Source organism: Chiloscyllium punctatum, chromosome 30, assembly GCF_047496795.1.
Source record: "Chiloscyllium punctatum isolate Juve2018m chromosome 30, sChiPun1.3, whole genome shotgun sequence".
NCBI classification, from domain to species: Eukaryota; Metazoa; Chordata; class Chondrichthyes; order Orectolobiformes; family Hemiscylliidae; genus Chiloscyllium; species Chiloscyllium punctatum.
The window spans coordinates 49,187,979-49,332,157 of NC_092768.1; the positions used below are offsets into that span (position 1 = coordinate 49,187,979).

The following is a 144,179-nucleotide window of genomic DNA, read 5'->3' on the forward strand; positions in this document are numbered from 1 at the left end:
TGTGAAGTGGTCAAAAAAAAGCTTTTGCACAAATTCTGTTTGTAATGGTGTGTAATGTCTGCATGTGATTGATTCTCTCACCATCTAAACTTTTGGGAAAGCCAAGTGACCAAAAGCATGCAAAGTCTTTATGCAAATAGGAATAATTTCTGAAAACACATCTTCAACTCATGAAAACTTCATTTATCAATGTAAATTCATCTCCCACTTTAACATTTTTTGGGCTTTCAGGTTCAAAGCTGCATCTAGTTCGATTCCTTCCTTAAAGATCCTGATTCAGGTACCTGCTATCACAGCAGGACAGCTCTTACCTGTTACCTGCAGTTTACCACAGCCCGAACATATTATAGGACTCTTCCAGAACCAGAGACCGGGAGGCTGCCGGGAAGGTACATTTCCCATTCAAGTGAATGGTTTCGCACCTATCCGCAGTTTTGGACTTCCGCAGAATCCTCTGCAATTACGGGGGTCTATTGTACTATGAAGTGTAAGATTCTGCATTTCCCGCCTCAGGCGACTGACTGTGTGGAGTTTGCACGTTCTCCCTGTGTCTGCGTGGGTTTCCTCCGGGTGCTCCGGTTTCCTCCCACAGTCCAAAGATGTGCAGGTCAGGTGAATTGGCCATGCTAAATTGCCCGTAGTGTTAGGTAAGGGGTACATGTAGGGGTATGGGTGGGTTGCGCTTCGGCGGGGTGGTGTGGACTTGTTGGGCCGAGAGGCCTGTTCCCACACTGTAAGTAATCTAATCTAATCTAATCTTTAGCTCCCGACACTAGCAACATGACTGCTATCATGTTCTTTATCATCATTTGCTATGAAATGGATCATCATAGCCGGCTCATCCCTTTTTCTTTCTGGATGTTTGGCAACTACCCTTTTTTGTGCCAAGTTGTCAACACACTTAATAACTGCAAAGAATTCTCTATCACCTTTATTACTTTTGAATTTTTCATAACTACAACCCTTTTTCCTTTGAACCCCCATTAGATTGGGCGTTCTAGGAATTTGGCTTCATGACAACAAATAAAAATGTGACACATGTCCAAGTCAATGTGGAACATGACTGTATTTCAAGTATATGCTGCCCTTGCCGTCTTAAATGGTAGAGTTTAAGGGCTTGCAAGGGGGGCACGGTGATTTTGGCAAGATTTTTCAAAAAACAAATCAAAGGATGTCGTGTCCATCTCTAACTGCCTGTAAGAAAGTGGTGGTAAACTTATTTCATGAGCTGTTGCAGTCATTGATATAGGGATACCTACAGTGCTGTTAATACTGCAGTATATCTTCCAGGTAAAACACACTTCAGATATGAGACAAGTTTTAATGTTAGTGAACGTGGTACCAATGAACAGCATGGCATGTCTTAGGTCGTGGTATTACTGGTGACGCTGTCATCTGAGAATTGGAGATTATTCTGCCGTACTCCAGGTACATGTCCTGCACATGGTGGACAAACTTAGTGAAATTAACAGATGAATCTTCCGCTGGAAAATATCAAGGTTGTGATTTAGTCTCAGATTGATATCAAATACCTGTTTAGTACAAGAGAGTTTCTAAACAATGGTGACAAGGACACCACCAGCCTGCAAGTTCCCCTCAAAGTGACTCACCACTATGACTTGGAGCGATATTGCCATTCCTTTATTGTTGTTGGGTTGCAGTGATGAGCACTGCTGCCTCACAACAGCAGGGATTCCAGCCTGGGGTGACTCTGTGTGTGTGTGTGTGTGTGCGTAGAGTTTGCATAGTGTCTGCATGGGCCTCCGTCAGATGCTATGGTTTCCTCCCACAGTATAAAGATACGCAGATTAAGTGGATTGGCCATGCTAAATTACCCGCAGTGCCCTGGGATGTGCAGGCTCAGTGGATTAGCCGTGGTGGATGTGGGTTAAGTGGATACGGTGGGGGCTTATGCCCAAAACGTTGATTCTCCTGATCCTTTGATGCTGCCTGACCTGCTGCGCTTTTCCAGCAACACATTTTTCAGCGGTGGGGGCATGGGGCTGGGTGGGATGCTCTTTGGAGGGTCATGTAGAAGCAATGGGCCAAATGGCCTCTTTCAGTACTGTTGGTATTCTACAATTCTAGGGCGTTGCAGTGTTGGAGAATAGGAATATCTTGGAAGGTTCAATGAATGACTCGAGAGTGAAAGAATAAAAATGGTGCGATTACATTTGTCAGTGCAGTCTACAGACCACCAACTATTGGAAAGCTTGTAGAAGAATAAAATTGCAGCCCAAACATAGATGTGGATACTGACAGAATATGGTTAAGAATCACACAACACCAAAGGATGCTCCGAAAGCTAGTGTGCTTCCAATTAAACCTGTTGGACTATAACCTGGTGTTGTGTGATTTTTAACTTTGTTCACCCCAGTCCAACACCGGCATCTCCAAATCATGGCAGAATATGGGGCAGCAATAACCAAATGCTCCTGGATTATGCTCGGGAGAGTACCCTTCTGCATATTTGTCCAGTCCAACAAGCAAGGCTGCATTGTTCAACCGAGTCCTTGGAAATAAGTTGAGTCAAATGGATTATGTATCAGTGGGACCATTTTGGGAGACAGTAACCATTGCACCATAAGGTTCAGTATTGTGGTGGCAATTGACATACAACAATTCAGAGTAAGAAAAATCAATTGGCGGATAGGTGACTTAAATGGTGAGAACAGAACTGAACAGGATTGACTAGAATAAGAGGCTTGTGGGAAGAACAAAAACAGTAATTGAACAGTGGACCTCCTTCAAAGAGAAGATGGCAGGATACAGTTATTCCTCAAATGCAAAAAGTACGACAACAAATCCAGAATTATCTGGATGACAACAGAGATAGAAATTAACATTAGAAAGAAAGAATATGTTTACGATAGAAAATACAATTGAGGCTTAACAGGAATATCAAAGATCAACAAGGAAAGAGTGACTATGAGAAAAGACTAGCAGCCAGCATAATGGGAAATCCCAAAGTCTTCTATCAGCATATAAACAATAACAGAGTGATTAAAATAGGAGTTGTAATCAGAGACCAAAAAGGGGATTTATGCTTGGGGTCAGGGCCATGGCTGTGATGTTAAATAAATACTTTGCATCTGTCTTTACAAAACAGAAGCATGCTACCCAGACCATGGTGACAGAGAAGGAGCCTCACTAGAACGGTTCAAAATTAGTCAGCAAAAGGTCTCGGTTAAATTCATTAAAGTTAACAAGGCGATAGGACTATAAAAGTGGATAAATCCCCAGGACCTGATCAGGTGCACCCTAGAACTCTGTGGAAAGCCACGAAAGTTATGGCTGGGCCCTTTGTTGAGATATTTGTATCATTGATTGTCACAGGTGAGGTGCTGGAAGACTAGAGGATGGTTAATGAGGTACCACTATTTAAGAAAGGTGGAAAGGATAAACCAAGGAACTATAAACCAGTGAGCTTGATGTCACTGGTGGGCAAGTTGTTGGAGGGAATCTTGAGAGACAGGATTTACATGGACTTGAAAAGGCAAGAACTGATTAGGGATAGTAAGCATGATTTTGTGCACAGGATATCATGTCTCACAAACTTAATCAGTTTTTTGAGAAAGTAATCTTGGTGGACATGATCTATGTGGACTTCAGTAAGGCATTCGACAAAGTTTGCCATGGGAGACTGCTTAGCAAAGTTAGATCTTATGGAATACAGGGAGAACCTAAAGGTGATGGTAGAGGGTTGCTTTTCAGGCTGGAGGCCTGTGACCAGTGGAATGCCACAAGGATTGGTGCTGGGTCCACCAGTTTTCTGCATTTATATAAATGATTTGGATGTGAGCATAAAAGATATCGTTAGTAATTTTGTAGATCACACCAAAATTGAAGGTGTAGTGGACAGCGAAGAAGGTAACCTCAGATTACAATGCGATCATGATCAGATGGGCAAATGGGCTGAGAAGTGGCAGATGAAGTTTAATTCAGATAAATGTGAGGTGCTGAATTTTGGAAAAGCAAATCTGAGTAGGATTTATATACTTAATGGTAAGGTCCTAGAGTGTTGCTGAACAAAGAGACCTTGGAGTGCAAGTTCATAGCTCCTTGACAGAAGAATCACCGGTACATAGGATAGTGAAAAAGGCGTTTGGTATGCTTTCCTTTATTGGTCAGACTACGGAGTATGGGAGTTAGGAGGTAATATTGCAGGTGTACAGGTCATTGGTTAGGCCACTTTTGGAATATTGCATGCAATTCTGGTCTCCATCCTGTCAGAAGGTTGTTGTGAAGCTTGTAAGGGTTCAGAAAAGATTTACAAGGATGTTGCCAGGGTTGGAGGATTTCAGCTACAGGAAGAGGTTGGACAGGCTGAAGCTGTTTTCCCTGGAGCGTTGGAGGCTGAATGGTGCCTAATGGAGGTTTATAAAATCATGAAGGGCATGGATAGAATAAATAGACAAAGTCTTTTCTCTGGGTGTGGGAGTCCAGAACTAGAAGGCATGGGTTTCAGGTGAGAGGGGCAAGATATAAAAGGGACATAAGGGGCAGCATTTTCATGCAGAGGGTACTGCATGTATGGAATGCCACAGGAAGTGGTAGAGACTGATACAATACAGCATCTAAAAGGCCTTTGGATGGACATATGAATAGGAAGGGTTTAGAGGGATACAGAGCAAGTGCTGGCAAATGGGACTATATTAGGTTAGGGATCTGGTCAGCAGGGACGGCTTGGACCAAAGGGTCTGTTTCCGTGCTGTACATCTCTATGACTCTATGACCAGATGAAATGCATTGAAGGGTTTTGAAGGAAGGAAAGGTAGAAATTCCAGAGGCACTGGTCATAATCTTTCCTGCTTTCCCAAGACTGTGGGGCCAGCTGACGGGAGTCTGGAGAATTGCGACCATTATGGCATTGTTCAAAAAATGGCTTTAAGGCTAATCCTGGAAATAACAGACCAATTGGTTAAATTTTGTTTGTGGGGAAAAACATTGGAAAGAATTCTTTTAGATAGATTCTTAGGTAAAGAATGGGTTATTTAGGAAGTGTCTAATTGGTTGGAGGTTTTTGAAGAGCAAATGGAAATGGTTAATGAGGGTCATGCTCATGACACAATACATATTGATTTCCAGAAGGCATTTGATATAATGCCTCGCCACAGGTTTGCTGTTGATCACAGTATAAAGGGTACATTGGCAATGTGGATACAAAGTGGACAGAGTGATAGGAAACAGAGAGTAATGGTCAGTGGACATTTTTGTAGGTTGGAGGATGGTTTGCAGTAGTGCTTTTGGGGGTCTTCCTGCTGTACATCTATTAATGATCTGTATCTTGGTGTGCAGGGGACAATTTTAAGGTTTGTGACTGACAGTAAACTTCAAAGAATTGTATGCTGGAATGAAGATAGTGGAGAGCACTGAAAAGGTATTCACAAGTTAGTGGAGTTGATAGATAGGTGGTAGATGACATTCAATACAGAGAGGTGTGAGTTGATGCACTTTGGTCAGAAGAATATTGAAAGTCAAGATAAAATAACAGAAACAATTCTCAGGGGTGTGCAGGAGCAGAGGGACCTCAGTATAAATGTGCACTAAGTTTTGTAGATGGCAAGAGCAGTAAATAATGCATACTGTGTCCTTGGCTTTTTTGACAGGGGAATGGAGTACAAGGAGATGATGTTGAACATGTACAAGATACTTGTTAAACCTCAGCTGAAGTATTGTGTTACAGTTGTGCATGCCACAATAAAGGAAAGATGTAACTGGAGTACCAAGAGTACAGAAGTGATCTGCTGGTATTGTTCCAGGAATTAGAAACTTCTGAGTTATGAGGGTAGATTGAAGAAGTTTGGATTGTTCTCCTTGGAGTGAAGGTGCTGAGAGGAGATCTGAATGAGATTTTCAAAAGCAGGGGTGGACTGGGCAAGATAGATAAAGTGAAGCTGTTTCCACTTGTCAAAGAAACAAGAATGAGAGGCCATACATTTAAAGTGATATGCAAAGAAAGTAAGGCTGTTGTAAGGAAACCCTTTTCCACAAAGCAAGCAGTTAGGGTATGAAATGGACTGCCTGGAAATGTCAGGGAGGCAGGTTCACTTGAGGCATTCAAAAGGCAATTGGATTTTGTTTGGGATACTGATGGTGTACAGGGAAATGGGAAAAGGCAGAAAATTTGCACCAGATAATAGAACTAGTATAGTTATTGGCCTTCGTTTACAAAGTAAGATTTCTGAGATTCTGTAAGGTGGAGAGTGTCTAAAGATTCTTAATGATTTCTTATTATTGAGTTTGTGTGTGTGTGTGTGTGTTAGGAGATGGTTATTATCTCATGAACAGTCAGTTCAATTGTTGGGATCGAGATGTTGTCTGTCTTCTCAATTCCCTCCAAGACCTCCTAGCATCCTATCTTTATCACATCCCTAAAAAGGAAAATAGAAACTTGCATTTACTGTATATACTCTCATGGCTTTTGATGTTCCAAAATGCTCTGCTTCCAATTAAATTATTTTCCAAGTGTTATAGGAAATACAGCAGCCAGTGTGGGCACAGTAAGTTCCCACAAGCAGCATTGTATAGATAGAAGATTAATGTTCACCTGGACCCGAGGGATAACTCCAGGGGTACTGCCAGGGCATCTTTTACTCCCACCTGAGTGACTGTAGAAGGGGTCTTGGTTTACAATCTAATATGAAAGACAGCATTCCCTGACTACACCACTGTAGTATTACCCTATATGCTCAAGACCAGAGTGGGATTTTATCCCACCACCCTCTAATTCAGAGGTGGGAGTGTGACCTCTGAGTAAAGATTGCTAATACAGCACTTCTCAAATTTTAATCCCTTGAAGATTTATGATTTTAATTATTCCACCATTAGTAATGGTGTGTTCAGCTGCCTGTGTCCTCCACTCTGATATTCACTATCTCTCTGTCTCTGTACCTCTCTCTCCTTCTATGAGGCACACCTTAAAATCTCCCATGTTAACTAAGTTTTTCTAGTCATCTATACGTAAATTTCCTCGTGTGGCTCAGGAGAAATCATTGTTAATACTCTAAAAAGTCACCGTTGGACATTGAACTTTGTTAAGGGTGCTACGTAAACGCAGGTTGTTGTAAAATTCAGCAAGTGACATGACAAAAATAAACCGAACGATGAGTGTTGTCATTGACAGAGTCTGCAGAGGGATTATTGACAGATTAAGTAAGTGGGCAAAACTATTTCCAGATTGAAAATAATGTGAGGAAATGTGAGGTGTGCACTCTGGCAGGAAGAATGGGGAAACTGAATGTCATTTAAATGGAAAAAGATTGCAGAAAGCTCCAGAACACTGGGATTTGGAAATCCTGATCCATGAATCACAAAACCCTGACGTCCACATTCAGCAGGTGTCATTGGAATTTAGAAGAATGAGAGGCAACCTTATTGAAACTTGCACAATTCTTCGGGAATTGCCCAGGTATGTGTGGAGAGAGTGTTTACCCTTTTGGGAGAGTTTTGGACCAAAGAGCATCATCTCAGAATCAGGGGTGACAGAAATGGGGAGGAATTTCAACTCTGAGAGAAGTGAATCTATAAAATTCCTTACTGCATAGGGCTGATGAGGTTGGGTAATTTATATATTTTTAAGCAGTAAGAGAATCAAGTGTTATGGGGGAAAAAACAGAAATATGGAATTGAAGATTATTAGATCAGACATGATCTCATTGAATGGCAGACCAAAGACGATGGGCTGAATTGCCATCTGCTGTTCCTACTTTTTACAGTCTCACATACATTCTGTTGGAGCAGGGAAACCTTCTGACGCTCGGTTGATTTTGTTATGATCGTCCAGGATTCAGTTATCAACCAAACACTTGACACCAACTCATAGAGTCATAGAGATGTACAGCATGGAAACAGACCCTTCAGTCCAACCTGTCCATGCCAACCAGATATCCCAACCCAATCTAGTCATACCTGCGAGCACCCGGCCCATATCCCTCCAAACCCTTCCTCTTCATACACCCATCCAAATGCCTCTTAAATGTTGCAATTGTACCAGCCTCCACCACTTCCTCTGGCAACTCATTCCATACACGTACCACACTCTGCGTGAAAAAGCTGCCCCTTAGGTCTCTTTTGTATCTTTCCCCTCTCACCCTAACCTATGCTCTCTAGTTCTGGACTCCCTGACCCAAGGGAAAAGACTTTGCCTATTTACCCTATCCATTCCCCTCATAATTTAGGACGGATAATCCAAGGCCTGTTAAGGTGTGTTTTAAGGTGTGTCTTAAAGGAGGAAAGAGAGCTGTCAAGGAAGAAAGGCTTAAGAAGGGCATTTGCAGAGGATGGGGCCTCACCAGCTAAAAGGCACTGCCACCAATGGTGCAATCATTAAAATGGGGAATATTCATGAGGCAGAATTGGACAAGCACAGAGATCTTGGAAGGCTGGAGACTGAGAAGTAGAATTTTGTAAAAGGGAAATGCTGTCATTCTCTGTTGGGAGAGGACAGTACTAAGGGAGAGATGTTTCCTTAGAGTGGGGTAATGAGGGAGAGCTACCGCTTGGAGGGACAGTAGTGAGGAAGAGCTGCCTGTTTGGAAGGGCAGAACTGAGGGAGAGTTGCCTCTTTGGAGGAGCAGTACTGGCAGAGATTACTCACTGCAGTATTTGTTCATCATTGTTTGCTCAGCCACCTCAAAGGGCAGTTCCATGTTAGCAATGTTGCATGGGACTGGAGCCACGTGCAGACCAGACCAGGTAGTTGTAGCAAGATTCTTTTCTCCAAGACTCCCCCAAATGAAAATTAGATAAGCTCATAAAGAAACAAAGAGAAGGATATGCTGATTTGAAAGATAAAGAGGGATAAGACGCTTGTGTGACGCTTGGATCAATTGGGTTGAATGGCCTGTTTTTCACTGTAATTCCACACCTGTAAATTTTCATGATTGGATTTGAAGTCTCAATCTCTGGATTGTTAATCCAGCTCCAGGCTATTCAGTTGCAAAACATGGCGGTGCATTTATTGAAATGTTGCTTTATGCCTTCTTTAAAATTTTAATCTGAAGGCCATAGTCATTCCCAAAAGTCTGTGTTTGTCACTCAAAACCCCAGGTTGTGCCTGATAGCTGAATCTAGGATGTGTAGATTGAGCAAGTGCAGTGTCTCTAATTTCCCAGGATAATGCAGAACTCTTCTATCAGCTACATTGAAGTAATACTTACCTTAGCTTTCAGCACTTCCTGCTCAGTGGTTTCCTTCAAATCATTTTGGAAAATAAGCACAGAAATTTCAAGATTTCCTCTGAATTAATACTTCTCATGATTTTGTTTATATTTAACAAATACTTCAAAATTATTTTTTTTTGCCAGCAGGACAAGGGCTCACAGTGACATAGCCTCAGTTTTACACTCAGCCGAAGTGCCTTTTTCATTGTCCTTACATTGCTTGGGAACTTCGGAGCCTCGGTAAAGGAAAGAAAATCACATTATCTGCTTCTGGTCTAATCCAGTGGATCTGCCAAAAAAACAAAGAATGTGCACAGTCATAGAATCATACAGCATGGAAACAGACCCTTTGGCCCAACCAGTCCACACCAACCATCTTTCCAAACTATAATAGTCCCACCTGCCTGCGCTTGGCCCATATCCCTCCAAAGCTTTCCTGTTCATGAATTTATCCAAATGTTGTTCAAACGTTGTAACTGTACCTGTATCCACCACTTTCTCTGGCAGTGCAATGCACACGTGAACCAATCCCTGTGTAAAAAAAGTTGCATCTCATGTCTTTTTAAATCTTCCACCTCTCATCTTAAAAACATGTCCCCTCGTTTTGAACCCTTCACCCCACCCCTGCGGAAAATGCCCTTGTCATTCCCATTCTCTATATCCCTTATGATTTTACAAACCTCGGTAAGGTAAACTCGCAACCTCCTGCGCCCCAGCCTTTCCAGTCTATTTCTATATTCCATTCCCAGCAATATCCTGATTAATCTTTTCTGAACCTGCTCCAGTTTAATATTCTTTCGATAACAGGGCAACCAGAACTGCACAAAGGCTTCTGTTGCAATCTCAACATGATGACCCAACTCTGATGTTCGAAGGTGAATGGAGAATGAGAAAAGAGGACTTGCATCTGATCTCCCTTACACCAATAAATAACAGGCCAGCACTCATTGTAGGACAGTTTCTAACTGAGCATCCCTCCCTTCAGCAAATGAGGAGTGGGAGTTAGAACATCTTGACACCCCAGAACAGCTACGTACGAATCCTACTCATTGATTAAAGTTCAGCCTTCAACACTATTATCCCCTCAAGACTGATTACCGAACTTAGTGATCTCTGACTAAGCCCCACTCTCTGCAACTGAATCCTCAGCTTCCTGACCCACAGGCCACAATCAATGAAGATTAGGGAAAATATTTTATTGTCACGAACACTCAACGCTGGAGTCCCCCAGGGGTGCGGATTCAGCCCCCTACTGTACTCACTGTATACCCATAACTGCGTTGCCAAATGCCAGACTAATACCATTTACAAGTTCACTGATGACACCACCATGGTCGGTCGAATCTCAGATGGCGACGAAACAGACTACAGATGGGAGGTGGAAGACCTGGAAAAATGCTGCACTGAGAACAACCTAGCTCTCAATGCTGGCAAAACCAAGGAACTCATTATTGACATTCAGTGGGATGCTATTCATGTCCCCCTACACATTAACAGCACGGAGGTGGAATGAGTGGAGAGTGTCAAGCTCCCAGGAGTGGTCATCCACAACAAGTTTTCTTGGACTTTTCATGTGGACGCACTGGTTACAAAGGCCCAACAATATCTCCTCTTCCTCAGGCAGCTGAGGAAATTTGGCATGACACTGAATACCCTTGCCAACATTTATAGGTGCGCTATCGAGAGCATTCTGTCTAGATGTATCATGATCTACAACCTCTATCATTGAGGAGAAGGTACAGAAGCCTGAACACACGCACCAGCCGGTTTCACAACAGTTTGTACCTTACTGTTGTTACAATACTGAATGGACTCAAAAATTCTTAACATTCGCCTGTACCTATGTTTTTGTTGCTGTATACCTATTATTTACTATCTATGCTACGTAACTGTGTGATCTGCCTGTATTGCTCACAAGAAAGAACTTTTCACTGTGCCTCGATACACTTCTCAATAAATTCATTTGAAGTCAATTCAATTCAATTGACCATATAGGCAGTCACACAGGAGAGAAACTGTACGCATCTGGATTGTGTAACAAATTATTTTCATGGTAAACATACCTCCTCGAACACTAATACATGCACATAGGGCATGACAAGCTACACACATCTCTCTCAGTAAGCTATCTTCTGGGAACCTGAGGTAGTTCCAAAAATCAGGATTTTAAATGTTGATGTTGATAGAAATCTCTCTCTCTGCACCTTCTTTGCTTCTGTGACGCAGTATTCTGCACTCTGTTCTGCTACCTGATGCATTTTGTATGGTACAATATGCCTGTATAGCATGCAAAACAACACTTTTCACTGTATCTCGGTACATGTGACAAGAAATCAATCAAATCTAATCTAAACAGGGCTACAATCCTGAGCATGGTGAGTAAATGAAATTATTATTTGCAGACTTAAGATTCCCTTAGCCCATCATACATCAATGTGTTATCAGCGTTATGTGCTTACCTTACACTCTTCCAAGATTCATTTCCTGTTCTGGGAAAGATCTTAAGCCATTTTTGAATATTTTGTTGCTTTGGTTAATTCAAAGTTTAGCATATAAGTTTTGTTGTATTAGACCCAGTTTCTTTGGATTTAAATCCCAAGCCTATGTTCAGAATGCTTTTCTCCCCTAAATTGAAAACCTGAAAGTTTGATTTGATTTAAAGAGGAAAATAACATATTTTTGACTGTTGTCCAATAACTAATTATTTGCAAGTGCTACTGAAAGATAGGATTTCCATATATTTAGAGGGGCAAGGAATCATTAGGATAATCAGCATGGTTTTGTGCAAGGGAAATCATGTCTCACAAACTTGATTGAGTTTTTTTTTGAGGAAGTAACCAAGAAGATTGACGAGGCAGTCATTGTTGACTTGAACTTTAGTAAAGCATTTAACAAGGTTCCACATAGTAGCCTAATTAGTAAAGTTGGATCACACGAGATTCAAAGTGAGTTTGCTTGGTGACAGGATGCAGAAAGTGATGATGGAGGGTTGTTTTTCAGACTGGTGACTTGTGACCAGTAGTGTTCCACAGAGTTCAGTGCTGGTCCACTGTTGTTTACCATTTGTATGAATAATATAGAAAAGCAAATAGAAAGTCACTAGATTGGTGGTATTGTAGACAGTGAAGAATGTTACTTAAGATTATAAAGAGATTTTGATCCATTGAGTCAATGGGCTGAAGAGTAGCATATTGGAGTTTAGTTTGGATAAATGTGAGATATTGAATTTTGGTAAAATAAGCAATGGTAGGACTTGTACAGTTCAAAGTAGGGCCTTGGGCGATGTTGTAGAACACAGACCTCGAGGTTCAGGAACATAATTCTTTAAAGTTTCCATCACATAAATAGGCGTTTGCATGCTTGCCTTCATTGCTCCGAGCTTTGAGTATAGGAATTGGAATGTTATGTTGAGATTGTACAAGATATTGCTGAGGCCTGTTCCAGGGTACTGTGTCCAGTTCTGGTCACCCTGTTCTAAGAAGAATAGCAGTAAGTTGGAGAGAGTTCAGAAGAGATTCACCAGGACATTCTTGAGATTGGAACGTTTAAGTTATAAGGAGAGACTGGATGGACTAAGACTTTTTTCACTGGAGCATAGGAGTTTGAGGAGTGACCTTACAGAGGTTTATAAAATCATGAGATGATAGATAGAGGTGAATGGAGGATGTGTTTTCCCTCGTGTAGGGGATTTCAAAATTAGGGAGCATATTCTCAAGTTGAGAAGAGGAAGAGTTTAAAAGCTCGGGACTTTTCTTTTAACATGGAGAGTGGTTTGTGTGAGTAATGCACTTCCAGAGGAAAAGATGGTTATGGGTACTGTTTGAAGGAATATGAGCCAAGTGCTGGCAGAATGGGACTAGTTTAGTTTGCGATTATGGCAAGTTGGACTGGTTGAACCAAAGGGTTTGCTTCCACGCTGTATGACTCTATAACTTGCCTATATTAGGCAACAGTAACTCTCAAAATCAAACCTTGGCTCCAGATAGAATAGAATAATGCAAGTGGTGAGATTCTGCTGGTTGCGGCAGTTTGAGGCAACTCTTCAAATTACACTCGGGTTTTTGGGTGTTCAGGTCACAACAGTCAGTCATATTCGTGTTTCCATTCAGCAGGTGATGGCCAGCACTGATTTCAGGATATTCCAAGCCCATATTTAATAGTTTATTTCAGTTGTGCCACATAAACAGGTGCAACAGTTAAAACAGTCTCACTTTGTCTTCATGACTTTGTTACTTCAATAATGTCAAATACAGTTTCTGCTTTATTTAATGATAGAATTTAAAATGGTGCAATCTCTGTCTATTGCTCGTTTTTATACTATTAGAGGAAGCAAAAGAGAGTGGGTTGTGGAAGAAGGAGAGGTCGAAAGCAAGACAATGCAGAAGGGAGCAGAGATTGAAGGAGGAGAAGAACAGAAGAAATTGCTCCTACTCCCTCTGTACTTAGTAAATCTCTTGTATCTCCACTCTTCCCTTGTTCCTCACTCCTACATTGCTCTTCTGTGCTCCCACTACTCCACATCATCACTGCCTTGGATGCTGCAGGTTTTCCTCTTCTGCTGTCAAACACATCTAAGACTACACATCCCACACTGATGCTGTCCGTTTGAAAGCCTCCATGGATGAAGAATGCTATTCCTACCCTAGAAATCTCTGTCAAACATTTACCAGGGGAACTGAGACAACAGCTGCAATTCGTGAGGTTTTATTCAGATGGGACAATGACTGGTTTAAATTCCCATCAGATCTACCGAACAAAGTAATTCCTGTTTCATAGGTCAATTTCCCAAGCTTCAGGAAATTCATTGCTTCAGAAATATTTCAAGGAAGTTGCATTTTAATCAGTGTTCCACGTGGTATAGAAAACGCTACTGCGCTCAAAGCTATATTTATGTATGATATCCGATATCAACTTCATATGGCAAGATGGTGTCTTTGAAGGTATTTCTCAAAACATCTCATTAATTCATAGAAAAATATTTAGTTTTGTTTGCAAGTTACTCTACAAGAAAAATATTTGTATAAATACTGTTTGTTCTTTCTCGTCTGTTCCAATTTTATCTGGTTCTCTATGCATTTTCCACATGTGACCTTTGAACTATTCAAGTCTTAGAGTACACATATTAGTTGTTCATCCAGTGTCTGCTGTTGTTTCTCAGATGAATGGCATTGCTGAGGTGAGGTGTTGTTGTTGCTGATCTGCAGTATTTTTTGGGAAATAATTGACCTCTGCGATTCATGGTGGTTCAGTTCTGCACTAGTTCTGTGCTGTCAAAAGCAGCATCTCCAATTGCACATAGATGTCTGTGGTTGCTAAAACAGGTCTGGTCATTCACTTTCAGTGTGTATGATCAAGGTGACAATGTTTCTACATAGTTGCCCAGTGAGCTCACTCTTATTGAATATTTGCACCCTGGCCAGCTCAACTAGTTACGACAGCCTGCAGTCAGAAAAATGTTTTGAATTGGCTTGTGGTCAGATTCCACCAGAACCTTTGTTCTCCCAAATGGTATTGGCTGAAAATTTCACAAACCAAGACAAGTAGTTAAGTTTCTTTCTCAATCTGCATAGTTTTGTTCAGTTTGTTAATGCTCTGGATACAAACACAATGAGTTGTCCTCACTGCATGAGGGTTACTCCAAGTCCTGTTTCACTGACATCACACTGCAGGGTGACTCCATTGTTGACATCATAATCCCTCAGCACTGGTGATGTCATCACTGGTTGTTTGATGGGAGTGAAAGCTGCTTCTTGTTCTCTGTCCCAGTCCCACTGAACATCCTGCAGTGAGATTGTGTACAGGTTCACACACTCAGGACAGACTGGTAAGAATTTGGTTGTATCGTTCTCTGTGTAGGTACATTGATGTTCCAGGAAGTCCAACAACTGTGTGAAGGATTTATTACAGATCTCATATTGCTAGGCTTCCTCCCCTGTGTCAGTGCATTGATGGATCAGGGCATAATTTGACTGTGGGAAAACCTCCTCACAAACATTGCACCTCTTGAGCTTCAGCGCGATGCGAATTCTGTTTTTCTAGGTGATCAGAAGCATTGCAAAACCTTCATTATAAACATCACACTTAAATGTTTACTCCCCAGTGTGGACTTTCTGGTGGAGGAGAAGGCTCCATGACCTTGAGAATGATTTGTCGCACATCTCACATATGAATGGTTTCTCCCCTGTGTGAACACGTCGGTGAACAAGGAGAATTGATGACTGAGTGAAGGATTTGTCACACACCTCACACTTAAATGGTTTTTCCCCTGTGTGGATACGTTGATGTGTACGGAGATTCCCTGACCGTGAAAATGATTTGTGACACACCATACAGCTGAATGGTTTCTCCCCTGTGTGAATACGTTGGTGTTCACAGAGAGTTGATGACTGCGAGAATGACTTGTCACATACGTCACATGTGAATGACTTTTTGCCCGTGTGACTAGGCCGATGATGCACCAGACCCGATAACTGTGTAAAGCTCTGGTTACATACTTCGCACGTGAATGGTTTCTCCCCTGTGTGAAGGCGTTGATGATTACGAAGATTCTCTGTCCTTAAGAATGATTTGTCACACACCTTGCATCTAAATGGTCTCTCCCCTGTGTGAATGCGTCGGTGTGTGTGGAGATTCTCTGACTGTGAAAATGATTTGTCACACACCTCACATGTGAATGGTCTTTCCCCTGTGTGAATACGTCGGTGTTTACGAAGTTCCCCGAATGTCGAGAATGCTTTATCACACACCTCACATCTGAATGGCTTTTCTCCGGTGTGAATGCGTTGGTGCACTAGGAGGCTGGATGACTGTGAAAAGGATTTCTCACAAACCTCACATCTGAATGGTTTCTCCTCTCTGTGAATGGGCTGGTGATTCAGCAGGCCCGATAACTGTGTGAAGCTTTTGTTACACACCTCACATTTGAAAGGTTTCTCCCCAGTGTGAACACGTTGGTGATTTGTGAGTGTCAATGACCTTGCAAAAGCTCGGTTGCACACCACACACTTGAATGGTTTCTCTTTCATGTAACCACCCTTGCGTTAACAGTTTTACAGCAAATGTACCTTGTCTGTGTGGAGACCTCAGAAGCCCTTCTCACAGACCTTTGACTTGAACAGCTTCACACCTGTAGCAGTGAGTCAGTGACTCACGATGTGCCAAAGCCCTCCTGATCCAACCAATTTCCAGATGATGGTTTCACAACCAACCTTCTCTGTGTTGAGTAATGCTGTGAAGGGACTAGATGCCTTCTCACAGTTGTACAAATGTTCTTTGGGTGATGGTCAGATCTATCTGTGGTCTCTATCCTTTCTGTATTGCGCGCTGCAGTACGGTGCAATCCTTCTGTAAAACAAGAAAATATGAATTCCCCTGACTCTCTCTCTCTTCTTTTGCTGAAGGGGCTGACTGCTCAGTTCCTTCTGCTCAAAAACTTCCACTTTTAGAGAATGTTGGGGTCACTAGCTTGGTCAGCATTTGTTCCCATCCCTAACCGCCCTTGGTGATGATCTACATTCTTGAACCACAACAGTTCACTGGGTCACAGGTATAGGTACATCCACTGGCTGTTAGGAAGGAAGTTCCAGCATTTTGCCACAGTGGCCATGAAGGAATGTCCATGTCATCACAAAGACTTGGTTGAGAGAGGGACAGGACTGACTGCTCAATATTCCAAGGTTTCATTGTTTTAGACAACAGCAGTGGCCCCAACACAGAGCCTTGTGGTACACCATTAGTAACTGAACTCCAGGATGAACATTTCCCATCAACCACCACCCTCTGTCTTCGTACAGCTAATCAATTTCTGATCCATACTGCTAAATCACCCTCAAATACATGCCTCTGTATTTTCTGCAATAGCCTTATCAAATGGTTTAGTGAAATCCATATCCACCACACCAACTACTTTACCCTCATCCACCTGTCTGGACATCTTCTCAAAGAACTCAATAAGGTTTGTGAGACGTGACCTACCCTTCACAAAACCATGTTGACTCTCCCTAATCAAATTATTCCTTTCTAGATGATTATAAATCATATCTCTTACATCGGGTTAGTACGTTTGCAGACAATATAAAGATCAGTGGAGTTGTGGATACTGTAGGCGAAAGTGAGTGCTGCAGATGCTGGAGATTAGAGTCAAGACTGTGGTGCTGGAAAAGCACAGCAAGCCAGGCAGCATCCGAGGAGCAGGAAAACAGACATTTTGGGCAAAAGCCCTTCATCAGGAATGTGGGTACTATCGCAGATTGTCAAAGGATACAGTGGGATAGAGATCAGTAGCAGATGTGGGACGAGAAATGGCAGATGGAGTTTAGTACGTGTAAGTATGAGGTGCTGTGCTTTGGAAGATCAAATGTTAAGGAAAAGTGTACAGTTTAATGGCAGTACCCTGAATAGCACTGGTGTACAGAAGGATCTTGGGGTTCAAGTCCATAGCTACCTGAAAATAGCCTGGGGGCAAACATTTAAGGTGAAAGGGAAGGCTCGAAGGAGATGTTGAAGGGCAAGTTTGTTTTTTACACAGACAGTGGTCAGAGTGTGGAACGCACTGCCAGGAGTTGTAGTGGAGGCAGATACTATCGGGGTATTTAAGAGTCTTTTAGATATGCCAGGAATGGAGGGATACAGACTAAGGCAGGCAGAAGGGATTAGTTCAATTTGACATCTTATTCGGCACAATATCTTGAAATTCTGTACTGTACAGTACTATGTTCTATATTCTGTCAGAATGTAAGTTCCCTCACGAAAAACGTATTAGGGGTGATATTCCCACTTAGCTGCTGCCCTTGGTTGGAACAGAGATTTACAGCATTCGAAAAGGCTCTTCAGCCCACTCAGTCCCTGTGAGTCAGCAAGTGCCCATTCAAAATGCTGTGATCCCTTTTTGCAGCACTTTGCCGATGGCCTTCATGCTATGACTTTTGAAGTGTTGATCTAAATACTTTTTCAATATTGTGAGATTCCCATTTCCACCATCCTTTCATTCATGAGTTCCAGGTATCCTCCACTTTCCGAGTTAAATTTTCTCTCCTCCTCAAGTATCCCTAAACATGGTGATCCAAACTTTGAATGTATGCCTGTGGTTATGGAGCCCTCTAGAATGGTGAAAACTTTCTACCTATCAACTGGATCTATGGTCCTCAAAATAATACACTGCTCAGTCAGGTTCACCCTTAGCCTTCTTGACTCTGAAAAAACATAGTCATAGGGTCATAGAGATGTACAGTACGGAAACTGACCCTTCGGTCCAGCTCGTCCATGCCAACCAGATACCCCAACCCAATCAAGGCCCACCTGCCAGCACCCAGCCCATATCCCTCCAAACTCTTCCTATTCATATACCCATCAAGATGCCTTTTAAAATGTTACAATTGTACCAGCCTCCACCACTTCCTCTGGCAGCTTATTCCATACATGTACCATCCTCTCCGTGAAAAGTTGCCCCTTAGCTCTATTTTATATCTTTCCCCTCTCACCTGAAACCTATGCCCTCTAGTTCTGGACACCCCCCCCACCCCAGGGAAAAGACTTTGTCTACTGATCCTATCCATGCCCCTCATGGTTTTAAAAATCTCTATAAGGTCACCCCTCAGCCTCTGACCCTCCAGGGAAAGCAGCCCTAGCCTATTCAACCTCTCCTAGCCTATTCAAGCTCAAATCTCCCAACCCTGGCAACATTCTTGTAAATTTTTTCTAAACCTTTTCAAGTTTCACAACATCCTTCCGATTGGAAGGAGACTAGAATTGCATGCAATATTCCAAAAGTGGTCTAACCAATGTCCTGTACCGACGCAACATGACCTCCCAACTCCTGTAGTCAATACTCTGACCAATAAAGGAAAGTATACCAAACGCCTTCTTCACTATCCTATCTACCTGCAACTCCACTTTCAAGGAGCTACGAACCTACACTCCAAGTCTCTTTGTTTAGCAACACTCTCTGGGATCTTACCATTAAGTGTATAAGTCCAGCAAAGATTTGCTTTCCCAAAATGCAGCACCTCGCATTTATCTAAATTAAACTCCATCTGCCACTTCTCAGCCCATTGGCCCATCTGACCAAGATCCCGTTGTAATCTGAGGTAACCTTCTTCTCCGTCCACTACACCTCCAATTTTGGTGTCATCTGAAAACTTACTAACTGTTCCTCTTATGCTCATATCCAAATCCAAATTGTAGCGGAAACACTCCAAACCAAGCCCACATCCTGGTGAACCTTCTCTGCACCCTCTCTACAGCAATCTCACACTTCCTCTTGTGGGGCAACCAGAACTGAACACAGTAATCCAGCTGTGGCCTTCTAAATGAGTTATACAGTTCCAGCAAACCTCCCTGTTCTTGTATTCAACACTTTAACTAATGAAGGTAATATCCCACAAAATAAGACAAAGAACTATGGATGCTGGACATCTAAAACAAAAACATGAAGCGTGGAGTAACCCAGCTAATCTGGCAGCATCAGTGGAGGGAAAAACAGTTCTCATTTTGAATCCAGTGAGTGTCGGTTTCTCCAGCACTTTCTATTTTTGTTTCAAGTATTTGATGTGCATTCTTGACCATCTTACCTAACTGCTGCTGCCTTCAGATGTACACTGCTGATTCTCTGTACTTATCAAGGTCATAACATTCATCATGTACGCCTTTCCCACACAAAATAAAGAAAAACAATCTGCAACCATCACTCTTTGCTTCCAACAAGTGATCTGATTTTGGATCCAATTTCCCAAACTGCCCTGGATCCCAAAGGGTATTATCTTCCTGACAGGTCACCCATGCTGAATCCTGCAAAAGACTTGACTGAAATCCACATAGAGTACATCAACTGCACTACCCTCACCTACAGACCTTTAGCCACCTCCTTGAAACAAATTAATCACATAATCTCTCCTTGACAAATCTTTGCCCCGCCAACAGAAACTAATTCTGTCCCTCAGAATTTTTTCTCATAATATGCAAGGCTAGACTCACAAATGTGACAGTCACTGGCCTGTAGAGTCATACAGTCATTGAGATGTACTGCACGGAAACAGACCCTTTGTTCCAACTTCTCCATGCCAACCAGATATCCTAAATTAATCCAGTCACATTTGTTCGAACTGGACCCATGTCCCACTAAACCCTTCCTATTCATATACCCATCCAGATGCCTTTTAAATGTTGTCATCTACAAGCCTCCACCACACAGGGGTGGCATGGTGGCGCAGTGGTTAGCACTGCTACCTCATAGAACCAGGGTGGCAGGTTCAATGCCTGTCTTCGGGCAACTATCTGTGTGGAGTTTGCGCATTCTCCCTGTGTCTGTGTGGGTTTACTCTGGCTGCTCTGCTTTCCTCCCACAGTCCAAAGATGTGCAGGTCAGATGAATTGGCCATGCTAAATCACCCATAGTGATAGGTACATTAGTTGGTGGTAAAGTATAGGCTAGGGGAATGGTCTGGGTAAGTTACTCTTCAGAGGGTCAGTGTGGACATGTTGGGCCGAAGGGCCTGTTTTCATATTGTAGGGAATCTAAAACTTCTTCTGGCAGCTCGTTCCATACACACACCACCCTTTAGGTGAAAATGTTGCCCCTTAGGTCCCTTTTAAATCTTTCCCCTCTCACTATAAACCGATGCCCTCTAGTTGTGGACTCCCACACCCCAGGAAAAAGACCTATTCATGCCCCTCATGATTTCATAAACCTCTATAAGGTCACCCCTCTGCCTCCAACGCTCCAGGGAAACAGCCCCAACCTATTCAGCCTTTCTCTATAGCTCAAGCCCTCCCACCCTGGCAACATGCTTGTAAATCAAAGTTTGTGAGAAGATTTGTAGCTCGGGTGCTCATTGTTGTGGTTCTGTTCGCCGAGCTGGGAATTTGTGTTGCAGACATTTTGTCCCCTGTCTAGGTGATGTCCTCAGTGCTTGGGAGCCTCCTGTGAAGCGCTTCTGCGATGCTTCCTCTGGAATTTATACAGGAAAGCCACACACACAGACCAAGTCCTGAACTATAAAGCAACCACACCAACACACACAAAAGAAGTTGCATCAAGACACTATTCAAAAGGGTCACAACACACTGCAGCACACCAGAACTGCAAAAAAGAGGAAGGAAAACACCTCTACAATGTATTAGCCAAAAACGGATACTCCCGCAATTTCATCAACAGATGCCTAAGGGAAAGGCAACGGAATGAGGACATGCCACAACCCAAAGGACTAGCCACGTTACCATACATCAAGAACATTTCTGAACTGACAGCCAGACTACTGTGACCACTAGGACTCATAACAGCACACAAACCAACAGCCACTCTCAGACAACAACTCACCAGGACAAAGGACCCGATAGCCAGCATGAACAAAACCAATGCAGTGTACAAAATCCCATGCAAGGACTGCACAAAACACGACATAGGACAAACAGGAAGACAGCTAACAATCCGTATCCATGAACAGCAACTAGCCACGAAACGACACGACCAGCTATCCTTAGTAGCCACACACGCAGATGACAAGCAACATGAGTTCGACTGGGACAACACTACTATTATAGGACAAGCCAAACAGAGAACAGCCAGGGAATTCCTCGAGGCATGGCACTCATCCACAGATTCAATTAATAAGCACATCGACCTGGACCCAATATCCCGACCACTGCAATGGACAGCTGGAACTGACAACCGGAAGTGGCAGAGACAAACCACTATAAATGCCGGAGGAAACAACACAGAAGCACTTCACAGGAGGCTCCTAAGCACTGAGGATGTCACCTAGACAGGGGACGAAGCGTCTGCAACACAAATTCCCAGCTCGGCGAACAGAACCACAACATCCTTGTAAATCTTTTCTGAACCCTTTCAAGTTTCACAACATCCTTCCTTCATAGGGAGATTAGAATTGCACAAGATATTCCAAAGGTGGCCTAACCAACCTCCTGTACAGCCACAACATGACCTCCCAACTCCTAACTCAACACTCTGACCAATAAAGGAAAGCACATAAAACACCTTCTTCACTATACTATCTACCTGAGACTCCACTTTCAAGAAACTATGAACTTGCACTCCAAGGTCTCTTTGTTCAGCAACAATTCCAGAACATTGCTATTAAACCAACAGGTCCTACTCTGATTTGCCTTTCCGAAACGTAGCACCTCACATTTATCTCAGTTAAACTCTATCTGCCGGTCCTTGGCCTGTTGGCTTATCTGATCAAGATTCTGTTGAACTCTGAGGTAACCTTCTTCGCTGTCCACTACACCTCCAATTTTTGGTGTCATCTGCAAACTTAGTAACTATAGTTCCTATGTTCACATCCAAATCATTTATATAAATGACAAAAAGCAATGGACCCAGCACTGAGCCTTCTGGCACACCACTAGGCGTAGGCCTCCAGTCTGAAAAGCAACCCTCCGCCAGCACCACCCTCTGTATTCTACCTTCAAGCCAGTTCTGTATCCAAATGGCTAGTTTTCCCTATATTCCATAAAATTTAACCTGGCTAACCAGTGTCCCATGGGGAACCTTTTAAAATGTCTTACTGAAGTCCATATAGATCACGCCCACTGCTCTGCCCTCATCAATCCTCTTTGTTACTTCTTTGAAAAACTCAATCATATTCGAGAGACATGATTTCCAATGCACAAAGCCATGTTGACTATCCCTAATGAGTTCTTCCCTATTCAAATACATGTAAATCCTGTCCCTCAGGATTCCCTCCAACAACTGCCCACCACTGATGTCAGGCCCACCGGTCTACAGTTCCCTGGCTTTTCCTTACCATCTTTCTTAAATAGCGGCCCCATGTCAACCAACTTCCAGTCTTCTGGCACCTCATCTATGACTATCAATGATCCAAATATCTCAGCAAGGGGTCCAGCAATCACTTCCCTCGCTGCCCACCGAGTTCCAGGCTGCATCTGATCAGGTCCTGTGGCTTTATCCACCTTTAAATGTTTGAAGACATTCAGCACCTCCAGCCATTTGCCCATTGAGTCTGCACCGCCATTCAATCACGGCTGAAATGCTCCTCATCCCTGTTTTCCTGCCTTCTCCCCATAACCCCTAACTTCTCCTCAAATTTAACTCCTCCCAGATATTACCACACTTTGGGGTAATGAAGCCCACAGACTCACAACCCTTTGGGTGTAATAGCTTCTTCTCAACTCTATTTTAAATTTTCTACCCCTTACCCTAAGACTATGACCTCTTATCCTGGAATGCCCCACAACAGGAAGCATCCCGCTCCATGTCTGTTTTATCTATACCTTTTCTCATCTTGAATACCTCAATTTGATCTTCCATCATTTATTTAAATTCCACAGAATATCAGCTGAACCTTTTCAATCTCTCTTCAAACTCCTCATCTCTGGGATCAATCTGGTGAACTTCCTCTGACCTGCCTCCAATGCCACTACATCTTTCCTCAAATAATGGTACCAAAATTGTGCACAATACTCCAGGTTCGATCTCACCAATGCCTTGTATAGTTGAAACAATACTTCCTTACCTTTATATTCTATTTCTTAGCTATAAAAGCCAACATTCCACTTTCTTTCTTATCTGCTGTGGCTGCATGCTAGTTTTCTGTGACAGTAATAGTTAACAGCAAAGGTTCAAAAAGATGTGGCCTCCCAGATATCATTAAACTATCATGTACCAGTCCAAAAAATAATCTAAAAGACTCGTTCCGTTGCTCCAGATATATCTGGATTGGCTTTGACAGACAATTATCAGAGAGCCACCCACTCTGCCCTTCCCCTTCCACAATGTGTTCACTAAGTCACAGTGCACAGGATAATAACCAGTTTCCATTACGTACACACACAACTCAAAAATAGAAAATCAGTTAGAATCCTCAGACACCCTGCACTTCCCAGATAGTGACACCTCACCTTCTTATATTCAGGAATGAGCCATCAACAAAACTCAGCTTGGAAATCAGAGGGAAATGCTTCCAATAAACACACTCAATATCCAACACACAGCTCCAGTCAAACAGTTCAGCACAAAGCACCGAGTAAACAGCTCTCTCAGCTGGATCTTCTCACACAGCATAAGGGACATTTCCACCCCCTGATTACCCACAGGATAGTCAGACTGCCTGAAGATTGGTGTGGATATTATGGGATACAATTTGTATAAAAGCTGCTCCTTCACTCACCATCTCCTCACTTGGTTTTCAGTCCCTATAGGAAGTGAACCAGCTCTGGAAGAGGAAGAGGAGACAATGTGCAGAGTGGGTGGACTCTCTGATTGATGTCTCTCACAGTCAATCCAAATATTTCTGGAACAACATGAGTTTCCTGAAACTTGGGAAACTGACCGGGGAAATGGAGGTGACTTTGAGCAGCAGATCAGGTGGGGATTTAAACTTGTCACTGTCTCATCTGAATAAAACCTCACTTATTGCAGCTGCCGTCTCAGTTCCCCTGGTAAATGTTTGACAGAGACTTCTTGTGCAGAAATAACGCTATTCACCTTCAGAGGCTTTCAAACTGACGACATCATTGATTTCCAGTTTCCCTGTTCGCCAGAATAAAACGCAAGAATTGCGGATGCTGTAAATCAGAAATAAAAACAGAAGTTGCTGGAAAAGCTCAGCAAATTTGGCAGCACCTCTGCAGAGAAATCAGAGTTAACGTTTCGGGTCCGGTGACCCTTATGCCCCTGTTAGGCATGTTCAGGGCACCTTTCCCATTATCGTTTTGTGCCAGACGGGATGAACTTAATGTGCTCTTTAAACGTTTGCCACTCTTATCCACAGTCATCCTTTTGTGTACCTCCCCTTTGAGTTTAGAAACAAAAGGGGTGAATCTCGTTGAAACCTATAAAACTCGAACAGAACTAGAATGCAGAAATGTTCCTGATGACCAGAGGTCACTATTTAAGAATATGGGTGCGCTATTTGGGATTGATTAGATTAAATTCCCTACAGTGTAGAAACAGGCCCTTCAGCCCAAACTGCCCCTCCAAAGAGTAACCCACCCAGACCCATTTCCCTCTAACTAATGCATCTAATACTACGGGCAATTTAGCATGGCCAATTCACCTAAACTGGTAAAAACAATGACTGCAGATGCTGGAAACCAGATTATGGATTAGTGGTGCTGGAAGGGCACAGCAGTTCAGGCAGCATCCAAGTAGCTTCAAAATCGACTTTTCGAGCAAAAGCCCTTCATCAGGAATAAAGGCAGTGAGCCTGAAGCGTGGAGAGATAAGCAAGAGGAGGATGGGGGTGGGGAGAGAGTAGCATAGAGTACAATGGGTGAGTGGGGGAGATGGTGAGAAACTTAATAAAGCCAAAGCACAAAGGGATCTGGGAGTGCTAGTCGAGGATTCTCGAAAGGTAAACATGCAGGTTGAGTCTGTGATTAAGAAAGCGAATGCAATGTTGTCTCTTATCTCAAGAGGGTTGGAATATAAAAGCAGAGATGTACTACTAAGACTTTATAAAGCTCTGGTTAGGCCCCATTTGGAGTACTGTGTCCAGTTTTGGTCCCCACACCTCAGGAAGGACATACTGGCACTGGAACGTGTCCAGCGGAGATTCACACGGATGATCCCTGGAATGACAGGTCTAGCATATGAGGAACGGCTGAGGATACTGGGGTTGTATTCGTTGGATTTTAGAAGATTAAGGGGAGATCTAATAGAGACGTACAAAATAATACATGGCTTTGAAAAGGTGGATGCTAGAAAATTGTTTCTGTTAGGCGAGGAGACTAGGACCCGTGGACACAGCCTTAGAATTAGAGGGGGTCATTTCAGAACGGAAATGCGGAGACATTTCTTCAGCCAGAGAGTGGTGGGCCTGTGGAATTCATTGCCACGGAGTGCAGTGGAAGCCGGGACGCTAAATGTCTTCAAGGCCGAGATTGATAGGTTCTTGTTGTCTAGAGGAATTAAGGGCTACGGGGAGAACGCTGGCAAGTGGAGCTGAAATGCGCATCAGCCATGATTGAATGGCGGAGTGGACTCGATGGGCCGAATGGCCTTACTTCCACTCCTATGTCTTATGGTCTTATGGTCTTATGGGATGAAGGTGATAGGTCAAGGAGGAGAGGGTGGAGTGGACAGGTGGAAAAGAAGATAGGCAGGTAGGACAAGTCCGGACAAGTCATGGAGACAGTTACTGAGCTGGAAGTTTAGAACTAGGGTGAGGTGGGGGAAGGGGAAATGAGGAAACTGTTGAAGTCCACATTGATGCCCTGGGGTTGAAGTATTCTGAGGCGGAAGATGAGGCATTCTTCCTCCAGGCGTCTGGTGTTGCGGGAGCGGCGGTGAAGGAGGCCCAGGACCTCCATGTCCTCGGCAGAGTGGGAGGGGGAGTTGAAATGTTGGGCCACAGGGCGGTGTGGTTGATTGGTGCGGGTGTCCCGGAGATGTTCCCTATAGCGCTCTGCTAGGAGGCGCCCAGTCTCCCCAATGTAGAGGAGACTGCATCGGGAGCAACGGATACAATAAATGATATTGGTGGATGTACAATTAAAACTTTGATGGATGTGGAAGGCTCCTTTAGGGCCTTGGATAGAGGTGAGGGAGGAGGTGTGGGCGCAGGTTTTACAGTTCCTCCGGTGGCAGGGGAAAGTGCCAGGATGGGAGGGTGGGTCGTAGGGGGGTGTGGACCTGACCAGGTAGTCACGGAGGGAACGGTCTTTGCGGAAGGCGGAAAGGGGTGGGGAGGGAAATATATCCCTGGTAGTGGAGTCTGTTTGGAGGTGGCGGAAATGTCGGTGGATGATTTGGTTTATGCAAAGGTTGGTAGGGTGGAAGGTGAGAATCAGGGGCGTTCTGTCCTTGTTACGGTTGGAGGGGTGGGGTCTGAGGGCGGAGGTGTGGGATGTAGGCGAGATGCGTTGGAGGGCATCTTTAACCACGTGGGAAGGAAAATTGCGGTCTCTAAAGAAGGAGGCCATCTGGTGTGTTCTGTGGTGGAACTGGTCCTCCTGGGAGGAGATCCGGTGGAGGCGGGACACCGGCACCACTCCCCACCTCTTCCTCCGCAACACTGATGACTGCATTGGCGCCACCTCATGCTCCCGCAAGGAGGTTGAGCAATTCATAAACCTCACCAACACATTCCACCCTGACCTTAAATTTACCTGGACCATCTCTGACACCTCCCTCCCCTTCCTGGACCTCTCCATCTCCATTAATGATGACCAACTTGACACTGACATTTTTTACAAACCCGCCGACTCCCACAGCTACCTGGATTACACCTCTTCCCACCCTACCTCTTGCAAAAATGCCTTCCCGTATTCCCAATTCCTCCACCTCCGCCGAATCTGCTCCCAGGAGGACCAGTTCCGCCACAGAACACACCAGATGGCCTCCTTCTTTAGAGACCGCAATTTCCCTTCCCACGTGGTTAAAGATGCCCTCCAACGCATCTCGTCCACATCCAGCACCTGCGCCCTCAGACCCCACCCCTCCAACCGTAACAAGGACAGAACGCCCCTGGTGCTCACCTTCCACCCTACCAACCTTCGCATAAACCAAATCATCCGCCGACATTTCCGCCACCTCCAAACAGACCCCACTACCAGGGATATATTTCCCTCCCCACCCCTTTCCGCCTTCTGCAAAGACCGTTCCCTCCATGACTACCTGGTCAGGTCCACGTCCCCAAACAACCCACCCTCCAATCCTGGCACTTTCCCCTGCCACCACAGGAACTGTAAAACCTGTGCCCACACCTCCTCCCTCACCTCTATCCAAGGCCCTAAAGGAGCCTTCCACATCCATCAAAGTTTTACTTGCACATCCACTAATATCATTTATTGTATCCGTTGCTCCCGATGCGGTCTACTCTACATTATAGAAACTTGGTCGCCTCCTAGCAGAGCGCTTTAGGGAACATCTCCGGGACACCCGCACCAATCAACCACACCGCCCCGTGGCCCAACATTTCAACTCCCCCTCCCACTCTGCCGAGGACATGGAGGTCCTGGGCCTCCTTCACCGCCGCTCCCTCACCACCAGGTGACTGGAGGAAGAATGCCTCATCTTCCTCCTCGGAACACTTCAACCCCAGGGCATCAATGTGGACTTCAACAGTTTCCTCATTTCCCCTTCCCCCACCTCACCCTAGTTCTAAACTTCCAGCTCAGTAACTGTCCCCTTGTCTTGTCCGGACTTGTCCTACCTGCCTATCTTCTTTTCCACCTATCAACTCCACCCTCTCCTCCTTGACCTATCACCTTCATCCCCTCCCCCACTCACTCATTGTGTAAGTCCTGCCCTAGTGTATTTTATCAAAATTCAACACCTCACATGTATCAGAATCAAAGGCCATCTACCATTGCTTGTCCTCCTGTCCCAGCTGATCAAATTCCTGTTGTACTCTTAGATAACCTTCTTCACCATCCGTTACAGTACCAATTTTGGTGTTATCTGCAAATGGACTAACCATGTTACTAACTAGCTGTATTCATATCCAAATTATTTAGAAATGACAAATAAGTGGACCCAGCACTGATCCTTGAGCCACAGACACCAATCTGAAAAAAAAACAACCATCTACCACCACTCTGTCTCCTACCATTAAACCATTTTTGAAAGTACCTGTCTAATACCATCAAATTTGGCCTTGCCCCAATTTAAAAATTTAAGTTGTGGACCAGACCTATCCTTTTATCTATTTTAAAACTAATAGAATTAACATCCCTGCCAACACTTATTAGTCTTGCCCTGCCTTATTTTCCAGTACAGGAGTCAAGTCTTGCCTCTTAACATACTTAACAAACTCCTTCCTATCTCCTCCCTTTAACACTATAGCAGTCCAGTCTATGCTTGGAAACTTGAAATCTCCTACTATCACAACTTTATTATTCTAAATCTCCGCACATATTTATAGAGTCATAGAGATGTACAGCATGGAAACAGACCCTTTGGCCCTACCCGTCCATGCCATACTGGACAGCGAAGAGGGATACCTCAAATTACAACAGGATCTTGACCAGATGGGCTAATGGGTTGAGAAATGGCAGATGGAGTTTAATTCAGATAAATGTGAGGTGCTGCATTCTGGGAAAACAAATCTTAGCAGGGCTTATACACTTAATGGTAAGGTCCTAGGGAGTGTTGCTGAACAAAGAGACCTTGGAGTGCAGGTTCATAGCTCCTTGAAAGTGGAGTTGCAGGTGGATAGGATAGTGAAGGTGTTTGGGATGCCTTCCTTTATTGGTCAGAGTATTGAGTACAGGAGTTGGGAGGTCATGTTGCAATTTGCTCCTCGATGTCTTGCTATCAATTGGGAGGGCTACAATCCCGTCACAGACGTCATCTCTTATTTCTCAGTTACACTCCTTTAACCTTCATTGGACAACCTTTCAGGAATATCAGTATTGCCATGGTATTTTCCTTAATCATAAACACTGCTTCCCCTTCTCTCCTGCCTCCCCTTCAGTACCCTGGAACATTGACCTGCCAGTCCAGGGCGGCACAGAGGCTAGCACTGCTGTCTCACAGCACCAGAGACCTGGGTTCGATTCCCACCTTGGGCAACTCTCTGTGTGGAGTTCGCACATTCTCCCCGTGTCTGCCTGGGATTCCTCCCACAATCCAAAGATGTGTAGGCCAGGTGAATTGGCCATGCTAAATTGCCCATAGTATTAGGTGCATTTGTCAGAGGGAAATGGGTCTGGGTGGGTTACTCTTCGGAGGGTCAGTGTGGACTTGTTGGGCTGAAGTCTGTTTTCACACTGTAGGGAATCTGATCTAATCTAATCCTGTCCTTCCCTCAGCTATGTTCCTGTAATAGCTTGATATCCCACTTCCACATACCCATCCATACCCTTAGGTCACTTCTCTTACCTCCAAGAACACTTGTATTGAAATAAATGCAGTTTGATTCATCAGTCCGCTGTTGTGCTCTTGCCCATTTAACTTGCTCTCTGTAACTTCTGTGTTAGCCTCAGCGTTCTCTTCTGTCTCACTACGGTTTACCTCTCTGCTGTAAACAAAATCTATATTCAGTAGTTTTGTCTGAGTTGTTTACTGATGTTGAGTTTGTACTTCTGTGTAAACAAGTTAAACTGCAATATTTGTTTCCATCTGAAAAAATGTAATGCCCCCAGTTTATATAAAAGGAACTGATACTTTAGTTGCATCTCCAATTCTAAGACATGTTCAGATGGGTAATTATTCTGTCGTTCAGTATTTTTTCTTTGGCTACTTCACTGGAATTCAGTATCCTGCAATAGGTTGAGTCTTTTCTAATGAAGGTGTTTTACTTTATGACCAAAGTGATATCATGTGTTCAAATCCTATAGGGAGTGCACTTTTACACTCAGATTGAGGTGACCAATACAGTACTTGTAATGAACATCAAGCTAAACAATGTAAAGAGCTGCTCAAAACTCTTGACATCTCAGACAGCCCACGGATGAAGCTTGGAGTAGACTTCTTCACTCTCACTGGAACTGATGATCTCATCACAGTCGACCACTATTCAGACAGCGGGGAGTTTGAGCAGCTGAGGTCAGTGACTCCCAGTGAGATTGTAGAATGTCTGAAAGTGCACTTCAGTCATCGTGACATTCCTGATACTGTGATCAGTGAAAGAGACCTCAATTTATGAGTAAAGAATTCAGATACTTCATGAATGACTGGGGAATGCGATACCACAAGTCATCTCTATACAAGGTTTTTGCAGAATGTGCAAATTGATAATATAAATGGAAATCTTTCTTTCTTGGGGAACATTACGCTTTGAGTGAACTGGAAATTATAAATAAACCAATGGAGAAAATATCCCAACTACTGAGACAATCTCTACTGTCTCAATTTTGTTTTGGAACTGTAAATTGAAGTTAAGAGTTGATCTTTGAACAGCAAAATGAAAGAGTACAACAAATACAAGTATCTACTGCTGGAAACTGGCCTGGTAAATCAATGCAACTTAATTACTGCTCTACAGATGATTTTAGACCAACATGTTGCTCTCCTCAGGACAGACAACTGGATGGATGTTGAATTGGTCCATTAAAGGAGGTCCAGTGTGGGCCAACAAAGTCACTGTCTCCATGGTTTCACCGCAGTTGTCAACTCGTTGGTTGTTCTGATATGAGAATACCATTCTGTGTGAATAGTTGCATGAATTTGTGACTTCAGAATTCAAGCAAGGCATAGTTTACTTGCCTGTGAACAACCCCATTCTGCACGTATTTCTGAAGGCCTGGTACCCATTGTGAAGAAGGTTATTTTTCAATTATAATTCTTTATTTTTCTTTTAATTCATGCTTTAACTGTGTCTGCCTGTCTGATTGCCTGTGTGAGAGTGGGGGCTTTTTTCTTTAAGTTCGTAAGTTTGATGTGAAAACTCTGTTATTTGCAAAGTCTGGTTAGGAACAAATGAGTAATTTGGAGGGTTGTTGAATATTTTAATTTCATTATGTTGCAATAGTGAGGCTAATTTGTTTTGTCCCTGTGTTATAACATAACCCATAGCGACATTGACCAATTTATTATTTACTGATCTGTTATCGTATGATTTTGAGTCAGTCAGTGAATAGGTACACACCATGCTGACAAATCTGGTAGTTTGGGTGATGACAAAGTGTGATTTATTACAGATTATAAAGCTATAGAAAATATTGAAAAAATAGCAGACAAACACTATATACAACTTACATCAAAATAAGAAAGTATCTCAAAATGATTCAAGATCTCTTCCAGAACTTGAAATTAAACTTGGGAGAAGGTATGGTGAACATAACATTATTACATTGTGTCCATCTGTGAGGAGACTCCAGAACAAGGGGCAGAACATTAAAATTAGAGTGAGGCTGTTCAGAGATGAATTCAGCAAATACCTCTTCACAAAAGGGGGACTAGAAATCTGGAACTCCCATCTGTAAAAAACTGGTTGTGGCTGAAGGTCACTTGAACTGTCAAACCTGAGATTAATTGGAGTATTGATGGACAAGATCTTGGCAAGTGGGTCTGCTGATGTCCTACAAGGTCCAACAACTATGTGGAACCTATATTGCTGAACCCAGATTGTCAGATTTTCTCCCCTGTGTGAGTGTGTTGATAGTCCAAGAGATACTCTGTGCGAAAGTCTTTTTTATAAACATTGTAACTGAGGAGCACTTCATGCAAATCCTGTGTGTTCCAGGAAGATTGAAGATATTATAAAAGCTTTGTCACAAACCTTACACTTGAAGGGTTACTGTCCTGTGTGAATTCTCCAATGGTACAGGAGATTTGATGACTTTGAGAATGATTTGTCACACACCTCGCATGTGAATGGTTTCTCCCCTGTGTGAATTCGTTGGTGGAGGCAGAGGGTCGATGACTGTGAGAATGATTTGTCACACACGTTACACCTGAAAGGTTTCTCCCCCGTGTGAACACGTTGGTGTACACGGAGGTTTGATGACTCTGAGAATGATTTATCACAAACTTCGCATGTGAATGGTTTCTCCCCTGTGTGAATGCGGCGGTGTACAAGGAGGAGTGAAGAAGTTGAGAATGATTTGTTACACACCTCGCACTTGAATGGTTTCTCCCCTGTGTGGGTGTATTGGTGTACTCGGAGGTTTGATGACGTCAAGAATAATTTATCACACACCTCACACTTGAATGGTTTCTTCCCTGTGTGCAGCCTCTGATGGACCAAGAGGTTAGATGACCTTGAAAAATTTCTGTCACACACTTTGCACTTGAATGGTTTCTCCCCAGTGTGAACACGTTGGTGGACACGAAGTTGCGACAATGTCAAGAAAAATTTGTCACACAGTTCACACGCAAATGGTTTCTCACCCGTGTGAATGCGTTGATGTCTGCGGAGCGTTGATGAGTCTGAGAATGATTTGTCACACACCTCGCATACAAATGGTCTCTCTCCTGTGTGAATCCGTTGGTGTACCCGTAGGTTTGATAAGATCGAGAATGATTTATCACACACCTTGCATGTGAATGGTTTTTGCCCTGTGTGCATTCTCTGATGCCTCAGCAGTTGGGAAGAAGAGGTGAAAGCCTTCTCACAAACCTCACACCTGAAGGGTTTCTCCCCTGTGTGAATCATCTGGTGTGCCAGAAGCCTTGTAGAAGTCACAAAACATTTATCACAAATTGCACACTTGAATGGTTTCTCTTCCATGGAACTGTCTTTAGCAATGGTTCTAACAGATGCACACTTGCTTGTAGTGAGATCTTACAGGCCTGTGGAGCCCACTTCACACAAGAACAGTCTCTTGCCTGTAGGAATGAGTCAGTGGTCCAGGAGGTTTGATGAATTATTGGAGTTTTTCTCACAACACTTGGAGCCCATGCACACTTGCTCACAACCTCAGCCTAACCGATCATCGTCAGCCAAACCTTCAGAAAGGTTGCTTCTGCTGGAAGGCTCCACACTACTGACCAGTTTCAAATCTGATGGTATGTCAAAGCTCCCCTGAGCTGACCAATCTCCAGGTGATGGTTTTACTGCCCAACCTTCTCAGTGCTGAGCAATGCTGCAAAGGGATTGAATGTCTTTCCACAGTCGTGCAGTTGTTTCTTGGGGGATGGTCAGCATCTAACTATGGTGTCTATCCTCTCTGTATTCTCTGGTGTAGTACAGTGAAATCCTTCTGTAAAACAGAAAAAGGAAACATAATTCCCCCAACTCCCTCTCCTCCTTTGCTGAAGGTGCCCATTCCTCAGTCAGTGATAGTCTTCCATCCATTAAATCCTGTCTTTAATCCTATATTCAGCATTCGAGTTCGACCTTCCAAAATGCATCACTTCACATTTATCCAGGTTAAACTCCATCTGCCGTTTCTCAGCCCAGCTCTGTATCCTGTCTATGTCATGCTGCAGCCTGCAGTAGCCCTCTCTCCTATCGATAACACCTCCAACCTTTGTGTCATCTGCAAATTTACTGACCCACCCCTCAACCTCCTCATCCAAGTCATTTATAAAAACTACAAAGAGCAGAGGCCCAATAACAGAGCCCTGTGGGACCCCACTCAACACTGACGTCCAGGCAGAATACTTTCCATCTACAACCACTCTCTGCCTTCTGTTAGCCAGCCAATTCTGAATCCAGATAGCCAAATCTCCCTGTAACCCATATTCCCTGACTTTATGAATGAGCCTACCATGGGCAACCCTATCAAATGCCTTGCTGAAGTCCATATACGTCACAGTTACTGCTCAACCGTTGTCGACCTGTCTTGACACCTCCTCAAAGAACTCAATAAGATTTGTGAGGCATGACCTGCCCCTCACAAAGCCATACTGACTGCCTTTAATCACACTATGCTTTGCCAAACAGTCATAAATCCTATCCCTCCGAATTCTTTCCACAACTTTGCTGACCACAGATGTAAGACTGACTGGTCTGTAAATGCCAACGACTTCCTTATTACCCTTCTTGAAAAGAGGAACAACATTTGCCTCGTTCCAATCCTCTGGTATGACTCCTGTGGAGAGTGAGGAGGCAAATATCCTCTCCAGCGGCTGAGCAACCTCCTTTCTTGCTTCACGGAGCAGCCTAGGATAAATCTGGTCTGGCTCTGGAGACTTATCAAGCTTAATGTTTTCCAAAATTTCTCGCACATCAACTTCATGAATCTTGATCTGGTCAAGACTGTAACCCAGCTCCTCTAAGATTTCATTTATAAAAAGTTCCCTTTTCTTGGTGAAAACTGATGCAAAACACTAATTTAGAGCTTCCCCTATCTACTCAGACTCCACGCACAAGTTCCCTACGCTACCCCTGATCGGCCCTACCTTTTCCCTGGTCATTTTCTTATTCCTCACATATGAGTAAAACGCCTTTGGGTTCTCCCTAATCCTACCTGCCAAGCCTTTTTCGTATCCCCTCCTGGCTCTCCTCAGGCCATTTCTAAGCTCCTTTCTAGCAAGTCTGTAATCCTCTAAAGCTGTGCTAGATCCTTGCTTCCTCCACCTTACGTAAGCTGCCTTCTTCTGTTTGACAGGAATTTCCTCTGTTCTCATCATCCAAGGTTCGTTAATCTTACCTGCCTCAGAAGAACAAATTTGTGCATCACTCACAACAACTGCTCCTTAAATAGTCTCCACATGTCTGCTGTGCCCTTTCTGTGGAACAGTTGCTCCCAGTCTATACTTCCCAAATCCTGTCTGATAGCGTCATAATTTCCTTTTCCCCAATTAAATATCTTCCCTCGGTAACTGTTCCTTTTCCTTTCTAAGGCTATGATAAATGTTAGGCAGCTGTGATCACTATCACCAACGTGTTCTCCCACCGTGAGATCTGACATCTGTTGTGGAGCTGGCCCGTTGTAGAGCACCAAATCCAAAATGGCCTCTCCCCTCGTCGGTCGTCTACATACTGAGTAAAGAAACCCTCCTGAACACACCTGACAAAATTGGCTCCCTTCCAAACCATCTACACTTAGAAGGTTCCAGTCGAAATTGGGAAACTTGAAATCACCCATAACTACAGCCCTGCTACTTTTGCATTTTTCCAGAATCTGCACGCCTATGCATTCTTCAATCTCTCTATAGCTATTAGTTGGTCTGTAGACAACCCCCAATGCAGTGGCTGTTCCCTTGCTGTTGCTAATATCCACCCATCCTGACTCAGTAGACAAACCTTCCTCAATAACCTTTGTTTCTGTAGCTGTGATGCACTCTCTGATTAGCAATGCTACACCCCCTCCTCTTTTTCCACCTTCCCTGTTCTTTTTAAACATTCTAAACCCTGAAACATTAAACAACCATTCCTGCCCCAGTGAAACCCACATCTCCATTATGGCCACAACATCGTATCCCCAAGTACTGATCCATGCTCTAAGTTCGTCACACTTATTTCTGACACTCCTTGCATTAAAGCAGACACACTTTAACCGATCCCTTTGTTTCATAGCGTGAGAAACCTTCCTTTTATATTCAATATATCTTTGCAAATGTCCTCAACAATGGATTAGATTAGATTAGATTAGATTAGATTACTTACAGTGTGGAAACAGGCCCTTCGGCCCAACAAGTCCACACCCGCCAAAGTGCAACCCACCCATACCCCTACATCTACCCCTTACCTAACACTACGGGCAATTTAGCATGGCCAATTCACCTGACCAGCACATCTTTGGAGTGTGGGAGGAAACCGGAACACCCAGAGGAAACCCACGAAGACACGGGGAGAACGTGCAAACTCCACACAGAGAGTCGCCTGAGGCGGGAATTGAACCCGGATCTCTGGCGCTGTGAGGCAGCAGTGCTAACCACTGTGCCACCGTGCCACCCACTGTCACTGTCACGTCTGCAACTGACCCCCTATTAGACATGTGGCTCTGATTCCACCCCTCTGCCAAATTAGGTTAAACCCTCCCGAATTACACGAGCAAATCTCCCACCCAGGACATTTGTGCCCCTCCAGTTCAGGTGCAACCCGTCCTTCATGTGCAGGTCCCACCTTCCCCAGAAGGTATCCCAATGGTCTAGGTATCTGAAGCCCTTGCTCCTGCACCAGCCTCGCAGCCACGTGTTAAGCTGCATTCGCTGACTGTTCCTCATCTCACTGTCTCGTGGCATCGGTAGCAAATCTGAAATCACTACTCTATTGGACCTGCTCTTCAGCTTCCAACCTAACTCTCTGTAGTCACTTTTCAGATCCTGAATCCCTTTCCTGGCTATATCATTGGTGCCAATACGTACCACGATTTCTGGCTGCTCACCCTCCCCCTTCAGAATCTTGTAAACCTGATTGGCAACATCCCGGACCTTGGCAGGGAGGCAACAAACCTTCTGGGAGTCCCATTCCTGACCACAAAATCTCCTGTCAATCCATCTAACTATTGAGTCCCCTACCGCTAGCGCTTTTCTATTTCCCCCCCCTTCCGTTCTGAGCCACAGTGTCAGGCTCAGTGCCAGACACCTGACAACTGTGGCTTACCCCTGATAGGCTGTCCCCACCAGCAGTATCCAAAATGGTATACTTATTGCTGAGAGATACGGCCCCAGGGGATCCCTGCTGTGACCGTCAGTTCCCTTTCTTCCCCCTGACAGTAACCCAGCTGTCCTTATCCTGTGTCTGGGGAGTGACCACCTCAGTTGATGGTAAGACCCTGGGGAGTGTTGCCAAACAAACAGACCTGTGAGAGCAGGTGCATAGTTACTTGAAAGTGGAGTCACAATTAAAGATGGTGGTGAAGAAGACACTTGGTACACCTGCCCTCATTGGTCAGAACATCGAGTATAGGAGTTGGGATTTCATTTTATGGCTGTACATGATATTGGTGAGGCCAATTTGGAACACTGCATACAATTTTGGTCATCCTTCTATAGGAAGGATGATGTGAAACTTGAAAGGGTTCAGAAACAATTTACAAGGATGTTGCCAGGGTTGGAAGGTTTAAGTTACAGGGAGAGGCTGAATAGGCTGGGGCTATTTTTCCAGAAACATCAGAGGCTGATGGCGACCTTACAAAGCTTTATAAGGGCATTGTTGGGTGAATAGCCAAGATTCTTTTCCAAGGGTGTGGGAGTCCAAACCTAGAGGAGAAAATTTTAAGGTGAGAGGGGAAAGACATAAAAAGGACCTGAGGGGTAACTTCACCAAAGGGTCTGTTTCTCTGCTATGATGACTCGATGACAAGTCACCACACTGGGGTGTCATAGAGTCAGAGAGAGGTACAGCAGTGAAAAAGGCCCTTCGTTCTACTGACCAGATATCCTAAATTAATCTAGTCCCATTTGCCGCACTTGGCCCATATCTCTCTCAACCCCTTCTGTTCATATACCCATCTCAATGCCTTTTAAATGCTGTAATTGTACAAGCCTCCACCACTTCCTCTGGCAGCTTATTCCATACATGCACCACCCTCTGTGTGAAAACATTGCCCCTTAGGTCCCTTTTAAATCTTGCCCCCTAGTTTTGGACTCCCTCACACTACAGAAAAGACCTCGTCTATTTACCCTGTCCATGCCCCTCATTATTTTATAAACCTCTATAAGGTAATCCCTCAGCCTCCGATGCTTCAGGGAAAATTGTTCCAGTCTCTTCAGCCTCTCCCTATAGCTCAAACCCACCAACTCTGGCAACATCCTTGTAAATCTTTTCTGAATCCTCTCCAGTTTCACGACATCCTTTCTATGGCAGGGTGACCAGAAACGCATGTAGTATTCAAATAGTGTCCTAACCGCTGTCCTGTGCAGCTGCAACATGATCTCCCACGTCTTATACTCAATGCGCTATCCAATAAAGGAGAGCATACCAAATGCCTTTTTAACTAACCTGTCTACGTGTGACTCTACATTCAAGGAATTATGAACCCCCACTCCAAAATCTCATTGTTGAACAAAACTCCTCAGGACCTTAACCATTAAGTATATAAATCCTGCTCTGATTTGCATTTCTAAAATGCAGCACCTAACATTTATCTAAATTAAATTCCATCTACTACTCCTTGGCCCATTGGCCCATCTGATCAAGATCCTGTTGTATTCTGAGGTAACCTTCTTCACTGTCCACTACACCTCCAATTTTGGTGTCATCTGCAAACTTACCAGCTGTGCCTCCTCTGTTCACATTCAAATCATTTGTATAAATGACAAAAAGCAGTGGACTTAGCAGCCATCCTTGTGGCACATTATTGGCCACAGGCCCCCAGTCTGAAAAGCAACCCTCAACATCACTTTCAAGCCAGTTCCGCATCCAAATGGCTAGTCTTCCTGACATTCCATGTGATCTAACCTTGCTAACCATGAGGAGCTTTGTTGATACACTGCAGAATGATCAGCAGGAAAATAACAAGCTCCCAACATTCCGAGTGAGCAGGAGAATCGACATTTCGGGCATCAGCCCTTCACCAAGAATGAAAGGCTTATGCCCGAAATGTCAATTCTCCTGCTCCTCAGATACTGCCTGACCTGCTGCGCTTTTCCAGCACCACACTCTCGACTCTGATCTCCAGCAGGGTAAAAACAATGACTGCAGATGCTGGAAACCAGATTCTGGATTAGTGGTGCTGGAAGAGCACAGCAGTTCAGGCAGCATCCAAGTAGCTTCGAAATCGACGTTTCGGGCAAAAGCCCTTCATCAGGAATAAAGGCAGTGAGCCTGAAGCGTGGAGAGATAAGCTAGAGGAGGGTGGGGGTGGGGAGCAAGTAGCATAGAGTACAATGGGTGAGTGGGGGAGGGGATGAAGGTGATAGGTCAAGGAGGAAAGGGTGGAGTGGATAGGTGGAAAGAAATAGGCAGGTAGGACAAGTCCGGACAAGTCAAGGGGACAGTTACTGAGCTGGAAGTTCAGAACTAGGGTGAGGTGGGGGAAGGGGAAATGAGGAAACTGTTGAAGTCCACATTGATGCCCTGGGGTTGAAGTGTTCCGAGGCGGAAGATGAGGCGTTCTTCCTCCAGGCGTCTGGTGGTGAGGGAGCGGCGGTGAAGGAGGCCCAGGACCTCCATGTCCTCGGCAGAGTGGGAGGGGGAGTTGAAATGTTGGGCCACGGGGCAGTGTGGTTGATTGGTGCGAGTGTCCCGGAGATGTTCCCTAAAGCGCTCTGCTAGGAGGCACCCAGTCTCCCCAATGTAGAGGAGACCGCATCGGGAGCAACGGATACAATAAATGATATTAGTGGATGTGCAAGTAAAACTCTGATGGATGTGGAAGGCTCCTTTCGGGCCTTGGATAGAGGTGAGGGAGGAGGTGTGGGCGCAGGTTTTACAGTTCCTGCGGTGGCAGGGGAAAGTGCCAGGATTGGAGGGTGGGTTGTTTGGGGGCGTGGACCTGACCAGGTAGTCGCGGAGGGAACGGTCTTTGCGGAAGGCGGAAAGGGGTGGGGAGGGAAATATATCCCTGGGAGTGGGGTCTGTTTGGAGGTGGCGGAAATGTCGGCGGATGATTTGGTTTATGCTAAGGTTGGTAGGGTGGAAGGTGAGCACCAGGGGCGTTCTGTCCTTGTTACGGTTGGAGGGGTGGGGTCTGAGGGCGGAGGTGCGGGATGTGGACGAGATGCGTTGGAGGGCATCTTTAACCACGTGGGAAGGGAAATTGCGGTCTCTAAAGAAGGAGGTCATCTGGTGTGTTCTGTGGTGGAACTGGTCCTCCTGGGAGCAGATCCGGCGGAGGCGGAGGAATTGGGAATACGGGATGGCATTTTTGCAAGAGGGAGGGTGGGAAGAGGTGTAATCCAGGTAGCTGTGGGAGTCGGTGGGTTTGTAAAAAATGTCAGTGTCAAGTCGGTCGTCAATAATGGAGATGGATAGGTCCAGGAAGGGAAGGGAGGTGTCAGAGATGGTCCAGGTAAATTTACGGTCAGGTTGGAATGTGTTGGAAATTTACTGCAATTTCCCTTCCCACGTGGTTAAAGATGCCCTCCAACGCATCTCGCAACCTTCGCATAAACCAAATCATCCGCTAACATTTCCGCCACCTCCAAACAGACCCCACTACCAGGGATATATTTCCCTCCCCACCCCTTTCCGCCTTCCACAAAGACCGTTTCCTCTGCGACTACCTGGTCAGGTCCACGCCCCCAAACAACCCACCCTCCAATCCTGGCACTTTCCCCTGCCACCACAGGAACTGTAAAACCTGTGCCCACACCTCCTCCCTCACCTCTATCCAAGGCCCGAAAGGAGCCTTCCACATCCATCAAATTTTTACTTGCACATCCACTAATATCATTTATTGTATCCGTTGCTCCCGATGCGGTCTCCTCTACATTGGGGAGACTGGGCGCCTCCTAGCAGAGCGCTTTAGGGAACATCTCCGGGACACCCGCACCAATCAACCACACCGCCCCGTGACCCAGGATTTCAACTCCCCCTCTCACTCTGCCGAGGACATGGAGGTCCTGGGCCTCCTGCACCGCCGCTCCCTCACCACCAGACGCCTGGAGGAAGAACGCCTCATCTTCCATCTCGGAACACTTCAACCCCAGGGCATCAATGTGGACTTCAACAGTTTCCTCATTTCCCCTTCCCCCACCTCACCCTAGTTCTGAACTTCCAGCTCAGTAACTATCCCTTTGACTTGTCCGGACTTGTCCTACCTGCCTATCTTCTTTTCCACCTATCCACTCCACCCTCTCCTCCCTGACCTATCACCTTCATCCCCTCCCCCACTCACCTATTGTACTCTATGCTACTCTCTCCCCACCCTCACCCTCCTCTAGCTTATCTCTCCACGCTTCAGGCTCACTGCCTTTATTCCTGATGAAGGGCCTTTGCCCGAAACGTCGATTTCGAAGCTACTTGGATGCTGCCTGAACTGCTGTGCTCTTCCAGCACCACTAATCCAGAATCTGGTTTCCAGCATCTGCAGTCCTCACTTTCTCCTCGTTGATCCCGACACTGACACACAAAAGGAAATCAGTCAGGATCGTTCGACACTCTGCACCTTCCAGATAATGACACCTCACCTTCTCATATTCAGGAATGATCCATCAACAAAACTCACCCTGGAAATCAGAGGGAAATGCTTCCAATAAACACACTCAATATCCAACACACAGCTCCAGTCAAACAGTTCAACACAAAGCACCGAGTAAACAGCTCTCTCAGCTGGATCTTCTCACACAGCATAAGGGACATTTCCACCCCCTGACTGCCCACAGGATAGTCAGACTGCCTGAAGATTGGTGTGGATATTATGGGATACAATTTGTATAAAAGCTGCTCCTTCACTCACCATCTCCTCACTTGGTTTTCAGTCCCTATAGGAAGTGAACCAGCTCTGGAAGAGGAAGAGGAGACAATGTGCAGAGTGGGTGGGCTCTCTGATTGACGTCTCTCACAGTCAATCCAAATATTTCTGGAGCAACATGAGTTTCCTGAAACTTGGGAAACTGACCCGGGAAATGGAGGTGACTTTGAGCAGCAGATCAGGTGGGGATTTAAACTTGTCATTGTCCCATCTGAATAAAACCTCACTTATTGCAGCTGCTGTCACAGTTCCCCTGGTAAATGGTTGACAGAGATTTCTAGTGTGGGAATAGCATTCTTTCTTTTCTGATTTGGAGATGCCGGTGTTGGACTGGGGTGTACAAAGTTAAAAATCACACAACACCAGGTTATCGTCCAACAGGTTTAATGGAAGCACACTTGCTTTCGGAGCAACGCTCCTTCATCAGGCGATAGTGGAGGACTCAGTCTTAACACAGAATTTATAGCAAAAATTTGCAGTGTGATGTAACTGAAATTATACATTGAAAAATTGATTGTCTGTTAAGTCTTTCATCTGTTAGAATACAGTGATAGTTTCAATTCTTTCATCTGTAAATCACAAAACCTTTTTTTAAAGTTGCATTCTCCGGTTAGCTTTAACAATGGTGGCAGCTAGACAATATGTTGAAGGTGTTGGCCCCCTGTGTTCTCTGTCTATGACCTGATGTTTAGATTGATTCGAATCTAAAAAGTGAGTTCACGGAGTTTTACATGAATTCATGCAGTTTTTGAGCAAAGTACAAATTCACCCCAAAAAATATATGCCTGCATGTGGGTCTTTGTCTGTGTGTGTCTGTCTGTCTGGGTTGGGGGTTGAGGGTTGGGGGTTGTGAGTGTGAGAAAGTGTATGTGTGTGTGTAGTGAGTGCAGAGTGTCTTAAGTCTGTGAGGGAGTGCATGTGTGAGTGTGGGGGTGTGTGTGGGTGTCTGTGTGCGTCCGTGTATATGTGTGTCCATGTATATGTGTGTATAGGAGTGCCTGTGTGTGTGTGTGTGTAGGAGTATCTGTGTGTGTGTATAGTGCAATGGTGGTCACCTGTAATGTGACATGAACCCAAGGTCCTGGTTGAGGCCCTCCCTTTGGGTACTGAACTTAGCTATCAGCCTCTGCTCAGCCACTTTTCTCTGCTGCCTGTCCCAAAGTCCACCTTCGAGGATGGTCACCCGAAGGTCCGAGGCTGAATGTCCTGGATCACTGAAGTGTTCCCCAACTGGGAGGGAACATTCCTGTCTTTTGATTGTTGTGCGGTGCCCATTCATCTGTTGTCGTAGCCTTTGCTCGGTTTCCCCTATGAACCATGCCAGGGCATCCTTGCCTGCAACATATAAGATAGACAACATTGGCTGAGTCACATGAGTACCTGCCGTGTACAAGGTGGGAGGTGTCCCCACGCGTAATGGTGGTATCTACGTCTTGCAGCGCCTACCATTACAGGGTTGTATGGAGTTGTCCTGCGAGCCGGGCAGCTTGCTACGAACAACGATCTGTTTGAGGTTTGGCAGTTGTTTAGAGGCAAGTAGTGGAGGTGTGGGGAAGGTCTTGGTGAGGTGCTCATCCTCATTGATAATGTGTTGCAGGTAATGAAGAACATGGCATAATTTTTCAGCTCCTGGGAAATACTGAACAACGAAGTGTACCCTGTCAGTTGCAGCACGTGTCTGTCTCCTGAGGAGGTCATTACGGTTCCTTGCTGTGGCACGTTGGAACTGGCGGTCGATGATTTGGGCATTGTACCCAGTTCTTGTGACGGCATCCCTGAATACTTCCAAGTGTCCGTCATATTCCTCCTCATCTGAACTGATCCGGTGTATGCGTAGGGCTTGTCCATAGGGGATGGCTGTTTTAATATGTTTTGGGTGGAAGCTGGAGAAGTGTAGCATTGTGAGGTTGACTGTGGGTTTGCGGTAGAGTGTGGTGCTGAGGTGTCCATCCTTGATGGAGATGCATGTGTCCAAGAATGAGACAGATAGTCGAGAGTAGTCCATGGTGAGTTTGATGGTGGGATGAAACTTGTTGATGTCGTTGTGGTTCTGTTCGCTGAGCTGGGAATTTGTCTTGCAAATTTGTCTAGGTGACATCCTCAGTGCTTGGGAGCCTCCTGTGAAGCGCTTCTGTGCTGTATCCTCCGGCATTTATAGTGGCCTGTCTCTGCCGCTTCCGGTTGTCAGTTCCATCTGTCCACTGTAGTGGCCAATATATTGGGTCCAGGTCGATGTGTTTGTTGATAGAGTCTGTGGATGAGTGCCATGCCTCGAGGAATTCCCTGCTGTTCTCTGTTTGGCTTGCCCTATAATGGTAGCATTGTTCCAGTCAAATTCATGTTGCTTGTCGTCTCTGTGTGTTGCTACTAAGGATAGCTGGTCGTGTCGTTTCGTGGCTAGTTGGTATTCGTGTATACGGATCGTTAACTGTCTTCCTATTTGTCCGATGTAGTGTTTTGTGCAGTCCTTGCATGGGATTTTGTACACTACATTGGTTTTGCTCATGTTGGGTATCAGGTCCTTTGTTCTGGTGAGTTGTTGTCTGAGCGTGGCTGTTGGTTTGTGTGCTGTTATGAGTCCTAGTGGTCGCAGTAGTCTGGCTGTCAGTTCAGAAATGCTCCTGATGTACGGTAGTGTGGCTAGTCCTTTGGGTTGCGGCACATCCTCGTTCCGTTGTCTCTCCCTTAGGCATCTGTTGATGAAATTGCGAGGGTATCCGTTTTTGGCGAATACTTTGTATAGGTGTTCCTCTTCCTCTTTTTGTAGTTCTGGTGTGCTGCAGTGTGTTGTGGCCCTTTTTGAATACTGTCCTGATGCAACTTCGTTTGTGTGTGTTGGGGTGGTTGCTTTCATAGTTTAGCACTTGGTCTGTGTGTTTGGTTTCCTGTAAACCTTTGTGGTGAATTCTCCGTTCGGTGTTCTCTGTACCATCACGTCTAGGAATGGGAGTTGGTTGTCCTTTTATTCCTCTCTAGTGAATCGGATTCCTGTGAGTGTGGCGTTGATGATCTGGTGTGTGTTCTCTATTTCTGTGTTTTTAATTATTACAAAGGTGTCATCCACGTATCTGACCCAGAGTTTGGGTTGAAATTGTGGTAAGACTGTTTGTTCTAACCTTTGCATTACTGCTTCTGCTATGAGTCCAGAGATCGGTGAGCCCATGGGTATTCCGTTGATTTGTTCGTATATTTGGTTATTGAATGTGAAGTGTGTTGTGAGGCACAAGTCCAGTAGTTTAAGTATGCCGTCTTTGTTGATAGGTTCAACGTCCTGTTGTCTGTTATGTCTGTCCAGCAAGTTGGCTATTGTTTCTTTGGCTAGTGTTTTGTCAATGGAGGTGAATAGTGCCGTTACATCGAATGAGACCATGAGGAGAAGCTATTTAGGCAGGAGCTGTGTGAGAAAGCCTTTGCCAACTTGTCAAGCCCTTGGTCCATCAAAGAAAACAATTCAAGTGTGACCTTTATGATGAAGTTTTCCTGAAATCTCAGCAACGTATATAACACCAACAGATTCACAGAGTGGAGAATCCTTTCACATGTGAGGAATGTGACAAGGCTTTCACAAGTTAATGTATCGCTTTGTCCAATACCTCCTCATCCATCAAATGCAGGGGAGAAACTCTATTAAGGTGAGTTAAGTGATAAAGCCTTGGCAGTGTTACATCTTAAGTATTAACTTACAGGGCATCAATAAATGTACATGGGAGATAAACCTTTCTAGTGTGATGCGTGTCAGGACCATTTCACCTCCTTTTCCACCTCCCATCATGCACCAATGTCTCCACATTGACCTGGAGCTGGATCACCTGCTTCCTTTGCACTGGAAGTTGTTTGTGGAGTTTACCCTCCAGTGCTCACACAGGTCACTAGAGCAGTTTGATTGTGCACACAGACTTTACATACGTAGCACAAACAAATTCAACTAATTTCTTCAAGATTATCTTTGCATGCATTGGAGGCATCGGGAGGGTTTGATACCTGAATGGATCGCGATTTAACTTCAGCAGGAAGACCTCAGACTGTGGTCTTTCCCCACTGCGCCCTGTGTGTCAGCTACTACAAGCTTTAGTATATCCCTCAGCGTGTAGTCCTGGACCTTGGAATGTATCAGTGTGCAACACTTGGTCAAGGTCAACTCCTTGCTCTGGAGACCAACATTAAGCATTTCTTTCCTTTAATTTCAAAAATATGCTTTATTCATTGAAAAAATCTTTATATACATCATCACTAAAACAATTTGATTCTGCACAGTTATTGCACATGGAGCACAAATAAATCCAATGCAGTTTTTACTTATACATGACTATATTTACATACATTTGAGGCACCGGAATGTTCTGCCAACTGAATGGACCCCTATTTGACTTTGGAGAGAGACATTAGATGGTGATCTTTCCCCAATGTGCCTTGCCAACAACTGCCCCAAGCTTTTGTCTGCCCCTGGACCTTCGAATGTATCAGCCTGCAACACTCAGTTGAGGTCAACTCCTTGCCCATTAAGACCAACAAATTTCAGACAGACCAAAGAGCACCTTTCTCTGAGTTGATGGTCCTCCAGGCACAGCTGATATTTGTTTCGGTGTGTATCTGAGTCCTGTGTCACAGAGCTGCTCAGGACGAATCACAACAAAAAGACACTGAGGAGCATTTACTAGTCAGAGAGTGTGGTAGAGACTAGTTAGAGGGAGGTGGTCACACTAGAGCTTCAGTCAAGTAGAGGCAAACAGGTTGTGCAGGAGTCTCTTGTAGCTATTCCCCTCCCTAACAGGTATACCATTTTGGCTATTGTTGGGGGGAATTGTGTCTCAGGGAAGTATAACAGCAGCAGCCAGGCGTGTGGCACCATAAGCGGTTCTGCTATAGAGTAAAGTCATGCAAGATCCAAGTGAGCAAAAATGTTTGGAGACTCGCTAGTTGGGAACACAGACAGGCATTTCTGTGGCCGCGTCTGAGACTCCAGGATGGTGTGTTACCTCCCTGGTGCCAGGGTCCAGGATGTCTCTGAGTAGTTACACAAATTCGTAAGGGAGAGGGTGAGCAACCAGAGGTCATTGTGTACATTGGCACCAATGACATAGAGAAAGAGGAATGAGATCCTGCAGAATGAATACAGGGAGTTAGGAAAGAAGCCAAAGAGCAGGACCTTGGGGGTAGTAATCTCTGGGCCATGCACCAGTGAGGCAAGGAGTAGAAAAGAGGACATATGAATGCGTGGCTAAGGAGCTGGTTCAGGGGACAGGGTTTCTGGTTCTTGGATGATTGGGACCTCATCTGGGGAAGGGGTGACCTGTAAAGAAGAGATAGGATGCACTTGAACTGGAGGGGAACTAATATCCTCGCAGGGAAATGCGCTAGTGCTACTTGGGAGTGTTTAAACTAGACTGCAGTGGACAGGGACCCAGAGCAGCAGGTCAGCAAGTGGAATAGAGGGGAAGGTAGATGCTAAGTAAATCAGAAAGAAAAGACAGGCAGAATCAGGTAGTTGAACACCATGGCACGAATGGGCTGAGGTGTGTTTATTCCAATGCACAAAGTGTTATGGGTTAGGCAGATGAGTTTCGAGCCTGGATCAGTACATGGGACTATGATGTTGTGGTCAGTAAAGAGACTTGGTTGAGAGAGGGACAGGACTGGCTGCTCAATGCTCCCAGGTTTCATTGTTTTAGATGAGATAGAGAGGAGGGTCAAAGGAGTTGTATTACTTAGCGGCGAGTATGTTCCATCTGTACTCAGAGAGGACATGCTGGAGGGCTCATCTACTGAGGCAATATGGGTAGAGCTCAAAAATAAGATAGGTGCAATCAATCTGATTGGATTATAATCCAAGCCCCCCCAACAGCCACCGAGACATTGAGGAGCAAATATAGAGGCAGATTATGAAAAGTTGCAATAAAAACAGAGTTGTCACAGGCAGTGACTTTAACTTCCCAATACCGATTGGGACTCGCTTGAAGCAAGGGGCTCAGATGGGACGGAATTTGTTAGGTGCATCCAAGAGGGTTTCTTGCAACAAAATGTGGACAGTCCAACTGGAGGAGGGACCAAAGTGGATCTTGTATTGGCTAATGAGCCTGGCCAGGTGACTGACCTTTCATTGGAATAGCATTTTGGAAACAGTGATCACAATTCCTTAAGTTGTAAGTTGGCTATGAAAAAGGATAAATCAGGACCCCATAGCAAGGAACTAAATAGGGGGAGGGCAAATTACATCAGTACATTATTAGGCAGGAGCTAGGGAGTCTTAATTGGGAGGAACTGTTATCAGGCAAGTCCACATTTGACATGTGAGATTGTTAAAAGACCTGCTGGGGAGAGTTCAAGACCAGCATGTTCCAGTAAGGAGAAAGGACGAGGATGGCAAGGTAAGGAATCCTTGGCTAATGAGGGAGGTTGTGAATTTAGCCAAAAGGAGAAAATACGTATATGTAATGTTCAGGAAGGTAAAACCGCACAGGGCCCATGAAGAATATAAGGAAGGTAGGAAGGAACTCAAGCAGTGAATTAGGAGAGCAAAAAGGGGCAATGAAATGACCTTGGCAAGTAGGGTTGAAGAGAATCCCTAGGCATTCTATAGATACATTAAAAACAACAGGATATCTACGGAGAAAGTCGGTCCACTCAAGGATAGAGGAGGGAACTTGTGCTTGGAAGCAGAGGATGTGGATGTGATCCAAAATGAGTCATTTGCGTCAGTATTCACTCAGGAAGGATATGGGGGATAGTGAGATTTGTGTAGAGCATGCCAATAAACTAGATTATTTTGAGGTCAGGCAAGACATGGTGTTGGATCTCCTGAAGAGCATGAAGATGATAAGTCCCTGGATCCCATTAGTGTCTACCCCAGCTTATTGAGACAGGCAAGAAAGGAGATTGCTGGGGCCTTGACCAAGATATTTGTATCCTTGCTAGCCACTGGAGATGTCCCGGAGGACTGGTGAGTAGCGAATATTGTTCCTCTAATCAAGAAGGAAAATGGGGATAATCCAGGAAATTGCAGACCGGTGAGTCTCAGATCGGTGATTAGGAAGCTATTGGAGCGATTTCTTAGGGATAGGATTAATACACAATTGGAAAAGCATGGCCTAATTAGGGACAGTCAAGCATGGTTTTCTGCAGGACTGGTCATGTCTCACTAACTTGATTGAATTTTTCGAGGAGGTAACAAAGGTGATTGATGAGGATAGAGATGTTGTAAAAATAGACTCTAGTAAGGCTTTCAACAAGACCCCTCATGATAAGCTCTTCCGGAAGATTAAGGTGCATGATGACTTGGTCACAAAATTGGCTTGCCCCTAGAAACAGAGGGAAGTGTTGGAAGGGTGTTTTTTAGGCTGGAGGTCTATGACTAGTGGCGTTCCACAAGGATTCATACTGGGACCTCTACTGTTTGTAGTATATATTTTTTATATATATATATATATATATATGACTGGGTTAGTAAATTTGCAGATGCTACAAAGATCAGTGGAGTTGTGGATAGTGTTGAATCTTGTCAAAGGACACAGTGGGCTGTACATAAGTTGTGAATATGGGCGGGGAAATGGCAGATGGAGTTTAATCCATATAAGTGTGAGGTGCTGCACTTTGGGAGATCAAATGTTAAAGAAAAGTATACAGTTAATGGTAGGACTCTGAACAGCATTGACATTCAGAAGGCTCTTAGAGTTCAAGTCCATAGCTCCCTGAACTTGGCCACACAAATAGATATGTCATGCACCTTATTAGCCATCCTATTTGCCCTTACTGGTTGTGGAATTGAATACAAGACTCAGGATGTCATGTTGCAAATTTATAAGACTTTGGAGTATTGTGTTCAATTCTGGGGACCACATTGCAGGAAGGATGTGGAGGCTCTGAAGACGGTGCAGAAGAGATTTACCAGAATGCTGCCTGGATTAGAGGGTATGAATTAGAAGACAAGGTTACAAAAACTCAGATTGTTTTGTCTGGAGCAGTGAGGCTGAGGGGAGACTTGATAGAATTCTGTAAAATTTTTCAATGATTGAGTTAGAATAGTTTTTTCTAGAGTTTAAATGTCTCATACTAGGGGACATGCATTTAAAGTAAGAGAGTGAAAATTCATAGGAGACCTGAGGGGCAAGTTTTTACACAGAGATTAGTGGGGGTGGTGGTAGAGGCAGATGCCATAAGGCCATTTAAGAGACTTTTAGATAAGCACATGAATATGCAAGGAATGAAGGGATTTGTACCAAGGGCAGGCAGAAGGAATTAGTTTCATTTGGCTTATGCTCGGCACGATAATCTGGGCCTGTGCTATACAGTTCTATGTTCTTTGTTCTATCACTTTCCAGGCTTCCTTTGCATAGGCACATTCCAGCATTTTTTAAATTTCAAAAATATACTTTATCTGTCAAATATATCTTTGTTTTTACATAGGCACAAATGCAATTAGGTTCTGAACAGTAGCACATCAAGAAAACAAACAAAGTTTGAAGTCTGACTGTAGCCAATAAACAAATCAAAGGCATCTCTTACTTGCACAAGACCAGACTATATTTACATGTATTTGAGGCCCTGGGATAGTCTGATAACTGAATGGAGACCCACCCCCAACGCATTTGACTTTGGCACGTTGTCCTGGACCTTGGAATGTGTGAGTTTGCAAAGGCATATTCCAGCTTTTTTTTAATTTCAAAAATATACTTTAGTCAGAAAAAAACTCTTTGTATATGAACATTCTCACAAAATCCGTTCAGTTCTGTACAGTTGCACATAAAGTAAATAAACAAAATGCTAGACTTTGACTCTATCCAAAAAAAACAAAGACCTCTCTTACACACATATACATTTACATATATTTGAGGTACTAAGAAGGTCTGATAACTGATCAGACCCCCATTTATCTTCAGCATGAGAACCTCAGACAGTGGTCTTTCCCCACAGTGCCTTGGTGAAGTTTCCCCAAGCTTTAGTGCATCCCTCAGCACATTGTCCTGGACCTTGGAATGTGTCAGTCTGCAACACTCAGTCAGAGTCAAATCCTTGTACTGGGAGACTAACAAGTTTTGGGCAGACCAGAGAGTGTCTTTCACTGAGCTGATGGTCATCCAGGTGTAGTTGATGTTTGTCTTGATGTGTGCACACTGTAGAGCACAGAGTCCTTGGTCACAGAACTGCTTGGGATGAACCTTGACACAAACCGCTTCATCTTCCTCCAGATTTCCTTTGCAAAGGCACATTCCAGAAGGAGATGTGTGAGAGTCCCAATCCTCACATAGCCACTTTGCGGGCAGCATGTGGTGGCGCAGATCAATCACGGGTACATGAAGGATCTCACAGGTACTGTCCTTCTCACCACCAGCCAAGCAATGTCTTGGTGCTTGTTAGAAGGGTCTGGTGATGAAGCATTCTGCCAAATGACTTTCACAATCTGCTCAGGGAACCAAATAACAGGATCCACCCTCTCCTTTCTCTCAGGGTCTCAAGAACACTGCGTACTCACCATTTTCTGATGAATTTGGTCAAAGTTTTTCTTTGCAAATTTCTCGATTAAGGACAGGTGTTACGGAACATTCCAACTACTTGGAACAATCCGCGGCGGTAAGGCCAGTCCCGTCCTTCCCAATGGCAAGGACAGATCAAACCTCATTTTGAATTAGAATTAAAATTCCTACAGTGTGGAAACAGGCCCTTCAGCCCAACAAGTCTACACAAACCCTCCAAAGAGTAACCCACCCAGACCAATTCCACTACCCTATATTTACGCTTGACTAATAACCTACACTAAGGGCAATTTGGCAAAATCAATTCTCCTAACCTGCACATCTTTGGATTATGTGAGGAAACCAGAGCACCTGGAAGAAACCCACGCAGACACTGGGAGAATGTGCAAACTCCACACAAATAGTCGCCTGAGGCAGGAGTCAAGTCTGGGTCCCTGACTCTGTGAGGCAGCAGTGCTAACCGGTGAGCCACCATGCCGCTCCAGTATGTAGTGACACTTGGTGTTTGCATGCTGAGGTTCTACACACAGCTTGATGCAACCACACATAAAGGTGGCCATCAGGATGAGGGCAACATTGGGTATGTTCTTACCCTCATTATCCAGAGTTTTGTACATGATTTCCCTACACACTCAGTCTATCTTAGGTTTCCAGATGAAATGGAAGATAGCTTGGGTGACTCAAACAGTGCTGCTTCTGAGAGTGGGCCAGACCTGTGCTACGTACAACAACAGAGAGAGGTTTTACCAACAATGGAGAGACTTTGGCAATGCGATCCTCCCAAGATTTTATGAATGGCCTGGCCCCACAATCCCAGCACCTTCAGATAATCTGTCATGACGGTGAAGGAAATGAGAGATTGGTTGGCCCAGTTCCCAAAGAACATGGCCTTGCTCTTGCCTTGATTAATATTGGCTCCTGAGGCCAGTTCAATGTATCTGCAGATGCTCATGAATCTGTACTGACAGTGAATCAGAGCAGAAAATGGCGAGGTTGTGACCTGCAGGCATCTGCTATCTGGAATAGCCACCCCTCAAGCTCACATCTTTTCTGATGGAATCAGCAATGGGCTGTTTTCAACATAAACAAGGCAGGCTTCAATGGGCAGCCGTGCCTGACTCTGGATCTGATTGGGAAGCTTTCTGATTCCCACGCATTTTATAGAATCATAGAATCCTTACAATATGGAAACAGGCCCTTTGGTCCAACAAGTCCACATCGACCTTTCAAAGAGTGTCCCACCCAGACACATTCCCCTACCCTATTATCCTATATTTACTCCTGACTAATGCACCTAACCTCCACATCCCTGAACATTATGGGCAATTTAGCATGGCCAATTCACCTAACCTGCACATCTTTGGATGATGGGAGGAAACCGGAGCACCTGGAGGAAACCCACACAGAGATGGGAAGAATGTCTGTGTGGAGTTTGCACAATCACCTGAGGCTGGAACCAAACCCTGGCACTGTGAGGCAGCGGTGCTAATCACTGAGCCACCATGCTGCCCAATATTTATTGACACTGTGCTAACAATGTTGGTGTATAACAATCAGATCCAATTATAGATTCCGTCCCCAAAGCCCATTTTGGAGAACATGTCCCACATGTACGAGCGTGGTATCGTGTCAAAGGCCTTTTCCTCACTCAGGTTGATGAGGCAGGCATTAACACACACAACACACACACAAACACACACACACACCGTCCTGTACATAGGCCATTATATCCCTGAGGAACACAACGCTGTCAGAGATTGTCCTGCCCAGTACAGCACAGACTTGGCCAGGGTGATTCATCAATCCCAGAGCAGACCATATTCCAATTATTACAGTAGTGTATGTCTCAATCCTTCTGTGAGAAACAAAGCTCACTCACTTCAATAATTTCAGTCCGAGACAAGATCTGAATCAGTAGTGTCATTTATTTTACTCTTGCAAGAGGGTGCAATGTCCACTGTCTACCAGGCAGGGGCACACACACACACACTGAATTCAACTAATACACGATATTTATGTAATTTGGTTCCTTTTTTTTATCCCATTACTCCTCCCCGTTTACATCTTCCACTTCTCTAAGACTGGCACCCATTACTCTTGTTTATCTCTTGCCTTATTCCGCCTTGTCTGTGACAAAATGCTTATTTCTGGCCTCACAAGGCCGTTTGACCACATCCCACTGTGGCCCATTGTTAGGTATATCCTTTCTTCACCATTATCTACTCCCTCCATCTGTGCTTTCCCCAACCGTACTGATCCTTATAACCTTTTAATTGGGGTTTGTTCCTGTGTTTCGGTAAAAATGGGAAACAGATGCTCATAACTACTGCTTGTGCAAACATATCTGGCTTAACCTACATCCTCACAGCACCTTATCTATTTGTCTGTAACATCTACCATTGTTTTGCAGTCACGTTTCATTCTTGCATACAATTTTAGCTAATCCAAAAACAATTATGTATTTCCTCCACACAGTTTGCATTCTTATTGACTCAGCTCTTAGTTGAAACAATTACACATTGGTGTGAGTTCATTTACCTTGCATAAGTAATTACGATTGCAGAAGTAACACTACTTTACCTATATCCCACCATCCAAAATACCCACCATTCCTCGTCCCCTGACATTTCCCCTTCCCTTTCAAAGTGATTATTTCCTATGAGCTGATTTCCTGAATGGATACACTTTGGTCAAGTCAGTGATTTCTTTTGACCATCCATTACTCCACTGCAAGCGGGAGAATGTGTTCAGACTGACATCACGTGAACATGTCCCAGAATCCCTGATTATCAATCAGAGCGTTCTGACCAAGAACCAATCAGGATACTGAAAGGTGAACTAATCAGGACCTGTCCAATGGCAAAGAACAAAGAATAGTACAACACAGGAACAGATCCTTTAGCTCATCAAGACTGTGCTAGCACACAATTTTCTTTATTTCAAAAATATACTTTATTCATAAAATATTTTAATGTTCTGTACAGTTGGTCATGCCATACATACGGAAACATTCCATTTCTTTGCATAAAGAGATCAGAATTTATCATTTGTATATATAGGTCTGTACATATATCAATCATATATCCATATATTTAGCTGAGGTGTCAGCGGAGCCCAAATGACTGTGTGGGCCCTCTGTTCTTCTTAGGTAGGCAGCTGTTACACAGTGGTCTTTCCCCACTGCACCTTGGCGGTCGCTGCCCCAAGCTTCAGCGCGTCCCTCAACACGTAGTCCTGGACCTTGGAATGTGCCAGTCTGCAATACTCAGTCGGGATCAACTCCTTCAGCTGGAAGATCAGACCGCCCAGAGAGCATCTGTGCTAACACAAAAATTTTTTTTATTTCAAAAATATACTTAATTCATAAAATGATTTGATGGTCTGTACATTGGGTCATGCCATACATATGTCAATATTTACAAACACAGATTCAAATTTATCTTTGTCATTTACAATCCTGTGCCTTTTTTAATCTTGTATATATACCTATATTTGGCTGAGGCATCAGCAGAGCCCAAAAAACGTCCGCATGGGCCCCCTGTTCTTCTTTCGGCAGGCCGATCTTACACGGTGGTCTTTCCCCACCGCGCCTTGGCGGCAGCTGCCCCAAGCTTCAGCGCGTCCCTCAACACGTAGTCTTGGACCTGGGAATGTGCCAGTCTGCAACACTCGGTCGGGGTCAACTCCTTCAGCTGGAAGATCAACAGGTTTCGGACCGCCCAGAGAGCGTCCTTCACCGAGTTGATGATCTTCCAGACGCGGTTAATGTTCGTCTCGGTGTGAGTCCCGGGGAACAGGCCGTAGAGCACGGAGTCCCGCGTCACGCCGCTGCTCGGGACGAACCTCGACAAGCACCACTGCATTCCTCTCCAGACTTCCTCTGCATAGGCACATTCCAGAAGGAGGTGTGTGACAGTCTCGTCCCCCCCGCAGCCACTTCGAGGGCAGCGTGCGGTGCGGCAGAGAGTCCGGGCATGCATAAAGGATCTCACAGGCAGAGCCCTTCTCACCACCAGCCAAGCCACGTCTTGGTGCTTGTTGGAAAGTTCTGGCGATGAGGCATTCTGCCAAATGGCTTTGACAGTCTGCTCAGGGAACCGCTCGACAGGATCCGCCCTCTCCTTTTCCCGAAGGGTCTCAAGGACGCTACGTGCTGACCACTTCCTGATGGACTTGTGGTCAAAGGTGTTTTTCCTCATAAATTTCTCCACGAAGGACAGGTGATACGGAACGGTCCAACTACTCGGAGCGTTCCGCGGCAGCGAGGCCAGGCCCATCCTTCGCAACACCGGGGACAGGTAGAACCTCAGTACGTAGTGACACTTGGTGTTTGCGTACCGGGGATCCACGCACAGCTTGATGCAGCCACACACAAAGGTGGCCATCAGGGTGAGGGTGGCATTGGGTGTGTTTTTTCCCCCATTGCACTGGTCTTTGTACATAGAGTCTCTTCGGACCCGGTCCATCTTTGATCTCCAAATGAATTGGAAGATGGCCCGGGTGACTGCGGCGGCACAGGTCCTGGGGATAGGCCAGACCTGTGCCACATATAGCAATACTGAGAGTACCTCACACCTGATGACCAGGTTTTTTCCCGCAATGGAGAGCGACCGTTGCCCCCATCTGCCTAGTTTCTGTCTCATCTTCCTGATCCGCTCCTCCCAGGTCTTGGCGCACGCCCCAGCCCCCCCGAACCAAATACCCAGCACCTTCAGGTGGTCAGTCCTGACGGTGAAGGGGATAGAGGATTGGTCGGCCCAGTTCCCGAAGAGCATGGCCTCGCTCTTGCCTCTGTTTACCTTGGTCCCCGAGGCCCGTTCGAACTGGTCACAGATGCACACGAGTCTGTGCACGGACAGCGGATCCGAGCAGAAAACAGCGACGTCATCCATGTACAGGGAGGCCTTAACCTGCAGGCCCCCGCTGCCAGGAATAGTCACCCCTCTCAGGCTCGCATCCTTCCTGATGGATTCGGCAAATGGCTCTATGCAACACACAAACAAGGCGGGTGAGAGGGGGCATCCCTGCCTGACTCCAGATCTTACAGGGAAGCTATCTGATTCCCACCCATTGATTGAGACTGCACTGACAATGTTGGTGTAGAGCAGTCTGATCCAATTTCCGATTCCCTCCCCAAAGCCCATTTTGGAGAGGACATCCCTCATATATGTATGCGATATCCTGTCAAAGGCTTTCTCTTGGTCCAGGCTGATGAGGCAGGTGTCCACCCCCCTGTCCTGCACGTAGGCGATCGTATCCCTGAGGAGTGCGAGACTCTCAGAGATCTTCCTGCCCGGTACAGCACAGGTTTGGTCCGGGTGGATCACCGATCCCAGAGCAGACCTGACCCGGTTGGCGATGACCTTTGACAAGATTTTGTAGTCTGCATTTAACAGTGAGATCGGTCTCCAATTTCTAATTTCCTCCCTCTCCCCCTTCCGCTTGTAGACGAGGGTGATGATGCCTTTCCTCATGGATTCACTCATGGTACCTGCCCGAAGCATACTGACATACACCTCCAGCAGGTCCTGGCCGATCAAGTCCCAAAGAGCGGAATAAACCTCGACCGGTAAGCCGTCGCTTCCGGGAGTTTTATTCTTTTCGAAGGACTCGAGGGCCTTGGTCAGTTCATCCAGAGATAGCGGCTGGTCCAGCCTCTCTCGTGTTCCGTCATCTAGGACCTCCGTGATAGAGGACAGGAACGACTGGGAGGCCGCGCGGTCGGTTGGCTTCGAGTCATACAGGCTGGCGTAGGAGGATTTGCTGATCCTCATGACGTCAGTCTGAGATGACGTTACCGAGCCATCTTCTTTCTTCAGGCTGCTGAGCACGAAGCTCTCTTTGTGCACCTTCTGGAAGAAGAAACGTGAGCACGTCTCGTCCTGCTCCACCGAGCGGACCCTGGACCGGAAGATTATCCTGGAGGCCTCCGAGGCAAAGAGCGAGGCTTGCTGGCCCTTCACCTCCTTGAGGTCCTCCGTGACATCGACCCCCATCGTCTGCAGCAGGAGCAGGTTCTGCATACTTTCCTGGAGCTGGGACAGTTTTCCCCGCCTCTCTCTCGCCTCCTGGACACCTTTGAGGATAAAGAACCTCTTGATGTTCCCTTTTACCGTTTCCCACCAGTCCGCTGGAGACTCAAAGAGAGGCTTCACGGTTCTCCAACCTGCGTAATCCCTCTTGAGCTCTTCGATGTTTCCCGGGGTCAACAGCTTAGTGTTCAGTTTCCACGTTCCCTTGCCCGCCCGCTGTTCGTCCTGTAGGTGACAGTCGGCCAGCAGGAGGCAGTGGTCAGAGAAGAACACCGGCTTGACGTCGGTGGATCTGACCGAGAGCGTTCGGGACACAAACAGGTAATCTATCCTTGAGCGGATAGACCCGTCTGCCTGTGACCAGGTGTATCTACGCTGCGCTCCATCTGCAGGGGCGCTGAAGACGTCGTGCAGCTTGGCGTCTTTGACCGTTTCCATCAGGGCCCTGGACGTAGCGTCCGGTTTACTGTCCCCCCCGCCGGATCGTCCATCTGCATCAATGATGCAGTTGAAGTCTCCGGCCAGAATGACCGGCCTGGACGTAGCCAGCAGCAGTGGAAGCTGTTGCAGGACGGCCAACCGTTCACTCTTACCCACTGGGGCGTACACGTTGATAAGTCTCACGGGAGCGTTTCTGTATTTAACGTCCGCGACGAGGAGGCGCCCGCCCACCACCTCCTTAACCTCGGAGATGGTGAAGTTGCCTCCCCGCAACAGGATACCCAGGCCGGAGGCGCGGCTATCGTTGCCCCCCGACCACACTGACGGCCCGTGGGCCCACAAGCTCGACCATCTCCTGTAACTGCGGTATCCCACACTCCTGCAGAAACAGGATATCGGCTTTGACGTTGGCCAGGAAGGCCAGCGTTGAAACACATCGCGTAGCCGCTTTAATGCTACGCACATTTATGCTGGCAATTTTAAACCCCATTTTACCAGTTTACGGGGTTACCAGTGTCCATTTTCTTCTGGTCTTGCTCCAGTGGGGTAGCTGCGTGCATCCCCGTGGTGACAGCAAACTGCTGGACCTTCCCAGGGCTGAGGTAGTTGTCCAGCTCCACGCTTGAGTCATTTCCCCGCTCTGGTGTCATCGTGTCAGACCCAGGGTCCGCATCGCCCCGTTCTCCATCTGACAGCAGGGCTGTCACTGGGACGCTGCTCCCAGTTCCTTGGAGCTGTGGGCCGGTGGGTACCCCTTGGTTCTCACCGGGTAGGGGGAGGCCTTCACCCATCCCCTCAGAGGGATCGTCTTTTCCTTCTTGGGCGGTGCTGCCCACCTTTCTCCCCACGGTGCTCTGCCTCTTCCTCCGGAGGCGACCCTTCTTGCGCCCGTCCTCACCCTCGGAGGAGCTGCCTGTATCCTCCTCTTCGAGGTATCTCTTCCCCCTTCGCTTGGTGGCTTTGGGGCCCTCGAGAGGTTTCCTTTTCCTGTTTTTAACGATAATCCACTGCTCTGCCTCCTTTGATCCCTCCTCTTCTATTTCCTCCGTCTGTTCTGCAGATGACTTTCTAAATAAAAAAACATTTTGTGTCTACTCGGTCTGTATGCCTCTATTACCTGCCTATTCATATATCTGACAAGATGCATCTTAAATATTGTTATTGTATCTGCTCCCCCCACCTCCTCTGGCAGCATATTCCAGGCACTTGTCTTTGCAAACAAAGTTGCACCTCACATTCCATTTAAACATATTCCCTTTTTCCATAAACTTATGTCCCCAGCCAAAATGAGTTTGGGAGTGAAATGTGGTGAATATTCAGTACAAAGCCGACCAGTGATAGAGAGGACACTCTGGGGTGAAACACACGGAGATCCTGCACGATTAAATTTGGAAGCAGGAATAGTTTGAATAATCCAGAACAATTTGTCCCTTCTCTCCTGTTTACGTGCTGATCCGAACACTGATTCCATTGTGTTTTGGGGCACTGCCGCTCATTTCTGAACTGCTTCAAGTGGAGGTAAGCGACATATTCCACAATTATGTTGTCAGTTTAAAAGCTTTCAGGATAAAGATGCTATTTGGATTGACTGTGAGAGACGTCAATCAGAGAGTCCACCCACTCTGCCCATTGTCTCCTCTTCCTCTTCCAGAGCTGGTTCACTTCCTATAGGGACTGAAAACCAAGTGAGGAGATGGTGAGTGAAGGAGCAGCTTTTATACAAATTGTATCCCATAATATCCACACCAATCCTCAGGCAGTCTGACTATCCTGTGGGTAATCAGGGGTGGAAATGTCCCTTATACTGTGTGAGAAGATCCAGCTGAGAGAGCTGTTTACTCGGTGCTTTGTGCTGAACTGTTTGACTGGAGCTGTGTGTTGGATATTGAGTGTGTTTATTGGAAGCATTTCCCTCTGATTTCCAGGCTGAGATTGTTGGTGGCTCATTCCTGAATATAAGGTGACGTGTAATTATACTATAATTCTGGGAGATGCAGAGTGTCTGACAATTCTCACTAATTTCCTGTTGTTGAGTTGTGTGTATTGGGAGCTGGTTATCATCCCAGATTGTGAATTGTTAGTTCTCAGTGTATGGAGATGTCTGTATGGCTGTCCTAACCTTCACCCCTCCTCCCTCCTATCCCACCATCTGTACAACATCCTCAGAAAAGCTCAGAACAAGTTGCATTAAAAATTAACCTTTCAGGACAACCGGATATTCCAAAACACTCTATAGCTCACAAAGTACTTTTGAAATCTATTTCTCCTGGTAATGTCAGTAACGTGGCATCTAATTTGTTTTCAGCAAATATCTACACACAAAAAGGTGAAAATAGCCTGATAATCTGCTTTTTAGTACTGTTTATTAAGTGAGTTGTGAATTCCCTGGAGGGATTGAAAATTTTTAAAATAGATTTGAAATCCCAGTGACTGAATCACCGAAGATTGCACATTTTAAGATGGAGAATCTTTAAAATATGGATAGAGGCCATTTGGCCCATTGAGTCTCCATCAACCCACTGAAGAGCATCCCACCCAAACCTACACCATCCCCATCTTTACCGTGACTATTCCATCTAATCTGCACATCCCTGGTCATTATGGTGCAATTTGGCATGGTGAATCGACCGAACCTACACAGTGTTGGATTGTGGGAGGAAACTGGAGCACTCACTAGAAACTCATGCTTATGTGGAGAGAACGTGTGAATTCCACACAATCATCAAGGCTGGAATTGAAGCTGGGTCCTTGGCATTGTGAGGCAGCAATGCTAACCACTGTGCAACCCTGGTAATATTTGTTCATAAATAAAGCTAAAAGGGTTTCGGATCACCTGATGGCTTCTGAACTAAAATCCACTTTGGCCAAACAATACCTAAGAGGCAAATAATACATTATAAACTAGAGAAAAAAACTCCTAACTTTCAATGGAATTGAATACCTTACGCCAATATTATACTTTCTGTCTTGCATTTCCAGGAATTAAGCTCACACCACCCTCAGTTTCTAATTAATTTGCTGCTCTCCATTTTGCTGAGCCTTAACCATTGTCCATGAAATGCCATTATTCTGACTTTCCAGAGAAATTGTGAATCAGCTGCCGACGCTTAGGCCCTTTCCAGTGATTCATTCTCTGGCCTCGCCGTAACAAATCTTCCAGTCGTTTATGTTGCCCCTTGATGTATACATACAAACAGAGACCATTTTCCCTCTCACATTCTGCCTGGCTGCCCACAGAAAGGTCACCCTTTCCTCTGCTGACCGCACTGGCTGTGGTACTTGGTCCATCTCTTAGACCTTTTTTCTCGCTGTTTTTCTTTTTCTGTCACCAACCTCAGAAGCAGAAATTCTGTATGATCAGCCACAACTGCACCTCCATTGTCTCCATGTGTTTTAATTATGAGAATTTTATGCCTCCCTTAGCAAATTCCAATCTGTTGCCACAGTAAGCCACCCACCTCAGCCTGCTACTGGACAGAGTCGTAAAAAATTCTCCTTTGCAAGGAACTCTTTTATCTTAAATGACAGAACAGTTTAAAAAGAATCTTAACTTCACATCCCCAGCACCATCCTGACTTGAGCTCTCTCAACTGTGGGGCATTTTGGAGCGATCTGGAGGGTAACTGAGCGAGCTCCTCAGGAGGAGGCCCAGTTTGATAATGCATTCAATATTTTTGCCTGAATGCACTTTAACATTGTGTCTAAACTCCTGTGTACTGGCCTCCAACATGATGTGAATGGAGGTATTCATGGAGGTACTGTCTCTTGTTAATTGATTGTTGTCCACTGCAATTCCCAGTAAAGTATTTTAGGGCTACAGAGCTTTGCTCTGGTCTGTTGGCTGTGAAGCTGCAGAGCTGCATTAATTATCTTCTACTGTTGGTGCTTATTCTCATGTAGCTCTCTGTAGTACGATCACTTGGTTCAAACCTGGGCTCTAATTGCATCCAATTAGAACAAAGAACAAAGAAAACTTACAGCCCAGGAACAGGCCCTTCGGCCCTCCAAGCCTGAGCCAATCCAAATCCACTGTCTAAACCTGTCGCCCAATTCCTAAGCATCTGTATCCCTCTGCTCCCCACCTCCTCATGCATCTGTCCAGACACATCTGAATTGAATCTACCATACCTGCCCCTACTACCTCTGCTGGCAACACGTTCCAGGCACCTACCATCCTCTGTGTAAAGTACTTGCTGCGTGTATCCCCCTTAAACTTTTCACCTCTCACCTTGAAAGTGGGACCTCTCGTTATTTATTTAATCCTTCAGCCTGGAAAAAAGCTTATCTCCATCTATCCTGTCATGATTTTGTAGACCTCAATCAGGTCCCCCGTCAATCTCCTTTTTTCAATTCAAAACTATCCTAACCTACTCAACCTCTCTTCATAGCTAGCACCTTCCATACCAGGCAACATCTTTCTAAACCTTCTCTGCACCCTCTCCAAAGTGTCCACATCCTTTTGGTAAGGTACTTTGCACATTCACACATTCTGCCCATATAAGCATGAGTTACTGGTGGGTGCTCCACTTTCCTCCCACAGTCCAACATTTGTATAGGTTCCTGATGAAGGGCTTTTGCCTGAAATGTCGATTTTACTGCTCCTCGGATGCTGCCTGAACTGCTGTGCTCTTCCAGCACCACCAATCCGGTATCTGGTTTCCAGCATCTGCAGTCATTGTTTTTACCTTTGTATAGGTTTGGTCGATTGACCATGCTAAATTGCACTATAATGACCAGGGATGTGCAGGATAGGTGGATTAGTCACGCTAACTTTGGGGATGGCGTAGGTTTGGGTGGGATGCTCATTGTACACTGTATTTTAAATGCAGCCGAACCAATGTCTTGTACAATTTTAACATGACCTGCCAGATCTTATACTCAATACCCCATCCGATGAAGGCAAGCATACCATATGCCTTCTTGACCACTCTATCCACCTGTGCAGCAACCTTCAGGGTACAATGAACCTGAACTCCCAGATCTCTCTGCTTATCAATTCTTCCCAAGGCTCTTCCATTTACTGTACAATCCACTCTAGAATTTGCCTTCCCAAAATGCATCACCTCACATTTGCTTGGATTGAACTCCATTTGCTACTTTCCGCCTAACTCTCCAGTCTATCGATATCCTCCTGTATTCTCTGACAGTCCCTTATGTTTTCTGCTACTCCACCAATCTTCGTGTCATTTCCAAACTTACTGGTCAAACCAGCAGTGCCCTCTTCTAGATCATTTGTGTATATTACAAACACAGTGGCCCCAGCACTGACCCCTGTGGAACACCACTGGTCACCTTTCTCCATTTCGAGAAACTCCCTTCAACTACTACTCTCTGTCTCCTGTTGCTCAACCGGTTCTTTATCCACCTTGCTAGAACACCCTGCACACCATGTGACTTCACTTTCTCCATTTGTTTATCATGCAAAACATGAATGAAAACACTTATCACCAACAAACTGATGCACAGAACTTTTTTTTTGGTTAGAGGAGAAGGATAGGTGGGAGACACCACAAGAGTAGTGTTTTGGGTTAAGCAACTGCCCAAATATGTAACCTCATGACCTCTCTGACTGCCTCCAGGAACTGAAGAAAACTGAAGGAAATTTAAACTGCGAGACCAGTGGGCTTGACATTTTTGATGGACTAGTTGTTGGGGAGAGTCCTGAGGGACAGGATGTCCATGTGTTTGGAGGGGCGGGAGTGGTTGGGGATTGTCAGTATGGCTTTGTGCATTGGAGGTCTTGTCTCACAAATTTGATTGAGGTTTTTGAAGAAGTGACAGAGAGCATTGGTGAGGGCAGAGTGGTAGACATGATCTATATGGACATCAGTAAGGCTTTTGACAGGGTTCCTCATGGGACACTGGTTGGCGGTGTTGGATTTCATGGAGTTCAGGGAGAGCTGGCCATTTGGATGCAAGGCTGGCTTGAGGGTGGTGGTGTAGGGTTGTTTTTCGGACTGGAGGCCTGTGACCAGTGGTTTGCCTCAAGGATCGGGGCTTGTCACGATGGTGAGTGACTTAGAGGGGAACTTGTAGGTGATGGCGCTGCAATGTATCTGCTACACTTGGATGGATGATCATTCATATAATTGATCTGGATGTGAACATGGAAGGTATAGTCAGTAAGTTTGCAGACAACAAATTTATGTGCGACTCCACTTTCAAGGAGCTATGAACCTGGACTCCAAGGTCTCTTTGTTCAGTTGGAATTAAAGTTATATTCTGCCTGTTTGCATTTCAATGTATAAATGTCTGATGATTTCTTGGCTGGGAAGAGTCCTGCTTCAGAAATCTTTCTGAGTTAACGCTCTCCCAATGCTTTGACAAAATAACTGATTATAATGTGTGCCTGAGAATCCTGAGTTTGTTCCATACGATAGTCAGCTACAACATGGAAGGATTTTCCTGGCAATGAACCAAGGTATCAGTTAAAGTGTGTTTGCTTTAACGCAAGGAGTATCAGGAATAAAAGTGACTAACTTAGAGCATGGGTCAGTACCTGGTGCTATGATGTTGTGGCCATAACAGAGATGTGGGTTTCTCAGGGGCAGGAATGGTTGCTGGATGTTCCAGGGTTTAGAGCATTTAAAAAGAACAGGGAGGAGGGAAAAAGAGGAGGGGGTATCACAGCTACAGAAGCTTCCATTGTCGAGGAAGGTCTGCCTACCGAGTCAGTATGGGTGGAAATTAGGAATAGCAAGGGAGCAGTCACCTCTTTACTACAGGCCCTCCAATAGCAGCAGGGAGATTGAAGAAAGCATAGGTCGGCAGATTTTGGAAAAGTGTGGACGTAGTAGGGTTGTTGTAATGGGTGACTTTAACTTTCCCAATATTGATTGGAACCTCCTTTGAGCAGAAGATTTGAATGGAGCTGTTTTTGTAAGGTGTGTTCAGGAGGGTTACCTAACTCAGTACGTTGACAGTCCGACGAGGGGAGAGGCCATTCTAGACTTAGTGCTCGGAAACGAGCCGGGGCAGGTATCAGATCTTGTGGTGGGAGAGCATTTTGGTGATAGTAACCACAACTGCCTCACATTCTACATAGCTATGGAGAAGGAGAGGATTAGGCAAAATGGAAGGATATTTAATTGGGGAAGAGGAAACTATGATGCGATTAGACATGAGTTAGGAAGCATGGATTGGGAGCAATTGTTCCATGGTAAAGGCACTATAGACATGTGGAGACTGTTTAAGGAACAGTTGTTGCAAGTGATGAATACGTATGTCCCTCTGAGACAGGCAAGAAGTGGTAAGATAAAGGAACCTTGGATGACGAGAGCGGTGGAGCTTCTCGTCAAAAGGAAAAAGGTAGCTTACATAAGGTGGAGGAAGCTAGGGTCAAGCTCAGCTCTACAGGGTTACAGGCAGGCGAGGAAGGAGCTTAAAAATGGTCTGAGGAGAGCCAGGAGGGGGCACGAGAAAGGTTTGGCAGAACGGATTAGGGAGAACACAAAGGCATTTTACACTTATGTGAGGAATAAGGGAATGGTCAAAGAAAGAGTAGGGCCGATCAGGGATAGCTTAGGGAACTTGTGTGTGGAGTCTGAGGAGGCAGGGGAAGGCCTAAATGAGTTTTTTGCTTCTGTCTTTACAAAAGAAACAAACTTTGTAGTGAATGAAACCTTTGAAGACCAGGTGTGCATGCTGAAATGGATAGAGACAGAGGAAGCTGATGTGCAGAAAATTTTGTCAAACATTAAGATTGACAAGTCGCCAGGCCCGGACCAGATTTGTCCTCAGCTGCTTTGGGAAATGAGAAGTGCAATTGCTTCGCCATTTCCGAAGACCTTTTCATCGTCGCTCTCCAGTGGAGTCGTACCTGAGGACTGGAGAGAGGCAAATGTAATTCCTCTCTTCAAGAAAGAAAATAGGGAAATCCCCGGCAATTACAGACCAGTAAGTCTCACGTCTGTCGTCTGCAAGGTGTTAGAAAGGATTCTGAGGGAAAGAATTTATGACCATCTGGAAGAGCATGGCTTGATTAAATGCAGTCATCACGGCTTTGTGAGGGGCAGGTCATGCCTCATAAACCTTATAGAGTTCTTTGAGGGTGTGACTAGAAAAGTTGATGAGGGTCAAGCTGTGGATGTGGTGTATGTGGACTTCAGCAAGGCATTTGATAAGGTTCCCCATGGTAGGCTCATTCAGAAGGTCAGGAGGAATGGGATTCAGGGGAACATAGCTGTCTGGATACAGAATTGGCTGGCCAACAGAAGACAGCGAGTGGTAGTAGAAGGAAAATATTCTGCCTGGAAGTCTGTGGTGAGTGGTGTTCCACAGGGCTCTGTCCTTGGGCCTCTATTGTTTGTAATTTTTATTATTGACTTGGATGAGGGGATTGAAGGATGGGTCAGCAAGTTTGCAGATGACACAAAAGTTGGAGGTGTCGTTGACAGTATAGAGGGCTGTTGTAGGCTGCAGCGGGACATTGACAGGATGCAGAGATGGGCTGAGAGGTGGCAGATGGAGTTTAACTTGAATAAGTGCGAGGTGATGCATTTTGGAAGGTCGAATTTGAAAGCTGAGTACAAGATTAAGGATAGGATTCTTGGCAGTGTGGAGGAACAGAGGGATCTTGGGGTGCAGGTACATCGATCCCTTAAAATGGACACCCAAGTGGACAGGGTTGTTAAGAAAGCATATGGTGTTTTGGCTTTCATTAACAGGGGTATTGAGTTTAAGAGTTGTGAGATCTTGTTGCAGCTTTATAAAACTTTGGTTAGACTGCACTTGGAATGCTGAGTCCAGTTCTGGTCGCCCTATTATAAGAAAGATGTGGATGCTTTGGAGACGGGTTCAGAGGAGGTTTACCAGGATGCTGCCTGGACTGGAGGGCTTATTTTTTTGAGGAGAGGTTGACTGAGCTCGGACTTTTCATTGGAGAAAAGGAGGAGAAGAGGGGACCTAATTGAGGTATATAAGATAGTGAGAGGCATAGATAAAGTCGATAGCCAGAGACTATTTCCCAGAGCAGAAATGACTAACACGAGGGGTCATAGTTTTAAGCTGGTTGGAGGAAAGTATAGAGGGGATGTCAGAGGCGGGTTATTTACACAGAGTTGTGAGAGCATGGATTGCATTGCCAGCAGCAGTTGTGGAGGCAGGGTCATTGGGGACATTTAAGAGACTCCTGGACATGCATATGGTCACAGAAATTTGAGGGTGCATACATGAGGATCAGTGGTCGGCACAACATCGTGGGCTGAAGGGCCTGTTCTGTGCTGTACTGTTCTATGTTCTATGTTCTATGGGGAACCTTATCAAACGCCTTATTAAAGTCCATGTGTATGACATCTACAGCCCTTCCTTCATCTATCAACTTGGTCACTTCCTCAAAGAACTCTATTAAGTTGGTAAGGCACGATCTCCTCCCACACAAAACCATATTGCCTATCACTGATAAGCCCATTCCTTTCCAAATATAAATAGTACCTTCTCCAGCAACTTTCTCACCACTGACGTCAGGCTCACTGGTCTGTAGTTACTCAGAATATCCCGACTACCCTTCTTGTACAGGGCGGGTTGGGGGGGGGGGCAACATGAGCAACCCTCCAGTCCTCCGGCACCTCACCTGTATTTAAGGATGCTACAAAGATATCTGTCAGGGCCTCAGCTATTTCCTCTCTTGCCTCCCTCAGCAACCTGGGAGAGATCCCCTCTGGTCCTGGGGATTTGTCTACCTTCATAGTCTCTAGCCTACCCAACACATCTTCCCTACTTATGTCAACGTGATCCAGAGTAATCAAATTTCTGTCTCTAATTTCAACATTCATCATGTCCTTCTCCTCAGTGAACACTGATACAAAGTAATTATTCAGAATCTCACCCATTCTCTCAGGTTCGACACACAGCCTTCCTTTGTTATCCTTTAGTGGACCAATCCTTTCTCTAGTTACCCGCTTGCTTCTTATGTAAGAATAAAAGGCTTTGGGACTCTCCTTAATTCTGCTCACGAAAGCTATTTCATGACCCCTTTTAGCCCACTTGATTCCTCGTTTAAGACTGGTCCTACTCTTCTTATATTCCTGCAGGGCCCGTTCTGTTCTAAGCTGCCTGAACCTTATGCATGCTTCCCTTTTCCTCTTGACGAGTTGTAATTTCTCCTGTCATCCACGGTTCACGAATCTTGCCCTTCCTATCCTTTGCTTTCAACAGGACATGCCTATCCTGCACTATCTTTAACCTATCTTTGAAAGCCTCCCACATCTCAGATGTGGACTTCCCTTCAAATAGCTGTGTCCAATCCACATTTCCCAGCTCCTGCCTAATTTTTATATATTTGGCCTTGGCCCAGTTTAGTACTCTTCCCTCAGGACCATCTTTGTCTATGAGTATTCTAAAACTTACAGAATTGTGGTCACTGTTGCCAAAGAAATCCCCCTACTGCAACTTCTACCACCTGACCTGACTCATTCCCCAACACCAAGTCCAAAATGGCCCCTTCCCTCATCAGACTATTGACATACTGCTGTAGAAAACTTTCTTGGATGCTCTTTACAAATTCTGCCCCATCCAGACCTCTGACACTAAGTGTATCCCAGTCAATGCTCGGAAGATTAAAGTCTCCCATCACCATCACCATGTTGCCTCTACATCTATCCATAATCTGTTGACCTATTTATTCTTCTGCCTCACGCTCACTGTTGGGAGGCCTGTAACACAGCCCCACCAATGTAACTGCACCTTTCTTATCTCACAGCTCCAACCATAATTCGTCACTCCTCAAGCCTTTCAAAGTGTTCTCCTTTAGCACAGCATTGATATCATCCCTGCCCAGCAATGCAACTCCATCCCCTTTTCACTTCCCTCCCTGTTGTGTGAGGCGTCTATATCCTGGAACATTTACTTGCCAATCATGTCCTTCCTTCAACCAAGTCTCTGTGATCGCAATAACATCATACTCCCAGGCACCAATCTAAGCCCTAAGGTCATCTGCCTTACCCACTATACTCCTTGCATTAAAGTAGATGCACTTCAGGCCACCAGTTCTTTTGCATTCATCTGCTTTCTGCCTACTCTTCCCCTTATTAATGCCAACTTCATGATTCTTACAGTCTCCAGTTTCCACCTCACTGTCTACTTGTCTTCTCTTCTGGCTCCCAGCCCCCTGCCACATTAGTTTAAAACCCCCCCAACAGCAGTAGCAAAAAGCTCCCCCAGGACATTAGTTCCAGTCTGATTCAGGTCTGGACTGTCCAATTAGTAATAGTCCCATCTTCCCCAGAACTGGTCCCAATGTCCCACAAATCTGAACCCCTCCCTACTACACCATCCCTCAAGCCACGTGTTCATCCTGCTTGATCTTTCATTTCTACGTTGGCTAGCACGTGGCACTGGAAGTAATCCCGAAATCACTCCCTTTGAGGTCCTCGATTTCAACTTCTGCCCTAGCTTTCAAGAATTTTGCTTTCAGGAGCTCCTCTTGTTTTTTAAAATTATATCATTAGTGCCTATATGCACCAAGACAACTGGCTGGTCACCTTGCCCTTTTAGAACGCCCTCCAGCCAATCAGTGACATCCCTCACCGGAGTACCTGGGAGGCAACATACCATCTGGGAGACATGTTTTCGGCTACAGAACCACCTATCTATTTCCCTTACAATACAATCCCCAATGACTATGTCCAACTGATGGTAATTGCATCCAGTGCTGCCCCAGACCTGTCTAACTACGCCCAGTGCTGCCCCTGACCTGTCTAACTACACCCAGTGCTGCCCTTGACCTGTCTATTTACACCCAGTGCTGCCCTTGACCAGTCTAACTACACTCAGTGCAGCCTCTGACGTGTCGAATTACACCCAGTGCTGTCCCAGAACTGTCTAATTACGTCCAGTGCTGCCCCTACCTGTCTAGCTGCACCCAGTGCTGCCCCTGACCTGTCAAACGACACCCAGTGCTGCCACTGATCTGTCTAATTACACCCAGTGCTGCCCCTGACCTGTCTATTTACACCCAGTGCTGCCCTTGACCTGTCTATTTACACCCAGTGCTGCCCTTGACCTGTCTAATTACACCCAGTGCTGCCCTTGACTGTCTATTTACACCCAGTGCTGTACTTGACCTGTCCAATTACACCCAGTGCAGCACCTGACTTGTCTAACTACTGGATTAGTGGTGCTGGAAGAGCACAGCAGTTCAGGCAGCATCCAACGAGCAGCGAAATCGACGTTTCGGGCAAAAGCCCTCCAGTGCTGTCCCTGACCTGTCTAACTACAGCCAGTGCTGACTTTGACTTGTCTAATTACACCCAGTGCTGCCCCTGACCTGTCAAACTACACCGAGTGCTGTCCTTGACTGTCTAATTACACACAGTGCAGCACCTGACTTGTCTAACTACACCCAGTGCTGTCCCTGACCTGTCTAACTACACCCAGTGCTGCCGCTGATCTGTCTAACTACACCCAGTGCTGCCCCTGACCTGTATATTTACACCCAGTGCTGCCCCTGCCCTGTATATTTTCACCCAGTGCAGCCCTCGACCTGTCTATTTTCACCCAGTGCTGCCCCTGACCTGTCTTATTTCACCCAGTACGGTATTTGACCTGTATATTTACACCCAGTGCTGCCCCTGACCTATCTAGTTACACCCAGTGCTGCCCCCGACCTGCCTAACTGCACCCAGTTCTGCCTAACCTGTCTAACATCAACCAGTGCTGGCCCTGACCTGTCTAACATCAACCAGTGCTGGCCCTGACCTGTCTAACATCAACCAGTGCTGGCCCTGACCTGTCTAATTACACCCAGTGCTGGCCCTGACCTGTCTAATTACACCCAGTGCTGGCCCTGACCTGTCTAATTACACCCAGTGCTGGCCCTGACCTGTCTAATTACACCCAGTGCTGGCCCAGACCTGTCTAATTACACCCAGTGCTGGCCCTGACCTGTCTAATTACACCCAGTGCTGGCCCTGACCTGTCTAATTACACCCAGTGCTGGCCCTGACCTGTCTAATTACACCCAGTGCTGGCCCTGACCTGTCTAATTACACCCAGTGCTGCGCCTGACCTGTCTAATTACATTCAGTGCTACCTCTAACCTGTCTTATTTCACTCAGTACGACATTTGACCTGTCTAATTACACCCAGTGCTGCCCCTGACCTGTCTAATTACACCCAGTGCTGCCCCTGACCTGTCTAATTACACCCAGTGCAGCCCCTGACCTGTCCAACTGTACGCAGTGCTTCCCCTGACCTGTCTTAACTGTACCCAGTGCTGCCTCTAACCGATCTAATTACCCCCACTGCTGCCCTTGACCTGTCTAACTACGCCCAGTCCTAACTTTGACTTGTCTAATTACACCCAGTGCTGCCCCTGACCAGTCTAATTACATCCAGTGCTGCACCAACCTGTCAAACTACACCCAGTGCTGCATCGACCTGTCAAACTACACCCAGTGCTGAATTGACCTGTCTAATTACAACCAGTGCTGCCCTTGACCTGTCTAATTACACCCAGTGCTGTCTCTGACCTGTCAAGTTACACCCAGTGCTGCCACTGACCTGTCTAATTTCACCCAGTGCTGCGCCTGACCTGTCTAATTACATTCAGTGCTACCTCTAACCTGTCTTATTTCACTCAGTACGACATTTGACCTGTATATTTACACCCAGTGTTGCTCCTGCCCTGTATATTTATACCCAGTGCTGCCCCCGACCTGCCTAACTGCACCCAGTTCTGCCTGATCTGTCTAACTTCAACCAGTCCTGCCCCTGACCTGTCTAATTACACCCATTGCTACCTGTGTCCTGTCTAATTACACCCAGTACTGCCCCGGACCTGTCTAATTACACCCAGTGCTGCCCCTGACCTGTCTAATTATACCCAGTGCAGCCCCTGACCTGTCCAACTGTACGCAGTGCTTTCCCTGACCTGTCTTAACTGTACCCAGTGCTGCTCTGACCGGTCTAATTACCCCCAGTGCTGGCCCTGACCTGTCTAACCACAGCCAGTGCTGACTCTGACTTGTCTAATTACACCCAGTGCAGCACCTGACGAGGCTAATTACACCCAGTGCTGGCCCTGACCTGTCAAACTACATCCAGTGCTGTCCTTGACCTGTCTAATTACACCCAGTGCTGCCCTTGACCAATCTAATTACACCCAGTGCTGCCCCTGACTAATCTAGTTACACCCAGTGCTGCCCCCGACCTGCCTAACTGCACCCAGAGCTACCTCTGACTGGTCTAACTACACCCAGTGCTGCCCCTGACCTGTCTAATTACATTCAGTGCTACCTCTAACCTGTCTTATTTCACCCAGTACGACATTTGACCTGTATATTTACACCCAGTGCTGCCCCTGACCTGTCTAATTACACCCAGTGCTGCCCCTGACCTGTCTAATTACACCCAGTGCAGCCCCTGACCTGTCCAACTGTACGCAGTGCTTCCCCTGACCTGTCTTAACTGTACCCAGTGCTGCCTCTAACCGATCTAATTACCCCCACTGCTGCCCTTGACCTGTCTAACTACGCCCAGTCCTAACTTTGACTTGTCTAATTACACCCAGTGCTGCCCCTGACCAGTCTAATTACATCCAGTGCTGCACCAACCTGTCAAACTACACCCAGTGCTGCATCGACCTGTCAAACTACACCCAGTGCTGAATTGACCTGTCTAATTACAACCAGTGCTGCCCTTGACCTGTCTAATTACACCCAGTGCTGCCCTTGACCTGTCTAATTACACCCAGTGCTGTCTCTGACCTGTCAAGTTACACCCAGTGCTGCCCTTGACCTGTCTAATTACACCCAGTGCTGTCTCTGACCTGTCAAGTTACACCCAGTGCTGCCACTGACCTGTCTAATTTCACCCAGTGCTGCCCCTGACCTGTCTAATTACCCCCAGTGCTGCTCTTGACCTGTCTAACGACAGCCAGTGCTGACTCTGATTTGTCTAATTACACTCAGTGCTGCCCCCGACCTGCCTAACTGCACCGTGTTCTGCCTGATCTGTCTAACTTCAACCAGTCCTGCCCCTGACCTGTCTAATTACACCCATTGCTACCTGTGTCCTGTCTAATTACACCCAGTACTGCCCCGGACCTGTCTAATTACACCCAGTGCTGCCCCTGACCTGTCTAATTACACCCAGTGCTGCCCCTAACCTACCACACTACACCCAGTGCTGTCCTTGACCTGGATTAGTGGTGCTGGAAGAGCACAGCAGTTCAGGCAGCATCCAACAAGCAGCGAAATCAACGTTTCGGGCAAAAGCCCTTCATCAGGAATAAAGGCAGTGAGCCTGAAGCGTGGAGAGATAAGCTAGAGGAGGGTGGGGGTGGGGAGAAAGTAGCATAGAGTACAATGGGTGAGTGGGGGAGAGGATGAAGGTGATAGGTCAAGGAGGAGAGGGTGGAGTGGAGAGGTGGAAAAGAAGATAGGCAGGTTGGAAGAGCTTCAGAGCAGAGGAAATGACCTGGGAGTTGCAGTGGGAGAGGGACTCCCTGAGATTCTTGTAGAGAGAGGAGGAAAACTTCTTCAAGGCAGGCATCCTAGCAAGAGGATTCGCAGTAGGATTAAAATCAACAAGGTAAAAACAATGACTGCAGATGCTGAAAACCAAATACTGGATTAGTGGTGCTGGAAGAGCTCTCCCACTGCAACTCCCAGGTCATTTCCTCTGCTCTGAAGCTCTTCCGACCTGCCTATCTTCTTTTCCACCTATCCACTCCACCCTCTCCTCCTTGACCTATCACCTTCATCTCCTCCCCCACTCACCCATTGTACTCTATGCTACTTTCTCCCCACCCCCACCCTCCTCTAGCTTATCTCTCCATGCTTCAGGCTCACTGCCTTTATTCCTGATGAAGGGCTTTTGCCCGAAACGTTGATTTCGTTGCTCGTTGGATGCTGCCTGAACTGCTGTGCTCTTCCAGCACCACTAATCCAGTATTTGGTATTCAGCATCTGCAGTCATTGTTTTTACCCTGTCTAATTACATCCAGTGCTGCCCCTGACTTGTGCAACTACACACAGTGCTGCCCTTGACCGGCCTAATTACACCCCAGTGCTGCCCTTGACCTGTCTATTACCCCCAGTGCTGCCCTTGGCCTGTCTAGTTATACCCAGTGCTGCCTCTGACCGGTCTAATTACCCCCAGTGCTGCCCTTGACCTGTCTAATTACACCCAGTGCTGCCCCTGACCTGTCTAATTTCACCCAGTACTGCATTTGACCTGTATAATTACACTCGGTGCTGCCCCAGACCTGTCTAATAAAAACAAAGCTGCCCCCTACCTGTCTAACTACACCCAGTGCTTCCCCTGACCTGTCTAATTTCACCCAGTACTGCATTTGACCTGTATATTTACACCCAGTGCTGCCCTAAACTGCCTAACTGCACCGAGTTCTGCCTGACCTGTCTAACTTCAACCAGTCCTGCCCCTGACCTGTCTAATTACACCCATTGCTACCTGTGTCCTGTCTAATTTCACCCAGTGCTGCCCCTGACCTGTCTAATTACACCCAGTGCTGCCTCTGACTGGTCTAATTACCCCAGTGCTGCCCTTGACCTGTCTATTACTCCCAGTGCTGCCCTTGACCTGTCTAGGTATACCCACTGCTGCCCCTGACCTGTCTAATTACACCCAGTGCTGCACCAACCTGTCAAACTACACCCAGTGCTGTCCTTGAGCTGTCTAATTACACCCAGTGCTGCCTCTGACTGGTCTAATTACACCCAGTGCTGCCCTTGGCCTGTCTAATTAACCCCAGTGCTGCCCTTGACCTGTCTATTACCCCCAGTGCTGCCCTTGGCCTGTCTAGTTATACCCAGTGCTGCCTCTGACCGGTCTAATTACACTCAGTGCTGCCCTTGACCTGTCTAATTACACCCAGTGCTGCCCCTGACCTGTCTAATTACACCCAGTGCTGCCCCTGACCTGTCTAATTTCACCCAGTACTGCATTTGACCTGTATAATTACACTCGGTGCTGCCCCAGACCTGTCTAATAAAAACAAAGCTGCCCCCTACCTGTCTAGCTGCACCCAGTGCTGCCCCCGACTTGTCTAACTACACCCAGTGCTTCCCCTGACCTGTCTAATTTCACCCAGTACTGCATTTGACCTGTATATTTACACCCAGTGCTGCCCTAAACTGCCTAACTGCACCGAGTTCTGCCTGACCTGTCTAACTTCAACCAGTCCTGCCCCTGACCTGTCTAATTACACCCATTGCTACCTGTGTCCTGTCTAATTACACCCAGTGCTGCCTCTGACTGGTCTAATTACCCCAGTGCTGCCCTTGACCTGTCTATTACTCCCAGTGCTGCCCTTGACCTGTCTAGGTATACCCACTGCTGCCCCTGACCTGTCTAATTACACCCAGTGCTGCACCAACCTGTCAAACTACACCCAGTGCTGTCCTTGAGCTGTCTAATTACACTCAGTGCTACATCTGACCTGTCTAATTACACCCAGTGCTGCCCCTGATCTGTCTAATTAGGCCCAGTGCTGACCCTGACCTGTCAAACTACACCCAGTGCTGTCCTTGACATGTCTAATTACACCCAGTACTGCTCCTGACTTGGTTAATTACACCCAATGCTGCCCCTGACCTGTTTAATTACACGTAGTGCTTCCCCTAATCTGTCTTAATTACACCTAGTGCTCCCCCTTACCTGTATGACTACACCCAGTGTTGTCCCTGACCTGTTTAATTACACACAGTGCTTCCCCTGACCTGTCTAGTTACACACAGTGCTGCCGCTGACCTATCTTCTAACTACACCAGTGCTGCCCTTCACCTGTCTAATTACACCCAGTGCTGCTCCTGACCTGTCTAATTTCACCCAGTGCTGCCCCTGACCTGTCCAATTTCACCCAGTACTGCACTCGACCTGTCTAATTATACCCAGTGCTGTCCCTGACCTGTCTAACTGTACCCAGTGCAGCCACTGACCTGTTTAACTACATCCAGTGCTGCCACTGACCTGACGAAATATGCCCAGTGCTGCCCCTGATATATCTAATTACTCCCAGTGCTGCCCCTGACCTGTCTAATTACACGCAGTGCTGCCTCAGACTTGTGTAACTACGCCCAGTGCTGTCCCTGATCTGTCTAATTACACCCAGTGCTGCCTCTGACCTGTCTAACTACACCCAGTGCTGACTCTGCTTGTCTAATTACACCCAATGTTGCCCCTGACCTGTCTAATTACAACCAGTGCTGTCCTTGACCTGTCTAATTATACCCAGTGCTGCCTCAGAGTTGTGTAACTACACCCAGTGCTGTCCCTGACCTGTCTAATTACGCCCAGTGCTGCCTCTGACCTGTCTAATTACAACCAGTGCTGTCCTTGACCTGTCTAATTACGCCCAGTGCTGCCTCTGACCTGTCTACTTACACCCAGTGCTACCTCTAACCGCTCTAACAACGCCCAGTGCTGCCCCAACCTGTCCACTTTCACCCAGTACTGCACTCAACCTGTCTAATTACACCCAGCGCTGCACCTGATCTGTCTAACTACACCCAGTGTTTCCCCTGACCTGTCTAACTACACCCAGTGTTTCCCCTGACCTGTCTAACTATACCCAGTTTGGCCTCAGACTTGACTAACTACACCCGGTGCTGCCCCTGACATGTCTAATTACACATAGTGCTACCACTGATCTGTCTAATTAAACCCAGTGCTACCCGGACTTGCCAAATTACACACTGTGCTTCCCCTGACTAATCCAGTTACACCCAGTGCTAACCCCGACCTGTGTAACTGCACCCAGTTCTGCCTGACCGATCTAACTTCAACCAGTGCTTCCCCTGACCTGTCTAACTATACCCAGTGCCTCCACTGACCTGTCTAACTATACCCTTTGCTGCCCCTAACCTGTCTAATTACACCCAGTGCTGCCCCTGACCTGTCTAATTACACCCAGTGCTGCTCCTGACCTGTCTAATTACACCCAGTGCTGGCCCTGACCTGTCTAATTACACCCAGTGCTGTCCTTGACCTGTCTAATGACACCCAGTGCTACCTCTGACCTGTCTAATTACACCCAGTGCTACCTGTGACCTGTCTAGTTATACAAAGTACTGCCCAGACCTGTCTAATTACACCCAGTACTGCCCCGGACCTGTCTAATTACACCCAATGCTGTCCTTGACCTGTCTAATTACACCCAGTGCTGCCCCTGACCTGTCTAATTACACCCAGTGCTGTCCTTGACCTGTCTAATTATACCCAGTGTTGCCCCTGACCTGTCTAATTACACCCACTGCTGCCTCAGACTTGTGTAACTACGCCCAGTGCAGCACCTGACCTGTCTAATTACGCCCAGTGCTGCCTCTGACCTGTCTACTTACACCCAGTGCTGCCTCTGACCTGTCTACTTACACCCAGTGCTACCTCTAACCGCTCTAACAACACCCAGTGCTGCCCCAACCTGTCCAATTTCACCCAGTACTGCACTCAACCTGTCTCATTACACTCAGTGCTGTACCTGACCTGTCTAACTACACCCAGTGCTGCACCTGACCTGTCTAACTGCACCCAGTACTTCCCCTGACCTGTCTAACTACACCCAGTGTTTCCCCTGACCTGTCTAACTATACCCAGTTTGGCCTCAGACTTGACTAACTACACCCGGTGCTGCCCCTGATATGTCAAATTACACACAGTGCTACCACTGATCTGTCTAATTAAACCCAGTGCTGACCCTGGTCTGTCTAATTACACCCAGTGCTGACCCTGGTCTGTCTAATTACACCCAGTGCTGCCCCTGGTCTGTCTAATTACACCCAGTGCTGCCCCTGACCTGTCTAATTACACCCAGTGCTGTCCTTGACCTGTCTAATGACCCCCAGTGCTACCTCTGACCTGTCTAATTACACCCAGTGCTACCTGTGACCTGTCTAGTTATACAAAGTGCTGCCCAGACCTGTCTAATTACACCCAGTACTGCCCCGGACCTGTCTAATTACACCCAGTACTGCCCCGGACCTGTCTAATTACACCCAGTGCTGTCCTTGACCTGTCTAATTACACCCAGTGCTGCCCCTGACCTGTCTAATTACACCCAGTGCTGTCCTTGACCTGTCTAATTATACCCAGTGTTGCCCCTGACCTGTCTAATTACACCCACTGCTGCCTCAGACTTGTGTAACTACGCCCAGTGCAGCACCTGACCTGTCTAATTACGCCCAGTGCTGCCTCTGACCTGTCTACTTACACCCAGTGCTGCCTCTGACCTGTGTACTTACACCCAGTGCTACCTCTAACCGCTCTAACAACACCCAGTGCTGCCCCAACCTGTCCAATTTCACCCAGTACTGCACTCAACCTGTCTCATTACACTCAGTGCTGTACCTGACCTGTCTAACTACACCCAGTGCTGCACCTGACCTGTCTAACTACACCCAGTACTTCCCCTGACCTGTCTAACTACACCCAGTGTTTCCCCTGACCTGTCTAACTATACCCAGTTTGGCCTCAGACTTGACTAACTACACCCGGTGCTGCCCCTGATATGTCAAATTACACACAGTGCTACCACTGATCTGTCTAATTAAACCCAGTGCTACCCGGACTTGCCTAATTACACACTCTGCTTCCCCTGACTTGTCCAGTTACACCAAGTGCTGCCCCCGACCTGCCTAACTGCACCCAGTTCTGCCTGACCTATCTAACTTCAACCAGTGCAGCCCCTGACCTGTCTAATTACACCCAGTGCTGCCCCTGACCTGTCCAACTGTACCCAGTGCTTCCCCTGACCTGTCTAACTATACGCGGTGCTGCCCCTGACCTGTCTAACTGCACCCAGTGCTTCCCCTGACCTGTCTAACTATACCCAGTGCCTCCACTGACCTGTCTAATTACACCCAGTGCTGCCCCTGACCTGTCCAACTGTACCCAGTGCTTCCCCTAACCTGTCTAACTATACGCGGTGCTGCCCCTGACCTGTCTAACTGCACCCAGTGCTTCCCCTCACCTGTCAAACTATACCCAGTGCCTCCACTGACCTGTCTAATTACACCTAGTGCTGCCCCTGACCTGTCTAATTACACCCAGTGCTGCCCTTGACGTGTCTAATTACCCAGTGCTGCCCTTGACCTGTCTAAATACGCCCAGTACTGCCCCTGACCTGTCTAATTACCCCCAGTGCTGCCCCTGACCTGTCTAATTACACGCATTGCTACCTGTGTCCTGTCTAATTACACCCAATGCTGCCGCTGATCTGTGTAATTACACCCAGTGCTGCCTCTGACTGGTCTAATTACCCCCAGTGCTGCCCTTGACCTGTCTAATTAGCCCCAGTGCTGCCCTTGACCTGTCTATTACTCCCAGTGCTGCCCTTGACCTGTCTAGTTATACCCAGTGCTGCCTCCAACCAGTCTAATTACCCCCAGTGCTGCTCTTGACCTGTATAATTACCCCCAGTGCTGCCCTTGACCTTTCTAACTACACCCATTGCTACCTGTGCCCTGTCTAATTACACCCAGTGCTGCTCAGTGTAACTATGCTCAGTGCAGCACCTGACCTGTCTAACTACACCCAGTGCTGCCTCTGACCTGTCTAATTACACCCAGTGCTGCCTCTGACCTGTCTGCATAGACCCAGTGCTACCTCTAACCGCTCTAACTTCACCCAGTGCTGCCCCAACCTGTCCACTTTCACCCAGTACTGCACTCAACCTGTCTAATTACACCCAGCGCTGCACCTGATCTGTCTAACTACACCCAGTACTTCCCCTGACCTGTCTAACTACACCCAGTGCCTCCACTGACCTGTCTAACTATACCCAGTTTGGCCTCAGACTTGACTAACTACACCCGGTGCTGCCCCTGATATGTCTAATTCCACCCAATGCTACCACTTATCTGTCTAATTCAACCCAGTGCTACCCAGACTTGCCTAACTACACACAGTGCTTCCCCTGACTTGTCCAGTTACACACAGTGCTTCCCTGACCTGTCTAGTTACACACAGTGCTACCGCTGACCTGACTAATTACGCCCAGTGCTGCCCTTCACCTGACTAATTACGCCCAGTGCTGCCCCTTACCTTTCTAATTACACCCAATGCTGCCACTGTCCTGTCTAATTACACCCAATGCTGCCACTGTCCTGTCTAATTACACCCAATGCTGCCACTGTCCTGACTAATTACACTCAGTGCTGCCCTTGACCTGTCTAATTACACCCAGTACTGCCCCTGACCTGTCTAATTACGCCCAGTACTGCCCCTGACCTGTCTAATTACACCCAGTGCTGCCCCTGACCTGGATTAGTGGTGCTGGAAGAGCACAGCAGTTCAGGCAGCATCCAAGGAGCAGCGAAATCGACGTTTCGGGCAAAAGCCCTTCATCAGGAATAAAGGCAGTGAGCCTGAAGCATGGAGAGATAAGCTAGAGGAGGGTGGGGGTGGGGAGAAAGTAGCATAGAGTACAATGGGTGAGTGGGGGAGAGGATGAAGGTGATAGGTCAAGGAGGAGAGGGTGGAGTGGAGAGGTGGAAAAGGAGATAGGCAGGTCAGACAAGTCATGGGGACAGTGCTGAGCTAGAAGTTTGGAACTAGGGTGAGGTGGGGGAAGGGGAAATGAAGAAACTGTTGAAGTCCACATTGATGCCCTGCGGTTGAAGTGTTCCGAGGCGGAAGATGAGGCGTTCTTCCTCCAGGCGTCTGGTAGTGAGGGAGCGGCGGTGAAGGAGGCCCAGGACCTCCATGTCCTCGGCAGTGTGGGAGGGTGAGTTGAAATGTTGGGCCACGGGGCGGTGTGGTTGATTGGTGCGGGTGTCCCGGAGATGTTCCCTAAAGCGCTCTGCTAGGAGGCGCCCAGTCTCACCAATGTAGAGGAGATCACATCGGGAGCAACGGATACAATAAATGATATTAGTGGATGTGCAAGTAAAACTTTGATGGATGTGGAAGGCTCCCTTAGGGCCTTGGATAGAGGTGAGGGAGGAGATGTGGGCGCAGGTTTTACAGTTCCTGCGGTGGCAGGGGAAAGTGCCAGGATGGGAGGGTGAGTTGTAGGGGGGGGCGTGGACCTGACCAGGTAGGCACGGAGGGAACGGTCTTTGCGGAAGGCGGAAAGGGGTGGGGAGGGAAATATATCCCTGGTGGTGGGGTCTGTTTGGAGGTGGCGGAAATGTCGGCGGATGATTTGGTTTATGCGAAGGTTTGTAGGGTGGAAGGTGAGCACCAGGGGCGTTCTGTCCTTGTTACGGTTGGAGGGGTGGTGTCTGAGGGCAGAGGTGCGGGATGTGGACGAGGTGCGTTGGAGGGCATCTTTAATCACGTGGGAAGGGAAATTGCGGTCTCTCAAGAAGGAGGCCATCTGGTGTGTTCTGTGGCGGAACTAGTCCTCCTGGGAGCAGATACGGCGGAGGCGGAGAAATTGGGAATATGGGATGGCATTTTTGCAAGTGGTAGGGTGGGAAGAGGTGTAATCCAGGTAGCTGTGGGAGTCGGTGGGTTTGTAAAAAATGTCAGTGTCAAGTCGGTCGTCATTAATGGAGTTGGAGACGTCCAGGAAGGAGAAGGAGGTGTCAGAGATGGTCCAGGTGATGTGTTGGTGAAGTTGATGAATTACTCAACCTCCTCCAACAAAGAGACAGGCATAGCTGGGGCCCATACGTGTGCCCATGGCTACGCCTTTGGTCTGGAGGAAGTGGGACGATTCAAAGGAGAAATTGTTAAGGGTGAGGACCAAACAAATGAGTGTCGGTGGAAGGGTACTGTTGGGTACATCTGGAGAAAAAACAGAGGGCTTGGAGGCCCTGGTCATGATGGATGGAGGTGTAGAGGGATTGGATATCCATGGTGAAGATGAGACGTTGGGGGCCAGGGAAACGGAAGTCTTGGAGGAGGTGGAGGATGTGGGTGGTGTCTCGAACATACACAATATAACGCTGTGATATAACGATGTGGGTGGTGTCTCGAACATTTGTGAGGAGTTCCTGGGCTAGGGGGCATAGGACAGTGTCGAGGTAGATCGAGATGAGTTCAGTGGGGCAGGAGCATGCTGAGACAATGTGTCGGCCAGGGTGGTCAGGCTTGTGGACCTTGGGAAGGAGGTAGAACTGGGCAGTGCGGGGTTCCCGGATATGAGGTTAGAAGCTGTGGGTGGGAGATCTCCTGAGGTGATGAGGTTCTGTATGGTCTCGGAGATGATGGTTTGGTGATGGGGGGTGGGGTCATGGTCGAGGGGGCAGTAGGAAGAGGTGTCCTCGAGTTAGTGTTTGGCTTCAGCGGTGTAGAGGTCAGTGCACCAGACTAACTCACTGCCCCTGACCTGTCAAATTACACCCAGTGCTGCCCCTGACCTGTCTAATTGCACCCCGTGCTGCCCTTGACCTGTCTAAATACACCCAGTGCTGACCCTGACCTGTCTAACTTCCCCCAGTGCTGCCCCTGACCTGTCTAACTGCACCCAGTGCTGCTTCTGACCTATCTCACTTCACCCAGTGCTGCCCCTGACCTGTCTAACGACTCCCAGTGCTGCTTCTGACCTGTCTAACTACACCCAGTGCTGCCCCTGACCTGTCTAACTACACCCAGTGCTACCTGTAACCTGTAAAATTACACCCAGTGCTACCCTTGACCTGTCCGATTACGCCCAATGCTGCCCTTGACCTGTCTATTTACTCCCAGTGCAACCTCTTGGCCTCTCTAATTACACCCAATGCTCCCCCTGACCTGTCTAATTACGCCCAGTGCTGCCCCTGACCTGTCTAATTACATCCTGTGCTCCCCCTGACTTGTCTCATTACACCCAGTGCTACCTGTAACCTGTCTCATTACACCCAGTGCTGCCCTGGACATGTCTAATTACATCCAATGCTCCCCCTGACCTGTCTAATTACACCCATTGCTGCCCCTGACCTGTCTCATTACACATATTGATTCCTCTGACCTTTTTAACTACACCCAGTGCTCCCAGTGTATAATTGCACACAAGTGCTACCCTGACCTGTCTAATTATACCCAGTGCCCACCCTGACCTGTCTAATTACACCCAGTGCTACCCCTGACCTGTCTAACTACTCCCAGTGCTGCCCCTGACTTGTCTAATTACGCCCAACGCTGCCTTGACCTGTCTAATTACACCTAGTGCTCCCCTGACCTGTATGACTAAACCCAGTGTTGCCCCTGACCTGTTTAATTACACCCAGTGCTACCTCTGACCTGTCTAATTATTCCAAGTGCTGCCCACATCTGTCTAATTGCACCCAATGCTGCCCTTGACTTGTCTATTTACTCCCAGTGCTGCCCCTTGGCCTCTCTAATTAAACCCAGTGCTGCCCTGACCTGTCTAATTATGCCCAGTGCTCCCTCTCACTTGTCTGACTACACCCAGCGCTGCTCTTGACCTGTCTAATTATGCCTGGTGCTGTCCCTGACCTGTCTAATTATACCCAGTGCAGCCCCTGCCCCTTCTATGTGCAGCCAGTGCTACCCTTGACCTGTCTAATTACACCCAGTGCTGCCCTTGACTTGTCTGTTTACTCCCAGTGCTGCCCCTTGGCCTCTCTAATTACGCCCTACGCTGCCTCTGACCTGTCTAATTACACCTAGTGCTGCCCTGACCTGTCTAATTATACCTAGTGCTCCCCTGACCTGTATGAGTGCACCCAGTGTTGCCCCTGACCTGTTTAATTACATTCAGTGCTGCCGCTGACCTGTCTAATTACACCCAGCACTGCCCCTGACATGTCTAATTATGCCCAGTGCAGCCTCAACCTGTCTAATTACGCCCAGTGCTGCCTTTGACCTGTCTAATTACACTCAGAGCTGCCCCTGACCTGTCTAATTACACCCAGTGCTGCCTTTGACCTGTCTAATTACACTCAGAGCTGCCCCTGACCTGTCTAATTACGCCCAGTGCTGCCCTTGACCTGACTAATTATACCCAGTGCTGCCCCATACCTGTCTACTTACGCCCAGTGCTGCCCCTGCCCTATCTAATTTTGCCCACTGCTGTCCCTGACCTGTGTAATTACACCGAGTGCTGCCCTTGACCTATTTAACGATACTCATTGCTGACCCTGACCTGTCTAATTAACCCATTGATGCCCCGACCTGTCTAATTTCACCCAGTGCTGCCTCTGACGTGTCTACTTGCCCGCAGTGCTGCTCCTGATCTGTCTAATTAAACCCAGTGCTGCCCTGACCTGTCTAATTGCACCCAGTGCTGCCCTGACCTGTCTAATTATACCCAATGCTGCCTCTGACGTGTCTACTTGCCCGCAGTGCTGCTCCTGATCTGTCTAATTAAACCCAGTGCTGCCCTGACCTGTCTAATTACACCCAGTGCTGCCCTGACTTGTCTAATTATACCCAATGCTGCCCCTGACGTGTCTACTTGCCCCCAGTGCTGCTCCTGACCTGTCTAATTAAACCCAGTGCTGCCCTGACCTGTCTAATTACACCCAGTGCTGCCCTGACCTGTCTAATTATACTCAGTGCTGCCCCTGACCTTTCTAAGCGCAGCCAGTGCTGCCCTTGACTTGTCTATTTACTCCCAATGCTGCTCCTTGGCCTCTCTAATTAAACCCAGTGCTGCCCCTGCCCTGTCTAACTACACCCAGTGCTGCACTTGACCCGTCTAATTATGCAATTCAACCTGAGCAAATGCGAGGTCTTGCACTTTGGAAAAAAGAATAAAAGTGTAGACTACTTTCTAAACGGTGAGAAAATTCGTAAAGCCAAAGTACAAAGGGATTTGGGAGTGCTAGACGAGGATTCTCTAAAGGTCAACATGCAGATTGAGTCCATGATTAAGAAAGCGAATGCAATGTTGTCATTTATCTCAAGAGGGTTGGAATATAAAAGCACCATTGTGCTACTGAGACTTTATAAACTCTGGTTAGGCCCCATTTGGAGTACTGTGTCCAGTTTTGGTCCCCACACCTCAGGAAGGACATACTGGCATTGGAGTGTGTCCAGCGGAGATTCACACGGTTGATCCCTGGAATGGTAGGTCTAACATACGAGGAACGGCTGAGGATCCTGGGATTGTATTCATTGGAGTTTAGAAGATTAAGGGGAGATTTAATAGAAACTTACAAGGTAATACATGGCTTGGAAAGGGTGGACGCTAGGAAATTGTTTCCGTTAGGCGAGGAGACTAAGACCCGTGGACACAGCCTTAGAATTAGAGGGGGTCATTTCAGAACAGAAATGCGGAGACATTTCTTCAGCCAGAGAGTGGTGGGCCTGTGGAATTAATTGCCGCAGAGTGCAGTGGAGGCCGGGACTCTAAATGTCTTCAAGGCAGAGATTGATAAATTCTTGATGTCATAAGGAATTAAGGGCTACGGGGAGAAAGCTGGTAAGTGGAGTTGAAATGCCCATCAGCCATGATCGAATGGCGGAGTGGACACGATGGGCCGAATGGCCTTACTTCCACTCCCATGTCTTATGGTCTAATGGTCTTAATTATACCTTGTACCCCTTGTCCTGTCTGATTACACCCATTGCTGCTCTTGACCTGTCTAATTGCACCCAGTGCTGCCCCTGACCTGTCTCCCTGACCTGTGTTATTATACCCAGTGCTGCCTATGACCTTTCTAAGTGCAGCCAGTGCTGTCCCTGACCTGTGTAATTACACCCAGTGCTGCCCTTGACTTGTCTATTTACTCCCAGTGCTGCCCCTGAACTGTCTAATTACCCCAAGTGCTGCTTCTGTCCTGTCTAACTACACCCATTTCGGCCTCTGACCTGCCTAATTACTGGTTTTATGATTTTGATGGAATAAGGACTGAGATTGGGATGGAGCATAACCAATTTGGTAGCTTCGTGGTTAGCACTGCTGACTCACAGCTCCAGGGATATGGATGCTACATTCTCCCTGGGTCTGCTTGGGTTTCCTCTGAATACTCCGGTTGCCTCCCACAGTCCAAAGATGTGCAAGTTAGGTGAATTGGACATGCTAAATTGCCCATAGCTGCCACAGATACTTGGGTCGGCCACAGGAAATGAAGAGTTTCAGGAAAAAGGGTGGTGGGTGTGGGTCGGAGAATCTCTCCAAAGATCATATGTTGAGTCCAGCTGCTGCTGATGGCTCACTGCACCAAAGTTTGGGATTTTTCGTTAGTCTATTTCGCTCGTGATGATGAACATGGTGAAGTACAGTCATCAGTACGGAGGGATGTGGTAGTTTTCTTTGAACTTGTTACACTTGAAGACATCTCCATGGTGTCAATATTGTGGGATGGCACGTTGCCAGGAATGGTAATGCGGAGGAGTGTGGGATATTTTTGGATTGATACAGTTCAGTGACACAAGTTCACATTGAATTCACTACATGGTTTGTACTCCACCAGAATGGGTTTTCCATTGCCTACACAGTGCGGGTCTTAGAGGAAAGAAATGTAGCTAAATTTCCCACTCTGATCACAACTCAATGCCCTTGCTGGAAATAGAGGTGTGCACGGTACTAAAGTGAGGAATCTGATTCCCCAACTGGCACTCAGTGTACAATAGTGTCTAACGGAGGAGTCAGGCTCTTCAGCAAAAGTAGAGAGAAAGTTGGAGAAAGTCATGTTTCCTTTTTCTGTTTTACAGAAGGATTGCACAGTACTACACCAGCGAATACGGACAGGGTAAATGCTGCAAATATTTCCTAACCATCACCCAGACAACTGCACAATTGTGCAAAGACATCCAGTCCCTTCACAGCATTGCTCAAACACAGAGAAAGTTAGGCAGAGAAACCATCACCGGGAAATCAGTTGGTCAAGGGAGCTTTGACATATTATCAGATCTGAAAGTGGTCAGTGGTGTGGAGCCTTCCATCAGAACCAGCCGTCTGTGGGTGATCGATCAGGGTGAGGCTGGGAAAAAGTGTGAGTGGCTCCAAGTGTGGTGAGAGCTTCAATCATTCATCGAGCCTCATGAACCACTGACTCATTTATACAGGGGACAGGCTTTTCAAGTCTGAGGTGTGAAACGTGGACAGGCTCAGAAAGTCTCCTCATACACAAGCTGTGTCTGTTCTATAACGTTAATGGAAGAGAAGCCATTCAAGTGTGAGGTGTGTGACCAATCATTCTCACGCACAGCCCATTTTCTTATACACCAGCGAACTCACACAGGGGACAAACCATTCACATGTGAAGTGTGCAACAAATCATTCTCGCAGTCATCGAATCTCCACAGACACCGACGCATTCATACAGGAGAGAAACCATTCACATGTGAGGTCTGTCATAAAGCCTTCACACTGTCATCGAGCCTCTTGCTCCATCAGACAATCCACACAGGAGAGAAACCTTTCAAGTGTAAAGTTTGTGATAAAGCTTTTCCAACATCTACAAGACTTCTGTTACACCAGAGCATCCATACCGGGGAGAAACCTTTTCGGTGTCGGCTGTGCGACAAATCATTCTCTGAGTCATCTCACTTTCACTCACACCAACGTGTTCACACTGGAGAGAAACCATTCACCTGCCAAGTGTGTAACAAATCATTCTCACTGTCATCAAACCTCCGTGAACACCAACGCCTTCACACTGGGGAGAAGCCATTCAAGTGTGAGGTGTGTAAAAAGAGCTTTGCACAATTGTCGGGCCTGGTGAAACACCGACACACTCACACAGGGGAGAAGAAAATATTCACTTGTGAGGTGTGTAATAAGGAGTTTGAACAGTTGTGGGGAATGTTGGATCACCGTCGCATTCACACAGTCAGGGAAGCCAAGTGAGATGTGTGACTGAGCATTCACACAGTCAGTGACAATCAGCAAACACTGATACATTCATACTGAGGGAAGGTGGCTTAAGGCTGACTTTTGTGACAAAGGCTTCACAATGTCCTTCCTGACACACCAGATGACTCGTTCAGGGATCAGTCTATTCAATGATGAGGTGTGAGATCATGCCTTCCCACTGCCAGAGACATTTGCAAAACATGGACACATTCACACTGAGGAGAAATCGTTCGAGGGTGAAGTGTTTAACGAGCGAAGTGAACAGTGATTGGGCCTGATGTATCATGGATGCATTCACTCTGAAGAATGTGAAAAAATCTTCACAAACTCGTCTATGCTTTTGCTCCATCAGAGAACCAACACACTGAGGTGATTCTTCAGGTGTGAGATTGAGAAGAAGGTTCTTCAAGCGTCCTGAGACACCAGAGGGTTCACAGAGGAGGAGAAAAGCCTTCAAACGCCATATTTGTTTTAAGGTTTTCATGCACTTTTCCAATTTCTTGAAGTGCCAGAGGACCTATAATGGTGAGAAACCATTCAAGTGTGCGGTGTTTATAAGGCTTTCATACAGTCAGTGTACCTCCTGGTCCATCAACACACACACACGGGAGAAACACTATTGGTTAGAGTTGTGGAAGAAAACCTTCATGCAATTGTCAGACCTCCTGGAACATAAGCTCCAGGAAGGGCAGCACAGTGGCACAGCAGTTAGCACTGCTGTCTCACAGCGCCAGAGACCCGGGTTCAATTCCCACCTCGGGCAACTGTCTGTGTGGAGTTTGCACATTCTCGCCGTGTCAGCGTGGGTGCTCTGGTTTCCTGACACAGTCCAAAGATGTGCATTGGCAATGCTAAATTGCCCGTAGTATTAGGTGAAGGGGTAAACGTAGGGGAATGTGTCTGGGTGGGTTACTCTTCGGAGGGTCGGTGTGGACTTGTTGGGCCCAGGGACCTACTTCCACACTGTAAATAATCTAATCTAATCATATAAGTGAACCCACATGGGAGATGAAGCCTTCTAGTGTAACGTGTTTGCATTATTTTACCCCACCTCCTCTTTGTCCACACGCTAACATATCTACACCTACTTGGAGCCAGTCACCTGCGTCCATTGCACTGAGAGCCACCTGTGTTGATTACCCTGCAGTGCTCACACAGGAGAGTGTCATTCCAAAGTACTATCTGTCTGTCTCAGCAGCGTCTGTCTCCAGCCTCTCTCACCAGTATTTCAAGAAGAACGATTTAGCCTTTCATCAGCTTTCCGAACATCACCAGAAGGTGACATCTATATGTATAGAAGCACCTGTATAAACTTAGCTTCCTTTCAGTGCTCTGTTCGGTAAAAGTCTCTCACTGACTCTGATTCTAACCAAGATAACTATCAGATTCTCAATGTTTCAAAGGGCTTCAGCTTCTGACCTTTCAGCAGAAGGAACCAGGGAGGAGCCAGTGCTGAAATAATATGGATACCTCAGTTAGATTCAGGGTCTTTGGTCTAGGTAGATGGAGAATCAGCCAGCAATCCCAATTTCTTATCGGTGAGCCCAGCTGGGAAGAGCAGGATGAATCTTGGCTGTGACAGTCTCCATTGTCTCACAACATTCATTATCTGTTTGTCCATGTGCTGAATGGCCACTCAAACAGAGCACTAGAGGCCAATTCATGTCCACAGCCGATCCTCCAACAGGTAACATTTATTAAGTATCTTATTATAGTAAAACATCCCAAAGTGTATCAGAAGACATAATCAGCCAAGAATTAACAGTAAGACAGAAGAGAGATTAGGAGAGGATGAATGGAAATAGCCAAAGAGGATGGGTTCAACTTGTCCGAATGGGAGAGAGAAAAAAACAGAGATAGTTAAGGAGGGAATTCTAAAGATCTTTTAATGACCAAGGCACCCCTATTCCAAGTACTGTTTACACATCAAAAAGAAATTGTTCAAGTGTGAGATTTACATTCAAGCTTTCATGATGTCTTTGAGGAACTAGATTTGCCAGAGTAATCATTGAGAGTGTGTGACAGACTTTTTACCCCTCATACCCCTTCCCCACCTTCTCTCCATCGTACATTGTCTTTTGTAGATAATAGTTCTCTCTTGAATGCCTCCATTGCACCTGCCTCCACTACACTCTCAGACAGAGCATTCCAGACCCCAACCACTGGCTGTTTGAAATGTTTTTCCTCATGTCACCAGTGTCTCTTTTTGACAATCACCTGAAACTCGTATTCCCTCCTCCTCAGTCCGTTCACAAGTGGGACCATGTAGAGTCTTGGAAGTATGCATCATGGAAACAGGTCCTTCGGTCCAACTCATCCATGCCAACCAGATTTCCTGAACTGAGCAAGACCCATTTACCTACATTTGGCCCATTTCCTATCTGTTACCCTTCCAAATGTCTTTTAAATATTGTGATTGTACTCACCTCTACCACTTATGGCAGTTCATTCCATATACACACCATCTTGTGTGTGAAAAATCTCCCTTTTGAATATTTCTATTCTCACTTTAAACCTATGCCCTTAGTTTTGGACACCCTTACCCTGGGGGAAAGAACTCCGGCAGGGTAATCCCTCAATACGTTGGTTAGTTCTTCCAAAGGAGCAATTGCAAATTAGTCATGTGAGAAAGTGTGATGAAAAGTTGTTGAGGAGGCTGACTTTGGAGAGGAGAGGTGCCACAACAGCAGCATTGAAGGAAAGAGAACAGGTCGCTATTTAATTGACATTAAAAGTGCTCAATAAAACCTACCAGACCTGAATGACAAACAGAGTGTTGTTATGGTGTAAATTTGAATTGTCAAAGGTAAAAGTTACTACTCCTCAATCATGATATCATAGAATCTCCACAAAGTGCAAGAAGGTCATTCAACCCAACGATTCCACACCAACCTTCCAAAGGTTATCTCACCCAGACCCACACCACTACCCTATCCTTGTAACCCTGCGTGTTCCTGATCCACTTAGCCTGCACATCTCTGGACACTCTGGGCAATTTAGCATAGCCAGTCCACCTCATCTGCACATCTTTACACTGTGGGAACAAACCGAAAGATCCAGAGGAAGTCCACACACGGGAAGAATGTACAAACAGAGTCACCTGAGGATGAATTGATATCTACTCTGGGCACATGTAATATTAAAAAGCTTTCCAGGGGTGTTCATTAGAACTTGCAGGAGATTCCAAGTGGACATATTCCAATCATTGAGAAAACATATGAATTTACATTTTATTTGAAATGACCAAAGCAACTTAGATCAGAAAAATGTCATTTATAATAATCATTGTAAAAACACACCAAACATTTTCCAAAGAAATGTTAACCATTTCCCTTGTCTTTGTGAATAAACACATTTTTTTGTAGCTGTATTGATACACCCATGGATGCAAATGGAGCCATTTGCTTTTTTAAATACTTTCTCAGACTGTGCTGCCAACTTCAGACATTTTGAACAGATAGGCCAAGGTCTGTCTGATCCTACACTCTTTTGGAACTCTACCTCTGTTTTAGATTGTCTTTGTGCATTCACTTCACACTTCACACTTCGCACTTCTCTACATAAAATTTCTTTTCCCACCTCTCCACCCATTTGACAAACCTGTCTCATTTTGATATTTCACGCTGACCTTTTCAAGGTTCATGATAGCTTCAACTTCTGTACTTGGTAAAATGTCATTATTGTGTCATGTGCAGCAAGGTCATTAATTATATCTCAGGAAATGCTGTGTCCCAAAACACAGTGACCCTTGGAGAACCCCATTCTCAAACTTCCTGCAGCCTCAGAAATAGACATTAACCATTCCTCACTGTCTCTGGTTACTCGGCCCATTTTGTATCTGTGAAGCTACTTTCCCTTTGATTCTGTGAGTTGTAACTTATCTCACAAATCCATTGTACAGCATGTTTTCAAATGCCTTTTGGCATCAGAATAACAGTGTTCCCTCATCAAACCTCTCAGTTACCTCAGCAAATGACTTACATAAGTCATTACACTATCATTGCCCTTTACTAATCTGTTTTGCATTTTGTCAATTAACCAACACTTACCCAAGTGATTTCACTTCCTTCTCAACTATTGTTTCAAGAAGCTTTCCTCACACTAATGTTAAACTGAATAACTTAACAGGTTGTTGCTGCATTTGTCTTGACATATTTTTAAATGCAAATAATAATTTACAATTCTCCCATTCTCCTCCCAATTCTCAGGAAAACTGAAAAATTGGGGAGTGCCTCCAGAATTCTCACTCCAGCCAAATAATCTTCTCATCAGCAGACTCAATGGCTGAATGGCTTAATTTCTGCTCCGATGTCTTATGGTCTAAAGGCAGCGATCGTTCATGTACTATTTCACCTCAGTCTTTTATTCCAATTTATCTGGTCAGGTGCATTCTTATTTCATTTCAGTTGGTTTTCCTGAAATTAGTTCTTATTCCGAATTGTTCCTTGTCTTTCTGTGTCACCACACCTAAACCCTCTGATACAGTGATCACCATCCCCGAAAGGTGCCCCCATTGACACTTGCAACTTTTCAGTGACATCCTTAATCCTGGCATGAGCAGGTTAATGCCTTGATTCATGCTTATGGCACAGGAACATTTGTTGTTGATATCAAGTCTCCTATCACGATTACTTTTTCCGGTCTTCTGTGTGTCCCTCTGTTCGGTTGAGCCAGCTGTGGTGCCATGGACTCTTCTGATTATTTATGACATTCATCAGGATTCAGAGTTCAACACTGGTTGGAGAGTGAGATACACTTAGGGGTCCTTCCTTCCTGACACTTCCTAAATCACTCCTGAACAGCCTGGCTCTGGTTTTAAAGGTGTGAAGTGTGTATTTGTAAAATGAGCCAGATCTCAGGAGTGGGTATGGGGTAGAATAAGACCCTTCTTTAGTTGGTGATGTGAAGTACAGATAGATCATTGTTAGGTGATGGCTGTTACTATGGGGAATGTTTGTATTTCCCTGTCTGGGATGACCACTATTCTGAGTACAGGGAAGGAGTGGAGTTAGCTTTGTCAAACCCAAGATTCTTCAATCCATAATACCTGAACATAAAAATAGTGTGATGAGAATCATTTCAAAATTAAATTCATGTTTTGTAAATGAACTTGAGTCACTTTCAAATACTGTGTTATTTTGGTTGATTCACATTTTGATGTAAGCTGAATATTGTATTGTTGTTTGTCTGTTTAATTATTCTTCTGTGCAGATTTAGAAATCTTAATAAATTCACTGTTTCACTTAAGCCAAGCGATCTAATTTCTCAGGAGCAATTTCACTCAGGACATCCCAGATGTCTCCTATTTCAAGGGCTGCAGTTTCGCCTCCCACGTGATCAACAATGCCTTCCAGTGCACGTCCTCCACTTCCCGCACCTCTGCTCTCAAGCCCCCAACCCTCTAACCGCAACAAGGATAAAACTCCCCCAGTCCTCACCTTCCACCCCAATCATCTTTGGAGACAACGCATCCTCTGCCGTTTCTGCCACCTACAGTCAGACTCCACTACCAGCGATATATTTCCCTCTCCACCCCTATCTGCATTCCGCAGAGACCATTCCCTCTGTGACTCCCTGATTAGGTCCACACCTCCCATCAATCCACCCTACAGCCGGCACCTTTCTTTGCCATCACAAGAGCTGTAAAATCTGCACCCACACCTCCCCTTTCACCTCTGTTCAAGGTACCATCGGATCTTATCACATCTGGCAGAGGTTTTCCTGCACATCCACCCATCTCATCTACTGCATCCGGTGCTCTCGATGTGGTCTCCTCCACTTCGAGGAGACAGAACGCCAACTGACGGAACATCTCTGGGACACACACACCAAACAACCCCACCGCCATGTTGGCCAACCACTTCAACTCTCCCTCCCACTCCTCCAAGAACATACAAGTCCTGGGCCTCCTCCACCACTAAATCCAAGCCACCCAACTGGAAGAAGAACGTCTCATTTTCCACCTTGGGACCCGTCAACCACACGGCATCAACATCAACTTCACCAGTTTTCTACTCTCCCCTCCCTCCACTTCATCCCAGAACCAACCCTCCAACTTGACACCACCCACTTGAACTGTCATATCTGTCCATCTTTCTTCCCACCGATCTGCTCCACCCTCCCCTCTGACCTATTCACTGTCACTGCTCCACTTGCATCTACTTATTGCCTTCCCAGTTCTTTTCCCACCACACCCGTCCCCACCCTCTTATTTATCTGTCAGCCCCATTCCTCTATCAATTAGTTTATAATTGGCAGTTCACGGGAAGTATTCATCTCCCTAAAAAAATGGAGACTTGCATTCATACATCAGCTTCCACAACTTTAGGGGATCAAAAAACACCTTTTCAACAATGATGTGAAGGATTGCACGTAACTGAGTTCACAAATTGTATGCTCCAATTCGCTGTAATGGCTCAGCCTCAGTGCTCGGGTCTCTGGAGTAAGACTTGAATCCAAACCCTCTGACTCAGAGGTGGGAATGAGAACGCAAGACAGACTGAAATTGTGAGATAATATTTGCATGTATGTAGGAGGTCAGGAGAAGGGAAACTAATAGAGAAAAGAGTAGACTTCAGGAGTGAAGAACTTCCTATGGATGAGGTACTGTTTGAGGATCCACAACCAAGCAACATCAAACCATCTTAAGTCTCACTAATCTCTGTACTGCATCACTCAAGAACAACCATCTATCGTCCAAAAATCCCTTGTCTTCTTCAATGAGACTGAACTGCAGTGGGTTTTCTCACCACTTATATGCACTGTATCTGACAGACTTCCCCTTTTGCCCTTGTGTTGCTCACAAATGCATCCAATAACATTGAGGCTGGTAATGTGGGAGTCACTGAGGATGGGTAGTCTTGATCTTGATCTGAAAGTGTGTGTGACCTGGTGAGTGAGTGTTGGCCAATATTATTCCTGGTCTCTTTCTTCAGATGTTGTTCTTCCCTCCTTTGAATCTGCTGTTTTCACCTGTCCTGCCAAAAACAAATAAACCTTGACCCCTCAGTCCATGTAAATGAGTGACCTGCTTTGTTCCTCATCCAAGTCCTTCAACAGAATGTCACGTCCAAATCGTGAAGTGGGATATTAGTCAAGTGGGTGGGGAGGAGCTGTGCGCGATATCGTGGAAAGGATTGTCAACAGGCAAGGGTTGAAAGGATAGCAGAGAGATGTGCAGCAGAGTGAGGGATCATTCCCCAGAATACTTGGCATCACTGGGTCAATCTGAGAATGACTGTAGCGATAGGTGCTACAGTTCCCTATGTGTGGTCAATCCCAGAGCCTCCCCTCTCCCTCTTTGTCCTTCCTCTTGATTCCCTCCCTCCTTAGTATCTGCTAATCCCACTAAAGAGCTGTGGATGTTCTAAATCGGAACAAAACCAGAAATGCTGGAAAAATTCAGCAGGTATGGCAGCATATGTGGTGAAAAACCAGAGTTAACATTTCGTGTCCAGTGACTGTTTTTCAGGCTGATTGTAGTTCAGAAAATGTTGGTATATATGTTGAAGATGGGGTGGGGGAGGTGGAGGAACACATGATAGGTGGAGATGGAGACCAGTGAGAGAAAGATCAGCAATTGGACACGAAAGGAATGAGGAGTGTGGTGCAGGAAAAGCACAGCATGTCAGGCAGCATCCGAGGAGCAGGAGAATTGACGTTTTGGGCATAAGCCCTTCAGGAGGAATGAGGTTTGTGGGTGGGGGCTGAGAGGTAAATGGGAGGGGGTGGAGCTGGGGGATAGGTAGCTGAGAATGTGGTAGGTATATGAATGTGGTGAGAACAAAGGTGTTAGGTCAGAAAGGAGGTTGGAGCAGATAGGTGGGAAGGAAGATGGACAGGTCAAGGGGGCATTGTTGAGTTGGAGGCTTGCGACTGGGATAAGGTGGGGGAAAGGGGAAAAGAGGAAACTGGTGAAATCCACATTGCTCCCACGTAGTCATAGGGTCCCAATGCAGATGAAAAAGCGTTCTTCCTTCAGGCGTAGAGTTTGGTGATGGAGCTACCCCAATGGCCCAAAAGCCTTATTCCTGACGAAGGGCTTCTACCCAAAACATCGATTCACCTGTTCCTCAGATGCCACCGAACCTGCTCTGCTTTTCTAGCACCACACTCTTGACTCTGATCTATAGCATCTACAGTCCTCACTTCCTCCATAGAAAGAAATGAGTAAAGGTCAGCTTAGGAGAATCAATACTTGATAAAGGGGACCATTCGTGGCTAACTATGGGTTGGTTGTGCCAGTAGCCCATATCATGACCAGGTCTCTTGTGTGGGGGTTTGAGGTAAGGACGTTGAAATCAATATTGAGTCCTGAAGGTCACTGAGACAGAGATATTGGCCAGAAAACGCAGGCTTTTCTTCTGGTTCACCATTATGACTTTCGTCATCACTCTCGCTCGACAAGCTATTTGCCAAACTTGCTTCCACCACAACCGTATCATTTTCCAGCTCAAACTGCAAAAGGATTCCAATTGAAGTTCCATCCTTCATGTTTTGAATCCACCCAAGGTCACAGGTATAACTATGAGATATATTTCTTTGACAACTCCTCTTCACTGAGTCAGACATTCTCACATTACCAGTCTCACTGTTACTTAATGCTGCATTTGTGAGCAAATAAAGGGAGGAAATCCTTCAGATGCAGTGCATGTCATGATGACAGAATCCATTACAGCTCATTCTCATTGAAGAACACCAGGGGGTTTTGCCATAAGTTCAATCTCAACCTCTCGCTCCTTCAGCAACACCTCACGCTGGCTCAGAAATGTCTTGCCCCCAGTTCCACTTCATTCTCCAGCTCATTCGACATTCTAACAAGAAACCTTTTTGTTTCCTTTCAGGCATTAACGATTGCAAGATGCAATAAGTGAGAGATACATCCCTCTGGAACCTTCTTCCACTGCCTTTTCCCTGACTCCATCTCCTCTCCTTAATACCCTACTTCTTGATGAGTATTTACTATCCCTTCTGACCTTCCACTCGGATGCTGGAAGTTCTGTACCCAACAAAGATCTCAGTTTTATCCAGTACCCCCACCTCAATTAATTCTGGGCATTACATGACGTTGAACTCCTCTTCTGTCACTTTTGCCTCCATGCCCATTTGTTTGGACTAGAGTCCCCTCCCCAACTCCCAGACCCCTGAAACACTGCCCTCCATCTGGACCCCTCTGAACTTTTATCTTCACTTGATATATTCAGTGAGAACTATCAATATGATTTAGGTTGCCTTAATTTCTCTGCCTCACTCACCCATTCAGAACGATTCCAATTTGAACTGACTGCAGTCCATGCTCTCAGATCCAACCCTGACTTTGTAATCAAGCTTGCTGACAAGGGGTGGTGATCCTTTTGTCTGGCGGATTCACTTCTCAACTGTGGAGGCTGAGTGCCAGCTCTTCGACATATTCTCCCGTCTCACCTGGGACCAGGACGCCATCATTGAACACTAGACTATGGTGTTCACATGGGTCACTAATCTTATTTCATCTGGTAATCTCCCTTACACTACCTCCAAGCTCATAGTCCCCCAACCTCACACAGCTTATTTCCTCCTTCTTTCCAAAACCCATAAACGGGAATGCCTGTGCAGTTTTTGCCTTTGTTTCTGCCAGCTCCTGCCCCACAGAACTCATCCCTTGTCACCATGACTTGATTTTTCTCCTCTTGTCCGGTCCCTTCCCACATACTTTTTCGATTTTTATGACACTTTTCATCAGTTTTGGAATTTCCGGTTCGCAGGAAGAGATTGGGTTATTCCTCAAATTTTATTCCTGACCCACTGGTAGAATCGTGTCTAAAGAATAGAAATTTCCTGAATGAATGTTAGCATAATGCTTCATCAGAAGTACTGACTGAAGAAAAGCCCTTCAATGTCCATTCCAGCTGACCCAAGGGATTCTGACACTTTTCACAGCTTCAGGAACCCAGATGCAAAGAAAATACTGACACCTGCAGCTCTAACTAGTTACCACTTTAAACCAAATCAAACTTTCAGGGTGCCAGTTTACAGCGAGAAAAGCGATCTAAACACAGCCTTTCAATCAAAGTGTTAGAAACTGACTTTAATATTAAAGAAATGTTATGCTATTGTCAGCCAGGTTCTCTCATTCCTGAGTCAGATGTTACGAGTTTAAATCTCATGCCAGAGTATTGTGCCTGATAACCCAGTGCAGTCCTGAGGGAGTGTGGCACTGTTAAAGAAACAGTCTTTCAAATGTGTTAATCCAGAGCACCAAAGCCATCTCCGATGAAAGCATAACATCCCTTGCTACTATGTTGTAAAAGAATCAGGGAGTTATCCCTGATGTCTTGCCAGTGTGGATCCCTACAATCACTGTCACAAAAACAGATCTGATCAGTAGCATATCGCTGTTTGTAGGAGTTTGCCAGTGAAAAGTGACTACAATTATTTTTAAAAAGTGGCAAAATTTAACTCAGCAATGAATTGTCTGGAAGGTGCTTTTGGACAGCCTGGGTTTGCAATAATTTGTACAGGACACATACCTGGGCAATTCCCGGTTAGATGCCAGTGTTGTCACTTGGTTCAAGCTATGGCTAGTTCTGGAGCTTGACTCTTCAATAGATCAGCTGAAATGCAACTCTCATTCCTGAGTCAGATGTTACGAGTTCAAATCTCATGCCAAAGTATTTTGCCTGACAACACAATGCTGTCCTGAAGGAGTTTAACTCTTCAATAGTTCAGCTGAGATACGACTCTTGCTGTGGGCTCTGACATTTCTTAATATTATGTGGAATGGATCAAATTGACTGAATTCTAAAATAAAAGTAAAACATTGCAGATGCTGGAAACCTGAAATAAAGCCAGAATGCTGGAGAAAGCCAGTGAATCTGGCAGCATCTGGGAAAGAGAAACAGAGTTAATATTTCAAGTTCAATGTGGCTGTCCTTCTGAACCAGTCCATACTCAAAATTTTCACCTGGTTCCTCTTTACAGTAAGTGCTGCCAGACCTGCGGAGTTTGCTTTTTTTATTATTATTATTTTATGACTGTAGACTGAAGTGAGTTTGTCAAAACCTTTTCATTGAAGATGGCACAAACACTTCAACCTGGTTTCTTGGCCTAACGTAAGGAGATTCTCCATCAATGAGCTGAATAGTTCACTATGCTCACCTGCACTTTGTCAGCACATTTCTATTGAAACTGGAAGAATTCTACACCAAGTAGAACATGAACTATGAAATGATTAGTAGAATTCCCAAGATTTCTATTCATAACTTTTCACAAAGTAACTGTCATAGTAGTGGGTATCTGAGGAAAGAATCATACTCCCTACCAGTAATGAGAGTATTCACCGTTTATGAATTTTCCCCTCTCTAGTTGGAATGTATGTTCAGTGGTGTTTTATTGCATGTTGCACTCAGCTGCAGTGGAAGGAGTGCTGCACTGTCAGAGATGCTGTCTTTTTGATGACACTTTAAACTGAGACATAGTCTTCTCTCTCAGATGAACGTAAACAGACCCGTGTGACTTTTTCAAAGTTGTCCTGTGTGCTCTGGATCTACTAGCACCACAAAATTAGGTTATCTGGTCATTGCCACAGTGTTGTTTGCAGACACTTGTAGTGTTCGTGTTCACTGTAACAAATGACTGACTTTTAAAAGTAACTCATTCTCTGTTGAGGGATGTAGGACATTGGGTATGAAAGGCATTGTGAAAATGCAGGTCAGTTTAAGAGTGAACAGGGTTGCATTAAATTCCTATCACTGAACACTAGAGTACCTGGTTTTATGAAACATTATTCATAACGTCTATCTGATATTTAATTGTTTTCTTTTTGGATTTGCATTTGAAAGACTGGGGATTCCTGGATTTTGTTTTAAAGGGATCAATGGAAGAACAGTGGAACATTTTTTTGAAAGGCATTTCTTGGCAGACACACCTTATGATCAATACTTGTTTACTGATGATCAACTGCCAGTGTTTACAAATGTCAGGTTGCAGTTTCTGTTTTAGATATTATTTGTAGTAGCTGATGACCAGCCCAGTGAATAGAAGGAGCTCAAAGCCAGACTCTCTTTCTCAGTCTATGTACAGTGTTGTTCAGTTTGTGTTAATAACTGATTGTCTTTCCTGTATGGGGGTTGCTCTCAAGCCTGTTTCACTGACATTTCATTATTTCATCACACAAGATGTAAAAAGAATTGCAAGTATATCTCTGCACTTAGTCGGATAATGTTTTAAAAATGATTAAACTGCTCAGCAAATATTACTGATGTAATAAATTAACTGGAATTAGAAATAATCTTATGGAAACTTCTCCAAAAACAACATGAGCCAGACATTCGACACCAGGTACATCTTGTTGGGTCCGGAATACTAATGGTTGAGCTTTAATCTGCGACAAGAAAACTGTCTCAAAGAAAGCTCCTCTCACAATTGAATTCAACATAAAGAGGTATTAATAACTTTTCAATTAACCCTTACAAAAAAAAACAGGAAACTCAGCAGGTCTGGCAGCGTTGACTGGAAAATGGAACCAGGTGAACATTTTGAGTCTGAACTGGTTCAGAAGGACAGCCACATTGAACTTGAAATATTATTGATAAAACTTATCAGCAAAGGTGCTGATAAACTGGTCAATATTTGTTTTGTTTTGTACTAAAGAGGCTACTAATTGAATACTCTCTATTCATTTATTAAGAATGACACATTAGATAAGGAAGTAGAAACTGGAAAAAAAAAGTCTTACTTATTTTCATAACTCAAAGGAAAAATATTGTAACTTTGAGGTTACACAAGAGCAGATACGTTTACTGGAAGCAGATTCTGATACTTTTATGGACACACTAACACCAGATGTCCTTGTATTAAAAAGTAATTTGCCCAGCAACAGGGCAAATTGTTAAGAGGCAGTTTGTCACTCAACTGCGTGGAGAGTTGGCACTCAGTCTTCAAGTCTGCCAGCAAGTGAAATCCACTTCTCTCTAGTCATGTGGAAAAGAAATGACATTGAAAGAAGGAAAACGTTCAATTGAAAAACAAGACATAGATCGAATTCACGGGCTACTGAACTTAGGATATTTTCAATCGGCAACATTATAGTGTCAGTAACAAAAACAACAACAAACCATGAGAGTCATGGCACTTGGATTGGAATCTATTTTCCATCATGACTGATACTCCAAACATGACTGTCTGTCTTGTCCATTGTATATATGTGTGTGTGTGTGTGTGTGTGTTTGGATTTCAAGGCAGTTGAGTTTAAGTTTTTATCAATAATTAATCTGCTTTTAACACATGTTGGTGCAGACATCTATACTTAATACATTCTTGCTTACCTTAGATTGCACATTTAGGCATTAACCATCCCAGAGATACAACTATACATACCTAACACTTGTGACAACTTCAGTAGTGAGGCTTGTTTTTCATTGCACTATTCCCACCAGGGTCATGACTTGTTGCAATTCTACATCTTTATGTATGTTTGTAAGCATGGATATATTGTGAACAATTCCTAAATATCTAAGAGTGTGTGAAATAAATTATACCTCAGGTTTAACTTTACCAGTGTTGTTACAATCCTTATAATGTCCCGCACCGTGGCACAGAGACGCGGGTTCAATTCTCGCCTCAGGCGACTCTGTGTGGAGTTTGCAACATTCTCCACGTGTCTGTGTGGGTTTCCTCCGGGTGCTCCGGTTTCCTCCCACAATCCAAAAATGTGCAGGTTAGGTGAATTGGCCATGTTAAATTGCCCGTAGTGTTTGGTGAAGGGGTAAAAGTAGGGGGTGGGTTGCAGGTCAGTGTGGACTTGTTGGGCCGAAGGGCCTGTTTCCACGCTGTAAGTAATCTAATCTAAACCCAAAAAAAGATGATCACGGGTAAATGCTCCCCACTCTTCAGATGAAGGGGAAAATCACAATCTGTTTATGGACAAGTGAGCAGCGTAGGGAGAGAGTTGTTTTAGAACTCATGCAATTTCTATCACAATTGGTGTCATAGTCCCTCAGCAATGAGTAGGACCCCAGAGAGGAGGGTGGAAGCAGATAGAGTGGTGCTGGTGGTGGTGAAGATCCTTGTCAGAGGTACAATCTTTCAGATTAATGCCCAGTGTCCTTTTCAGATCAATTTCAGCCTTTACCAAATCCACCCCATTTTCTTCACTTCACCATTGACAGCTGTGTCTTCAACCTTCTCAGCTGCATGCTTCTGAATTCTCTCTGAATCTTTATCTTTCTGTTCTCATTTCACACCTTCCTTCAATTTCCACCTCTTTGTCCAGTCTACCCCTTGAATTGAAGACAGTGCTGTTCATGTTTTTCCCTCTTTACCCCCTTGCAAGACAAACCTCTCTGGTTGAAATTAATGTTAGGCGAAAACCTCAAATTGGAGAAATTTTAAATCATTCCACGAATGTGGTCAGTTTGCCACCAACTTCACTAATCACTTTACTGGTGCAATTGAACCAATTAGCATCATCGCAAATGTCAGTCGGGGTTTTATTAATTTTTTTTACATTGCTGAAGAATTGCTCCCCTGTGTAATTCACGATGTAACTATTATGATGTTTCGGACACCAATAACAAACAAAGTTCCCTGACCTCCTCAGCGTAAAGTTCTGAGTGTGCAATATTCTTGCTGATGTTGAAAGAGAATTAATCCCTATTGTTGGAATGGTAAGGGTATTTCACTTTGATAGAGCTAGAGCCTTCAACTCTAAAGCCCTGAATGAGCTAATTAATTCATCTTGTTTGTGATCTACTGATATGTCCCTTTTTGTTTCAACATTTCTGCCAGAGTTTGATGGCACTGATAAGTGTTTGGATATCCAGATGCACTTCACAGAGAGTAAGCAATTGTTGTGGCTCAGTATCTATACTTCTGGTTTGTTCTTCCTAAGACCAGCTGTATTTTTCCAATTTCCAAAGGTGTGCATGCAAAATGATTTCTTTCTCAAAGGGAATATCTTGATCACAGCGTCTAGCGCATTTAAAGGCATCTGCACCGGTAAGAGTCAGTTGTTCTGAGGCTTGGGATAATGCCAATTCTGTGACTCTGACTTCAATACATTAAGCATTATGTGGGAAGGAACCCTTTACAACTCCTTTTTATATCTGAAAGTCAACTTGATTTGTAAAGTTTCTTTTGACTATGCCAATCCGAGCTGGAGTTTTATGACCTGCTGTTGTCCTGAACTTTTTAGGTGAGCCATTACAGTCCATACCTTCTATGTAGTCATCGAAGAATGTTTTTGAGCAGGTTCAATTCCATCATCATGGTCAGGATCTTCCTTCTGTAATAAATATTCTGAGTTCATTTCTGGTTTTGTGCATTTCTATACAACAGGCTCATCATTGATCAAGGTCAGAGTTAGAACAAACAGAGTTGTTGTCTCTGGTTTGTGACCCGTGCCACGTGATAGAGAGTCGAGGAATAGGGAGGGAGAGCAGTTAAATGTGTGGCAACAGGCATGGTGCAGGAGGGAGGGATTCTGGTATCTGGATAACTGGGGTTCTTTCTGGAAAAGGTGGGACTTCTATAAACAGGATGGTCTACACCTGAACCTGAGGGTCACCAGTATCCTTGGGGGGAGGTTTGCTAATGCTCTTTGGGGGGGATTAAACTAATTCTGCAGGGGCATGGGAACCTAGACTGTAGCTTTAGGGTGCAGGACATGGAGTGTAGGGAGGTTAGAAACATGGCATCAATCTCGAAGGAGGGTGCCTGTAAACAGGAAGGTGGCTTGAAGTGTGTATACTTCAATGCGAGAAGTATCTGAAATAAGCTAGGTGAACATGCAGCGTGGGTTAATACCTGGGATTTCGATGTTGTGGCTATTACGGATACATGGGGAGAACAGGGACAGGATTGGCTGTTACAGGTTCCAGGGTTTAAATGTTTTAGTAGGGTCAGAGGTGGGGGTAAAAGAGGGGGAGGTGTGGCATTGCTTGTCAAAGATAGTATTACACCGGTGGAAAGGACGATGGATGAAACCTCACCATCTGACGTAGTTTGGGCTGCGGTTAGGAATAGGAAAGTTGAGGTCACCCTGTTAGGAGTTTTCCACAGGCCTCCTAATAGTCCTAGAGATGTAGAAGAAAGGATTGCGAGGATGATTCAGGAGAAGAGTGAAAGTAATAGGGTGGTTGTTATGGGGGACTTTAACTTTCCAGATATTGACTGGGAAAGCGAAAGGTCGAGTACGTTAGATGGGTCGGTGTTTGTCCAAAGTGTGCAGGAGGGTTTCCTGACACAATATGTAGACAGGCCAACAAGAGGTGAGGCCATACTGGATTTGGTTCTGGGTGACGAATGAGGCCAAGTGTTAGAATTGAAGGTAGGTGAGCACTTTGGGGACAGTGACCACAATTCGGTGACTTTCACTCTAGTGATGGAGAGGGATAAGTGTGCACTGCAGGGCAAGAGTTATAGCTGGGGACAGGGAATTTATGATGCGGTGAGGCATGACTTAGAATGCATGGCTTGGAAAAGTAGTCTTTAAGGGAAGGGCGCAATCGATATGTGGAGCTTGTTCAAGGAGCAACTATTGAGTGTTCTTGATAAGTATGTACCTGTCAGGCAGGGAGGAAAGGTTTGTGTGAGGGAGCCGTGATTTAATAAGGAATTGGAATCCCTTGTTAAAGGGAAGAGGGCGGCCTATGTAAAGATGAGGCATGAAGGTTTGATTGGGGTGATTGAGAGTTATAAGGTCGTCAGGAAGGATCTAAAGAGAGAGCTAAGAGCATCAAGGAGGGGACATGAAAAGTCCTTGGTTGGTAGGATTAGGGAAAACCCAAAGGCTTTCTATAGGTATGTCAACAATAAAAGAATGACTAGGGTAGGAATAGGTCCAGTCAAGGATAGTAGTGGGAAGTTGCATGTGGAGGCAGAAGAGATTGGGGAGTCACTGAATGAATACTTTTCATCAGTATTCATTCAGGAACAGGACATTTTTGCCGATGTGAATATTGAGTCACAATTAATTAGAATGGATGTCTTTGAGGTATGTAGGGAAGAGGTGTTGTAAAATCTGGAAAGGGTGAAAATAGATAAGTCCCCTGGGCCTAATGGCATTTATCCTAGGATTCTCTGAGAAGAAGGGAGGAGATTGCAGAACCATTGGCCTTGATTTTTATGTCCTCGTTGTCTACAGGAATGGTGCCAGAAGACTGGAGGATAGCAAATGTGGTTCCCTTGTTCAAGAAGGTGAGTAGGGATAACCCTAGTAACCATAGGCCGGTGAGTCTCACTTCTGTTGTGAGCAAAGTCTTAGAGAGAATTGTAAGGGATAGGATTTATGAACATCTGGATAGGAATAATGTGATCAAGGATAGTCAGCATGGTTTTGTGAAGGGAAGGTCGTGCCTCAAAAACCTTATTGAATTCTTTGAGAAGGTGACTAAACTGGTGGATGAGGGTAAAGTGGTAGATGTGGTGTATATGGATTTTAGTAAGGCATTTGATAAGGTTCCCCATGGTAGTCTACTGCAAAAAATACGGAGGTATGGCATTGAGGGTGAGTTGGAGGTTTGGATTAGGAATTGGCTGGTTGGAAGAAGACAGAGGGCAGTAGTTGATGGTAAAGGTTCATCTTGGAGTGCAGTTACTGGCGGTGTTCCACAAGGATCTGTTTTGGGACAATTGCTGTTTGTCATTTTTATAAACGACCTGGAGGAGGGGCTAGAAGGTTGGGTGAGCAAGTTTGCAGATGATACGAAAGTCGGTGGAGTTGCTGACAGTGAGAAAGGATGTGGCAAGTTTCAGTGGGATATAGATAAGCTGCAGAGCTGGACAGAAAGATGGCAAATGGAGTTCAATGTAGTTAAGTGTGAAGTGATTCACTTTGGTAAGAGTAACAAGAAGATGAGGTACTGGGCTAATGGTCAGATGGTCGGATACTTGGTAGTGTGGATGAGCAGAGGGATCCATGTACACAGATCTTTGAAAGTTGCTACCCAGGTAAATAGTACTGTGAAGAAGGCATATGGCGTACTGGCTTTTATTGGTCGAGGAATTGAGTTCCAGAGTCCTGAGATCATGTTGCAGTTGTAAAAGACTTTGGTGTGGCCGCAACTGGAGTATTGTGTGCAGTTTTGGTCGCCATACTATAGGAAGGATGTGGAGGCACTGGAATGGGTGCAGAGGAGGTTTACCAGGATGTTGCCTGGTATGGGAGGAAGATCGTATGAGGAAAGGCTGAGGCACTTGGGGCTGTTTTCATTGGAGAAAAGAAGGTTTAGGTGATAGAGGTGTACAAGATGATTTGGGGTTTAAATAGGGTTGATCATGAGAACCTTTTTCCACGTATGAAGTCAGCTGTTATCAGGGGACATCGCTTTAAATTAAGGGGTGGTAGGTATAGGACAGATGTTAGGGCTAGATTCTTAACTCAGCGAGTCGTGAGTTCATGGAATGGCCATCCAGTAGCAGTGGTGGACTCTCCCTCTTTATGGGCATTTAAACGGGCATTAGATAGGCATATGGAGGATAGTGGGCTAGTGTAGGTTAGGTGGGCTTGGATCGGCGCAACATCGAGGGCCAAAGGGCCAGTACTGCGCTGTATTTTTCTATGTTCTATGTTCTATTCCATTGGTCATATCTAACTGTCGTTGCTTCTGCCTCAGGAATTGCGGGATTCATTCAGCTTTTAAGTATCTGATTTCTCAATCCCGATTGGGTTTTGTTTTTCCTTTGGAGGAATCTTGCTTGAAAAGTTTGAAGCTCTTTGGTCTGACTGTCACTCCGTTCCTATCTTTTTGTTCTATGAATGTATTCTTTTGGTTGTATTTGGCCCTCTAGCCAAAGTTTAAATCGATTTTTCTCAAACATTTGGGCTGCTGGAAGGCGAGATTGGAGTCAGACCCTGCTGAGACAGACGGTGCTATAGAATGACAGAACACAGACAGTTCTCATTTCAATGGAAGAACTTCACCTTCAAATCAACATGGCGACTTTGGAACACGGTGACAGAGGAGAAGCTGAAACAATCCTGACACGCCTCAACTGGTTTGTGTCCCTTGTGGGTTTGTTGATTCCCCAGGACAACCAACAACTGTGTGAAGACTTTAAAACAGAGCTCCTACTGATCGTGTTTCTCCTCTGTGTATGATGATAGACTAGGAGACAGGCTGATTGTTTGAAAGCCTTGTCCTGGATCTCACATCTGATTGCTTTGTCACCAATGTTGCTCCAGAAGCTCAGAAATGGGGCTGAAAGTCTTGTCAGATACATCACACCTGAAGGGTTTCTCTCCTGTGGAAATTCTATCGTTGGCAAGAGGTTCCATGGCTGCAAGCATATCGCACAGCTCATGGTTGAATGGGTTCGATGTCTTTTGATTGCATTCGTATGTGTGGAATTTCAATGACGGCGTAAAGGATTTGACAGACATATTTCTCAGCTCATATTTGATGGTTTTTCTCTGTTGGGTGAATGCTCTGAATCCTCAAGAGTCTTGAAGGTGTTGCAAAGCTTTGACTCAATTTGCGCTCATGAAAGTTCTCTCCAATGTGAACATACTAATACGCATAGAGGTGTGTTAGCAGCACGAATGATCTGTCGCTTAAGTGAGTTCTGTCATGTGAATCTGTTGGTGTTTGCAGAGCTGCAATGACCATGAGAATGAGCGGTGACACTCTTCACATGTGAAGGGTTTCTCCCCTGTGTGAGTGCATTAGTGTGTGTGGAGGTGTGATGACTGAGCGAATAATCTGTTACACACTTTGCACTTGAATGGTTTCTCGCTTGAGTGAATGCATTGACAGTCGATGAAGAAGTGATAACCGCGAGAATGATTTGTCACAAACCTCACATCGGAACAGTTTCTGTCCTGTGTGGAATATCTGATGGGCCATGAGGTTTGATGACAGCATGACGGCCTTTTCACAGACATCGCTCTTGAATGGTTTCTCCCTTGCGTAAAGGCGCTGGTGTCTGCAAACAGTGAATGATCTGCCACACACCAGCATGTGACTTTTTTGTCCCCCTGTGTGAGCGCGTTGGTGTCTGCAGAGGGTCACTGAGTCCAAGAACGATTTGTCACACACAAGGCATATGAACGGCTTCTCCCCTGTGTGAATGTGTTGGTGTCTGCGAAGGTTCGAAGAGTCCCAAGAATGATTTGTTACAGATCGGGAATGTGAAAGGTTTCTTACCGGTGTGAATGTGTTGACGTACATGAAGGGTTGAAAGCGATCACACATCTTGCATGTGAAGGGTTTTTCACTGTGTGACAACTGCTCCTCCACTGTGTGAGAACGTTGGTGCATGTGAAAGTCAGATAAATTTAAGAATGATTTATTACACGACCTGTATGTGAACAGCTTCTCACCTGAATGAATCCTCTGACACGTTAGGATCCTTGTAGATGTTGTAGAAGCATTCTTACAAACCGTACACTTAAAAGGTTTTGCCCCTGCCTGGACGGTCCAATGGAGCCTGAGACTCAATTACCATGTGAATGCTTTGTCACACACCTCACATGTGAAGAGCTTCTCCCCAGTGTGGATGCGTTGATGTTTCTGAAGCACGATAACTGAGCAAATACTTTTTCACACACCTCACACTGAAAAGTTTCTTTTCCATATCACTGTGCTCCCGAGTCACCTTGTGTCAGGAGATCTTATCAGCCTGTGCAGCCTTCTCACGCAACTCATCCTTAAACAGCTTCTCTCCTGTAGGAATCAGTCAGTGGATTATGAGGTTTGATGAAGGATTAGAGCTTTCACCACACTTGGAGACAATCACACTTTTCCCCAACCTCATCCTGACCAATCACCCACAGCCGAACCTTCAGAAAGGTTGGTTCTGATGAAGGTTCCACACGACTGACCAGTTTCAGTACAGTCGAGAGAAACTGATTTCTAGATGTTGGTATCACTGTCCACCCTTTTCTGTATTGAGAAATACTGTGAAAGGACTGGATGTCTTCCCATAGTTGTGCAGTTGTTCCTTAGCTACTGGTCATGATCTATCTGTAGTGTTTATTGTATTTGCATTTTCTGGTGTATTAGAGGGCAATCCTTCGTAAATCATGAAAAGGAAACATTGCTTCTTCCAACTCGATCTCTTCCTTTGTTGAAGGACTTGACATCTCAGGTAAAGACTGTTACACAATGCTGTTCCCCTGTGTGGAGGAAACAGATACAAATTAATTCTGTTCCTCACAATCCACCGTCTCACATAGGACAATACAGCAAGGTACAGGCCCTTCACCCTCGATGTTGCGCCAACCTGTGGAACCAATCTGAAACCTGTCTATCCTTGTTGTGTTGCCATTGTCTTACTGGACCATAAGGGCTGCTCTCTCATGAGAGAGAGAAGCGATTGGTGGTGACTTAATCTGAGGGCAACCAGGCCTCAGGCGAGGGAAGAGGTTGAGAAGGGGAGACCTTCATGGTAACCTCAAACTGGTGAAGGGAATTGAACCCATGCTGTTGGCATCATACTGCTTTTAAACTAATAATCCAACCAACAGAGCTAAACCAATAACCCTAGCTATCTTACACTATTCCATTTTGATCCATATGTTTATCCATTGACCATTTAAATACCTTTACATTTGGTGAGTCTACCAACAGTTGCAGGCAGGGCATTCCACACTCCTACAACTCGCTGAGAACCTCTTCTATTTCCAGCAGGACATTGGATAGTGAGCAGAAACAGACAATGTGTGTCCTTTCTTTACTCTGCCCAGCCTCCCAACTTCCCAGGCACAATGTGACTAACAGAAAAGACAGTTGGGCAAATTGTAAAATGGGCTATAAAATCACTGTCAGCAGATCATTTTAAGAAAGCAGTCCTCAGGGAAATATTAATACAATGCAGTATGTAATTTCCCCCTTTGCTTTAAAAATGTGATTGAAGAAAGCACTCTGAGTGGGAAGTACTTGAAACTTGAGGAAAATATGGCTTTAATGTAACTGATTGAAGGGACCTGGGAAATTTTCACAAAGATGGAATATCCCAAATTCAGCTAACAGCCGCAGGACACAGAAAAGCTATCAAATCCAAGCACAGGTTTTTGGGAAATTCGTAAGTTTATGGGAAAAAAAATAAAGAACACATGACAAGACATTCAAATGATGGCGTCTCCAGGTACAGTAGCTGAATGGCTATGGTGCAAGGTGTGAGAGTCATGGTGTCATGGTGCCTTGTAAAACTATCTTGTCCCTTTCTACTGCATCCCTGCAGCTCATCTGCAGTCCGTAGAGCACAGCATCAAACTGAATGAATGACACTTGAGAACTGAGATGACTATGTTCAACTGAAAGCAAGGGGTAGAGAGCAGAGTAAAATGAGCAGAGAATCTGCAGATGTCTGTCAAAACTGTGAGCCATAATAGCGTTTATGCACTCTGTGGAGATGTGTTTTAATAATCAGAGCCTCATAGTATCATTGCAGGAATACTCGCCTGCTGGTAGCCGAAGCATTTGAATGACGTGTGTTGAGCTGAAAGAGTTATGTATTAAAGGGATTAGGGGTTAGGTGAGAGCGGAGAAGGCAAGGTATAAGATTTTGGTGAATACCTAAATTTGTCTTCGCAGAAATATTGCGTTCAATTTTAAGAGAAAAACGGTATCTTCTGGAAACCACTGACCGTAAAACGGGGCAAACTACATGCCAGAGTGTAAAATGCTTTGATACATTAAGTATTGTATTGCTTCAGTTTGGTTACCATGGTGGTCAGCCACTGAAAGTATTTGCATAGGAATGCTAATGTCAACTTCTTTAACAAAAATAAAACATGCATCCCGAAAACAAAGACAAACAGAAAAAAAACTCTTGCTAGTAAGACAAAGCGGAAAGATATTTTCTGAAACAGAAGCAAGAAAAAAGGTAATCAACTCTCTTCCATCTCAATATCCTCACAACAGTCATTTAATTTCAGTAAAGGATCACTCCTACCTTAAGTGTAATTTTACTCAATTCACAAGCTTGTAAAACATACCTCTCAGACTTTCTGCAATACAGTATGCACGGAGCAAATAACCCAATGATTGTTTTTTTCTAACTAATTGAACAGTTAAAAACGGTCAAAAATTTCTTTCCAGTTCTGAAAGCCTGGAGATTGCCACAACTTCATCCTTCTGTTGATATGAAGCTTTTCTTCTCCACTAAAACCTGATTTGGTCATTTGTTTATCTGCTTGCCAGAAGACGTAAATTAGCACATTTCAGCAATTAACGCTCCATGTAGCTTATCTAATCAAATTAAAGCAAAATGCTGTGAATGCTGGAATTCTGATGAAGTTCCAAAGTGCTGAAGATTACTCATACTGGATTCAAAAAGTTAACTCAGTTTCGCTCCCTATAAGTTCTGCCAGACAAGCTGAGTTTTTCTTTCAGCATTTCCGTTTATATTTCAATTAATCTCGCTGTTTGCTTTGCATGCCCGCTTTTTTAAAAAAAGCATGTCAGTGAAAATCTACTTCCTGAACTTTTAACAAAGCAGGTACTCATCACAGTACTAAAAGCAAAAGCCAAATTACCTTTACTTTAACAAGTTGCCATAGTTCCAGAGAAGTACAACGCTGCTCTCCCACCAGAGAGAGATGACACCTGCTGATTTTACCTGAGGGTCACGATGCTCCGGATGAGGACGCAGGTTGAGATGCTGTAAACGTCCTGGTAATCTCATCTCACTGGTATGCGAATTGAATCTGAGCTTTTTGCATAACTCTGCTTCACAAACCAGCCAAATTAAGATCACTGAACATCAGTACCATCCTGTTTCTTTAATAATGCGACATGAATTGAGCTTTACCAAAAGTGGAATGAGCCAAAGGTAACAGGGTCACATGAAAGAGTCACAGAGTTATACAGCACGGAAATAGATCCTTCAGTCCAACTCGTCGGTGGCGACCAAATCTCCTAAATTAATTTAGTCCCATTTGGCAGCATTCATTCCTTCCTATTCACATACCATATGCATCCAGATGCCTTTTAAATGTTGTGATTGCGCAACCTCCACTACTTCCTTGCGCAGCTCATTCCAGACACCTCCCAATCTCTGCGTGAAAAATGGTGCTCATTCGGCCCCATTGAAATTTTTCTCTTGTCACCTTAAACCTATGCTCTCCAGTATTGTACTCCACCAGCCCGGGGAAAAGACCGTGTCTATTCACCCATTCTTACCCCTGATCATTTTATTCACTTCTCTAAGATCAAACTTGCCCATTTTGGATGCGGTTGAAGAGGACGTGAGTGGTTATTGATGGAGCAGAAATGAGCGCAAGTAGCAGGATGCGGAATTCATGCACAGGGCTATTCTCTGAGAGATGTTGGCAGGAAATTAAAGACAATTGTGGAACCATCCTGCTCAGGATGAATATAGCTAAGGACTGGGATAGTTTTGATTTAGAGGCAAGATAAGGCAGGGGGGAAGGTGAGGACAGATAGGGTGGGAGAGGTGTTCTGTCCTTGTTACGATTGGAGGGGTGTGGTTTGACGACGGACGTGCCGGATGTGGATGAAATGCGTCGGAGGACATCTTCAACCACGTGGGAAGGGAATTGCGGTCTGTGAAAATGACGTGCTTCGCTGTATACCTCAACACCAATACTGCGATGATTGAGCGATTTGGAGAAATTAACACTCACTCCAGTTTGCATGATCCCTTGGTGTTATAGACACGGTGCGGCACTGGACTTTTAGTCGTGGGGCTGAAATAGCTGGGGTCTTTCTGCACATGTTCTCAGGGAAGAAGGGAATTATGGTATCAATGACGATCAGAGATTTTGAGCACATTTGATGCTACTTTGGTCTCTTCTGTGAGAAACCCGTTTCTGCAAATTTCACATTTCTATCAGTTAAGCCCCGAAACAAATTATGACATGAATTGATCCAAACATGTATTCGAGGGCATGTAAGAAGAACCGATGCTCCAGGACAGTGGTTCATGCTGTTTAATGTCGATTTTCCTCCAAAGTAATAGTTTTAGAAACCAAAACGCACCAGACAGCAAATTGAGATTGGATGGTTCCCTAATCTATGCACATTGTTTATTTTTGCTTTTCTGATAAAAATACATTACAAGCTCTTCAGCATTGCATATTATTATGGAAAATAGCATTACTTCTTCTATTCAATTCTGAAGTGCACACTGAAATTGCAGGAATATGAAAGGGAGTAAAACTTAAAATTAAATGCCAGAAACTGATTGTTTGCATAATTTTCCATTCAGTGTGAAGAAATATTTCACCCCATTCTTCAGCTCCTCTCTGAACTTCCTCTGCGTTAGTCCGTAGATACAAGTATTGCTGCTGGAACTGAGCAGCTGCAACATGAACCCAACTTGCTGGAGAATATATATCGAGTTGCTGTAATATTTGTCAGTGTAATTAAAGTTCATCACTGGCCAGTTTACCGAATGCACAACATATGTCAACCACAAGAGTATGAAATTGGTCGAAATAGTGAAAAGCAAAATCATGGATTTTCTCCGATTCTTTATCTCTGGGTCGTTCTGATTCGCACTGTCACTCCGCAGACGCATGCGAACTTTATTCACTGATATAATATGTTTAACAGTCAGAGCATTGAATATCAGAATTAACAAAAATGGCAAGAGAGGCGTTATGATGCTGTCAACCCATTCGTATACCTTCCATAAGGGGGAATACAGATAGACAGTTGAAGGAAAACAATGCCATGGTATGTTGTCAATGGTAAAGGCAGGTTGAAATGAAAAGTAAAATGGAATGCTCCTCAGACAGCTCACCACAAACACAGACACGATAACCATTTTGGCTGTTTTATCAGTGCAATATTTCGTTTGTAATTTCTGACAGCAAATTGTTACAAAGCGATCAAAAGTGAAGGCAACAGTGAACCAGACAGAGCAGTCCACAGCTATAATATACATGACAAAGTTTACAGTGCAAATAGGAGTCAGATATAGGAAACTAATCGGCAAATACATGTTATTGATCCGGTGTAATACCACATCAATGATAACCACGGCTAGGTCTGCTGCTGCCATAGATCCTAGGTACCATGTAACGCTTTTGGACAGACCACACTTCCCTCGAATGAGTATCACAATAGCCACCAAGTTAACTGTAAAGAACGTGAGATCTAAATTTTAGTTTCACATTCTCCCAATATCTTGTTTTTATTGCACCAACTGAATTTGATTTTATAAGCAGTGAGATACAGTGTGCTCAAGTGCTGTGTTTTGGCAGGCACAGAATTCAGTAGCAAATTTATGAAAGGCTATGAACACATTTACTTTAAATTAACAGTTTCATTTCAGATAGTGACAAAGTTACTAACGCTAAAACTAAATACCAGGATGTTTCTAAACAATGTCCCGCATCTGGCATTTCCCAGGCTTCAAAGGTTCCCTACCGCCTTGTAGTCTGCAAACCTTCGAATAGTTATGTTAATGTTGATATTAAACATAGAGTGCACACTACCCATGTTCAGATTTGTTTGTGCCGATGTGACACACGCAACTTCTTGGAAAGTCTTATTGAATATAGGAATCGTAATTGTGTTTTGTTTTCTCATTGTCTATGCAATAGTGAGACAATTGGGATTAGGCTACGATATTTTATGACAGTCTGTCAGTTCATACAGATTCCTGGATTGTTGATGATGACCAGAATTGATCTGGAAAAAAATCTTTCTGAAGTAAAACCTGAACAGAACACAAAATGTAAAATCTGGCAAGAAAAAATGTATGCCAACAGCAGAAATAATCTGAATTCCACTTCCATTTAAATCAGCCACAAATACAATGAAATCAAATTTAGTATTGGGTAACAACTGAATTTTTTTCTCGTGAAACAACATATGAACACGAAGTAAGATTGTAACCGCTTAGTTATTCAATATTCACATTTCGCAGTCAAATCCAAGGTTTAGTTTCTTTTTTGAAAAAAAAGAATAATTTATTTCCAGGTCTTGCGTAATTGACACATTTTGCGAAAATGTTTCAATGCTCGTGTGTAAAGTTTTAACCTTGTGGTGAGCACTGAAGTTTATTGTTTCGGGTAAAAATTGCAGTGAGAATCAAGACAATGACGTTTGATAATTTCAATCAACCTGTTCACACGTTACAACTCATCCTTATACACTAGATGTCTGCTTCCATCTAGAAGGACAAGGGCAGCAGATACATGGAAATACCACCACCACCCCCACCCAGCACCACCACCCCACCCCCCACCCCTCCCCCCCCAAACCACCCACCAACTAAAATTCCCTTCCAAGGCAGTCACAGTCCTGACGTTGAAATTTGTCACGGTTTCTTCGCTGGGTCAAAGTTCTAGATTTCCCTCCACGCATCACAAGGATTGCAGAGCTTCAAAAAGGGAGCTTACCACCATGTTCTCAAGGGCAATTACGGGTGTGCAAGAAATGCTGATCCAGCCATTGATACCCACGTCGATGAGTGAATAAAAGCGGTTCTCCAAACAAGGATTGTACACTTAATTGTGATTAACTAACTGCCAATCAATAACATGGACATTTGCCCATCGATACCCAACATACTACTCAGTTTCAGTGTCTTACCTGGAAGACCGATGGCTGCAAGTACCGGGTAGAAAATTAGATCTATCTGATAAATTACAGGATAACCCATGTCTGTTTAGAAACACTAAATTCTGATCTACCAGACTGCCAATGTATATCCAGGCGATTCGTTATAAATGTTTTGAAGAAATCCCCGCGGGTACAGGCATCAAGGGAATATGAGTCACTCTATTCCTTAATAAAACTTTCTTTCTTCCAAGGCAAATATCAAATTAGCATATTAAATGAGGAAGATACAAAGCAGAATTATTTAATATTTATTTTAAATTCTTTCAAAAAGTGCCAGAATCTCTAGTGTCAAAAATTGATCAACAGCGACAGTGCCATTAAGTTAGTTTTGTGCTGGATAACAGCGGTGTTTCGCATGCCTCCAACGTTTATAAGAGGAGCATTTGCCTGGTAATGGCTTTATTCTTGATCTGGTCGCAGAACTGATGAAGAATAGGTTTTGTGGTTCGCAGTATTGGTTAAACAGTGATCAATGCTTGTAAACAATCAGTGTAATCATGCATCGCATATGCATTGTTGGATAGGAAGTCTTGTACCCGGTTCGATCCGGCCCCACTACCTCCATAAAATCCACATTGCATAACGGTCCCAATCATCAATAAGCTCGCCAAGTAGCTGACGTTTTCCATATCCTTTCTTTTTCACCCTAATTGTGAGCAGCAGTTAACTTCCAGAAATTTGAGTGGGAACACAAAATAGTTAATATGGTGAGATTGTTGTGTAATTGGGAGAGGCAAAGTGGAGCATGCTCAAGAGGCAAGATTTAGAGGAGTGAGATTGTTCAGAATAATAGGGCGAGGGGGGAAATGGAACTGGATTTGTCGAGAGTTAACTCAGGGTAATTATAGTGTGAGATGACTTCAAGGATGTAGAGGTTTGGAAGTGGAGTTCAGTCATGAATGTGTGGAAATTGTCCTGTCCAAAGGGAACGAGACTTGAAGGAGGGTGTAGCAGTATGTTTTGAGATAATGATGATACAAATGTTACAAATCAGGGAATGGGCAGTTTTGCTGATGGCATGAATGTGGGGTTAGAAAGCAAAAGTGGCAACTGGCTTAGGATAATACAACCTTACTGTCAGTCTTTTTGCCAGGCAGAAGGATGAAATCAGGAAACAGGGAATAGCCTTGTAATGGAGACGGAATGCAGTTTTTTCAGGCTTCCCAACAGATAGTTGAAAGAAATTTCTGATTAAAAAGTATAGGACGACAAGCAAGTGTCTGATAATTTGACAACACTTAGGAAGAGGGGATGATGAGTCACTTTCTTGACTTATTCCACTCAGCGGGGTGTAGCGACACACAGTGCTGTTCGGAATTGAAGTTCAGGACATTTATCCAGCAACATTTAAGGAAAGGCCATATGCCATTCCACGTCATGGTACAATGTGATTAAAAAGGAATGTCCAGCTGATCGCATTCCCATGATCGTACTATGCTTATCCTTCCTAAAAGTTGAGGGAATGGTTTTGGAAGCCCATACAGATGACCTACTGTAACACATCTTGTACATAGAACACCCTAATGCAACTGTATATCTTTAGGTCGAGAAGTAAGGCGGTAGGTGGGACTTATATCAAGCGGATTGCCTTGTTCTGATTGGTAGCCTGCATTTTGAGTGCGACAGGAGATGCACCTGCTCAGGGAAGTGGAAAATATTCCATTACATTCCTGACTTGTGGATGATAGGCAATCTTTGTGGTGACAGGTGATTACCCCGAGATTCCTCATCTCTGACCATCTCTTGTGGCCACATTGTTAACACGACTTTAAATCTCATTTTTTTCGTGACTGTTTGCCATTTATCACACTTTCGTTTAGCTAAATGTTCACTATTTTCAGGTGCTGCTGTTGTATTTTTTGTCTGTTGTGTTTAAAGTATTTAGAGCTCCTTTTTTCCGCTGTCCCTTTACTCATACAGCTAATTGACCAAACATTTCCTTCACGTTTCTTCTTCATTTTCCCATTGCAAGGGAACAGGGTCAACCCGAAGAAAATGTTTTAAAAAGCTCAAGGGAACACTCGACTTGCGTTATTCCATGTTATTTGTTGAGTTTGCTTATCTTGACTAATGTATTTCATATGTTGTGCTTTCAAATTATGTCAAAAACCTTCCAAATGCATAATTCTAACCATGCTAATATTGGGTTCTAATGCCATAATCCTGTCACAAATGTGACGCAAGTCAGTCATTTTGTTTTTGTTTAATTGTTTGGTCTCCTTTTGCAGCTAATGTAATGAGGATTGCAATCCTCATCTGGTGTGAATGTGGTTCCTCCAGGGTGTCTCAATCACACTCTGGTGACCATGGCATCGGCATACCTGTTTATTGTTGTCATTGGTGTTACTTTGGCGGATTAATCATCGTTAAGTGCACACATCAATCTTTCATGTCCCGTTTGAGCAACTCATTGGTTCATTCAGTCGCTAACATTCGTGTTTGCACAGTAGTTGCTCGTGCTTTTGAAAATTTGGTGACAACTTACTTCCAGAACTGACGAACAAGTCATTGCATAAAGAAAATGTGAGTAGCCGTGAAAGGAACGATCTGTCTGTTGTTTTTAAATCGTTATCTTCTGCTTTCGATTTGAACACCTGATTTACATCAACAATGCATCCTGATTTGCGATTGGAAATTCGAAAATTACACAGCAGCTACACGGAAGAGTTGGATTCAGTTGGATTTAGTTGGATTAACTATTGTTTTAGAGCACTGCTTCCATCTTGCTGGTCAATGCTCTGACTGTTATATATATTTTCACAGCACAGGAAGATGAACTGCAGCAAGAAAGATGTGTATCAGAATGATTCACAGATGGAGAAGTCAAGGAAATATTTCTCTTCACTGAATCCAGAAACCGACTGTTTTGGATGAGACCATTGAGCACAGGAGTTATGTTGAGGTTATACAAGACTCCTCTTCTGGATTACTATGCTCAGTCTGCTCGTCCTAATATCGGAAGAATATTATTAAACTGAAAAGCATTCAGAAAAGATTTACCAGGATGTTGCCAGGAATGGAGGGTTTGCATTAATGGGAGAGGCTGGATTGGCTGCGTTTTTTTCCCACTGGAGCACTGGATGTTTAGGCATGACCTGATAGAGGTTAAGAGCATCATGCGGCTATAGATAACGTTAATGGGTGGTGCTTTTCCTTCGGGTGGGGACTTTCGGGGGCATATTTCTAAGGTGCCAGGAGAGAGATTTCAAAGACATGGGGGCAATTTTTTAACAAAAAGAGTGGTTCGTGTGCTGAATGAACCTCCAGATAAAGTGGTGGATGCGGGTATAATTAGAAAGTTTAAAATACATTTGGATAAGTTCATGATTAGCAAGTGTTGGACGGATATGGGGCCAAGTGCAGGCAAGAGCGACTACTTTATTTTGGGATGATGGTGGGCATGGATTGGTTTGAGCAAATGGTCTGTTTTGAAGCTGTACGAATCTGTAACTTTATCTTCATAAAACCCCATACTTTCGCCGGTGTTCTCTTGCCTGAACTGAGTTTTCTCAATATCAATTATTTTCAATTATAAAACTGACAGAAACTTAGACAGCACCTTTCCTCTGTGGAGTTCCGTGTCCACGGAAAATATCGCAAGCAGTTGTACAGTGAACCTGACTGAAAGAGGTACAAAGGAATTGATACTTCACCCGAAGATGTGTGCAGAACAGTGAGGAGAGAGGAGCTATTGGAACAAGTTACAGTTTGTATTGCTTGAGATTCCCAGTGACAAAGGAACCAAAAAGTATGTCAAAACGGGAAATGGTCTCGTCGTAATTCTGACCAAAGTGAAGACATATTCACTGGTGCCATCACAGTGCAGCTGGAGGATATAATGGAGAATGAATCTTTCAAATGGAAGCTGGTGGAATGGAAAACGAGGACAAAGGGATCACTGTCACTTTTCTGAAAGTGAGAGGACAGTTGAAGGCTTAAATGCAGGGTATGGGTCAGACAAGGCAGACTATGTTGCCCTGTCATCGCCAATTGTCAGGGTGGTGAGGGCGTTGGTGAGTTAATGGGCAGGCAGTTCGCTGATAAGCTGGAAAGGAGGTCCATTGTAAGTTTCATCGTGGAAAAGGAGTCATGGGGACACTTGCAAAGGGACTTGTGAACCGTCGAATAATGCAGTGGTGTCCCGACAAGAGCATGGTGTGAGAAAGTGATGAATGGACTTTGCCGGAAACGTCGATATCCCTGCTCCTCAGATGCTGCCAGGTCTGCTGTGCTTTTCCAGCACCACACTCTTGACTCTAATCTCCAGCATCTGCAGTACTCACTTTCGCCATGTGAGAAAGTGTTGTCAAGGAAGCCGAAAGTCTCGGCGATGTGCAATAAATGTCAGCAGTATTAGAGCCCTCGCTGAAATTTTATTGTTTAAAGATTTTATCCAAATGTGAATTTTGGTTTGGAGATTTGAATTGGGAACTGTGAGGTAAAGTTAACCTATAGAGTGTGATTAACAACTTGCACTAGACAATAAACAGAACAAACAAAAAAATATATTCATGAGGCCAGGACTAGACGTTTTTTACAGGTTGGTCCTGATTCAAAAGTGTCGCCAGACGGATAATAGTATTATGTTTCTGCAGTTAACAGAAGTAGGCTAATAATGCGGTTAGTTCCTTGGAATTGGTTCAGGCAAGTCTGGGAAAAAACCTTATGTTCAAACAAATGGAAAATGCTGAAGTAGAAGTGATGTCACAGCAAAGCAACGAGTTGATTGGCTCGAAAGCGAATTACATTTAGGAACTCTTCTGAAATCACATTTATTTGAGAAAACGTAAAATTATCGAGGAAAAAAGTTAACTTCAGCTAATAAAAGTGGAAGGAAGACTAAGGATGGTGAGGTCCGTGAAGGCAGCAGTATAGAATATGGGACCTGCTACGGGTGTGAAGTCACTGACCCAACCAGTGTTCAGGATGATCATGTATACAGGAAATGGACAAATTATAATCCCAAGTTTTCGAGCTCGAGCGGTTTCTGAGACACTGCACATCCACGAGGCTGAGAGGTAAGTGGATAACAGCTCAGGGAGGTGGTCACACTGTATTTTCAGTGACTGTTGAAAAGAAGGGAATGTGTGGTCATCAGGCAGTTCTGTCAATCAGGCAGGAGTTCCCTGGTCACAAATTCTTCTTCTTTTCTGTCCTGGAAGTTGAGGATGGAGCTGGTTCCTTTAAAGAGTGCAATGAGAGCCATGCTTTCGGCCCACAAGTCCTCTGCCTGTACGGGGGGAGAGGAAAAAGATAGGAAGGACAATGATGATGTGGATTCATTATTTAGGTATTTCTGCAGTTGCAGACGTGACTCCAGGATGGTGACAGGGTCAAGGATGTCATTGAGGATTGCAGGGCATCCTGAAGAGGAGTGTGAAAAGAAAGGGATCGTCGGGCATACTGGTACAATAACATACAGCAAAACTCCAGCGAGATAAATAGATTAAGAAGCAAAACCTCAAAGGTGGTTATCACAGGATTACTCCAACAGCCACGTGCTAGCATGCATTAAAATATAAGAAGAAAGCAAAAGGATATATGACACAACAGCGGATGAAGGAAGAAGGGTGTGCAATTCCTCGATCAATGAGACCTTTCTGGTGGAGGTTGCAAACTCTACAACTGGGACAGTCTGCATCTAATTCAGAATGGGATGACTATGCTGGTGTAAAGGTTTGCTCGTGCTTTTAGCAGGAGTTTCAACCAGTTCAGTAGGGGCAAGGGACACTGTGTTAGTTCAATAGCAACACGGCATTGGTTAGAACAGGAACCAAGGCAAGTGAGTTCAGCCATGTGGTCTCTCAAAGGAATAGAGCGAGTCTGTAGGGTCTCTGACCTAATCCTAGGAGTATTAGAGACATGACAGATAGATTAAGGGCGTGGATTGACACATGGAGCAACAATTTTGTGCTATCTCACGAACGTATTTGAAGGAGGGACAAGGTTGGCAGCTTATCATTCAGGAAGATAGGGTTGTCAGACATGAGAGGTGGTGGTCAGACATGAGAGGAAGTCAGTGATTGCAGCATGGGGATAACATCTTTGATGGGTCGTCAACTGAGGCGGTGTGGATAATACTTAGAAGTTTCAGGGGAGTAATCTTGCTGTTAGGAGTGTATTCTCAGCCTTCAAACAATCGACAGGTAATTGCAGAACAGTTATATCTTCAATTTGCTAAACTGCAAATGATCACGATCAGCAGATCATTTTAGGAAATGATCACAGGGAAATATTAATAGAATTCAATATGTAATTGCTCCCCTTGCTTTAAAAATGTGATTAAAGAAAGCACACTGAGTGGGACATGCTTGAAACTTGAGGAAAATATTGCTTCAATGTAGCTGATTGAACGGACCTGATTTCTCCTGAGCAATTTCATACACTACATTCACAAAGATAGAACATCCCAAATTCAGCTTACAGCACGTCACTGAGAAAAGCTATCAAATCCAAACTCAAAGAACACGTGACAACACATTCAAATGATGGTGTCTCCAGCTACAGCAGCTGAATGACTGTGGTGCTAGGTTAACAGAATTGGTTATAAAATGCTTTTGAATACATGTTTATTTTGAGATGCTCCATATAAATGCAGATATTAAATTACCTTTCTGAGGAAGTATAAATAATAGCATTGTGGGAGATTTGAAAACAGAAATTTGACAAAGTTATACCTCACCTTCACATATTTAGGAATGAGCTATCAACAAAACTCAGCCTGGAAATCAGAGGGAAATGCTTCCAATAAACACACTCAATATCCAACACACAGCCCCAGTCAAACAGTTCAGCACAAAGCACCGAGTAAACAGCTCTCTCAGCCTGGATCTTCTCACACAGCATAAGGGACATTTCCACCCCTGATTACCAACAGGATAGTCAGACTGCCTGAAGACTGGTGCGGATATTATGGGATACAATTTGAATAAAAGCTGCTCCTTCACTCACCATCTTCTCACTTGGTTTTCAGTCCCTATAGGAAGTGAACCAACTCTGAAAGAGGAAGAGGAGACTGATCTGGAGTGTCTGTGAAGAGAAATCAGAGTTAATGTTTCGGATCCGGTGCTCCTTCCTGAGAACATCCCTGAGGATGGATCGACCGGCTCCGAAATGTTAACTCTGATTTCTCTGCACAAATGCTGCCAGACGCGCTGAGCCTTTCCAGCAACTTCTGTTCTTGTTTCTGAGGTGTAAATTTAAACTTTTCATTGTCCCATCTGAATGAAGCCTCACTGATTGCAGTTGCCTTCACAGACAACCTGTTCAATGTATGAAACAGATTTCTAGTGTGGGAATAGCATTCGTCATCCTCTCAAAGTTTCAAACAGACAACATCAGCGTTGCCGTGTCTGTTTGAATACATTTGACAGCACATCAGAAGACCCACAGAGGAGAACTTTTAAAAAGTAAGAAGCGGGACAAGATAAAACATGAGACTAAGCTAACTAGTAATATAAAAAAAAGACTGCAATAGTTTTTTTCGAAATCTAAACTAGAATAAAGAGGAAAGCGGGGATGATTGGATCTTTACGCAATGAGACTGGAAAAAATAGTAATGGAGAACAAAAAAATGGCTGAGGAACTGAATTTTGCATTAGTTTTCAGAATGGAAGATACCAGCAGGATACCTGAACTTCAAGAGAATTGGTGAGCGGAAGTGAGTGTAAGGGCCATCAATAAGAAGATGCTGGGAAAGCTGAAAGATCTGAAGATCTGGATAAGATGAAATACACCCGAGAGTTCTGATTAAGCTAGTTATCCATTGTAGAGGCATTGATCACAAGGTTTCAGTAAATCACTGGAGTCAGAGAGGATCTCAGGGGACTGCAAAATGGCTCATGTAACACCCTTGTTTAAGAATGGTGTGAGGTAGAAGGCAGGAGACAATGGACTGGTTAGCCTGACCACAGTCTTGACGCGGTTCAGTTGGGAGTTTGGAAAAAAATACAGCGTTAGCATTCATTTCAAGAAGGATAGAATTCACTCGAAGATATGTACTGTTGAGACTGCATAGGCTCTGGTCAGACTACATGTGGAATATAGTAAGCAGTTTTAGGTCCCACGTCTGAGGTAGGAAGCCCTGGAGTTGAAAGTAATCCGGAGGATGTTAACAAGAATGATCTCGGGGAATAAGGGCTTGTCATATGAGGAGCGTTTGAGGACTCTGCATTGGATGGAATAATGAAGGGAAGGGATCTGTTTGAAACTTACTGAATGCAGAGAGGCCTGAACAGATTGGACGTGGAGAACATGTTTCCTCAAGTATGAGAGTCATGGTGTCAAAGTGCCATGTAGGTCTATCTTGTACCTTTCTCCTACATCCCTGCAGCTCATCTGTATGTCGCAGAGCACAGCATCAAACTGAACTGATGATAATTCAGAATTGAGGTGACAATGATCAACGAAACGCAGGGGGTAGAGATCCGAATAAAATGATCAGTGAATCTGCAGAGGTCTTGCAGAAGAACTTCAGTGAATATTCAAATTTGTCTTTGCAGAAATATTGTGTTCAATTTTAAGAGAGAGACAAAATCTGGTATTTTGAAAGGGTGTCGTCTGGACTTCACTGACTGTAAAACTGGGCAAATCAGATGCCAGAGTTTAAAATGTTTCGATCCAATAAGAATTGTATTTCTTCAGTTTGGTTACCATGGTGGTCAGTCACTGAAAATATCTATATAGGAATACTAATGTCAACGTCGTTAACAAAAACAAAAAATGTTGCCCGAAAAAATAACATACAGAAAAAAGCTCTATGTAATAAGACAAAGCACAAATATATTTTCTGAAACAGAAGCAAGAAAATAGAGAATCAACTCCCTTCCATCTCAATATCCTCAAAACAGTCAGTTAATGTCAGTGAAGGATCACTCCTACTTTAACTGTAATTTGTTACTCAATTCACAAGCTTGCAAAACATACCTCTCAGACTTTCTACATTTTGATCAGATGCAATTTTCTTCATTGCTCTTGCTAAGTCTGCAATATACACAGGGAGCAAATAATCCAACGTTTTTTTTCCTAACTCATTTTCAGGAAACTCGCTGTCCAATTGAACAGTTAAAAACGGTTGATTTTTTTACAGTTCTGAAAGCCTGGAGCCTTCTTTCCAGCTTTGAAAGCCTGGAGGTTGCCACCACTTCATCTTTCTGTTGACATGAATTTTCTCCACTGAAGCCTGATTTGTTCATCTGTTTATCTGTTTGCCAGAAGACGTAAATTAGTACATTTCAACAACCCTTTCAAGTTTCATAACATCTTTCCAATAGGAAGGAGACCAGAATTGCACGCAATATTCCAACAGGTGGCCTAACCAATATCCTGTACAGCCACAACATGACCTCCCAACTCCTGTACTCAATACTCTGACCGATAAAAGAAAGCATACCAAATGCCTTCTTCACAATCCTGTCTACCTTCACTCCACTTTCAAGGAGCTATGAACCTGCACTCTAAGCTCTCTTTGTTCAGCAACAATCCCCAGTGCCTTACCATTAAGTGTATAAGTCCTGCTAAGATTTGCTTTCCCAAAATGCAGCACCTCGCATTTATCTGAATTCAACTCCATCTGCCACTTCTCAGCCCATTGGCCCATCTGGAAAACATGTACAAGGATGTTAACAGGGTTGGAGGACCTGAGCTACAGGGAGACGCTGAACAGGCTCGGGCTGTGTCTGAGGCTGAGGGGTGACCTTCTAAAGGTTTACAAAATTATGAGGGGCATGGATAGAATAAACAAAGTCTTTTCCCTAGGGTCGGGGAGTCCAGAACTAGAGGGCATAGGTTTAGGGTGAGAGGGGAAAGATGTAAAAGAGACCTAAGGGGCAACTTTTTCACGCAGAAGGTGGTACGTGTATGGAATGAGTTGCCAGAGGAAGTGGTGGAGGCTGGTACAATTGCAACATTTAAGAGGCATTTAGATGGGGATATGAATAGGAAGGGTTTGGAGGGATATGGGCCGGGTGCTGGCAGGTATGACTAGATTGGGTTGGGATATCTGGTCGGCATGGACGGATTGGACCGAAGGGTCTGCTTCCATGCTGTGCATCTCTAAGACTCTCTGACACTAATTAACGCTCCATGTAGCTCATCTAATCAAATTAAAGCAAAACGCTGTGAACGCTCGAATTCTGATGAAGTTCCGAAGTGCTGAAGATTAGTCATACTAGATTTGAAAAGTTAACTCATTTTCGTTCCCAGTAAGTTCTGCCAGACACTTTGAGACTTTTTTCCAGCATTTCCGTTTTTATTTCAATTTATCTCAATTTGCTTTACATGCACGCTTTCTTAAAGAGTGTGTTGAAGTCGCCAGTGAAAATTTACTTCCGGAACTTTTAACAAAACAGGTACTCATCACAGTACTAAAACCAACAGCCAAATTACCTTTACTTTAACGAAGTTGCCACAGTCCCAGAGAACTACAACGCTGCTCTCCCACGAGACAGAGATGACACGTGGTGGTTTAACCTGGGGGTCACGACCCCATGGATGAGGACCGAGGCTGAGCTGTTGTAAACCTCCTGATAATCTCACCGGTATGTGAATTGAATCCTTACTTTTGGCTCAACTCTGCATCTTTCATTAATAATGCGACATGAATTGAACTTTACCAGAAGTGGAATGAGCCAAAGGTAACAGGGTCACATTATAGAGTCACACAGTTATTCAGCACGGAAATAGATCCTTCAATCCAACTCATCCCTGGCGGCCAGATACCGTAAATTAATCTAGTGCTATTTGCGACGTTCGTCCTATATCGCTCTCAACTCTTCCTATTCAAGTACACATCCAGATGCCTTTTAAGTGTTGTTATTGCACCACCCTCCACCATTTACTCTGGCAGCTCATTCCTTACACCTACCAATCTCTGCGTGAAAAAAATGTTGCTCGTTAGGTCCCACTGAAAATTTTCTCTTAACACCTTAAACCGATGCTCTCCAGTATGCACTCCCCCACCCCGGGGAAAAGACCGTATGTATTCACTCCATTCTTAGCCCTCATGCTTTTATTCACCTCTCTCAGATCAAAATTGCCCATTTTGGATGCGCTTGTAGAGGCGGTGAGTGGTTATTAGTGGAGAGGAAATGAGCGCAGGTTGTCGAATTCATGCACAGGACTATTCTCTGAAGACAGATTGGCAGGAGATAAAAGACACAAATGTGGAACCATCCTGCTCAGGAGAAATATAGCTAAGGCCTGGGATATTTCGGATTAAGGGGTAAGATAAGGCAGGATTCAATCAAAATTGATGGAAAATATTGCAGTGACGAAGCCTTCGAACTTCAAACACCTTTTCAAACGGAGGTAGGGAAAACATTGAAAAGATATTTCAAAGTATTTTCGATTGTGTTAATGATGTGCTTAGCTGTGTACTTCAAGACCAATATTGCGAGAATTGAGCGAGAATCCACCCGGTATGATCCCTTTTTTGTTGTAGATTCGGTATTGCACTGGATCTGCAGTCGAGGGACTGAAATATCTGGGGGCTTTCTGCACATGTTCTCAGGGAAGAAGGGAATTATGGTATCAATGTCGATCAGAGATTTTGAGCACATTTGATGCTACTTTGGTCTCTACTGTGAGAAACCCGTTTCTGCAAATTTCACATTTCCATCAGGTTCGCCCCGAAACAAATTAGTACATGAATTGATCCAAACATGTATTCGAGGGCATGTTAGAAGAACCGATGCTCCAGGACAGTGGTTCATGCTGTTTAATGTCAACTTTCCTACAAAGTAATAGTTTTAGAAACCAAAATGCACCAGACAGCAAATTACACCAGATAGTTCCCTAATCTATGCACATTGTTTATTTTTGCTTTTCTGATAAAGATACATTCCAAGCTCTTTAGCATTGCATATTATTATGGAAAATGGCATTACTCTTTCTATTCAATTCTGAAGTGCACACTGAAATTGAAGGAATATGAAAGGGAGTAAAACTTAAAATTAAATGCCAGAAACTGATTGTTTGCATAATTTTCCATTCAGTGTGAAGAAATATTTCACCCCATTCTTCAGCTCCTCTCTGAACTTCCTCTGCGTTAGTCCGTAGATACAAGTATTGCTGCTGGAACTGAGCAGCTGCAACATGAACCCAACTTGCTGGAGAATATATATCGAGTTGCTGTAATATTTGTCAGTGTAATTAAAGTTCACCACTGGCCAGTTTACCGAATACACAACATATGTCAACCACAAGAGTATGAAATTGGTCGAAATCGTGAAAAGCAAAATCATGGATTTTCTCCGATTCTTTATCTCTGGGTCGTTCTGATTCGCACTGTCACTCCGCAGACGCATGCGAACTTTATTCACTGATATAATATGTTTAACAGTCAGAGCATTGAATATCAGAATTAACAAAAATGGCAAGAGAGGCGTTGTGACGCTGTCAATCCATTCGTATGCCTTCCATAAGGGGGAATACAGATAGGCAGTGGTAGGCACACAATGCCATGGCATGTTGTCACTGATAAAGGCAGGTTCATCTGAAAAGTAAAATGGAATGCTCCTCAGACAGCTCACCACAAACACAGACACAATAACCATTTTGGCTGTTTTATCAGTGCAATATTTCGTTTGTAATTTCTGACAGCAAATTGTTACAAAGCGATCAAATGTGAAGGCAACAGTGAACCAGACAGAGCAGTCCACAGCTATAATATACATGACAAAGTTTATTTTGCAAATAGGAGTCAGATATAGGAAACTAATCGGCAAGTACATGTTATTGATCCGGTGTAATATCACATCAATGATAACCACGGCTAGGTCTGCTGCTGCCATAGATCCCAGGTACCGACTGACGCTTTTGGAGAGACCACACTTCCCTCGAATGAGTATTACAATAGCCACCAAGTTAACTGCAAAGAACACGAGATCTAAATTTTAGTTCCACACTCTCCCAAAACCTTGTTTTCAATGCACCAACTAAATTTGATTTTATAAGCATTGAGATATTGGTTATATCATTCTGAATTAATGACAGTGTGCTCAAGTCCTGTGCTTCGGTCGGCACAAAAATCAGTAGCAAATTTATAAAAGGCTATGAGTACATTTAATTTAAATTAAAAGAGTTTCATTTCAGACAGTTGCAAAGTTACTAACGCTCAAAATAAATACAAGGATGTTTCTAAACAATGCCACACATATGGCATTTTCCCATAAATGAAATATCCAGGCTTCAAAGGTTCCCTACCGCCTTGTAGTCTACAAACCTTCGAATACTCATGTTATTGTTGATATGAAACATAGAGTGCACACTTACCATGTTCAGATTGGTTTGTGCTGATGCGAAGTACACACACAACATATTGGAAACGTCTAATTGAATATAGACATCATGATTGTGCTTTATTTTGTCATTGTCTATACAATAGTGAGACAATTGGGATTAGGCTACCATAACAGTCCGTCAGATTATTATTTCGGGGAAAAATTGCAGTGAGTATCAAGAAAATGACGTTTGATAGATTCAATCAACCTGTACACACGGTACAACTCATCCTTAGATGTCTACTTGAATCTAGAAGTACAAGGGCAGCAGATACATGGAAACAACACCCCCACCACCCGCCCACCACCTTCTCCTCCCAACTAAAATTCCCTTCCAAGCCAGTCACAGTCCTGACGTTCAAATTTGTCACGGTTTCTTCGCTGGGTCAAAGTTCTCGATTTCCCTCCACGCATCACAAGGATTGCAGAGCTTCGAAAAGGCAGCTCACCACCATGTTCTCAAGGACAATTACGGGTGTGCAAGAAATACTGGTCCAGCCATTGATACCCATGTCGATGTGTGAATAAAAACGGTTCTCCAAACAAGGATTATTCACTTAATTGTGATTACCTAACTGCCAATCAATAACATGGACAGTTGCACATCGACACCCAACAGTACCACTCCGTTTCAGTGTCTTACCTGGAATACCGATGGCTGCAAGTACCGGGTAGAAGATTAGATCTATCTCATAAATTACAGGATAACCCATCTCTGTTTAGAAACACCAAAGTCTGATCGACCAGGAACAGGGTGTTGACCGCGTGACTGCCAATGCGTATCCAGGTGATTCCTTATAAATGTTTTGAAGAAATCCCCGCAGGTACAGGCATCAAGGGAATATGAGTCATTCTATTCCTTAATAAACCTTTTTTCTTCCAAGGCAAATATCAAATTAGCATATTAAATGAGGAAGATACAAAGCAGAATCATTTAATATTTATTTTAAATTCTTCCAAAATGTGCCAGAATCACCAGTGTCAAAAACTGATCAGCAGCGACAGTGTCATTAAGTTAGTTTTGTGCTGGATAACAGCGGTGTTTACCATGACTCCAACGTTTATAGGAGGAGCATTTGCCTTGTAATGGCTTTATTCTTGATCTGCATGTGGAACTGATTAAGAATAGGTTTTGTGGTTCGCAGTATTGGTTGAACAGTGATCAATCCTTGTAAACAATCAGCTGAGCTAGTTCATTACCTGGCTAGGTAACATCATCAGTGGCCTCCAAATGAAGCTGTTGTCTCCTGCTTTCTATTTATATGTTTGTCCTGGATGGGGTTCCTGGTGTTTGTGGTGATGTCATTTCCTGTTCGTTTTTTGCGGACAATCCATGGACAAAACCAATCTCATCTACAAAATTCCATGCAAGGACTGCCACAAAGACTATGTAGGACAAACAGGAAGAAAGTTAGTCACCAGGATACGCGAACACCAGCTAGCCACAAAAAGACACGACCCTCTCTCCCTCGTCGCCCTGCACACGGATGAAAAAAAAACACCAATTCGACTGGGACAACACATCTATCCTGGGACAGGCTAAGCAAAGACATGCTAGAGATTTCTTAGAGGCCTGGCACTCCAACCACAACGCCATAAATAAACACATAGATCTAGATATCATCGATCAACCCCTCAGAAAACGAACAGGAAATGACATCACAAACCCCAGGAACCCCATTCAGGACAAACATATAAATAGAAAGCAGGAGACAACAGCTTCGCTTCGCTTGGAGGTTGACACTGATGATGTTACCTAGCCAGGTAATGAAACGTCTGGATATCAAACCTACAGCTCAGCGAGCAAACCTACACCCTAAACCTCAACCTGAGCTACCAACTTTCACAAACCTTGAAGTAATCATGCATCGCATATGCATTGTTGGTTAGGTAGTCTTGTACCCAGTTCAATCCGTCCCCACTACTTCCATATAATCCACACTGGATAACGGTCCCAATCATCAATACGCTCGCCAAGCAGCTGACGCTTTCCATGTCCTTTCTTTTTCACACTAATTGTGAGCAGCAGTTACCTCCCCGAAATTTGAGTGGGATTGAGAGAGGCAAAGTTGTGCACGCTCAAGATGCCAGATTTTGAGGAGTGAGAATGTCTCAGAATAATAGGGCGAGGGGGGAAATGGGATTGGATTTGTCGAGAGTTAATTCAGGGTAATTATAGTGTAAGATGACTTCAAGGATGTAGAGGTTCGAAAGTGGGGTTTAGTCATGAATGTGTGGAAATTATCCTGTCCAAAGGGAACGAGACTTGAAGGAGGGTGCAGCAGTATGTTTTGAGATAGTGATATCATGCAATGTGCAAATCAGGGAATGGGCGGTTTTGTTGATGGGATGAATGTGAGGTTAGAATCTCACGTTAAAAGCAAAAGTGGCAACTGGCTTAGGACAATACAACCTTACTGTCAGTCTTTTGCCAGGCAGAAGGATGAAACCAGGAAACAGGGAATAGACTAGCAGTTGAGACGGAAAGTAGTTGTTTCAGACTACCCAATAAGGAGTTGAAAGAAATTTCTGATTAACCAGTATTGGATGACAAGCAAATGCCTGATACTTTGACAACACTTAGGAAGTCAGAAGAGGCGAGGATGAGTCACCTTCTTGACTTATTCCACTCAGCGGGGTGCAGCGACACACAGTGCTGTTCGGAATTGAGGTTCAGGAAATTTATCCAGCAACAGTCAAGGAAAGGCCATATGCCATTCCACCTCATGGTGCAATGCGGCCATTTAGGAATGTATTGCTGATCGCATTCCCATGGTTATACTGTGCTTGTTCTTCTAGATTGTTGAGGGAATGGTTTGGAAAGCCCTCGCACATGAGCTACTGTGACACATCTTGCATACGGAACACCCTGATGTAACTATATCTCTATAAGTCGGTGAGTAAGGCGGTAGGTGGGACTTATATCAAGCAGATTGTCTTATTCTGGTTGGCAGCCTGCATTTTTTGAGCGACAGGAGATACTCCTGTTCAGGTAAGTGGAAAATATTCCATTACACTCCTGACTTGTGGATGATAGGCAATCTTTGTGGTGACTGGTACTTACCCCGAGATTCCTAACCTCTGACTAACCCTTGTAGCCTCATTGTTAACATGGCATTAAATCTCATTTTCGTTCGCGTCTGCTACCATTTATCACACGTCCGTTCAGCTAAACGTTCGCTATTTTCAGTGGATACTGTTGTGTTTTTTGTCTGTTGTGTTTAAAATATTTAGAGCTCGTTTTTCCACCGTCCCTTTACTCATACAACTAATCGACCAAACATCTCCTTCACGTTCCTTCTTCATTTTCCCATTGCAAGGCGATCGGGTCAATCCAAAGAAAATGTTTTTAAAAGCACAAGGAAACACTCGACTTGTATTATTCCTTCTTATTTGTTGAATTTGCTTGACTTGACTAATGTATTTCATATGTTGTGCTTTCAAATTATCGAAAAAATACTTCCAATTGCATAATTCTAACCATGCTAATATTGGGTTCTAATGCCATAATCCTGTCATAAAAGTGATGCAGGTCAGTCATTTTGTTTATGATTAAACTGCTGGTGATTACCAGTTTTTGTTTGGTTTCCTTTTGCATCTAATGTAATGAAGATTGCAATTCTCATTTAGTGTGAACCTGGTTTCTCCACGGTGTCTCAATCACAGTCCGGTGACTCTGATTTAGGCATATCTATCGATTGTTATCATTGGTGTTACTTCGGCGGATTAATAATCGCTAATTGCTCACATCGATCTTTTATGTCCCGTTTTAGCAACTCATTGACTCATACAATCGCTAATATTCTGTTTTCCTCAGTAGATGCGAATGCTTTTAAAAATTTGATGACGACTTACTTCCAGAACTGGAGGACAAGTTATTGCACAAAGAAAATGTGAGGAGCCAGGAAAGGAACGATCTGTTTGTTATTTTTAAATTGTTGTCTTCTGCTTTCGGTTTGAACACCTGATATTCGTCAACAATGCATCCTGAGTTTGCGATTGGAAGTTCGAAAATTACACAGAAGCTACTTGGAAGAGTGAGATTTAGTGCTTATGCCCGAAACGTCGATTCTCCTGTTCCCTGGATGCTGCCTGACCTGCTGCGCTTTGCCAGCAACACATTTTCAGCTTGGATTTAGTTGGGTTAACTATTGTTTTAGAGCACTGCTTCCATCTTGCTGTTCAATGCTCTGACTGTTATATATATTTTCACCGCATAGGAAGGTGAAATGCAGCAAGAAAGATGTGTATCGGAATGATTCACAGATGGAGAAGCCAAGGAAATCTTTCTCTTCACTAAATCCAGAAACCTTCTACTGTTGTGGATGAGACTATTGAGCACAGGATTATGTTGAGGTTGATAAGGCCTCTTCTGGATTACTGTGCTCAGTCTGGTCGCCTTAGTATCGAAAGAATATTATTTAACTGGAAAGCATTTAGAAAAGATTTACCAGGATGTTGTCAGGAATGAAGGGGTCGTGTTACTGGGAGAGGCTGGATTGGCTGCTCTTTTTTTCCCCACTGGAGCACAGGACGTTTAGGGATGACCTTGTAGAGGTTGATAGAATCATATGCGTATAGATAAGGTTAATGGCAGGTGTCCTTTTCTTAGGGTAAGGACTTTCATGGGGAATATTTTTAAGGTGCAGGGGAAAGATTTAAAAGACATTGGGGCAATTTTTTACACATAGAGTGGTTCGTGTGCTAAATGAACCTCCAGAGAATGTGGTGGACGCGGGTATAATTGGAAGGTTTAAAATACATTTGGATAAGTTCGTGATTACCAAGTGTTTGGAGGGATATGGTGACAAGCGCAGGCAAGTGTGACTACTTTAGTTTGGGATGATGGTTTGGTTGGACCAAATGATGGGTTTTGAAGCTGTATGAATCTGTAATTTAATCTTCATAGAACTCCTTACTTTCGCTGGTGTTCTATGTGTCTCCTGCCTGAACTGAAGATTCTTAATATCAATTATCTTCAAATATAAAACTGACAGAATCTGAGAAAGCTCCTTTCTTCTGTGGAGTTCCGTGTCCACAGAAAATATTGCAAGCAGTTGTGCAGTGAACCTGACTGAAGGAGATGCAAAGACATTGATACTTCACCGAAGGTGAGTGCAGAACAGTGAGGGGAGAGAAGTCAATGGGACACGTTATATTTTGTAATGCTTGAGGTTCCCAGCAACAATGGAATGTAAAAGTATATCAAAACGGGAAATGGTCTCGTCAGAATTCTGACCAAAGTGAAGACGTATTCACTGATGCCCTCACAGTGCAGTTGGAGGATATAATGGAGAATTATTCTTTCGAATGGAAGCTGGTGGAATGGAAAACGAGGACAAAGGGAACACTGTCACTTTTCTGAAGGTGAGATGACAGGTGAAGGAATAAATGCAGGGTGTGGGTCAGACAAGGCTGAAAGCCCTGGCATCTCTACTGGTCAGGGTGGTAAGGGCGTTAATGGGCAGGCAGATCGCTGATGAGGTGGAAGGGAGGCCCGTTGTAAGTATCATCGTGGATAAGGAATCGTGGGGATACTTGCAAAGGGACTTGTGAACCGTCGGAAAATGCAGTGTTGTCCTGAGAAAGTGATGCACGGCTTTTGCCCGAAACGTCGATTTTCCTGCTCCTCAGATGCTGACAGGCCGGCTGTGCTTTTCCAGCACCACACTCTTGACTCTAATCTCCCGTATCTGCCGTACTCACTTTCGCCATGTGAGAAAGTGTTGTCAAGGAAGCCGAAAGTCCCGGTGACGTGCAATAAATATCAGCAGTATTAGAGCCTTCGCTGAATTTTCATTATTTTTAAACTTTTATCCATCTGTGAATTCTAGTTTGAAGACTTGAACTGGGAGCTGACAGGTAAAGTTATCTTACAGAGTGTGATTAACAATTTGCACTGGACAAAAAAACAGAACAACCAAAAGAAAATTAGTCATGAAGCCAGGTCTAGACGTTTGTTGCAGGTTGGTTCTGATTCAAAAGTGTTAGCAAACGGATAACAGTATGATTTTTCTGCAAATAACAGAAGTAGGCTAATAGTGCGGTTAGTTCCTTGGTTCAAGCAAGTCTGGGAAAAAAACCTTATTTTCAAACAAATGGAAAATGCTGAATTAGAAGTGATGTCACAGCAAAGCAAACAGTTGATTGGCTGCGAAGTGAATTACATTTCGGAACTCTTCTGAAAACACATTTATTTGAGAAAACGTAAAATTAGTCAATAACAACGTTAACTTCAGCTAATAATGGCGGAAGGAAGACTAAGGATGGTGAGATTCTAGCACGTGAAGGCAGCAGTGTGGAATCTGTGACCTGCTACAGGTGTGAAGTCAATGATCCAACCAGTGATCAGGATGATCATGTAGACCGGAAATGCACAAATTATAGTCCCAAGTTTTCGTGCTCGAGCGGTTTCTGAGACACTGCACATCCACGAGGCTGAGAGGTAAGTGGATAACAGCTCAGGGAGGTGGTCACACTGCATTTGCAGTGACTGTAAAAAAAAAGGGATGTGTGACTATCAGGCAATTCAGTGAATAAGGGAGGAGTTTCCTGGTCACAAGTTCTTTTTTCTGCCCTGGAAGTTGAGTATGGCCCGGCAATGAGAGCCATGCTTTTGGCCCACAAGTACCCTGCCTGTACGAGGGAGAGGAAAAAGATAGGAAGAACAATGATGATGTGGATTCATTATTTAGGTACTACTGCAGTTGCAGACGTAACTCCAGGATTGTGCCAGGATCAAGGATGTCATTGAGTGGTTGCAGGGTATCCTGAAGAGGAGTATGAAAAGAAAGAGATTGTGGGACATACTAGTACTATAACGTACAGCAAACCTCCAGCAACAAAAATAGATTAAGAAGCAAAACCTAAAAGATGGTAATCGCAGCCACGTGCTAGCATGCATAAAAATATAAGAAGAAAACAAAAGAATATATGACTCAAGAGTTGATGCAGGAGGGAGGGTGTGCAATTCTTCGATCAATGCGACCTTTCTGGCGGAGGGTGCGAACTCTACAAGTGTGACAGTCCGCATCTAATTCAGAATGGGACGAATATCCCGGTGTAAAGATTTGCTAGTCAAATTTTGCAGTACCCTACCATGGGGAACCTTATCAAATGCCTGAGTAAAATCCATATGCACCACATCTACCGCTTTCCCCTCATCCACCTCCTTAGTCCTTAGTCACCTTTTCAAAGAATTCAATAAGGTTTGTGAGGCACGACCTGCCCTTCACAAAACCATGCTGACTATCCTTGATCACATTATTCCTATCCAGATTTACATAAATCGTATCCCTTACAATTCTCTCTAAGACTTTGCCCACTACAGAAGTGAGACTCACCAGCCTATAGTTGCTAGAGTTATCCCATCTCCCCTTCTTGAACAAGGGAACCACATTTGCTATCCTTCAGTCTTGTGGCACTATTCCTGTAGACAACGAGGACATAAAAATCAAGGCCAATGGCTCTGCAATCTCCTCCCTTGCTTCCCAGATAATTCTAGGATAAATGACATCAGGCCCAGGGGACTTATCTATTTTCACCCTTTCCAGAATTTACAACACCTCTTCCCTACATACCTCAAAGACATCCATTCTAATTAATTGTAACTCAAGATTCACATCGGCAACAATGTCCTGTTCCTGAGTGAATACTGACGAAAAGTATTCATTCAGTGTCTCCCCAATCTCTTCAGCCTCCACACGCAACTTCCCACTAATATCCTTGACTGGACCTATTCCTACCCTAGTCATTCTTTTATTGCTGACATACCTATAGAAAGCCTTTGGGTTTTCCCTAATCCTACCAACCAAGGACTTTTCATGTCCCCTCCTTGCTGCTCCTAGCTCTCTTTTAAGATCCTTCCTGGCCACATTATAACTCTCAATTGCCCCAATTGAACCTTCACGCCTCATCTTTACATAGGCCGCCCTCTTCCCTTTAACAAGGGATTCCAATTCCTTATTAAACCACGGTTCGCTCACAAGACCCTTTCCTCCCTGCCTGACAGGTACATACTTATCAAGAACACTCAACAGTTGCTCCTTGAACAAGCTCCACATATCGATTGAGCCCTTCCCTTGAAGCCTACTTTTCCAAGCCACGCATCCTAAGTCATGCCTCACCGCATCATAATTTCCTTGCCCCCAGTTATAATCTTGCCCTGCAGCACACGCTTATCCCTCTCCATCACTAGAGTGAAAGTCACCGAATTGTGGTCACTGTCCCCAAAGTGCTCACCTACCTCCAATTCTGACACCTGGCCTGGTTCGTTACCCAGAACCAAATCCAGTATGGCCTCACCTCTTGTTGACCTGTCTACATATTGTGTCAGGAAACCCTCCTACACACATTGGACAAACACCGACCCATCCAACAAACTCGAGCTATAGCTTTCCCAGTCAATATCTGGAAAGTTAAAGACCCCCATAACAACCACCCTATTACTTTCACTCTTCTACTGAATCATCCTCGCAATCCTTTCTTCTACATCGCTAGGACTATTAGAAGGCCTGTAGAAAACTCCTAACAGGGCGACCTCAACTTCCCGATTTCTAAATGAAAGAGTAAATTGCAGTGTATAAATTACATGAGATGACTTGAAAGAGAATGTGCTCAAACATGCACTGGACTGATGATGTTTTAAAAACCTTCGAACTGAGGATAACTGTATACTGTTTTGAGCAGTTGCAGGAAAGAATGGAAAAGCAAGAATATTTTTAAAAGTCGTGAAGTGTTTAACTGTTGACGCCTAGAATGTAATGTATACAAGGAATACAGAAAGGAACCGTTTTGAGGAACACAACGGTGACTCTGTTTTCTTTCCATAGATGCTGCCAACCCTGTTTGTAATTGTTTTATTTTGTTTCAGATTTCCAGCGCTTGCAGTGCTTGATTTTATGTTATTATTGAAAGTTAGCGTGCAGGTAAAATGAGCAAAGAATAAGGTGGATGACACCTTTACTGTAAAGGATTTGAAGAGAAGAATAATTGTTATAATTGCGTCTGAATGATGTTGAGGCCACAGCTGGAGGTTCATGTGCAATTTTGATCTGTATGTTTAAGAAAGGATGTCCTTCCATTGGAGAATGACAAAATTGTTCCTGAGATGAAGGGATTGTTTTGTGATGGCAGGATAAGTAATTTGGTGAATGTTGACTGGAGTTTAGAAAAATTAGGATGATCTATTTGAAACACACAAGATTCTGAAGTGAAGCTCACAGTTCAGACTACCAGGTATGTCCATAGATTCAGTAGTTGTGTTCTGGACATTAACATCACGAAGATGTTCATCATTATTGTTCCAACCAGGCTTTGTTCAGCTGTCTGTTTCTGTTGGTTCAATGTACCATTACACTACTCACAATGATTTCAAGGTCCAGCCATGCTCCCATTTCAGGATCAGTTTGTCACTGCAAGGTGTTCTCTGCAATTCCACAGGTTTCAGCCTAATCCGTGCAGTCACCTCCGACCAACACAATTCGATGTTCACTCCCGAAATGAACTGGGGAATTTCAAGAGAGAGATGCTGCAGTATCAGAGACGTGTCAAGATTTCTGAATGGACCATCCCCAAATGAGCTGCTGTCAAAATTGCTGGGCTGTGTTCATGCCACCTTGGATGCCTCTTGTCAAGGGCTCACCATGAGCATTTGGTGATGCGTGGGTGAAATCCTTCTGATTCCTTTGCACATGGTCACCTCCGAGCAGTTGGTGGTCGATGACGAGTTTCCTTGTTTATTCTGAGACCCTGCTGCCCAGATTGGTCCAGCATCTCACTGAATCCGGTCCGGTGGGAGGCAGGGATTGGTTCAGGGTGGCATTTAACAGTCCGGCACACTTTACACTACAGAGACATCTCTCCTTGAGATTGTCCTGTTCAGAGTGGAGATGGTTAGGTTCAGCAAAGTATATCAGCAAGGGGGAGGGGCTGCTTCTTTAGTAACACTGTCAGAATGGGAGACCTTCCAACAAAAATACGGAAGAGCTGCAGCCATGCCCACTTAAGAGGCTGCTGCTTTTGGCCTCTTTTCAGAAAATGGGATTCCATGGGTTGAACACTTATTTAGTTTCTTTGAAGTCATTCCACGGAAGACATATTGTCTTCCCTCCGCACTATCAGCTTCCACTCAGCACAGGAACAGCTTCTGAAGCTCTATGTTGAACCATTAATTAGGAAGATGAGGAACAACAATACTAAACGCTCCTTTGTGACTCATTGAACCATTCAATGAAGATATAGACCTAACTCGGGAGATTCCCCTATTACTCGGCAAATTAGTAAGTGGGTTAGTAAGATTCATGATTTCTATTACCGATAAGAATTTTTGAAAAGTTTATTGAATGAACTGAATTCAAGTCCATCAATGCCACAATAGAGTTTGCAATCACTTCTATTATGAGTCCAGTTCTCTGTATTGCAAACTCAGAGGGCGCAGCAATTATGGATCACACATCACATGTTTTGGAAGTTTTCTTTCAGAACATGGAAACTCTGTAACAGGTTGTATCGCTACTGTGTTTATCAGTATGTCTGTCAATATCAGATAATCTGGTGTTGAATGGCCAAGCACAGAATCTGGGTCTTTATTTATTTATCTCCTTTCATTTGTTGAATTCACACAACAGCTCAAACATTTTATCGGTCTGGTCCTTCACATAAAGGTATGAAGTGAATTGTTCATGCTGGTATCATGACAAATTCAATTAAATCTCCCGCCACTCTTCTAAATCTCAGAAAATATCGTCCTCAACGAAGGTGTTGACTTTATTCTATTTTCGAAAGCTGTATCCTTCTTCATTGTTATTCCCAATTATCTGAATAATGGGTGCAATTATCACAAACACCTGCTTCAGGTCAGGTCTCCCTGCAAGACTACCTACATGTTGAGACAAAACCTTCTCCTGGATGCATTTAAGATTTCCTAATCGATATGGATCCCAAATGTAATCAATTTAGCAAATTGACGACATAACTGTTTGTCTGCCTATAATACACTCCTAGCAGCAAAGATGTCATCCCCATGCTGCAATCACTGACTTCCTCTCATGTCTGACCATCAACTCTCATGTCTGAAAATCCTATCTTCCTGAATGTTAAGCTGCCAACCTTGTCCCTCCTTCAATCATGCTCGTGAGACAGCACAAAATTGCTGCACCATGCGTCAATCCAAGCCCTTAATCGATCTGTCTTGACTCTAATTCTCCTAGGATTAGGTCAGAGACCCTACAGAGTCGCTCGATTCCTTTGAGAGACCACATGGCTGAACTCACTTGCCTTGGTTCCTGTTCTAACCTATGCTTTGTTGCTATTGAACTAACACAGTGTCCCTTGCCCCGACTGAACTGGTTGAAACTCCTGCTAACAGCACTAGCAAATCTTTACACCAGGATATTTGTCCCATTCTGAATTAGATGCGGACTGTCCCAATTGTAGAGTTCGCACCCTCCGCCAGAAAGGTCGCATTGATCGAAGAATTGCACACCCTCCCTCCTGCATCAACTCTTGAGTCATATATTCTTTTGTTTTCTTCTTATATTTTTATGCATGCTAGCACGTGGCTGCGATTACCATCTTTTAGGTTTTGCTTCTTAATCTATTTTTGTTGCTGGAGGTTTGCTGTACGTTATAGTACTAGTATGTCCCACAATCTATTTCTTTTCATACTCCTCTTCAGGATACCCTGCAACCACTCAATGACATCCTTGATCCTGGCACAATCCTGGAGTTACGTCTGCAACTGCAGTAGTACCTAAACAATAAATCCACATCATCATTGTTCTTCCTATCTTTTTCCGCCCCCTCGTACAGGCAGGGTACTTATGGGCCAAAAGCATGGCTCTCATTGCCGGGCCATACTCAACTTCCAGGGCAGAAAAAAGAACTTGTGACCAGGAAACTCCTCCCTTATTCACTGAATTCCCTGATAGTCACACATTCTTTTTTTTTACAGTCACTGCAAATGCAGTGTGACCACCTCCCTGAGCTGTTATCCACTTACCTCTCAGCCTCGTGGATGTGCAGTGTCTCAGAAACCGCTCGAGCACGAAAACCTGGGACTATAATTTGTGCATTTCCGGTAAACATGATCATCCTGAACACTGGTTGGATCATTGACTTCACACCTGTAGCAGGTCACAGATTCCACACTGCTGCCTTCACGTGCTAGAATCTCACCATCCTTAGTCTTCCTTCCACCATTATTAGCTGAAGTTAACTTTGTTATTGACTAATTTTACGTTTTCTCAAATAAATATGATTTCAGAAGAGTTCCGAAATGTAATTCACTTCGCAGCCAATCAACGGTTTGCTTTGCTGTGACATCACTTCTAGTTCAGCATTTTCCATTTGTTTGAACATAAGGTTTTTTCCCAGACTTGCCTGAACCAATTCCGAGGAACTAACCGCACTATTAGCCTACTTCTGTTATTTGCAGAAAAATCATACTGTTATCCGTTTGCTGACACTTTTGAATCAGAACCAACCAGCAACAAACGTCCAGACCTGGCTTCATGACATTTTTTTTTGTTTGATCTGTTTTTTTGTCCAGTGCAAATTGTTAATCACACTCTATAAGATAACTTTACCTGACAGCTCCCAGTTCAGGTCTTCAAACTAAAATTCACAGATGGATAAAAGTTAAAAATTAATGAAAATTCAGCGAAGGCTCTAATGCTGCCGATATTTATTGCACATCACCGGGACTTTCGGCTTCCTTGACAACACTTTCTCACATGGCGAAAGTGAGTACGGCAGATACCGGAGATTAGAGTCAAGAGTGTCGTGCTGGAAAAGCACAGCCGGCCTGGCAGCATCTGAGGAGCAGGAAAATTGACGTTTCGGGAAAAGCCGTTCATCACTTTCTCAGGACAACACTGCATTTTCCGACGGTTCACAAGTCCCTTTGCAAGTGTCCCCACGATTCCTTATCCACGATGATAGTTACAACGGACCTCCCTTCCACCTCATCAGCGTTCTGCCTGCCCATTAACGCCCTTACCACCCTGACAATTAGAGATGCCAGGGCTTTCAGCCTTGTCTGACCCACACCCTGCATTTATTCCTTCACCTGTCATCTCACCTTCAGAAAAGTGACAGTGTTCCCTTTGTCCTCGTTTTCCATTCCACCAGCTTCCATTCGAAAGAATAATTCTCCATTATATCCTCCAACTGCACTGTGAGGGCATCAGTGAATACGTCTTCACTTTGGTCAGAATTCTGACGAGACCATTTCCCGTTTTGAAATACTTTTCCATTCCTTTGTTACTGGGAACGTCAAGCAATACAAAATATAACGTGTCCCATTGACTTCTCTCCCCTCACTGTTCTGCACTCACCTTCGGTGAAGTATCAATGTCTTTGCATCTCTTTCAGTCAGGTTCACTGTATAACTGCTTGCAATATTTTCTGTGGACACGGAACTCCACAGAAGAAAGGAGCTTTCTCAGATTCTGTTAGTTTTATCATTTAAGTTAATTGATATTGAGAATCTTCAGTTCTGGCAGGAGACACAGAGAACACCGGCGAAAGTAAGGAGTTCTATGAAGATTAAGTTACAGATTCATACAGCTTCAAAACCCATCATTTGGTCCAACCAAACCATGTCCACCATCATCCCAAACTAAAGTAGTCACACTTACCTGCGCTTGGCACCATATCCCTCCAAACACTTGCTAATCACGAACTTATCCAAATGTATTTTAAACCTTCCAATTATACCCGCGTCCACGACATTCTCTAGAGGTTCATTCAGCACAATTATGTCTAAATAATTGCCCCAATGTCTTTTAAATCTTTCCCCTGCTCCTTAAAAATATTCCCCATGAAAGTCCTTACCTTAAGGAAAGGACACCTGCCATTAACCTTATATAATCGCGTATGATTCTATCAACCTCTACAACGTCTTCACTAAACGTCATGTGCTCCAGTGGGGGAAAAAAAGCAGCCAATACAGCCTCTCCCAGTAACACGACCCCTCCATTCCTGACAACATCCTGGTAAATCTTTTCTAAATGCTTTCCAGTTAAATAATATTCTTTCGATAATAAGGCGACCAGACTGAGCATAGTAATCCAGAAGAGGCCTTATCAACCTCAACATAATCCTGTGCTCAATAGTCTCATCCACAACAGTAGAAGGTTTCTGGATTTAGTGAAGAGAAAGATTTCCTTGGCTTCTCCATCTGTGAATCATTCCGATACACATCTTTCTTGCTGCATTTCACCTTCCTATGCGGTGAAAATATATGTAACAGTCAGAACATTGAACAGCAAGTTGGAAGCAGTGCTCTAAAATAATAGTTAACACAACTAAATCCAAGCTGAAAATGTGTTGCTGGAAAAGCGCAGCAGGTCAGGCAGCATCCAAGGAACAGGAGAATCGACGTTTTGGACATAATCACTAAATCTCACTCTTCCAAGTAGCTTCTGTGTAATTTTCGAACTTCCAATCGTAAACTCAGGATGCATTGTTGACGAATATCAGGTGTTCAAACCGAAAGCAAAAGATAACAATTTTAAAATAACAAACAGATCGTTCCTTTCCTGGCTCCTCACATTTTCTTTGTGCAATAACTTGTCCTCCAGTTCTGGAAGTAAGTCGTCATCAAATTTTTAAAAGCATTCGCATCTACTGAGGAAACCAGAATATTAGCGATTGTATGAACCAATGAGTTGCTAAAACGGGACATAAAAGATCGATGTGAGCAATTAACGATTATTAATCCACCGAAGTAACACCAATGATAACAATCGACAGATATTCCTAAGTCAGAGTCACCGGACTGTGATTGATACACCGTGGAGAAACAAGGTTTACACTAAATGAGGATTGCAATCTTCTTTACATTAGATGCAAAAGGAAACCAAACCAAAGCTGGTAATCACCAGCAGTTTAATCATAAACAAAATGACTGACCTGCATCACTTTTATGACAGGATTATGGCATTAGAACCCAACATTAGCATGGTTAGAATTATGCAATTGGAAGTATTTTTTCGATAATTTGAAAGCACAACATATGAAATACATTAGTCAAGTCAAGCAAATTCAACAAATAAGAAGGAATAATACAAGTCGAGTGTTTCCTTGTGCTTTTTAAAACATTTTCTTTGGAGTGACCCGATCGCCTTGCAATGGGAAAATGAAGAAGGAACGTGAAGGAGATGTTTGGTCGATTAGTTGTATGAGTAAAGGGACGGCGGAAAAACGAGCTCTAAATATTTTAAACACAACAGACAAAAAACACAACAGTATCCACTGAAAATAGCGAACAGTCAGCTGAACGGAAGTGTGATAAATGGTAGCAGACGCGAACGAAAATGAGATTTAATGCCATGTTAACAATGTGGCTACAAGGGTTAGTCAGAGGTTAGGAATCTCGGTGTAAGTACCAGTCACCACAAAGATTGCCTATCATCCACAAGTCAGGAGTGTAATGGAATATTTTCGACTTAGCTGAACAGGTGCATCTCCTGTCGCTCACAAAATGCAGGCTGCCAATCAGGACAAGACAATCTGCATGATAGAAGTCCCACCTACCGCCTTCCTCACCGACTTATAGAGATACAGTTACATCAAGGTGTTCTGTATGCAAGATGTGTCACAGTAGCTCATGTGCGAGGGCTTTCCAAACCATTCCCTCAACAGTCAAGAAGAACAAGCACAGTATAACCATGGGAATGCGATCAGCAATACATTCCTAAATGGCCGCATTGCAGCATGAGGAGGAATGGCATATGGCCTTTCCTTAACTGTTGCTGGATAAATTTCCTGAACCTCAATTCCGAACAGCATTGTGTGTCACAACACCCCGCTGAGTGTAATAATTCAAGAAGGTGACTCATCATCGCCTCTTCTGACTTCCCAAGTGTTGTCAAAGTATCAGGCACTTGCTTGTCATCCAATACTGGTTAATCAGAAAGTTCTTTCAACTATTTGTTGGGTAGTCTGAAACAACTGCTTTCCGTCTCCACTGCTAGTCTATTCCCTGTTTCCTGGTTTCATCCTTCT

At 44.7% G+C, this 144,179-nt stretch overlaps 3 protein-coding genes across 12 annotated transcripts; 1 reads left to right on the forward strand and 2 right to left on the reverse strand.

The window, feature by feature from the left end:
- Positions 1 to 9,252: 9,252 nt before the first annotated feature.
- Positions 9,253 to 41,919, reverse strand: LOC140455487 (uncharacterized). 6 transcript variants are annotated; one of them, XM_072550424.1, is made up of 4 exons: positions 41,766 to 41,919; positions 32,370 to 33,731; positions 13,136 to 16,139; positions 9,253 to 9,453 (listed from the first exon to the last, which is right to left on the reverse strand). In XM_072550424.1, the coding sequence occupies exons 2-3, from the start codon at positions 33,257 to 33,259 to the stop codon at positions 15,254 to 15,256; spliced, it is 1,776 nt and encodes a 591-aa protein (XP_072406525.1). In that variant the 5' UTR covers positions 33,260 to 33,731; positions 41,766 to 41,919; the 3' UTR covers positions 9,253 to 9,453; positions 13,136 to 15,253. The 6 variants fall into 6 exon arrangements, 3 of the variants coding, with proteins under 3 accessions (XP_072406525.1, XP_072406523.1, XP_072406524.1); XR_011952875.1 differs by lacking the exons at positions 13,136 to 16,139; positions 32,370 to 33,731; positions 41,766 to 41,919 and adding exons at positions 16,373 to 16,508; positions 24,311 to 24,427; XM_072550422.1 differs by lacking the exons at positions 32,370 to 33,731; positions 41,766 to 41,919 and adding an exon at positions 24,311 to 24,369 and having other exon boundaries at positions 13,136 to 16,508.
- LOC140455489 (uncharacterized) lies at positions 24,431 to 92,617 on the forward strand. Of its 5 annotated transcripts, XR_011952878.1 has the most exons (4): positions 24,431 to 24,507; positions 30,426 to 31,351; positions 86,227 to 87,895; positions 91,579 to 92,617. XR_011952878.1 is itself a non-coding variant. In XM_072550425.1 (3 exons), exon 3 carries the CDS (start codon positions 86,669 to 86,671, stop codon positions 87,362 to 87,364), a length of 696 nt encoding a protein of 231 aa, XP_072406526.1. In that variant the 5' UTR covers positions 24,431 to 24,507; positions 30,426 to 31,351; positions 86,227 to 86,668; the 3' UTR covers positions 87,365 to 92,617. The 5 variants fall into 5 exon arrangements, 4 of the variants coding, with proteins under 4 accessions (XP_072406526.1, XP_072406528.1, XP_072406527.1 ...); XM_072550425.1 differs by having other exon boundaries at positions 86,227 to 92,617; XM_072550427.1 differs by lacking the exons at positions 24,431 to 24,507; positions 30,426 to 31,351 and adding an exon at positions 41,849 to 41,962 and having other exon boundaries at positions 86,227 to 92,617.
- A 34,222-nt stretch (positions 92,618 to 126,839) lies between these two features.
- On the reverse strand, positions 126,840 to 128,881 carry LOC140455598 (probable G-protein coupled receptor 139). The gene is made up of 2 exons (XM_072550512.1): positions 128,812 to 128,881; positions 126,840 to 127,756 (listed from the first exon to the last, which is right to left on the reverse strand). Exons 1-2 carry the CDS (start codon positions 128,879 to 128,881, stop codon positions 126,840 to 126,842), a joined length of 987 nt encoding a protein of 328 aa, XP_072406613.1.
- Positions 128,882 to 144,179: the final 15,298 nt, after the last annotated feature.

What these genes read in the sequence shown, in the direction of transcription:
- LOC140455489 (XM_072550425.1), top strand. Translation starts at nt 86,669, where the DNA reads ATGGAAGAGAAGCCATTCAAGTGTGAGGTGTGTGACCAATCATTCTCA.
- LOC140455487 (XM_072550424.1), bottom strand. Translation starts at nt 33,259, where the DNA reads ATGGAAGAGAAACCATTCAAGTGTGCAATTTGTGATAAATGTTTTGTG. An exon ending in TGTGACAAATCATTCTCAAA is followed by an intron (nt 16,140 to 32,369) that starts GTCATCAAATCT and finishes AGCTTTTGCAAG; the next exon opens with GTCATTGACACTCACAAATC.
- LOC140455598 (XM_072550512.1), bottom strand. Translation starts at nt 128,881, where the DNA reads ATGGGTTATCCTGTAATTTATGAGATAGATCTAATCTTCTACCCGGTA. An exon ending in TGCAGCCATCGGTATTCCAG is followed by an intron (nt 127,757 to 128,811) that starts GTAAGACACTGA and finishes TGTTCTTTGCAG; the next exon opens with TTAACTTGGTGGCTATTGTA.